Source organism: Onychomys torridus, chromosome 18, assembly GCF_903995425.1.
Source record: "Onychomys torridus chromosome 18, mOncTor1.1, whole genome shotgun sequence".
Taxonomy (NCBI): domain Eukaryota; kingdom Metazoa; phylum Chordata; class Mammalia; order Rodentia; family Cricetidae; genus Onychomys; species Onychomys torridus.
Window position 1 is genome coordinate 25,667,835 of NC_050460.1, and position 144,179 is coordinate 25,812,013.

At 40.0% G+C, this 144,179-nt stretch overlaps 1 protein-coding gene and 2 pseudogenes across 12 annotated transcripts; 1 reads left to right on the plus strand and 2 right to left on the minus strand.

Moving 5' to 3' along the window:
- Positions 1–7,630: 7,630 nt before the first annotated feature.
- On the minus strand, positions 7,631–81,874 carry Phf3 (PHD finger protein 3). 12 transcript variants are annotated; one of them, XM_036167511.1, is made up of 16 exons: positions 81,546–81,874; positions 69,809–70,077; positions 48,759–48,920; positions 42,552–44,277; positions 36,728–37,037; positions 33,946–34,129; positions 27,276–27,420; positions 27,040–27,196; positions 24,000–24,116; positions 20,732–20,863; positions 19,911–20,046; positions 18,479–18,674; positions 17,394–17,541; positions 14,995–15,084; positions 11,455–11,650; positions 7,631–11,250 (listed from the first exon to the last, which is right to left on the minus strand). In XM_036167511.1, the coding sequence occupies exons 2-16, from the start codon at positions 70,050–70,052 to the stop codon at positions 9,146–9,148; spliced, it is 6,048 nt and encodes a 2,015-aa protein (XP_036023404.1). In that variant the 5' UTR covers positions 70,053–70,077; positions 81,546–81,874; the 3' UTR covers positions 7,631–9,145. The 12 variants fall into 12 exon arrangements, with proteins under 12 accessions (XP_036023404.1, XP_036023405.1, XP_036023406.1 ...); XM_036167512.1 differs by lacking the exon at positions 81,546–81,874 and adding an exon at positions 80,965–81,056; XM_036167513.1 differs by having other exon boundaries at positions 8,430–11,250; positions 69,809–69,985.
- Positions 81,875–98,824: 16,950 nt separating this feature from the next.
- On the minus strand, positions 98,825–101,800 carry LOC118569371 (annotated as a pseudogene).
- Positions 101,801–103,726: 1,926 nt separating this feature from the next.
- On the plus strand, positions 103,727–106,214 carry LOC118569372 (annotated as a pseudogene).
- The last annotated feature ends 37,965 nt before the right edge of the window (positions 106,215–144,179 follow it).

The following is a 144,179-nucleotide window of genomic DNA, read 5'->3' on the forward strand; positions in this document are numbered from 1 at the left end:
TGGATGGGTATTGGAATTTTCCCAGGGGCCTGCCCTGAGAAGATCCCTCCCAGAGTCCTGGGGAAGATGCTATGGGCAGCGTGTGTGTGTGTGGGGGGTGTGTGTCTGAGGGGAAAGAATCTATGTACACCATGCTGTCTGTCCATTTTATTTCTCTAAGACAAACTTCTATCTACACAGCTTCAGTTCTGTTCTGACACTCAGCTCCTCTCTGTCCTTTTTCCCTGTCCTCTCATAGCCCTAACTGAATTCTTATGCTTACAATCTCATCTTCATCTTCAGTTTCCTGTCCATGCTCATTTCTTCTTCTTCTTCTTTTTCTTCTTCTTCTTCTTCTTCTTCTTCTTCTTCTTCTTCTTCTTCTCCTTCTCCTCCTCCTCCTCCTCCTCCTCCTCCTCCTTCTCCTTCTTATTCTTTTTTTTTTTTTAACTCTCCTGACCTGACCCAATCTTTACTCTCTACAAAAGCTCTGCCTTGTTCCTTCCTCTCTGGCTATGTGACTGCTCTGACCAGGAATCCTACCCCAACCTTCACTACACCTGGTTATGCAAAAAAACCTTTTGTCATGAGTCAATAGTTCTGGAATGCTACTAGTCCTGAAGGAAAAGGATGGTCTGAGCTTCATTTGCTATGAATCTACATTCTGCCTGTCTCCTAGGCTCTGTAGGGGTGTTACCTAGTCCAGATCAGCAGTAGGTCTGAGAAGCTTATACTGTTTGCTGTATGGTCTAGGAGTATGAGCACACAATAAATTAATATCAGCAGGAAACAGCTGATATATTAAAAGCTGAATAACAGCAAATATTCCCTGATATTTGACTTCCCTCTAGAAGGATTCCTTGACCCTTCAAAATATAGCTTTATCATATATATCTGAATCTCTATTTTATATACTTGCTGCCCGTAGCAGATAGGCAAAGATCAAAATGACAAAAACTACTTTCTAGTATCTGGTCTTTATATTGAGCCCTTGAAGATAGTGTAGTAGAAAACAAATATACATATGGGCTATTTAACAAAGCTGCACTCTGTGTAACAAATGGCATCATATTGAAATAACAGAAAATCAAACTTATAGCCATGTTCTAGACAGCACTTTTATTCCAAGGACACTGACTCACACAAAATGTGTGCTGCTCTAAACTGTGATGGTATTTGTTATTTTGGTATCTTTGAGCATGGTAAAGAGGTATACACTGCTACAAAAGGGGTTTTTGTTTAAGGTGCCTGGGGACAATGGAGAAGAATAGAGGCTTTCCAAAAAGGACAGCAGATGTCCTTTACCTAGAGATACAATTGGGTGTCAGACATCTGCCATGGGTGCTGGAAATTGAACTCCAGTTCCGTGACAGGCCCCCAGCCCCCTCTGGACCTTAATATGACTGACTCTATGAAGAAAGTACCATTCAGGCCATAAAATTCAGCACACATTCACTTGCCAAAAGTAAAACAAGGACCTAAACCATCCAAGTTTATAGTTCTGGGAAGTCTCTAAATGTACTAATCTTGTTTTTTTGTTGTTTGTTTTTTGATTCTGTAGTTCTGCTTCTGGCTGTTATTGTTAACTGTTATTGTCAACCCAGAATATGCTTAAAAACTAAACCCTGTCTCGAAAAACCAAACAACAAACCAAAAAAAAAACAAATCTCACCCTGAGAAAGGCTAAGGACTACACTGGAATTCAAAACATCCAGTGTAGTCGCTGTCCAGTTAAGAAAGACTTTCTATTGGTTTAAACCCATGCCCAAGCAGTCTTCTCTGGTTGATACCAGAGAACCCACAACAGCTCTCTACAACAGCTCTCTACCACCTTTTTTTGAGCTTATAATTATTACATTTCTTCCTTTATTTTCCTTCTTCCAAACCTTCCCAAATACCCCTTCCAGCTCGCCTTCAAATCCATGCCTTATCTTTCACTAATTGTTATTACATGAATATATGTATATGTATAATATATATGTATATGTATATATGTATATATGTATATCCCTAAATATAACCTGTCGTCTGTATTAATAACACTTTTATGCACGCTAGCAAGGCTGAGCATTTGCCACTAGCCAATTAGCGTCTCTTCCCTGGAGACCACCTCTCTCACCTGCAGCTTTCCTCAGTTGCCTACAGTTCCCATGCAGGGTTGGAACCTCTGGGTTTTTCTTTGTCCACGTGGGCATGTCCCTTGCTCAGTTTATGTTGGGCAGTCACATTGGTGAGACCTTATGTGTGTGGCTTCTGACATTACTAGAAGAAAAAATTGCACAGCAAGCTCCCTGATCCTCTGGCTCTTACAATCTTATGTCCTCTTCTGCAATGTTCCCTGAGCCTATGTGTGGGAGTGTTTTGTAGGTAGCTCCATTGAGCCTCTCTCCAGCCCTCAAGATATTAAGAGAGATTTTGTTGGCAAAATTAAAGATGCACTTCTTCAGGATCCAAAAAAGATTGGGTTAAATAATCAGAAGGACATGACATTTATAATGGAGATGAACAAGATTAGGCATGGAAGTTAACTTTGCAGATTATGGATAAATGTTGTTACTTTGAAAATCTGGTTAGAATATTAATTGGGGAATTAGATGTTTCCTATCACCTAGAGTAGTCAAAGTGATGCATATATATAACATATATGTATTTTATACAAACAGATATATTACATACCTGTAAATTGCAGCTAAAGATGAGGCTTTAGTTGTCTTTCTTACATTTGATTTCTAAATATATTTTTTAGAAATATTTCTAATATTCTTTTTTTGAGACAGAGTCTCTCTACATAGCCTTGGCTGTCCTGGAACTCACTATGTATACCAGGCTGGTTTCAAACTCACAAATCTGTCTGCCTGTTGGGATTAAAGATGTGTGGCACCACACACAGCTAAATATGTTGCCTCAGGTATTAAGTTCCTTAAGTATTTATTCATTTGAGAAACTCAAGAATAAAATTCAGGTAATAAATTAATGATGTATATTAGAAAAACGAAAAAGCAAGAATTTCTAAGCAATTATACAATGAAATGGACCTATATTATACTGCTTAATTCACAAATGTGAATATTTTCATAACTGTAATGCGGCAAAACTTGAAGGCAACACAAAAAATATTACATAACTAAAACGAGGAAAATTGAGGGAGACTGAGCTAAGAGATAGATCTTTGTCTTTCATGGTAAGATAGCAGATATTGTCAGTATTTGGCAACTTTAAAAAATGGTCTGCGCATGAAGATAAATGCACAAGAAATACCTAAAGGACTGAGTAGCCCTTAATGGTTCAGAGGACAGCTGCTATTTACAAACCTTCCAGAAGACCTGACTTTAAAAACCACGCACCAACAGAACCGATCAGAATTAATGTTAAGCTTTACTTATATTTATTTTCAAGTCTAAAATCTCAAAATCAGACATAGGACAGACTCTGAATAATGCCTCGGAAGAGTACGTTTAGTTGTGTTTTGTTCCTGGGGATTCAACCACATGCTGGGCAAGCCTCAGCTGACTGTGCTTTTCAAAACACCTTTCTATTGAGTGTTGAGTTCATCTCTTTCCCTCCCTTTCCCCATTGTGTATGTGTGTGTGTGTGTGTGTGTGTGTGTGTGTGTGTGTGTGTAGGGGTGGGGTGCTCATACAGGTCAGAGGACAACTGAATGCCATTGTCAACCTGTCACTGACCTGGAGCACTGATGGGTAAAATAGGTCATGGTCAGAAGCAGCTTGTGAAGTTTAAAATAGAGTCTGTAATTGTCAACCAAGCAAATGAAGAACAAATGACACAGAAAGGAAAAGTGAACACATGCTAAGTCTAGACTCCAGCCTGTGCAAACCAGCCAGGTAAAGGGACAGCATTTTACTCAAGAGTCTGGGAAATTTTACCATTGCTCTATTTGGTTTTCTTCCTTTGGGTCTTGGTATTTTAATTACTACAGTCCGAACAGGACATTTTAGACTGTGTTGAAAGTCTACACTTGTTTGGTCAGTGTACAGAACTTGAGATACTGAGATACAGATAGATGTTGTAAAAGTTTTTCAGGAATTAGAGTTGGCTCAGTAGTGGAGCATACCAGGCCCTGTGTCCAAGCACAGCAAGGGGTGAGAGTAGACATATAGTTTTTGACAGCTGATACCCAAACCTAAACACATTTTCTGAAGTCAATAAATCTGCTCTGCGGAAGCTTTATAAGGTTCAAGAAAACTTCCATACTCGAATGCATGTTCTTCCCCAGTTCAGCAAGCTTTCTTTGAAAACTTCCCAAGGATTCACTGAATCTTTTCAGGGGATCAAGAATCCTCCCCTTCCCTAAAGACTCTGTGTTAAAACAGATTCCCCCATCCTGCGTTTTCTTTTGAGACAAGATCTCATTATGTAGACTTGAGTTGGCATGGGATTCACTATATAGACCAGGCTAACCTCAAGCTAAAAGAAACCCTACCTTTGCCCACCAAGTCCTGGAGTTATAGGTATGGACCACCATATCTAGCTCTAGATGTATTTCACACAGTGTCACTTTACATTTGCAAAAATATAAAATGTGGGAGATTAAGAAAACAAGATGGTAAGACCTCATATTGAAGACACCACTCCCTTTAGATGCAGAACAGAGAAACCAACTTCAACTGTCCAGGGACTTTCTCCCTGCTGGCTAGCTTATATAGTGCTAGATGCAAGCTGCTAGGCTAAGAAAGATGCCAATGGTTGAGTCCACAATGGAATTTGCATGGTACCATAGAACCTCCTAGCAAGATATGTGCACTGGCTCAGCAAAGGCATAGTGGTTATGAGGATATTGTTCTAATTAGATATAAAGCTTACTCCAAAGGAGAGAATTCATGCCTCGTACTGTAAACCTAGTCAAAAGCCAAGAAAGCCTGCTGGCCCTAGGAAGGAACCTTATGTTTTATTAAACAGCCATACTGTCAAACTGCCTTCGCAATGTTTATACTCATGGGCTTGTGTTGCCAAGGCTAGAGGAACATTGCAGAAAAGGGGGTGGGAGGAAAGATCTGGCCAATGGGGAGAAGTGGGAAATACTGAATTCAGGGCATGACATAACTGATGTATTTATCTATGCACAGCAACTGTGATTACTTGCACAAAATCAAACCAATCAAAATTGCAGCATAGATGGCCCCACCATTGGCAGAGAAGCTACTAGTAATTGATGGCTGATGATCTAGGGAGTCACTCTGCTTTGAGGACATAGATGCTGGAGGCACTAGGGGGGGATTTGGGAGGAAGGTGGTGGTGGTGGATGGATATAAAATATATTGTATGAAAAATATTTTTACAAAATCAATGACATTCTTATTAAAATTAGTGTGGAAGCTACTTTTCATTTCATTTTTAAATGAGAGATGAGTCTCATATACCACAGCTGGCCTACAACTCACCATATCTCCACTCCAAACTGCTAAGATTACAAGGGTGCAACTCCTCGTCTGGTTTATATAGTACCGGGGAATTAAACTCCAGGTTTGCACATATTAGGATTAAAAAAAAAAAAAAAAAAAAGCAACCAACCGAGCTACATCCTCACACAAATGCTGCATTAACAAATAAATGGACTACCACTAAAACAATTACTAAAGTGCAGTTTACCCACCATCCCCACAATTCCCCAGAGTTTTCTGGATTGCAAGCAGCAGAAAATATTGGATAGGATTTAGATTGTGGAGATAAACAGATAGAAAATAAAGGATAGCCTTCAAGAGGGCCTGGAACCTATCCCAGTGAGCCCTGTCTCTGCCCCAGGGTATTTATAGAGACACCAAGGGGTGGAGCAAAAGACCTCCTCCCCCAGCACAGCCAAGTGCAGACCATCTCACACACCTGCACTCAGACCTATGCAGACCTGCTAGGTAAAGCCACGAGGAATCTAAAAACAGGCTCCCACACTAGTGCTAGAGATATAGCTCAGTGTAACCCTGAGTCCTTCCCTAGCATGGACAAGGCCCTAGGTTCAATCCACAGCAATGCAAAAAGAAAAAAGTGAAGTTTTTCACTAAGCTTTGGTGATCTCAACAAGCTCTCCACAGCTGCAGTCTCACATTCAAATATCACTGCCTCCCACCATGTGGCAAGCTCTGCCAGCTTGGGAACTTCCAATAACTCAGTAATAAATTCCAAGTGTCATGCAAATGTCTGCAGAGCAGGTACATTACAAACATCGAAAAATTTAATGCCTGGAGATGGCCTAGTAAATGGCTTGGTAACTTTCACTTTAAAACTGTACACTTCATGTAACCGTGAACATTTCTGCTTTTGCTACCATGTGATGTTAAACAGGTCCTATGTGAATATGCTTTGAAAGCAAGAAACAAAAATAACTTACAAAAACTCAACATCTTCATTTTCTTCTATTTTGTATTTACAATGACCTTACCTTATTCTGTATTTCCAGGCTAACAATTCAACAACTACAATTTGTAAGCCCAGCTAGAATGGTTCCCTAACCTCAAAGATATCTTCATCTTAGTCCTTACAAAACCCGTAAATGTCAGATTAAATAGCAGAGAAATGAGGTCATAGATGGCACCCATTCAGCTTTCAGATAGGAAGGCTATCTTGGATTATTTGGGTGGGCAAAATGAAATCACACACACACACACACACAGAGAGAGAGAGAGAGAGAGAGAGAGAGAGAGAGAGAGAGAGAGAGAGAGAGAGAGAGAGAGAGAGAGACCTTTAAGTGTAAGGGCACCAGAAGAGAAGGTCTGGGCCTCTCTTCTCTGCCTTTAAATATGGGGAAGTAACTACGAGCTGGGGAGGCAGGTGGCTCTTGAAGCTAGAAAAGGTAAGGAAGCAGATACTCTAGTGTAATGGCTACTCTCAGTTAACTTGACTACATCTGGCTAGATATACTTGTGAGGGATAGTTTCTTAACTTGAAGTAAAAAGACCCACTTTTATTCCAGGTGTTTTGGGGTGGGAAGAAGAAATCTTCAACCTTTGCCAAACTCTGCTGGCAGCCTTTTTATAGTGCCCTTTGCTTGCTTGCTCTTACTATGAAGTCCATCCCTTCACTAGCCATCAGAGCCTACTTCTCTGGCAATTCTAACATCTACTAAAGACCAACTGACTTATCTAGTCTTGTGGACTGAACTACTGGATTCTTGACCTTTCCATTGGTAAATAGCCATTGTTGGGACTAGATGGATCACAGCCTATAAGCTATTCTAATAAAATATATATTCTTTAAGTTCCTTTCCTCTAGAGAACCCTAATAAATCTAGACTCCTCCAAAGGGGCAGAGTTGTGGCTGCCTCCCTCTTAGACGTGTATCCCTTTCACAGCAGGAACAACGGAGCACTGGAGAGTTCGTCTGTATGGACAGATGTGCGGGTACCGTTGTCTTCCTATCCCTATTTGAGTTAGGTTGCTGAAAGGGGGTTCAGGAATGCAATGGAACAAATAGAAAGGCTATAAATGCTTTTGATTCCCTCTCAGTCTCAATTTTCATAGCACAACTACTGAACACATGTGACAGTGGAGGAAAGCTTAACTCACATACATTAGTAAAAGAAGACTTCCTGACACATGTGGAGTTAATGATCCATTTCTTCACAATCATGGAAACAATAATTAGCCTCAGGACTAAGATCTTGTCTTTTCCCTAGCAAGTTAACTTCCAAAATAAAAGTAGACCAAAGTTAAAAAATATTTTATTTAAATGAAAACCCTTCATTTTAGAACTTTCATGATGATGATAAACTTCAGAGGCAAAGATGAAAGAAGTATATTGTAATCCTTGCAATTCAGACAAAATGTTTGACTGCTATTTTCTCTAGTGAGAATAGCAAGGCTAATTCCGTTTCAAAAACCTGGTAACTCCCCTTTATGAACAATTTTCTTAATTTTTGTGGAGTTACTGGCATTCTTCTTCACAGATACAAGTAGGTAAGAACACTGATCGCTCTTGATTGGGTCTCAAGTGTGAACATCATCTGGCAGCTACCATAGCTTTATGTTTTAAACATCAGCACATGATGTATTTCAGGGTGTAGGTAAGTTTAGATCTGAAAGAGCAACAGTCTTGGGTATTTTCTATTTCAAGTCAAACTGGCATATTAAGTTTTACAGTTGCCCTACAAACAAATCATTTTACCAAAAAAAAAAAAAAAAAAAAAAAATTCAAAATACATTTCACTTAAAAGTTCTGCAGTTTTACAATGATTACTGAGTCCGTATAACAAAGTTTGATCATATATAAGTGTTCAGAGTCATAACAGCAACTAAGCAGGTAACTGCAAAGCTCCCTGCTGGCAGTTCTAAATACTAGCCTCTTTTGAAGTGGTACATCTAGGATTGAAAAACAGCCATTCCTCTTAGGTAATGTCTGACATTATGTCTACATATCCTTGCTGAGGAAAAGAATAATGTCTCAAGGAAAAGAAGATTTGAAGAACCTCTTTTACTACTGAATTTCAAATCACACACACAAAGTAGGTGAGAAATTCTTTTATCATATTTAGAATCAAAATATCCCTTAAAATATTTACATTTTACAGTAAAAAGGATAGCAAAACACAAGATCATGTACAAGCTTAAGTATTCAAGTTTCTGAAGAGCCAGAAAGGAAAGGAATATGGCCTACCACAAACTGCAGTACATGGTAAGAAATGCCTTCAATAAGTACAGATTAGAGCAATAAATGGACTCCTTGGGCTTCCGATTCACGGTCAAAAGCTGCCCAGCTAGATGATTAGTATGGTCTGATTAGGAAGTCGCCTGGCTTTTGTTGCTCCTCTACATTTTTTTTTTAAAACAGTGCAATTGAAAACAATGTACAGAGCACAGATTACTTTCAAATTAGTCATTATATAAAGGACATTCACTAGAGGCAGTAAATATATTCCATAGTTAACCATATTTGCCAATTAAGGAATAAAACTAAAATTTCTAAGCCTTTATTGCATTAATAAAACAATCTTTGAATATACAGCATTGTAAAACTTTTAAAAATAGTAAATTCCTGTAAGTAGGACAGTGGTGTGAAGGATGGTGGGCACTGGTGCAGACAGAGCACTCTGCTCTGACAGTTTACTGCTCTGCAAACCACCAACAGTGGAGATTTAAAGATGGCAGTCCTACCAGGCAATCTTATAAAGATACACAACATGGAACAGTTTTGAATGTGACGTTGAAGCAGCCTGCAAACTTCACCTTTTGCTTTTTGCTCTGTCAGTGTGGTCCCTGTCTTTGTGGTACCTCTCTCTGTCCTTCTCCCCTTCTCTGTGTTTGTTCTTCTCTCGTTCCTTCTCCTTTTCCTGGTCCGGTCTCTTGTCTGCATTCTTACTCTCTCTGCCTGCTTTCCCATCTGTTGCTCGATCACTATGGGATGCCCGTGCCCTCTCCTTATCTTTGTGTCCTTCCTCTTTGCTTTTCCTATCTCGGTCTTTTTCTTGGCTTCTGTCTCTGTGTCTGTGCCTCTCAGATTCCTGCTCCCACTCTTTGTCATGACGCTCTCTTTTCAAGTGGTGGGAATCACTGTAAAACCTCTGACGGTCCCCTTTACCCCTATTAAACGGCCTGTCCAGTTGGTGTTGGTCTTGCCTACCCCAAGGGTCACTATGGCGCCTTTCTGGTCTCCGAATGTCTTTGACCTGATAAAAATTTTGTGGGCCCATATACCTTGATGCTTGTGAAAGGGGCCCCATCATTCGCTGTGGTTGGCCTGGGAGATGAACGGGTGGCCAAGGAACCATGGGATTTTGAGGAAAGCCAAAGCCTGGAGGGGGAAGTAACGGAGGTGGCAAATGTGGTGGAAATCCAAACCCACTTTGGGGAGGGAAGTTTGGAGGGCCTGGAAACGGGAATCCAGGAGGGCTAGACTTGAGATGCTGCAGACTGGGCTGCTGTGGCCTCATAGGTGAAAAGTTTGCACTTGCCCTGGGGCTGGTACTCCTAGAAGTAAAGTTGATGCTTTTAGAAGGAAATTCTGATTGGCATGTACTTCCAGCTTCAAATTGAGATGGTCCTGTAGTCGATCCTCTTCTAAATGGGTGGACGGTTTCAATATTTTGTGTTAAAATATCCTCCTGTAAAGGATTGGCTTGCTCTGCCTGTGAAGAATTGAAGTTTTCTACTGAGGATGAGTTTTGTACAGCCTCAGAATCATCATCCTGCTCTCCACATGAGTTCTTCTCTACAGAAGACAGCTTTCCCTCTCCACTGACGGGCTCTGCTAAGAGATCCTGGTTGTGTGGTGGACCAGGCAGAGCATGCTTGTCTCCATTCCGGCAGCTCTCCATATCTTTGCTTTCTGAGGTTGCCTGCTGATTTCGTCCTGCTGCTTGCCTAGGATCCCTTTTCAGATTGATAAACTGTGGGGACCTTGTGTTAGCAGCAAGATTTTCACTGCAACTCACATTGCCATCTATGTTTCCCTTTCCTGTACTAGGCCTGCATGGAGAATTACTTGAAGTCCGATTATCTTGCAAATTACTCTCTTGATCTTGGAGCAGCTGTCTTTTTAATGTTCTCTCTTTGTTTTCCACAGTTTCCTCTTGTTTTGATGGAATTGATAAGTTTGTTAAGAATGCTTCTGTAGAAACATCTGGTGGTTTCCCTCTCAGACTAAGACTCACCAAAGGCCCTGGAGAATTGGAAGAAGATCCCACCGAAGAAGATCCCACCAACGAAGATTCTTCTACTCCTGAATTTTTACCTGTAGATTCTGAAATATTATCTACTTTAATCTCCTTGGCTTCACCTTCAGGTACCTCCACTTTATCTATTTTCTCTACTTTCGGGTTGGTTTGATCACTTATAAAAGGAATTTCTTTAAGGGTGCTTTGTTCTACAGCTGGCTGAGCCTGCTCATACACTTGACCAGTAGTGCCCAAAAGGCTCTGGAGGATATCATCCACAGGAAGAGGCTTATTGGCTAATTCCAGAGTAGAAGGTTGATTTTCCCAGCCTATGAGGACCCCAGGAAGGAACCTTAAGGGTTTTGGTGGCTCCTGCTTACTGATTTCCATCAAAGGTTCAGCTGTTGCTGGCAGGTCTTCCTGAAGAGGCTGCGGGGCCTTGTTTCTCTGCTTGTGTAACACAGTTGTAAAGGAGTTGAAGAAGTCATTCTCTTCCTCGGCAGTCTCCTCTGTGGAGGACTCCATTTTACCTTTTTTGTCAGGTGGCAAGGCTGCCGGGGCAGTCTCAGGAGTCTCAGCAGTGTGACTAGGGCCTGCGTTAGCACTATGCTGCCGCTTCAGCTTCTGACGGATGATTAGGCCCAACAACAGATTAGGTCTGTGCAGCTCAAGTCCTGGAGAAAATAAACAAACATCAACAGTCATTTTCAATTCTTTCATAAAAGGGAACATTTTACAAGCAGTTCATTCCAAGGTATTGAATGGTGGCTAGCCAGCCCTGTCTGTATTCTAAGACAAAAAGCAGCCATTCTTTTTACTCTGGACTGACCCTTCCCACTTTATTTCAATCTTATTCCATTACCAAAACTTATACCTACCAGGTCCATCAAAAGGCACAAGAGGGTGTGGAATTTTATCTGCAGTACCCAAAGGAATAAGGTACATATCTTTAACCTGCTTCATGTTGTTAGCAGCTACGCCATAACGCTTTCTGCTACTGAAGTATGCAAACAGCAAAGTATAAGAAATTTGATCTTCCTCAGTGACTGGTGTGAAGCGAACCACACAGATTTCCTATTCAAGAGAGTAACAAACAATTGCTTAGAATAGTAACCTAAAATGTGGCTTAATTTTAAATACAGCTTATTAATTAGTACTAATCTAGTTTTGAGTTTTATGATGGCTGTCAAGTAGCAGTCCCCAACTTAAATAGAAACTAGAATACTAAAAGAATACTTCTAAGAAAATACAGTTCCTGGTTCATTGAGGATTCTGTACTACTTGAAGGCTTTCCATAACAAATTGAAACCTCCCAGGCATATACCTACACACCTGTACTCCCAGCCACTTGGGAGACTGAGAGGCAGAAGGATCCTAAGTTTAATGCCTGCCTAGGCTACATACTGAGTTCAAAGTGAGTCTGGGCAGGTTAGGAGATGCTGTCTTGTGATAAAACTGGTCTGTGGAAATAGCTCATCTGCAGAACATTTGCTAGTATGGGTAAGGTAGGGACACAGGGGAAGAAAAGAGAAGGAAAGGCCCAAGGCATTTGGATACTGTGAAGCTGTTCAAGGCTACACAAATTATCAGTGGCAAAGACAATGTTGAAATCCAAGTCTTTTTGTATCTGCACAATTCCTCCAGAGAGCAGCCTGTGTTCTGGGCACACTAAGTAATAGTGCCCCATACTACTATCCAACCATGTCATAGATAAAGGCCCCACATTGTGGGGGATGCATCCCAAGATCCCAATAGATGCCTGAAATCACAGATAGCACTGAACATTATATATATATATATATATATATATATATATGAATATCATTCCCTATAAGTACCTATGATACCAATAATAAAGTTAGTAAATAAAGACACAGAAAGGCATTAACAGTAATGGAAAATACAATGTACTAAAATTGCTAGTATCCCTAATTTTATGTTTTGAGGCTATTAAATAAAATAAAGATTATCTGATGATGGAGATGGCTAGCATGTGGGTAGCACATAGTCTGAAAGCTAGACTGACTGGACATGGTGACTCACATCCTTGATGGACAGAGCAGCATGGAAAAAATTCTTTCATCATACACCTTAGAACTAAAACCTCAGAGAGTGGAAATAAATGATAAGCGAGGACTTACATACATAAAAACACACAAGTCTTATAATCCAGCCTACAGAGCTTGGACACAGGAATGAAGAAGACCTGGTTTTGACAAGACTCCAAAAACACATACAGTGTATGTGTTGATCCTGTTTTTAAGGTGATTGGCTAACTCAATCATTTTGTTGTCCATCTCTAGAGTTCTTGGCTTTATTTTAAATAAAAAGATATTCATAATTTTGTATTTCTTTAGTAATGGAGGTTTCTTCCTAAAGGTTTTCAGTCAAAATGGCAAAGGCCTCTTCACTACAAAGTCTAACACAACACAAGAACAAGACATATTAGTGAGCTCAGCTATGGCTCTGCCTCCTAGAAATTATATACAGGTTTTTACATCTCTGATATGAAGATTCAATATAAATGCTCTCAACTCTGAAACTTGGTGGGCCAACATTTAGACAATTCCACACCTGCCTACATGTGATAAGATGTAATCACAAAACATGGTTACTAAAAATCTAGCATGAAATTAACTTCAGTCTATGTTTATAAGGTTTATGTAACCCATAAATACACTTCACATTTATACTTAAATCTCCATTCCCAAGGTATCATCTTATGTATATACTAACATTCCAAAATTCAGGAAAGTTCAAACTCTGAAACATTTCTGGTCATAAGAATTTTGGATAAGGGATATCCAAAATGTCTTAGTAACATCACATTACATACAAGTTAACTATTCTTTTTTTTTGGGGGGGGGGCACGGTGGGAGTGCACGCCTTTTTTTTTTTTTTATGTGGAGCTGAGGATCCAACCCAGGGCCTAGCAAGAGCTCTACCACTGAGCTAAATCCCCAACCCCAAGTTAACTATTTTTATGTTTAAATCAGTTCAATATGAAGGCATGCTATAAAGTACTGGGCAATAATATATATACATACATATATGTATGTATGCACACACACACATATACTTCATATATATATATATATATATATATATATATATATATATATATGGAAGTGAGAGCAAACAATGTAATAACTGTTTTGTTTTATTTTGCTATGTAGACCAGGCTGGCCTCAAAAGATCTCTCTGTCTCTACCTCCCAAGCTTTGTAACCTTTTAATTGCCTCAAAGTACTGTAACATTATTATTAATTTAACTTAAAAACCTATATTGGAAAGAGAGAGATCCTTCAGGGTTTAAGACTTTCCATTTTGGGACACTCCAAAGAAAAACAAGAAACTTCTACAAAGAAATTATTTAAATTATTCCTGTGCAGTACCATTCTTTATGAGTTTAAGAAACTAAAGAGAACTATTACCATGATAGAGGCTGATTATCTGCCAGTTTACAGTCTCCTCTTCCTATCACTAACAAATCTTAATTTTTGGCTGGCACATGGCCAGTAGAGATCACATTTACCAGTTTCCTTTGCAGTTACATATCACTGTTTGACTATGTTCTTGCCCATTAAATTAAAGAAAATTAAGTGATGATTGTAATTTCTGGAGTTTGCCTTTAAAAATAACTTGACAAACAGTCCCCACTTATCCCCATCAGTTGCTGATAAATGAGTTTTAAACATTTTTGCCTCATGAAGGCGAGCACTCTTGGAAACAATAAAGTGACAGAAGTAGCCTGGTTCCCAAATGATCCTCCCAGACCAGAGCCCCAAGCCTCACAGCATCCTAACTGGCAAAGGAGGACAAGCTTCTGCAGTATCTGAACCACTGGACTCAGAGTGCAGGGTAAATCTCAACATTGACTCTAAGACCTTTTCTTCCATGGTGCTGACAGGGCTAGAAGGACATACACCAGCTGGCAGAGAATAAAGGGAATGTTACACCTCTCTGAGCAAACGGCTGGACTTCAGCTTCTGTGCTCCCATGTGCAGTCTATGGGTCAATCAAAGTGTCATTTCTAATTAGATGCTCCATATTGCTCTAAAAAAGTCTCTAGCTGGGACTGGGCTCTAATCAGGCTTGGTAACTGGCCAAGCACCAAAAGTCCACACCTCTATCTCTCTAGTGCTGAGATTATAAATGTGTGTGCATATCCACACCCTAGATTATTATGTGTGCTGGGAATCAAACACAGGTCCTCACACTTGCATAGTACTCACTTTATCAACTGAGCTGTCCATCACCTCCCAGGCTCTTTACCTCTATTTTGTAAGGTAGATTATATACATTTCAAACTTTTATTAGCTCCCTTCCCTCAAGAAACACTAGATCCTTGTATAAGACTCTAAGCAGTTTGATTCTGTAAACATTTCACATATTGGTATTGTTAAAAAGTTTACACACCTTGGTTCCTGATGCTTTTATTTTTTCCACGTAATCCCAAACTGTCTGTGGTGATATCCTGCCACCTACTTGAATGCTATCTGGTAGATCCTATGGTTAAAAAAAAAGAAAAAAGAAAAAAAGAAAATCAACAAATATAGAATATCTTCATTACACTATCCATGATTCATACATATTTAGCTTTGAGAATAATTTGAATGATAACACAAACAAGTAAATAGGGCTAAGAGCATAGTGGTAGGACCTGTGCTTAGCATGTATGTGTCTCAAGTTCAATCAGTCTCCATCAGAACACACAAAGAATAAACAATTGCAACAGAAAATGAAACACAGCAGAGAGACAGCAACTGAGCTTATCTCAAATGCCAACTTCAAATAAATAATACTGAAAATGTAGTTTACTAAAGAGGGTAATGTTAGGCCAGGAGGTGGTGACACATGCTTTTAATCCCAGTACTTGGGAGGCAGAGGCAGGCAGATCTCTATGAGTTCAAGGCCAGCTTGGACTACAGAGTAAGTTCCAGGACAGCCAAGGCTGTTACACAGAGAAACCATGTCTTGGAAAAAAATAAAAAATAAAAAAAATAAATAAATAAAAACAGAAAGTGTTAGATACAAACATAAATACAGTCGACACTAGGAAAAATATCTGAGGTCATGCCAGGTCAGAATAGACAAGCACAGGAAAAAGAAGCAGCAGCCAACATAGCCCAAAGCAATTCAGGAAGAGCAGCACACTCCAGGACAGTCAGAGACAGGTTCTCTGCTCTTCAGTGGTTGTCAGGGATAGTGGGCAAGGGGGTTCTTTTGTTTTGTTTTATTTTTCAAAACAAAGTCATACTATGTAGCTCTGGCTGTCCTGGAACTCACTGTGTAGACCAGACTGGCCCCGAACTCATAGAGATCCTTTTGCCTCAGTCTCTTAAGTGCTGGGACTAAGTGCATACGCTACTATGCCTGGTGCTTTTTTTAAACTTTTTTTTTTTTTTTGAGGTATTCTTAATTATTAACAGCTGAAGTTCAGATATTAGGCAATTTAATTACAAAGTATATTTTTGCAAAGAGAAAATTATATACATATATATAATTAATAATAAGACATTTTTTCAGCATATTCCTTTCTTCTCTGAAGATCAAGGAAAATCATAAAAGTAGAATTAAGTTTAAGTTTATTTAACTCCTTAGTTGCTTTCAATATTTTGAGATTTTTAGCTCTAATAAAACTAAGTAACTAAAAAGCAGAGATGAAGTTCAGGAAAGTAATAACACAGAAACTGTGGCACTGAGAAAAATAGCTTTATTCAAAGTCCAGGACCTAATTATCCATGTAAAATAATTACCTTCAAAATGATCTAAAGAAAAACTAAAAATCCAAGAATTGTTTTTCAAAAGACCATCACTGACTCATTAATTTTTCTCTAACAAAATTCACATTCATAAAAATTAGCCAAGTAAATTCTGTAACAATAGCATTGTGTAGTAACTAAAAACAATGGCAATGTAAAGAACCATAGCTAGGTGGCAGAAAGCTTGCCATGCACACAGCACCCTGGGATGGGCACCTAGGGCAACAGGAGGAGAAAAAAGGGTGAGATACTCAGTACAATTTCAGCCTAATCACAAGAAAGCTCACCTTGACATTACAGAGAATGGTCATGACTTAGGCTTGTGAAAATCTGAAATGAATTCTTTAAATAACTTTTGGCTTTATGATCATTAGACTAAAAATAAATGAAAAAGCTAATCCAACAAACGAACAAAAATAATGTATGTAATACATGTACACTGGTTTTGTCTCCTTTGATGTAGTTGTTTAAATGTCATACTTGACCACTAATTACAGTATTATTCTACTACTGTTTATTTTCTACTAGTTAACATTTTCCTCCTTTGGATATACAATCTACCACAGGAACAACTGCAGTGATTGATCAGTGGTCTCCTGAGACTGCCAATTAGATGTAAGCTTTACTTCCCAGTCTAAACAGTGACAGAGATAGTACTATCGTCCTAAAACATAAACAATTCCATTTCTTTAACAATTAAGACACCTTTTTGATAGGCTAACTCTGCCATAGACATGGCAGTCTTTTACATGAATCTCTACTTAAAAACAAACTTGGATAATCATGGAAACACTGGTTTTTATTCTCGGTCTCAGTGAAGTATGTTTTAGAAAAAGTAAGGTATCTAAGTTTAAAACTTTCAAGAGTATAGTTTTCTACTAGTCTGCAAATTCATTTGTGAATTAATAATTTCATTAATTGAACTGTATTAATTATTAACCATTAATAAATGGTTTAGGACTTTTAAAATTATTATTAACTGTATGTCTCTCTGCCTACTACTTTGAGAAACACATGAACCCAAGCAAGGAAAGGCAGAAAAGTTCACAGTACCTCTGTTAAGTACTCAGGGGATCCAGATACAGGGTAGGCTTTGGTAACAAACTTTGCCACCGACGGCATATTGATAAAACCTTTCCAGATGAAGTTCAATCGAGCCAGGAAGGTAGACTCAACTTCAACAGTTCCAGGCATCTCTGGACTAAAAAAAGATACTAAAGTTAACAAGGCAAGCCAGATGGCTCAGTGGGTAAAGGAACTTGCCACCAATCCTGAAGGCCTGGGTTCAATCCCTGGAACCCATATAAAGGTAGAAACTGAAAATCAACAAAACCAAGTTGTTCTCTAACCTCTACCTCAGTGTTAGAGAGCGCGCACGCACACGCGCGCACACACACACACACACACACACACACACACACACAAATAAATGTAGTAAAATATCTGCAAATCAGTCAATTTTCTACATAGTCATTCAAAGTATTTTATGTCAAGAAGACTATCAATAAAAGTAAGTATAAATAAATAAAAAATAAAAGCTACCAATCAATAAAAAGTTTACATTTTCAATTTATATATTTATAATTACAACCACACAGTCATAATTTACAAAATCATTTTTCTGGGCTGGCTTTGATCCAAAGACATGCAAGCAAGGGCTATACCTCTACTTTGTGGGATCAGCATATTTAACTCATTTGTTTCCGGTGTGGTTATAAAGATTTTCTTGTTCTTATTCTATGTGTATGGGATTTTGCCTGTATGTTTGTCGGTGTATCATATGCATGTCCATGGAGGATGGAGGAGGGTGTTAGATCCTTTGGAACTGTAAGTAGAGATGGTTACAAGCTGACCTGTGGAAGGTAGTCCTCTGGAAAAGTAGCCAATGCTCTTAAATGCTCAGCCATCTCCCCAGCCCATAATTAGAATCTGAAAGTTGTTACTTCATTTCTCAAATCTCTTAACTCTAAAATCCATTCAAAATAAAGAACCTTTCAGAGTCCTGTTCACTTATCTCAACTGGCCTGGAGTATATAGTTTACTTTCTCAAAAGTCCCTAGTGTGTCACTTATCTGTGTGTGCACACTCATAAGTACAAGTAAGCAATGGTTACAGAATTATGACTGGGAGAAAGCTACCGTGGCGTAGGAGAAAACGTTGATTTGGGAGATTCTTGTTTCTCTTCCTCAAAGAATTCAGAAGCCAGAATATTTGTAGTTGAAGACAAAGCATCTGCCAAACTTTCTGCTTCGTTGTCTGAATGTTTACGAGCTCCTCCAACAACAACTTTCACATTTTTGGGAGAAAGATCATCTACAGGTGGTGCCATTCGACCTGAAGCCATAAGACACCAAAATAAACTTGTTACCTGCAATTTTAAAATCTGCATTCATTTTTACTTTCTAAAGTGATTTTGTTTCTCTGGTTCAATTACTAATAAAGTGATTTTGTTTCTCTGGTTCAATTACTAAGTAAAACATTTCCTGGGGTAGTATCTACCTATAATGTTTTCTCACAGCAAGCTGTTACACAAATTCTAAGAACCAATAAGGAATTGTTCCACAAAGAACAATTCCATCTTCCACAGGCCTAAACTAACAGAAATGCAATTTCCAATACACTCTAGGGTTCTCTACCTGTACTAACTTAACACCCCCTTGGACCATTTTGTAATTATTACCAATATTTAAATAGAAAACATCACAAGAAAATGAGGAAATGAAGGTGTTTGTCCTCACTTATTAATGTGAAAAAAAACCAGCAAAAGAATGTTAACTAGCCAGGCAGTGGTGGCGCACGCCTTTAATCCTAGCACTCAGGAGGCAGAGGCAGGCGGGTCTCTGTGAGTTCAAGGCCAGCCTGGTCTACCATGTGAGTTCCAGGAAAGGTGCAAAGCTACACAGAGAAACCCGGTCTCAAAAAAAAAAAAAAAAAAGAAAAAGAAAAAAGAATGTTAACTAGCCAAGCATGGTGGCATACACCTTTAATCCCAGCATTGGGGAGATAAAGGCAGCTGGATCTGAGTTTGAGGCCAACCTGGTTTACAAAGCAAGTTCCAGGACAGCCAGGGAAACACTGTCTCAAACCCACAACTGTAATAAAGTAAATCTGATTCTCTGATGAAATTCTATGTAAAATACCGAGAGTTCAAACCAGTAAAACAAATCTGTATCCTACCTGTTCCTAACAGTAAACGCATAGTGCAATGTTAAGTTACTAAACAAGAACAACACTGTAAAGTATAGAAAATGACGCTAACTTGGGCCTATAGCATCCAAAAGGAGAAACAAACAAACAAAAAACCTCAGACATTCTGAAAATAGGCAAGTCAAGTAGTCTTTAACAAATGTTACCTGTATGCTACTGTTAAATGTATATTCCTGTGCACATGGAAAAGCATGGCTGTGCCTGCTTTGACGTTTGTAAAAAGGATCTAATTTCATAAAACAGGAGCAGGTAGATGCTGCACCATACAAACTAGGAAAACAAAACCTACCCAAATTACAAAACAAGTACAGAAATACTCCTTAAACAATGAGCATTAACATTAGCGTGAGCAAAACTCCAAACCTATGCATATCTTGCAGTTCAGATCAAAAAGATGCTGTCTGTGTTGACCAGTGGTATCTTTAGATGTGGAGTCAACTTCTTCTTTTTGTTTTTCAGTTCCTTCTGGCTTCTCCAATGACTTATTGGCTGAAGGTTCCTAATGTAAGTGAGAATAAAAAAAACTTTTAGCCAATGAAATCTGGCATCAATTTTAAAAATCAACTTGTTATTTTATAAACATATTTTCCAAAGCAAAGCCATTATGTTCATAATTTTTTACTTTCTTTAAGAAAAAAATAACAGCCAGGCATGGTGACACATGCCTTTAATGCAGGCCAGCCTGGTCTACAGAGTGAGTTCTGGGACAGCCAAGATTATTACACAGAGAAACCCTATCTTAATAAATAAACAAACAAATAAATAATAGATAGGTAAATAAATAAGTAAAAATAACAATTAACATTTATTATTTAGAGCAAAAACTCAAAACAACTAATCAGAGCTTTTAATGAGTCTTCAAATTATTGTTTTTACTGGTATTTGAAAACAAGGAAACTTAAAATAGACCGCCTCCACCTTGATCTACTTATTTCTCATTTTTCTATTATACAAGAGAAAACAAATCTTAAGAAAAGTTGCAATAATACAAGTTTTTAAATGGAGCCTATAATGCAGATAATTTTCTGCACACTGAGAAAAATAAGCTCATAACCATCATTCCAGTAGAAAACAGGCTACTTTAAGATATGATTTAAACATAATGTTCTGCTTTAAAAACAGGAGGAAAGCTTTTCTCCATCTCCATGTTGTAAGCTGCAAAACAGGACATATCTGGTCTTCACCTGTATTTCCATGGCCGCTTCTTGTTCTTTCATTGGGGCATCGCTCTCGATCTCTATCTCACCTTTGTGAGTTATTTTCGTGATTGGTCGTCTTTCCACTTCTCTTTGCTCTTTCTCAATCATCTCTATGGTCTAAATCATACATAATTAACTTACAGCTTGTGTGTCATACAAAATACAAATAAACTCTACTAAATCTTGACAAGTGTTAAGAATTCAACTCTATGCCTCAGCCAGGAGAGGCTCACATTAACATTCTGCAAGGAGGCAACTGAAAGGCAATGTTCTGAGTAGGGAAACACAGTATTTACACTTGAAATCTGCTTGCAAACCTGTAAGTGCCAAAAGGAAGCAAGAACTAACTTAACTCATCTTCCTCATTTGACGTTCTAGTATTTTCCTCCAATACCAGCTTATTCAATGACAAAAACAAAAAAACTGGTAGCCCCCTAGTACTATCTCCTGGCCTGCTTAGTAAAACTAGTACTTAACAGCTATCATAAAGAACTCAGCAACAACATATGAAAGTTAGCAAGTGTAACAGGAGCACAAGATAGTGGGGGTGGGGGTGTCAAATAGAGCAAGGAGGAGGAATGACTGTAAAGTGCTGGGGATGCTGTGAATGTGTTGCTCTGATTGATTGATAAATAAAGTGCTGATTTGCCAGTAGCCAGGCAGAAAGTATAGACGGGACAAGCAGAGAAGACAACTCTGGGAAAAGGAAGATTGAGTAAGGAGATGCTGCCAGCCGCTGTGATGAGAAGCAACATGTAAGATACTGGAAAGCCACAAGCCATGTGGCAAAGTATAAATTTATAGAAATGGTTTAATTTAAGATATAAGAACTAGATAGCAAGAAGCATCAGCCATTAGGCCAAAGAGTTTAAATAATATAAGAGTGTGTGTGTGTTTGAGTCTGAACGGCTGCTGGTCCAGGCAGGACTGGAGATCGCTCCAGCTAGAGTAAGGTCTGTCCATTCATCCCTTGGTTGTTAGTGTAAAATATACACTAAAAAGTCACATAGGACCAGTGAGATTGCTCAACAGGTAAAGGCTCTTACCATATAGACCTGCAAACCTGACTTTGATCCCTAGAATGCATGGAAAGGCAGGTGGAGTGATCGTTCACAGACTTGTCTCTGACATTCACAAATAAAGGAGCCACCACTCCCCATTATCACAGCACAGTAACAGCAAATAAACTAACTTTTTAAAGTCAAGGAGGGCCGGGCGGTGGTGGAGCACATCTTTAGTCCCAGCTCTTGGAAGGCAGATGCAGGCAGATCTCTGTGAGTTTAAGGCCAGCCTGGTCTACATAGTGAGTTCCAGGACAGGCACCAAAACTACACAGAGAAATCCTGTCTTTTTTTTTTTTTTTTTTTTGAGCTGAGGATCAAACCCCGGGCCTTGCGCTTGCTAGGCAAGTGCTCTACCACTGAGCTAAATCCGCAGCCCAAGAAGTCCTGTCTTGAAAAACCAAAAAAAAAAAAAAAAAAAAAAAAAAGACACGACACATTACACATTACATGAAGGCCTCTTGACCTTGAGACCACCACTGACACGGGGGGGGGGGGGGTGTTTAATACCTACAATAGAAGTGAGCATCATTGGCAAAAGAATCAGGTAAATGAGGCAGGGTAACACAAACCACATATAATCATTAGTTCTTAAAATAATTGGGTTTTATGGCTAAGTCATATATTCCCTCAATCTTGCTAGGCTTGGTGGTGCAGGTGGCCATGCCTAGCACTCAGGGAGTGCTGGGGGAAGAGACTACAAGTTCAAGGCCAGTCTGGGCTATACAGTGAGATCTTTCCGCAAAAAGAAAAGAAGAGAACTTTTTAGTTAACCTTTGAAGACTGACTTTAAAGACACTGCAAGTTTAAATCACAACTGAAAACTCTTGGCAGCTGTGATTTTGAGAAATTTTCACTTCAAAATGAGGTATGGTACTCATATTACAACACTCCAGTTCAGTCTGTGACAGTAGCACATAAACATAACAACATCTCTATGTATATTTACACATGGCTATTCAACTTATATCTTCCCAATAATAAATTAGTTCTAAAAATTCTTGACTTTCTTCAGAAATTTTGCCCATGAAACTTGATAGTAAAAGATTTTAAACTTGGCCGGGCGTTGGTGGCGCACGCCTTTAATCCCAGCACTCAGGAGGCAGAGCCAGGCAGATCTCTGTGAGTTCGAGGCCAGCCAGGTCTACCAAGCGAGTTCCAGGAAAGGCGCAAAGCTACATAGAGAAACCCTGTCTCGAAAAACAAAAACAAAAAACAATTTAAAAAAAAAAAAAAATTTTAAACTTGTACCAAGTTTTAGAATTAAACCATCTGATTCTTTAAAATTTTAATGTTCATAATACATTTGAACTGGTTACAGAGAGCATAGGTTGGTTAACACTTATTTTCCAACTGTTCTAATTTGCAAGTAATAAAACAAAGTAGTTCTATAATCTGGTGACCAGCAAAAATGAAAAAAAAAAAAAAAAAAAAAAAACACAAATAAAAACCCTGCAGAGAGATGAGGAGAAACAACAGAGATGTAAGAATTTAAGAAACAGGCTGGAGAGGATCAGTGGTTAAGATCACTTGCTCTTGCAGAAGACCTGCATTCAGTTCCCAGAACCTACATGGAGGCTCACAACTGTTTGTAACTCCAGTTTCTGGGACCCAAAGCTGTGCTGGCTAGTTTTATGTCAACCTGACACAAGCTACAGTCAGTCATCTGAGAGTAGGGAACTCCAACTGAGAAAACGCTTCCACTAGATCAGGCTGTAAGCAGACAAGCCTGAAGGGCATTTATTTTTTCACTAGGGATCAATGGGAGAGGGCCCACCCTATTGTAGGGACACAATGTGGGGACACCCCTGGCCTGACAGTCCTGGGTTCAATAAGACAGTAGGCTGAGAAAGCCAAAAGGAACAAGCCAGTAAGCGGCATCCTCCATGGCCTCTGCATCAGCTCCTGCCTCCAGGTTCCCGCTCAGTTTGAGCTCCTGCCTAGGCTTCTCTCAGTGGACCCTGACTCGGGATATGTAAGCCAGACAAACCTTTTCCTCTCCAAGCGCTTTGGTTCTGGTGTTTCATCACTGCAAGAGAAACCCTAAGACAGATGCCCTCCCTCTAGAGACAGTGCATGAATGTGAAACACTTGCATACAGGCAAAACATGCATACATAAAATAAAAATAACTGAATCTTAAAACAAAGACTTTGATAGCCAAGCCAAACATGGAGTTATGGATGTCCTTACATGTCTGTTTTCCCTTCGTCTCCACGCAGCTAACTCTTTAGAGGCTAGTTCTTCAGGACTCATTCTTATAAGGTGATCAGGGGTTACTTCTCCTTTTAGGACTTTTTTAAATAATATCTACAAGATTTTAAAATGAAAAGAAAAAGAGACACAAACATTTAGAAACAAAAGAAAGTGGTCATATGTGAACTTCTAATAATAAATAAACTTTGAAGCATCTTTTAAGCCTGATTTATAAACACTCATAATTTATATATAACTTAGCACATGCAGGCTAACAGCTTTGTGTCCTGGAAGAGTAAAACACTTCCTATGTAAAATACAACTGATGCCAATATGGCGGCCACATCTGTAATCCCAGCACTCAGAAAAGTGAAGCAGTAGAGTGGAATGTTCAAGGACAGCCCCAGCTACAGAATGCAGTACATTCTGTTAGGCTTCTGCTCCACCCCACCCCACCACCAAAAAAGAAAAGAAAATCCACATAAAAATCAACATGAAAAAGCAAGTGCAATGAAACCATCATACACCTGTCCAAAAATGATATTAAGTCTATCCCAGGACAAATTATAATAACCACTCCACTGTATATAGTAAGGCACTGAAAAAACAGCTTTTATCAATGTAATAACTTCTATGTTTTTAAGATTTCTACATTTGAATCCTGGCAGGCCTGAGTGGAAACCATAGCAAAGAACTAATTACAAAGAAAAATAATCTTCATTTGATTATTGAGAAAGTTTCTAGATTATATATTTCAAAAAGTTCTTGGTCCATGATGGACTGTACAATGTAAACTTTTCTTCAATAGGTGTTAATACCTTGAAAGTACTTCAACCAAATACAGTTTGTCCATAAGCATTAGGAAGATTGGTCCCAGGAACTCACCCAAATACCAAATCCTCAGATGTTTAAACTGCCAATAAAAATGATGTACTATTTGCATATAACCTATATACATGAATCCATACATAGCTCTGTGTGACATGACACTTCATTCTACAAGAGCCTAACCAAACAATGATATACAGCTAAGATTTTATTGCTTAGTGACAGTGAAGATAGCTTGGCTGCCTTGGTCTATGTCACCTAATGATTACTTTTTTTATACCGTAACAGCATTGTTAAGTGTCACACCACCATAGTGACACTACCTCTATATTTACTTATAATATATAATACAATGTTAAGAGGTGTGTACACAGCTGTTACACATACTACATTGATGGAAACTAGAAAAATAAGCCTGTACATGTTCAGTACACATGTAATTTTTTTCCCAGTAGTTTTGAGATGCTGTTGGTGGAAAAACAGATGCAGAAATGCAGGAGTACTTAGGGATGACTATGTTGCAGCAAATATTACTATGTGAACTAATATCACCAATGTGAAAGCTTCTATATAAAGAGATTTAATTTAAATCTATAAGATAGAGTCATCTTTAGTCAAAAATTTTCAATGGATCTAAGTAAATTTAACACACAAAAATAATCTTATTTAATCTGGAACTTTGAAAGTGTTCATTACCTAATTTTTGCTTAGTGTGAACAGCATAGAACTGTCTGGGTATAAACACACACAAACACATACATATACTTACATGCATACATACAAAACAAACACACACACAGCTTTAAGATTTTTGCGAAGTCTCAAACAAGAAATTACAGATAATTAAGAGATCAATAATGTTTACTCCACATTTAAAACATATTCTTTTATTTTAAGTTCTATTTAATTTCTTGGAGAAAGGGCAAAGTCTCACTATGTTCAAGCTCTCTGGGAACTCACAGCCTAAGTGAACTTTCTGCCTCAGATTCCCTAGGTAGCTGTGATGTCAAGCATATGCCACCATGCATGGATTTTTGTTTTAGTTTAGAACTATATGTGACTTAGGTTTTTAGTGGACACAGTTCTACTTACAGATTTAGATTAAAATGATGCTTAGGCTTAACAGATTTTAAAGAACACTGAAGAATGAATTTTTTTTCAACTGGGTTATACAAGAGAGTAAAGGGAAGAAATACACATAAATCCAGACATGTGGTTCAACAGACTCACAATACTACTCACTAATGTATAGGATTCATAAAGTAGCAAAAGACCTTACTAAAATGTTATGTTCTGGGGCTGCATACCCAGCTCAGCTGGCAAAGTGCTTACCCACCATGAGTGCAGCTCTGGGTTTGAGCCCCATAAACATGTTAAAGTGAGCAATGCGGCTCAAGCCTATGACCCTAGCACTCAAGAGTTAGAAACAGAAGGAACAGAAGTTTAAAGTCATCCCCAGCTACATCTAAGTTCAAGACCCTGTTCCCCTTCTCTGACAGTGAAAACTGACATGTTCTTAGTGTGGTAGTTTGGATCAAAAATGTAGGATTCTCAGCTCCTTCTCTAGCACCATGTCTGCCTGCACGCTACCATGTCCCTCCATGATGATAATGGACTGCACCTCTAAACTATAAGTAGCCCAATTAAATGTTTCTTTTGTAAGAGCCACCATGGTCATGGTGTCACTAAGACAGTGAGGAAAGGACGTCAGTTGTAGAGAACACACTTCATGACATGGGATCAAATTCAATCCCTAGCACGACAAGCAAATAGACCAAACAACAAAGAATATCGTATGAGCTGCCCAGGGGTGCTCAACATTTTCACAATGTGACTCGATATTATCTACAAGTGATCACACCAACAGCTATTCGGGGATGCACTCAGGCTATGGACCTCTTGCGGGACATATTTGAGATAGTCTCAGTAAAATGAAGAGCTATTTTATTACAATCTTGGATTCCTATTCAGGAAAGTGGCAAGAATAAACATTTATAAGACTGGTGAGACGGTTCTGTGGGTGAAGGTGCTCACTACCAAGCTTGATGACCTAAGTTCAATTCTGACTCTCACTGTAGAGAGAACTGACTCCTGAAAGTTGTCCTTTGATAAAAGAGCCAAAGTATACACATGCCCACCGACACACATGCACACACTTACAAAATTAAATAAAATTTAAGAAAATTCAGAGACAAAACAAGTTACTTACATTGTTTTTAGGATCTTTTAGATTGAACATCAAGCTTCTATATTTATTTTTATACTTGGAATCCGTGTCTCGAAAAAAAGAGAAAAGTTCTTTTTCAATTTTTGTGGCAACCTTTGCTGCCTTTTCCTCTGGAACCTTCAAATTTGAGTCTATAAGTCTTAAAATTAAAACAATTCAATTATTTTCAAATATATGGAATAAATGCCATTCAACCTTTTGTGATAACAACATGTTACCTTCTCATAAGAATGTCTTTAAGGGAATGCCGGACGCTCTGTCTGATTTGATCTGCAGAAGGTTTGGAAGCAGCAGCAGGAGGGTGCACATGAGGTCCTCCTTTTTCAACTTTTTTCTTTTTCATCTCTTGCTTCTCATGAGTACCTAATTTTAAAAAGTATCTAAACTCATTAAACTGTTTTAAAAGACACTTTTTAAAATAATACATGATTTAAGTTTAAATCAAGGCAGACTAAGTCACTATTTAGAAATAACATCAGAGCCCAGTCCATTATTCCAATGTCCTGGTAGGAAAATGCCAATTAGAAGTCCAGTGATCAAGAGCAGTGCTAAAGCCATAAACTGCACACTCGCGCTCTTTGCCCATTTCAGTAAGGGCTTCAGAGACAGTTACTCTTCCTATACTATTGTACTGTCTGTCTTTCTTTGTTTTTGGTTTTTCGAGACAGGGTTTCTCTGTGTAGTTTTGATGCTTGTCCTGGATCTTGCTCTACAGACCAGGCTGGCCTCGAACTCACAGAGATCCACCTGCCTCTGCCTCCCGAGTGCTGGGATTAAAGGCGTGCGCCACCACCCCCGACTATCATACTTTTAAGAAGCTACTTAGGAAATCTGACTCAAATTTACAAAGGAAACAAATAATGTGATGACTTTATTAATGAGTAACAAAACTGACTGAGCTTTTTGCCTTGTGTTTGACATTAGGTGAAATACTAATGTACTACACTGGTTTTTCTTTCTTCCATTACCAATTCTTATACATTTTCAAAATCTCAATGTCAAACAATCTACTACTTTGACAAACAGCTCATTTATTCTTCTTAGATCAATAATTCTTTTCGTTTCTGTTTGTTGGTACTCAAAAAATTATTCCAGGTGGCTCTTCCAGGATCATAGTCCAGTTCCCAGCACCCATGTCAGGCTACTCACAGTTACCTCTAACTCTGGCCTCCAGAGGCACCTGCACTTACATGTACATACCCACACACTGACATGCACACACACACAGCATTAGAAAGAATAAAAGTAAATCTTTAAGAATGAATTTGACAGGGTTAGGGGGATGAGAACATGGGGTTGGGGGTGGTACGGAGGGGGAGAGTAAGGAAAGAAAATTTTGATGAGGGGGGTGCAATTTGGGGTTAGGGAGAAACCTGGTGCCAGGGAATTTCCCAGGAATCCACAAGAATGACCCCCAGCAAAGACTCCTAGGAATAGTGGAGAGGGTGCCTGAACTTTCCATCTCCTGAAATCACATTGGTAACTATCCTAATTGTCATCAGAGAGCCTTCATTGAGTAACTGACGGAAACAGATGCAGAGATCCAGAGCCAAGACCTGGGCTGAGCTCCAGGAGTCCCGCTGAAAAGGGAGGAGGGATTGCAAACCAGGGAGTCAAGGTCATGACACAGGAAATCACAGAGACAGCTGTCCTGAGCTGGGTGGAGTTCATGGACTCAGGACCAACGGCTAGGGAGCCTGCATGGAACCAATCTATGGGGGTGACAGTTGTGTAGCTTGGTCTGTTTGCGGGGCTCCTAGCAATAGGATCAGGACCTGTCCCTGGCACTTGAGCTGGCTTTTGGGAACCTATTCCCCATGCTGGGTTGCCCTGCTCAGTCTTGATGCAGGGGGAAGAGCTTGGTCCTGCCTCAACTTGATGTGCTGTGCTTTGCTGACCCCCATGGGAGGGTCTTTCTGAATGGAGATGGAAGAGGAATAGATTGGGGGTGGCTGTAAGGGTGTAGAGAAGAGGTGGGGGGAGGGAACGGGAGGGAAAACTGCGATCAGGATGTAAAATAAAATATTTAATTATTTAAAAAAGAGTGAATTCGATATATTAAAAACTGTACTTACTAATGGAGTATATTGTTATGATACAGATAAACACCATGCAATGCATACATCACCTTAAATTTATCCCATCATTTATCACTTCTATAAATGAACACATTTAAACTCCTAAATTTTTGAAGCATACATTATTACCATCTACAACCCCCTTGCTATGTAATAGTATACCAGAATCTCTTGCTTCTAACTTAGCCCATTTTATAAAATTTCCCTATCCCGCTCTCTCCAACCTCTGCCGCTCTCTCCAACCTCTGGTAACCACCAGCTGATATAACTGCCCTCTATTCTCAGCTTCTATGAAATCAGCATTTCAGACTTCACATATAATAGAGCAGACTCGCCACACGCCTTTACTCCCAGCACTCAGGAGGCAGGCGGATCTCTGTGAGTTCCAGGCCAGCCTGGGCTCCACAGGAAAAACACAGTCTGTAAAGCGGGAGAAAGAAAAGAAAGGGTGGACTGTATGTGTGCACCATGCAGCAGCTGGCAGACACTCTGGTGGTGTCATTTGTCCTCCGTCCTTCCCAGAGCAGCCACTCCTAAAGAGATAAACTGATATCCCACCGTGGTTGATTTGCACTTCCTAAACAACTAATGGTATGTTTCACATGTCTACTATTCTAAAATCAGTAACTCCATCATATTTACTATCTTCATAACCACATTGCCAATAAAAATCGAATTAGACAGTACACCACTATTGCTCCTAGTATACTTAGCACTTACTTTCTCTGTCAGACAATGCCCTAATCCAATAATTCTACCTTCCCAGGAACTCTGATATCCCATCAGAGACATCTCACACTTTCCCTTCTCTTAACAAAACACTCCCTTATCTTCCAGTTTGACTTATTTCACATTTTATTGAGAAAACAGAATCTCAGCTAATACCTTTTTCTATCACAAAGTCACCCCTTCTTAGTTTTTTTCTCTTACTGTACCCAACATTCTCCTTTTTGTTCCCCCAGAGCTGAGAACCGAACCCAGGGCCTTGCGCTTGCTAGGCAAGCACTCTACCACTGAGCTAGATCCCCTCTACTACTGATTGAACATCCCTAATAAGTTTTTTTTTTTTTAAACATGATACTGAAAAAAAGCTTCAAATAAGAGACATTTAAACAGAAAAGCGGGAGCTCAAATTATCTCTCTTGCAGGAGATATGATGTCATATATACGAAAAGAAATATTCCATAAAATAACACAAACAACAAAAAACCAACCCTCTTAGGAGTGATTAAATTCAGCAAAACTGCAGAATATAAAACCAACATGCCAAACTCAGTAATTTTTAAATATATATATATATATATATATATATATATATATATATATATATAATGAAATTCCTGAGAAACTAGGAAATTGGCTTCATTACTAATAGCCGCAATAAAATAAAATACTTAGGAATAAATTTATCTAAGTTCAAATTTTAAAACCATGATATAAAAGAAATTAAAATACAGAGAAAGTTATCCCTTTATTATGAACTAAAAATACCATTAAAATGTTCATTCTGTCCAAAGCAATATATGGTCAATATAATTCCTATCAAAATATCACCACAAAAATAGGAAAGACACTTCTAAAATTTGTAGTGAATGACAAAAGACCTTACACAGGCTCAGCAATCCTGAGCTAAAAAGCTGAAATCATTACAATACTGACTAGCCTAAACACCATGCTACTGGCATTTAAAAAGAAAACACACAGAGTAATAGAAAAAAAACAGACTATAGAATAAATCAACAATTTATAAACAACTGATTTTCAACAAGGCATCAAGAACTTACATCAGAAAACAAAAACAAACCATATCTCAGGTAAAATTCCTTAACCCTACCACCGCCCCTCCCTACTACTACATTCCTGCTCTCTGGATCAGCAGATGCCCTACAAGAGCTACCTGTCATGAATCCTTCCAGTTCCTCCATCATATTCTGCCATTAGCTACTACAGTTGTTTCTACCTGACTGTTCTCTGAAAGTATTCTTGTCAAGGTCATCAGTGACCTGCTTGGCTAAGTTTATCACTTCCCTTCAAGTGCCACAGCACCATAGTACACTTCTCCCCATCTCATAGGCCTCACCTCTCAAGCTACCCTCGCTGGACCCTTTCCTATTCCCAGGCTGTTAGGAAAAAAAAAAAAAGCTGGTATTTTAAGGACTCTGCTTCTGCCTTGCTGTGGACTATCCCTTTACACTGTGTGACTCTATGTCGCTATGATTGGTTTGATAAGCAAACTGACTGGCCATCAGATGAACAGAAGGATGTTAGGCAGGAGAGCCAGACTAGGGAATGCTTAGAGGAAGCAGGGCAGAGTCTGAGTCGCCAGGCAGAGGCAGAGGCAGAGGGAGCAGATGAATATGCCATGGTAATAGTTACCGCCATGTGGCAGAGCATAAATAAGGAATATGGGTTAACTTAAAAAGTAAGGGCTAGTTAGTAATAAGCTTGAGCTACTGGTTGAGCATTTATAATTAATATAAGCCTCTGTTTCAGAGTGACTCCAGGACATGAAAACTCCGCCAACAAATGGCACCCAAACATTCAGCAAAAATTTCCACATAAAACCTGAGAAAGTTTTTGAAAAGGTTCTAAATTGCACAGAAACAAATGCAGCTTCTTAGTCTCTGTCTTATGCCAGCTGCAGTGCAGACATGTGTCTCCCCATTGCTGCCTGTGAGATGCAGCCGGCAGCTGGCAGCCAACCACCAATGCAGGCTCCTGCAGTCTCTCACACAGGTGGTGGCACAGAGAGGACCCTCCCAGCTGCTGCCTGCCAGCTTCAGCTGCCAGCACAAGCTCATGCAGACAGAAAAGGATTACAGATATGCAGTAAAGACAGATTCAGACAGAAAAAAAAAAAACAAAAAACTCTAAATGGGTTACAGTGTGTTTAAAAGAGTAAAAAGACTTGGGAGAAAGAAGAGAAAGAATATATACAATCTTAGACTTTTAAAAAAATAGCTTTAAAATAATACGGTTTTTTAAAAGGGAGTAAATACACACACACACACACACACACACACACACACACACACACACACACACCCCACATAAAGATGGAAAATACAGCTGGGAGGTAGTGGCACATGCCTTTAATCCCAGCACTTGGGAGCCAGAGGCAGGCAGATTTCTATGAATTCAAGGCCAGCTTGGTCTACAGAGCAAGATCCAGGACAAGCTCCAAAACTACACAGAGAAACTCGGTTTGGGGGTTTGGGGGTTTGGGGGTGGAAAATTCAGAGTCTGGATATTATATGTTATTGTGTTGTCTTTGTATTTTTTGACTGCTAAGGAAGGAGCAATGGCTGCTAAGAGACATGGATTAAAATGCAAGATTAAACCAACCTCTATATATTTTTAAAATATCTTAACTTCAAAATTTAAGTCAAAAGGTATGTTGCTTTGGGGGAGAGGTTTTGCCTTTATTTTCACAGGAAATGGGAACCTGTGAATTCATTCCAGATTAATGAAAATCAGGTTTGATGGAGAAGACCCCCTGAAAATCATGAATATAAACACAAAGAAATAAATCTAAAAGAACTACATGACACATGATGTACATTTTACCTGCTTAAAACAACAAAAAATCATCTTTGGCTGACTTAAGTACAATGCACAGTCTATACTTGTATTAATGCAGATATGTATGTAATAAGCCAAAGCTATTGGCCGAGCATTTATAATTAATATTAGCTTCGGTATTTATCTGAGAACAGCTGCGGGACAGGAAAACTCCACATACACTGCTGTCCACTGCAGAATTCTCTATAGCTTTGATTTTAAATAACAGCTATGGACTGTTGAGTTGCAAAGTCACACAACAGCCCCAAAGTCATCAGCTCCATATTCATCAGCCAAAGATTTACTCAAATATTTCTACATGGATGTCTAATAAAATTTCAAATTTCTAATGACGAAAGCCATCTTTTTTTCTAGGAGGGGGGCGGGTTTCAAGACAGGGTTTCTCTGTGTAGCTTTGCGTCTTTCCTGGAACTCGCTTTGGAGATCCACCTGCCTCTGCCTCCTGAGTGCCGGGATTACAGGTGTGCGCCACCACTGCCCGGGAAAAGCCATAAAATATTCCTTCTCAAGTCTTTTCTCCAATTATCCCTACTTCCTTCTTCTGCCTGTAACAAATCCATTGTCAAGTTCTGCACCACTATAAAAGCGATCTCAATTTGAACAACTTCACTAGGTCCACTGTACCTATGTGACACGTTACTCATTACTTTTACAGGACACTACTGTGCACTCCTAATGAGTGCACTCTTTTCTTCCTACTAGCCTACCATCCAAAACTACCAAGTTTATCTATTACCCCCTTGCATAAAATCCAAAGGATTCACTTACATTCAGAATAAACTACATCATTTTCCATAATTTTCTTGAACCTGCTCTTCTATACTAGTCTATTCCTCACCCTTCATAACTGCTCCTGACCTCATCTCTCCTTCAGTGTTTTGTATTCTCCAAATTCCACAAGTTCTGCATCAGTCTCTCCCTCTCCCCAACCGTGACTCTACACCTCATTTTCACACTTTTTCTTAAAGCCTGATATCATTTCCTTACTTGTTAGTTTACTGTCTGTCTTCTTCCACAAATACTTAAGTGCCAAGAAGACAGGGTTAAGGTCTACCTTCACTAACTAGCTTCACCAGTATCCCATAAATTTAAAACAATGTTTTTCTTTTCAAATATAGTCAATAATTTAACTGTCATTTAAATGTTCATTTTTTTTTAAATTTCCAAGATACACTGACCTGTGAAATAAACTAAATATATAGTACATAATTCTTAGTAGTCTCACTACCTGATTTTGATGCTTTTTCTGCTGTGCAAGTAATAGTTGTAGATTCTTTGTGTATTTTTTCACTTTTTTCTTCTGATGATCTCCGAGGTAAAACTGGTTGTCCCAACTTCCGAAGAGGTGCTAGCTGCCATTTTTTAATTTCATTGTCTCTACTGTCAGATGAAGTTTTTCCCTCACCAGACTCCTAGAAAACAGAATTTATTTCATTAAAATGAAAACTACTGCCGGGCAGTGGTGGCGCACGCCTTTAATCCCAGCACTTGGGAGGCAGAGCCAGGAGGATCTCTGTGAGTTCGAGGCCAGCCTGGGCTACCAAGTGAGTTCCAGGAAAGGCACAAAGCTACACAGGGAAACCCTGTCTCGAAAAAACCAAAAACAAACAAACAAACAAAAAAACTACTATATAAGATAAACTTCAATAATATGTAAGTGAAACAAATTAACTCTAATTAACAGTGCAAACTGTTGAGATGAAACAATTTTCAGTCATCATTTAAACTATTTTAAGATATACAAAAATATATTATGATTATTAAAAGACAGGATTCATCCTTTCATTCAAAATCTATTTGTTAAGCACCTACTCTGCACAGAACACATAATGTCCCATGAAGGAAGAAAACAGGACAGAGATCAGTGGTAAGGTCCTAGTTGGCTAACAATGAAGAAGGCAGGTGCTGCGGAGCACTGAGCCTCTCTGCCTTCGTCAGTGCTCCTAAAGAACAAGTTAGTCATACCAACTTCGGCCCAGGATCAGTTAAAAGTCCGCACTACATCAAGAGGCCATTCATTTTAACTCCCTGCATGTACCATCAATGTACTTGTTACTTGGTTCCTAATTGAAACCTACAAAGAATTCCTAGTGAAAGGCGATTTCTCAGACAAGAGAAATTAATCACATTACACAAATCTTGAAAAATGGAGAATAACTATATACAGATAGACAAAATATCAAATGTAGAAACATGATATTTAATGGAGGAATCCTCTAATTTTTCACTTTTTTTTAAAGTTTTCTAACTACATGTAACAGTGAGAGTAGAAATGTGGTGGTGTTTTTGTTTTTTTAAGACTTATTTTTGTTTTCTTTGTATGAGTGCTTTCCATGTATGTAAGTGTACCACCTGAAGAGGGTGTCAGATCCTCCAGCTCTGGAATTAGACACTGTGAGCCACCATGTGGACCCCCGGAATTACCCCTGGCTCCTCTGAAGAGTTAGCTGGAGCTCTTAGCTGTGGAGCCCCTCTACAGCCCACGTTTTACTACCACAGGTCTGGTGATGCTCCTAGTACACAACAGAATACAATGACTACTTCAACATAGAAATCGGTGATAGGAAGTCGTCATATGTGAAAAGCAGACATTGTAAATTACCACCAGACTGACCAAAAGATTCAAGAGTTCACCATCAGCCAGGCATGGTGGAACATGTACCAGTACTTGGGAGCAGAGGCAGGCAGATCTGTGAGTTTGAGGCCAGCCTGGTTTATATAGCAAGTTCCAAGAAAGCCACGACTACATTAAAGCCCCTGTCTCAAAAACTTAAAAATAAAACAAAAAGGGAAAAAAGAAGAATTCACCATCAAAAAGAAAACCAAGCAATGACAGGCTGGATGCTGCATGCATCTAGAAACTCAGACCAACTTCTAGGATTTCGAAAAACATCAACAATGTTAACATTTTATAATGTCTTTTCAGGTAAGAAAGAGACAACTCAGCCACATGACAATATAGTAAGAAAATTTCCAAAAAGACAAGAACTGTACATAAAATTTAACAACCAACAGTATGTTCTCTGAAAACGTCTGCATGTCCTAACTGTTGGTTGTTAAATTTACTGATTCCTAACAGAGCTGTGCTCCCTCACCACCCTTCTACACAAAGGCTACAGCTTCTCCCTTACAATGTGGATTACTAACAGATCGAATGGCTGGACCAAAAGCTTCCAGTGTTTCTTTCAGCTTCTAAAATCAGTGTTTTCAGTGTCTTTTGAATGACATATTTGCTTATTCTTATACACTTATTGCCACTACGTTTTTTCCTCTCCAAGATTCTACTACAAATCAAGAATGAGAAAAATCATCAAAGAAAATCATCAGAAAGTACAATGCATCCTTCCTATTTTTCTTCTTTCAAAGATAAAATATTTTAAAATTTGTTTAGAAAATACTTTTAGAAGGTGGTTTAAAATGTCACATCAGGGAAAATGAACTTTTAGAAGTCTACAGTTCAACAGTAGAAGTGAGAGGAGTGACTTCCAAGCAAATGAGATCAAAAGTTACATTTTTTTAAATTCTTTTTTTTTTTTTAAGATTTATTTATTTATTATGTACACTGAAGAGGGTTCCAGATCTCATTACAGATGGTTGTGGGCCACCATGTGGGTGCTGGGAATTGAACTCGGGACTTCTGGAAGAACAGTCAATGCTCTTACCCTCTGAGCCATCTCTCCAGCCCCTTTTTAATTCTTAAAGAAAATAATACAAAATGGTTCACCTAAAGAATTAGTAGATGTTTGTACTTAGGTCACATAGACACATGAGCACTGTAAAACAAAAAAAACAAAAAAAAATCCAATATAAAACTACAGCTTAAAGAGCACAAAAAAAGCTGTTTATGCCAGAGTCCCTACTTTTCAGCAAAATTGCTCCCAAAACTTAAATTCAACTCATTCTTATGAGGAAATAAGAGCATACTTTGTAACAAACCTGAAGAGAAACTTTTGAATCACATTTAGGTCCATGTAAAGCATTTGAAATAATGTACTTTTTAGAAAGCTTACCCGTTTCAAAATTTTGACCTTGTGCTTTACAGTATCATCCACTGATTTGTTTTTATCATTGGCTACCATGTGCTTCGATGACCCAAGTTTTTCACACTCCATTGTTTTCTCTTCACTGTGGGCTTCAACTGTAGTTTGGTCTTCTAAAATATCTGCATCTAAAATGTCAGTCTTTTTATCTTCTTCAGCACAACATCTTACACAAACATATTCTTTGTCTTCCTCTCCCATTTGTTGTGCTTGGGAAAGACTTAACCCAACACAGTCACCATGAAACCAGTCATCACAGCGCCCACAGCCAACCATAAACCTGGAGGAGGGGAGGGAAAAAGTGATTTCTTTAAAAACAGTATTCTCAAGTGAAAACAATATTTAATGCTCAGATACTTTTCATATTTCCCATTTGTGCAACAGTTCACATGGAGCAAGTTCCCAAGGAATATTCCATGCACATGAAACCTTTAAATCACGAGATTCTCCTCTCTAGTTGTAGAACTGATAGAAGACACTAGGGGATGACAGGAATGAGGCTACAAGGTGGTTTCAGATGAAAACTGGTCTCCCATAGTACAAAAATACAATAAAGCAAAGTACAAAACATTAACAGTGAGAAGGGTAATGTGTGAGATCTTATCCACAATCCATCCTAGAGCTGAGATCACATAGAAAACTGGGGATGTGACTTTAAAAAATGCTTAGAAGTGGGGGAAAAAAAAAGAAGCAAAGTCTCTTTCACACTCTTACTAACCAATATGTAACCTGAATTGTTCTTCATTCTGGTTCAAGGTGTCATATTGATTCAGCTGAAGAATGTGCTTACTTTTGGGTATGGGCTTTCTTAGTTAATGCCTATGTGTTTCGGGTTATCAACTTATTTCTCCAAAAAACAATGCTCTATCATAACATGAATGCATTCACATTTAGGTTTTATTTCTAATATTCTGTTGAAGTTTTTCCTTTATTGCATTCTACCTAAGAAATCACCTCGTGAATCCGTAGTCAAGTCCAGTGCGAACTTTCGATTAAAAAAAAAAAAAAAAAAAGCTGTCGTTCAACTAAAAGATACTTACAACTACTTAGAAATAAAGTAGCAAATAAGGCATGATCATATGATCAGCAATACTGTCAGCTCACTTGGATATTCAGATTTCATCCCCCTTTCCCTTTCAGTCTGGCAACTGATGGCATTTGAAAGGCGTAGGGATAGCCTTTTATCATGCAAGCACTTTTCAGCACCAGTGTTAATCATGGCACCACCAGACATGTCCTACTCCTTTTAAACTGTGTGGTCTAACAGATGGAATGTTGACAACCATTAATTAGCCTACGTGGCATGGCTCAACTCTAAATACATCTGAGTTCATAGTGTTTTAAAGTGTGCCACATTCATCATTCTCTACAGTAGCTCTTTATTCTCATTGTCCTGTTGCATTTCTGTCTGCTCAACTACGGCTGCCATTGCCAAGTCTTAAGGACATGAACACAAATGGTCATTTCTCCTCAGTGGTATATCTGATCCAGTGTTGCCAGTGTCCAGCTTCCCATGATATTCTTGGTTTGAAAAATAAGGATAAGTAGTTTTCATTCACAAGTGGAGAGATCACTTAAAACAATGTAACACTTGTTTATAAGAAAAGTTTCTGTTTGAGATTTTTGATGGTTTTGTGATGTTTCAAATGACAGAGCTGTTCCACAGGATAGGGATATTAGAAATATTAGAATATTAGAAAACATGAATTCTTTCATGTTCAATACCGTAATGTTCTTTCCTTGCTTCGTACAAGTACACACAATGCTATTTTCTGAAACCAACTGTCTAGTATGAACAGCTTTGAGATTCTGAAGGAAAACAACTGGTCACTTCTCTTCCACAACCACAGCTGCATTGACTTCAAGTCTGTAATGCTTCTTCCATCTTCAATGTCAGATTACATAACACTTTAAAGTGTTTTCAACCTTCCATTTGAGGTAACCAGACCACCTCATTGATCGATGACCATAAAATTTATCAAATTATTTCATCATATCTGATTTCAAATGCCTACACTCAAATGCTGACATACTCTGAAAAACAAATCTCTTGTCATCTAAAGATGTCACCTTAGGTTTGGTTTTAAAACAATGTATTTAGATAAAAACTTTCTACAAAACAAAAAATAGTAAAACAAACAAATAAAAAAAAAACCCTCCTCAGTATCTGGGGTGGGGGAAATCTACTTTAATATAGTCAATTACTCATAACTGTTAACACCAATTTCTCAAGTCAAACCTTCTACGTACCATGAACTTAAAAAAAAAATTCTGAAAAGACAGGACACAGAAACAGGGAATGGGAGAGAGGAAGCAAAGGGAAGGAAAGAGAGACAGACAGAGAGAAGGAAAGAGGGTAGAGATGAACAGACGAAGGACCGATGAGTCTGGCTATCATACTGCTTTAAAGACCCAAGAATAGCCGGGCAGCATGGCACACGCCTTTAATCCCAGCACTTGAGAGACAGAGGCAGACGGGTCTCTGTGAGTTTGAGGCCAGCCTGGTTTACAGAGTGAGATCCAGGACAGCCAGGGCTATACAGAGAAACCCTGTCTCTAAATCCAAACAACACAAAAGGACCAGGAGGGCACAGTGGGACAACCAAATAGCCTCCATTTCCCACCCTGTCCTTCAACCTCTGATTCACGGGAAGTATTAAAGTCTCTGCGTAAAAATAAATAAATGCTGTGTAGAGCTTCTGAATTAGTTAACTCAAGCATATCAGTATGAATTAGTTATGTGAAAAAATGCAGCTATAGTCTTGTCTTTTCTCACTATGTTCACAAACTTACAATAAAAACAAAAAGTCTACTGAAAAAGAATAGAAAGCAACTTGTATTTCTAATCTTAATTCTTTTTGGTATGAGTCAGAAAAAATTCTTAGAAAACTTCAGTTGTTGAAGTAAACTATAGAGTTAATTCTAAGAACACTTGCACAGTCACAAAAAAAAAAAAAAAAAAAAAGAGGGCGGGGTCCACAAATTAACACCAAAGGTATTACAAGTTCTGTTACACACGAGCTCACTCTTCTAAATTTAAGATTTTATTTCACATAATCATTTAATCTTCATAGTTAACCTAGTCTGTGAAGAAAAATCTATAAAACTTACAATGAGAAAACCAGAACTACTTATTCTAAAGAATTATGTCCTCAGAATTAAATGTTCTTTTCTGAATATAACACTATGAATTAATGCTGCTACAGAGACTTTTTGTTTCTTGGTTTCGAAATTTTGTCCAATCTAGAATTAGGGTCAAGAAAATGCACTACAAATTGAAGATACAAACATCTTCCTAACAAAGGAATAAAGAGAAACCCAAGATAGATAATATGAAGAGACTAAGTAAATTTCCATTCAAAATGCCTGCTGGCGAAAAGGTCACATTTATGTAAAAATAAATAAAGGTCTCATTTAAAAAATATATTGAATAATTATGATACATGTCTGCATCAGGAAAATAAATTTTAAAAAATACACTATATTAAAAGACTTACTGTCTCTAGGAAAAAAAAGAACTTTAATGGTTGGGGATTTAGCTCAGTGGTAGAGCGCTTGCCTAGCAAGCACAAGGCCCTGGGTTGGATCCTCAGCTCAAAAAAAGAAAAAAAAAAAGAACTTTAACATGTTATGCCAAAGTGTAATACAAACCATAATGTCCAATTGGATATATATACAAAAATATGTATGTCCAGCTGCAATTTGCTTAAGATACTGATGAACTCTACTGTCACAAGTGCTATAAACAGAGCTTACGATGTGACTAACATATAAAATCAGACAATCTCTACATATTTTTCTCATAAATCTGTACTTGTACATGTACATTAAAAGCAGAAAATTACAGATTGTGTGAAAAGCATGCTTTAGATAGTCAATGAATGCAAGGACAATGTTAGCAATATAGCAGTGAGTTAATAATATATAAGGAAAAAAACCCAACGAATTACTTAGGCTTCTTTATTCACAGACTGAAAAGAAAAATTACTGGAGGTGTCGGAAAAGCTAATTTAGAAACTAATTGTTTCCAATGTACATCAAGATCAATTCCACAAGGTCAACACTCCAGTCCCCACAGCTAATATTCTAAGCTGTATTCCAGACTGAAGCAGAAAAAGTCCGCATTTTATATAGCAGGCTCAAAAAGTATGCTAAAAAACAGTATTAAGCAGGATATGAAATCTCCACTTTACAAAAATAAAGTGAAGTGGCAGTCACCACTGAAGAGCTTGGGTAAACTCCTTAAGACTAGGACATTAGAACAAAATTTATCTATTAAAAAGCTAATTTTAACATACTAAACCTGAGTTCTGAGTCCTATGCCAAAGGTGTTGCTAAGGTTCCTAATCCATGATTCTTAAACACATCGGTACCATGAATTTTTGAAAGATACTAAGAGACAAAGGACTGGCTTTTATTTTTTATTTTTCCAAGACAGAGTTTCTCTGTGCGACAGTCTTGGCTGTCTTGGAACTCACTTTGTAGATCAGGCTGGCCTGGAACTCACTGAGAGCTGCATGCCTCTGCCTCCCAAGTGCTGGGATTAAAGGTGTATGACACCACCACCCAGCAGGGCTGGCTTTTATGAAATTTAGTCCTGGGGTCTCTGAGATATGAAATGTAAGCTTCTTTTAGAACATGTGAATATATCATGAATGTAAAAGTCATTAAAAGTATGTAACTGGCCAGGCGGTGGAGGTGCACACCTTTAATCCCAGCACTCGGGAGGCAGAGGCAGGTGGATCTCTGTGAGTTGGAGGCCAGCCAAACTCCAAAGCGAGTTCCAGGAAAGGTGCAAAGCTACACTGAGAAACCATGTCTCGAAAACAAACAAACAAAAGTATGTAACTGTGATAAAGGTAGCATTATATTCAAACATTACAAAATTTAAAAACAGGAACATACTTTTTTATAAAGTGATTCCTCACATTAAAATAGGATATAAACAGTTCAGTCCTATAAAAGCTGAGGCAAGAGGACCATCCCAAGGTCAAGGACAGCACAGGTTACATACAGAGCTTCAAAACAGGCTCTGCTACAGTCTCTGTCTCAAAACAAACAAATTGGCATAAAACTTAGTTTAACAACCCCAAAACCTCCCCCTTACTCTCCCATTTAAAATGATGTCTACAACACCATTTACTGACTGCCTCTCTCTAAATTTAGTTCCTTTTCTATGTAATCTAAGGTAACTGCCATTTAACTTGTCCAAGTTTTCTTTTCTTTCTAATATATAATCATTGACAAAAGTTCCAACAGCAACATGAATACCTGATCAGCACCATCTGCTATTTACTTCCAAGATCAAATCTGTTGGTTTTGAAATTGCAGTGGTTGGGTTTAAAGTGCATCATTAAAAAAAAAAAAGCCTCAAAAGAAAAAGAGCAATTCCATTACGACCTTCACATTTATTACTAGTTCTTCTGCAGTCAAATAAAGTGACATATAATCTCCAGTCCTGAGGCAGCATGACAATTCTGATTAGCATAAGAGTTTGGGTTTTTATCAGATGCAATGACTACATTAAATCATAATTGATTACAGTAACAAAACATGTCCATGCATATCAGCTATTGGTTACACTAATCTTTTTAAAAACATCCTAGGATGATCTAGTTGTAAATTCAGTAGCTCCAGGTTTCTATCATTTATCCAGGATGGGTATGGGGCTTTTGGAAGTCCTGTATATAAAAGAATTTCTTTTCATATTAGAATGTTCTCACATTGATCTCAATCCTTATCCTACAAGTTTATCAATGTACACACCCATCTACACATACACACGCACACACACCTGTTGCCATGTGGTTTTTTACAAAACCCACATTGCTTGCTGGGAGTCCACATATATTTGCTTTCAATTGTGGAGGTCTGGTCTGACCCTTCTCTTTTTACAGTGGCTATGTTGTCTGGAATGAACAAAGGAGGCTCATCCAGAGAAAAACTTCTGCTGCTTCTCCTTTGGCGAGGCTGTAGGTTTTTCTCAGGTCTTTTTAGTTTCAGTTTCTCTTCCTCCTTCACATGCTCACTGCCTGAATGTTCATGTTCATCCTTGACATGGCCAGTGACCTTCACTGCTGGTGCCTGTGGCTGAGGCTTATGGCTCTGTTTCTGGCTGGAATGGATTAAGTGTCCAGTTTGTGCAGGATGATGCTGCTCCTTAGAGCAGCCAGAGTGACCATGAAGCTTATCACTAAGAGAATGAGTTACAGGTTTGGAAGTGTGAATTACATTTTGATCTTGTGAGGTTTTTTTCAATACAGAATGAGCTTGGCTTTTCACAGATTTAACCCCAGAATTACAACTCTGATTCTTCAAATCCTTATCAAGCTGGCCTCTTCTCACTTTGACTGGCCTCTGAAAACCATGCTGGGGAGCTGGCTCATCAGCATTTCGCTTCACACTCTTGACATTAGATTTAGTTCTGCTAGGAACTGTGTCATGCTTCACTGAAACAGTTTTTCTTGGAGTCTCTGTGGTCATGCTTTGTTTAGAATGAGTTATGGATTTTATGTGTTTAGATTTTATATTTTTGGTCTCTAAACCACTTCTATCATCCTGAAGATCTGCTGTTTCATGAGGATCCATTTTACTACTTTGAGTAGTATTCAGCTGCTTTGGATTTTGCTCAGGAGCATCACAAATAGTATTTTCAGAAGTACTAGTTTCTGGTTCAAAAGCACAAGTATCAACCTCCTCCAAATTTGATTTCTTTAACTCTGTGCTCTGTAAGGGAACATCGTTAGACTCCATGTCCTCACAATATCCCGATGTTTCTATTTGATTTCTTTGAAGAGAGTTCTCAGCTTTATCTACAGTACCTATGGTACTCTTCAATTCCAAATTACATTCAGGCGCTTCATTTTTTTCTGTCTTATTTTTCTCTGGACAGGCAGAGTCCCTGGACACATCAGAAGACTCAGGCCCCTCGGTCATCTGGCCACCTTCACAGGGGAACATTAGCTCCCCTGACTCTCGTTCACGTTCTCCCACTGCACTCCTTTCTTCAACAGTGTCTTCCACTGCACCCGAAACAAGACCGTCCTGTTCATCTTCCTTATCTGAAAACTTAAACAATGGGCTACTATCAGTTTTAGCTTTACATTCCATCAGCGCTTCAGTGTTCTCTTCTTCCATACTAACACAAGTTTCTGAAAGAAGTGAACAGTTTAACTCAGGAGATGGCACATTCATTTCACCCTGGTTATTACATGCATGTTTGGGATCTAATTCAGCTTCCTCCTTCATTTCAACACAAGATGACAATGAAGCGTCAACAGAAGATGCTGAGACTTCTGGTACCACATCGACTGGTTCAGCATGCCGGTTACTCCTTCTACTCTCCTTAGGGTAGTCGGATTTCAGTGACGTATATATTTCTTCTTTACTCTGACATCTTTCTGATGGTTTCACCCCTATTTTAGGGGTAGATACAGTCTTCCCAGATGGCTTTTTTGTGCTTAGTGGTGCTGCATTTGAACGCTTGGCAATAGTGCTTTGTCGCAAACTTCTTACTTGTTCTATCATAGAGGAAAAAAATAAAATAAAAATAAAATAAAAACTTAGCTATTTGCTATGTGCTTTTTATTTTAGTAGAGTTTAGAATATATCACTTCCTTACTCTAAACTATGAAACTTACCTGATCATATCAGTAAAAATTTACTACAGCTACTCATGATGATCACCTATACATTAATATGTATATATATATATATAATTGAATATTAATTTACAATCATTACAGTCTCTTGAATACTGGCAGAAGGGATAGAAATGTAAATTTCAGGCTCATCTCATCTATAAGAAATGTTTTCAATAAATATCTTTTCTATGCAAAAATAAAAGATGGAAATCAAAGTAAGCAAAATGAGCATCCATTACCACTAATAACTGCCTTAAAAAAAGATTGTCATACATTCCTAAACACCAAATATATCTAATTATATAAAACCAAGTTAAGTCCACTTGGCATTGTAAGTTCAAATGCCAATGAAGTCTTAAATGCAAATGAAAACCATGGTTTTCTAACACGGTTTCTAAACATTCCCAAACAATATCTGTTGTTTCAAGATATAACCTCTATAGACCTCCAATCTTCATTTTAACATATTTTCCTTTTACATTGAAGTTATTTTTTTTTTTAAGTGAGACAGGTCTCATGTAGTATAGGCTGGCCTCAAACTCAAGTTGATCCTCCTGCCTCCACTTTTCCATGCTGAGATTTGTAGGCTGTTAGCACAAGCAGAACTCACGTTTGGTTCTAGTACAGGCTAGGTAGGTAAGCACTCTAAAACAATGGAGCTACATACATCTCTTGTCTCTATACTATTCTTACGGAAAAAAATCAAAGCTTCCACCAAGAGTACCACATACTGACTGCCAAATGAACCAGTAACTTAAGCTGAGAAAATGTGCAAGGAAAAAAAAAAGTAACTCCTTTTAACAGTGCTCATAATGGAGTCTACAAATGGGGCCTTTTTCCTCTTTTCCCTGAGCCTAATAAATCTAGAGAAAGGAAAAACACATAGTAAAAAGAACTGAAATTAAACTTTGAAGATTCACTAAACAGAAAAGCAATTCATAAATTAAAATTCAAAATACATGTATGATGCTATATCTATCTTGTTCCTCTAACTCAACTTCACATGAACACATCATTACCCACTCTATATAAAATCCTACAATGCTACTGCTTTGAATCTTTCCCCGACTTGTCACTTATCATCAGAGGATGAAATTATTAAAAAATGTCCTTCTTACATCTGAAACAACCCCAGGTGATACTTCAGGTCCTGGTATAATGTAATAGCACCCTCACTCTTCAATGTCCCATTGGAAAATAAACCAGAGTTATCCCAGTCTTTGGAGACCTTTCTATTCCCCCAGCCTCCCAATCTCTATACATTTGGGACACACTCCACAGCTTTAAAAAAATTACGAGCTTTGGAGATGGCTCAGTCACTAAAGTGCTTGTTATGCATGCACAAGGATCTGAGTTTAGATTTCCCACACCCATACAAAAGATGGGATTGGAAGCATGCACCTGTAATCCCAGTGCTGGAGGGAGGACAGAGTACTGAAACAGGATCCCTACAAGTTACTGAGCAGCCAACCTACTTCAATCAAGGAGCTCCAGGTTCTTTCTGTGAGAGATACTGTGAGAGAAGATGATGGAGAAAGACAATTGACATTGACCTCTGGCCTTCATACTCACACACCTGGTATACTCATGCACACATATCCACAAATGTGCACATATAGCACAGAAAGACAAAATCAATAATAAAACATTAGCTAATGCATTATGAGCTATTTATCATATGCTCAGTTATTTTTAAAACAACTCCTGAAGTCTTATTTCTTCTGTATCTAGTTGATGTTTAAGCTCTACATCTGTGAAATGAAACCACTGAAAAACTTTTAGCTTTGAAGTGGTTGCTAAAAAAGAGTGGCAGTCGGAAGGGATTCTGATGAAATTATTTTCTAATCGTAAATTATCTATGAAGCAACGGAAAAAGCTAGTTTTGCTTCCCTAAATATAAACTGCTTTTTTTGCCTTTCTGTAGCCCAAAAACTTATTTTCTACATTAAGTCAAGCACACATGTCAAGTAACTGATTTTAAAAAACTGATTATATATTTTAATACAACTTTTGTTTCCTTAGATATAATAAAGGATCTTTTTGGAAAGATATGAATCCACAGAAAGTAAAGAAGAAGAGAGGAAACAATGACAAATTTTGTAAATCAAACAAGGGACAATTGTGAAGCAGTCTCCTTAACCTGGGCTCATAGGAACTCAGAGACTGAACCAACAACTGGGAAGCCAGCATCGAACTGCCCTAGGCCCTCTACATCTATGTGACAGTTGCACAGCTTAGTCGTCTTTTTTTTTTTTTTTTTGGTTTTTCAAGACAGGGTTTCCTCTGGGTAGCTTTGCACCTTTCCTAGAACTGGCTTTGGAGACCAGCTGGCCTTGAACTCACAGAGATCCGCCTGCCTCCTGAGTGCAGGGATTAAAGGCGTGCGCCACCACCGCCCGGCCGCAGCTTGGTCTTCTTATGGAACTCCTAACTCCTAACAATGGGAGCATGGGCTGTTCCTAATGCTTTGGCTGGCTTTTGGGAACCTATTCCTCACACTGAAATCAGTTCCTATGGTAATTAATCCTTGCTAAAGTATATTTTTCCCCAACCATGTCCATGCAAGCAATCTTAATTAAATGCTGTGGACACACCAATAGAGACATTAAATAGAGAAAGCCTAGACAAGAAGTATTTGCAGTAGGAGTAGAAGGAATTAAAATAATAATAATAATAATAGTAATAATAATAATAGGGGAGATATGACTAATGTATATTATGTTACATGCATTTATGAAATTGTGAAAAATATTTTTAAGTATACATATATTGTTTAAAAAAAAATTTCCCTCCCAGAGTTAAAGACAGTCAAACTCCCCCAACACAAGGCCTGAAAAGCCCTCTTTTGAGTTGTTAGTCAGGGTTGTCAAGGAGATCCCCAAAATATTACAGCCTATTGCTACTACCTTAGGTTACTACCAAAAGTAGAAGGTAAGTCACTACTGCTGAAGGTAACATGCACTTCAGACACAGGGCCCAGAGGCCCCTGAGCAGGAATGGACCTGAAAGCCTCCTCCCTGAGGACCAGCTTTCATGATACCAAAAGGTGCCCTGCAAGCTTCCAAAAGAAGGATGATGCAACCAACAGTCCTACCCGGTTATAACAGCTATGATCCACACCAACCACCAACAGTCCTACCCGGTTATAACAGCTATGATCCACATCAACCACCAACAGTCCTACCCAGTTATAACAGCTATGATCCACATCAACCACCAACACAGCACAATAATCCTAACGATGCAGTACTGGCACATGCAACTTGACAATAACAAACAAACAGCTCTCTAATTGGACTTAACACCCAGTTAACAAAAGGGTAACTATGCCTGGTACTAAAAACCTAGCCAACTACCCAGGGCGAGTGAAGTCATGGATCTTGCAGTAGAATCTACAACCACCACTTTACTAAAACCAGCATCATCCCTAACTACATTCTAAGTATGTGTCCTTATATCACAGGTAAGTGTGGCACTCACCCCTCAAACTCCTTTGTAACAGATGAAGACCACTACAGAACAACACAACCAATCAAAATGCTATTGTGGAGCCCAGTCCCAATGGATACACCTACAAAAGAACTGCAGCACTGAAGGTTCAGGAATCACTGCAGAGAGGGGGAGGAAAGACTGTAAGAGCCAAAGAATCTATCTGGGAGTTTGTTCTAAGATTGCAATTCTAGTAGTATCAGAAGCTACACCCATAAAAATCTCATGAACATGACTGCCTAAAAATGAGCTGAACAAGGACAGCAACAGTAGACATGCTAATATGGACAGAGAGAGGGAAGCCCAGGAGGCCTCAACCCTACACACAGAACGAGACAACTGAGGATGAGAGAAATAGTCTTCCCTAGGAAGAGCTCACCAATTGGTTATCCACTACCAAATGGTCAGCCCTGAAAACACACACAATATTATACAGACTGAGCACGCTGTCAATTAATGAAAAAGATGCCATAAATTTGAAAGAGATCAAGGAGGGATATATGGGAGAGTTTGGACAGAGGAATGGAAAGAGAGAAATGATGTAATTTTATTATTACAATCTCAAAAAAAACCCCAATAATTAAAAAATGCTTACATCACAAAATACATTTTAAAAAAACAACTTTTCAAGCCAGACATGACTAGAATACTCCTGTAATCTTAGTACTTGGAAATGGAGTTCAAAGCTAGCCTTAGGTTCACAGGGTGTCTGAAATCAGCCTGGGCTGTAAGAGACCATACTGATCAGCTGGATGATAGGTAGATAGGTGAGGAGATGGATAAACAGATAATATGCATAGAATGTGAACAACCTAACATCCATGTTTTATGCATCTGATTTTCTAGCTTAACCTCTTGGGAAGGATTACCTTGTGCCATTAAACGAGGTGATTTTCTTGGTGATCTCACTGAATTGTCTTCTACTCTGTCCCTCAAATTCCTGTTTGGTAAAATCAATTCTTCTTCATCAATGGTATCATTACCACTTTCTTTAACAACTCCTTCATCCATAATATCGTCAAGACCAACAACTAGAAAGAAACAAAAACAAAAATTATTTTAAAAAATATTGGGTGTATTATAAATTTAAAAGGGAAAAAAAATCAAAATGTTTTAATGTGATACTGCATAGTCATAAAAATCTGTCTATTGATAATCTATGTGATCCTGTTATTAGTAAGCACCCACATCAATTCCATGACAAATGTCTACCCTGTGAAGCTATTACTCAGAGAGAATTAGCAATGACCTTTTCTGATTTGATCTCAACTACTGCTCTACTATTATCTGCTTCCCCTTGAAACTGTCATAGGCAACTACACCTGGAATACTCAGTTATCTCAATTCTACTGAGGCAGTATAAAAGTGTTCTGTCTTGAGACATTATGCTGCATAAGTGGGGATGATATAGGTCAGTTATAGATGGTAAAATAAATAAGGAAGACCAGACAGAAAAAGAAAATCAAAGTTGTATTTCTTCCCCCAATGGTGAGGAAAGCAGTGGGTTTAAACAATTAAATTACTTTCCCCTTACCAGTAAGACAAAGCCACTGAACTCAAGAAGGATGGAAAAGGTCTGGGGGACACTGAAGAAAACAGTTAACAGTATTCATATTGTTACTACATTTATTTCTATAGAGAACAAATGTCACCTTAATAAGTCAATGTGTATAAATAATCTTAAAAGCACACTTCTGAAATCTTGTACAAAGAATGTTACTATTTTCATTAGATGGCTTGGATGCGAATCTCTGGCAGAACACGCACATGAAATGTGATTAGGGCATTGAACCTGTCTACTACTTTCCTCTATCTCTGAAAGGAGAGTAACAGTACCTGTCCTACCTACCTCACAGGCTTGTTGTGAGGATCAAGTGGGATGATGTATGAAAACTCACTCTGTAAACTTTAGAGTACTATACAAATGTTAGTTAGTCTCTTCATCCTAGGGGTTAGAAGGAACCTCAAGAAGTTATCTAGTCCCCATCTTTGTATCCAAGTAGAAGAACTTCAGTTAAAAGAGCTCAACAAGATAGTGGTCTATCCTAAAATTTAAAGAGAACAAAATTCTTAATAAATATACTTTCAAATAACACAATCTTTTTGAAGAGCAATTCAGCAATGAATAGATTCACAAAACTGCTCAAACAACCCTTCCCCCAAAACCATTAAAAAAAAAAAAAAAAAAAAACCCACACAGAGGAAAAGAATGAATTGAGAAGAAAATGTTGGCCAGAAAACATTCTAATCTTTGTTCAAGAAGTCATATAAACGAAATGCATATCCATGTACATTTAGACAGGGAAAAAAGACTGACAGGATACAGATGAAAATATAACATTAACAGTAATATTAATTCTTCTCTATAAAAGGTAAGGATTTACCTTTCATCTATTTTCCAAGTATCTTAATACAAAGCATGCACTACTTTCAAAGAGTTCACAGTCTTAACCACTATGCTATAAACTATATAATATACTTCAGGAAAACTAATCAGGACTCTCTTAAGATAGAATTTGGATAGAGAGAGGTGGGAAGTCCAGTGAGGCTATTCTATCATGACCAAATATTTATGTTACTGCACATTGTCAAAAAAGAAAAAAAGTTTACACTAAGTACTTTAAAAAGTAAATTAATACTACTTTTTCTCAATTCTATATAAAAGCACTTTAATTATCTATATATGCATTGGGAAGATGCATAAAAGCACAGACTGTAACACAGACTATAAACACCAATTACCTCTAACAGTTAAGGTGGCTAAGGAAAAGATGTTAATCTAGCATCTTAATCTTTCCTATACTTTGTCAGCAAATGTCAACAATAAGCACATGCCTTAGATTGTTATTAGGAAAAAAGTTGGGTGGAGGGGACGACAATCTAGAAGAGTAAAACTGTCCAAGAGCAAAGGCTAACTAAACTGGATTGGGAAGATTTAGTAACTCAAATGCACAGGCTAATTAATGAGTCTTGCATACTGTGAGTGTGTGTACAATCCTGTAGCACAAAAGTATGCAAGTCAGAAGACAACTTGCGGAAGTCCATTTTCTCTGTACACCAGATAAGTCCCTGGGACTGTAAACTGAGGTCTCTAGGCTTGGCAGCAAGAACCTTTATTTGCCATAGCTCACTGGCCTTAATCTGCAGTTTTCTGAGACAGGTTGCTTAGAATCTTTGTGAGAAGCCACTAATGGTACTTTCCATGCTACACCTGTCTACTAACCTACCTATTATACTAATATAAATGTTTTTACTTGACTCAGCAAGTCTTTGAGTTAAAGTTAAATGTAATGATGAAACTGAAAGGGGATACAAAGAGAAGTACATTTAGCAGCATTACTTTTATCCTTATTTATATTTAGGAACATAGTACCTAAAAATCAAATTCACTCCAAAGAAGTTAATTTAATGTATGTGATGTACAACTTGATAAAGCCAAACTGGTAAGTCCATACATATCTCACAGAGAGAGACTCCTGTCTCAAAAGAAAGATTAATGGCTCCTGAAGAATAACACTAAGGCTGACCTCTGGCTTCCAAAGGCATACACCACCCCTCATACACATAAACAAACATACTTGAGAGCTGAATCATAAAAGTTTTTAATTTTATTTAATTAGAAAATCAAGTGACATACCACAAGGTGAGTATAAACAGAAGAACTGTTTAAAATGTGAACTCTGTGACACTCCAATATTTAGAAGTCAGTAAATGAAGCATAAAAAGAAACAGACAAACAAGCTGGAAAAATAAAGAGATCTGAGTGAGACATATGAACCAGACAAGTGAAAAAATATTTCAAAAAAGCAGAAAGAGATCAATTAAGTTAAATGTCTTGACAGGTGAAAGAAAAGATAAACAGCCTTGATCTGGTGTCTTAATAGCTGCTGGTTCGACCTTAGGAGTGGTAATAGTGAGGTAGACTTAAAGGAGAAATATTTTGGTAGCAGGACAGAAAAGTGAAATATAGATGGTGAAAAATAAATATAACACAGTGTGTGTTGACAATGAAATTCCACAGTAAAGGCCCGGACAAAAAAGAATGCACTTTCACACTTCAATTCTTCCAAGTACAGAAAGGAAAAAGAAAAGACAGGTATATTCTGCAAACCACACACCTATGGAAAACAGACATAGAAATCTAACTTTAAAACACCATCCTATAACAAATTTCATGAAATGAGTAACACTATTCTATAGCAAATTTTATGCAATGAATATCTAAATATGGGACATCACAAGAAAGGCTAAACACAATGCACCGAAGGGTGTTTTTTAACCAACTATGCAACATTATGAAACTAAGGAACATACAAAAATACACACTGAAAAATTTCATTTCAATTTGTACTCTTCCTCATGCTTCTAGAAACATGCAGGCAAGAGACACATGTATTCACAGGTCATTTCTAAAATGCCTAATGATGAAATAAACACTCTTGAGTGGTAAGCTTTTGGGAGAGGAATACAGGTAATACTTAATGGCTATTTCATTTTATTTCTATTCTATTATTCAGGTTTTTCTTTTCTGCTAAGATAGATCCTGGAGATCAATGTCCTAATTCATTTGAACAGCCTGACTGTTACACTCATATAAGTGAAAAGCTGTAAATGATTATAAAAATGTTAAGAACTCTAGGCTTGACTAAAATTACTGATTTACAGCAAATTACTTGAACAAAAAAGCTGACCAATCACCTCTTTTCATATGCTTTTGTTACAATGTACTTTACTTGCCCAAGATCTTCAAAAAGCTGGCCATTACATGTCTCCCCCAATATAGCTACTATTTGTTGTTTCTTGGGAGGGGAGGGGTTGTTTTTTTGCTTGTTTGTTTTTGTTTTTTGTTTTTTGGGTTTTTTTTGAGACAGGGTTTCTCTGTGTAGCTTTGTGCTATTCCTGAAACTCGCTTTGGAGACCAGGCTAGCCTCGAACTCACAGAGGTCCGCCTGCCTCTGCCTCCTGAGTGCTGGGATGTTTCTTGGTTTTGTATGTATGCTTTGTACAGTTATGTGCACCTATGTGCAGAGGCCAGGGGAAAAGGTCAGCAGTTTTATCTTTCTTGTGCCTTTTCTACCTAGGAGACAGTGTCTCTCACTGAAGCTGGAGATAGCCAAAACAACCAGTTCAACTAGAACAGCAGGCTGCAAACCCTAGGGATCCTCTTGTCTGTCTTCCCAGAACTGGGATTACTGGATTACACCACTGCACCCCACTTTTTAAAAAGTTTTATTGATTGAGTGATTGATTGGGGGGGATGCTGCGGAGGGGAGGATATGTACATTGCCTGGCCCATGTATGGAGATCTTTAGACAATTTATAAAAAGGCTATTGGGGTCCAGCCCGAATAGCCTTCTCTAAGTCCACAGGAGAATGAATCTACAACCAGCTGGAGAGCTAATCTTAGGAATAGTAAAGAATCTATGTACACCATGCTCTTTCAGTCCCTCACTTTATTGTTCTAAGTTTATTCTAAATCTACAGCTTCTTTTCAGCTCTCTCCTACATTTTATGACTCAAGGAGGGGTGGCATGTAAAAGCCTCAGTGAACTCTTAAAGGGAATAGGTTAAATGAGAAGGAGTGTGACCTTGAATCAATTAAAATCTAAAAAGGGAAAAAAGGAGAATCTGTGTATAATACTGCATTCTTAAGCGTGGTTAGATAATGAGATGATTAGTAAACCAAGGTGAAAGGAAAAGGAGTTAGGAATTTGTTAGTGTGAGGTTAGCTTGGGGCAGCACTTTCCTCTCTGCACACTTGTTCTCTATCTATCAAAACACTGTGAATCAAACAAACTAGACATGTTTTCAATCTATGTCTTTAGGTATCTGAGAATGTCTCAAATGAGATACTTTTGCCTGGACACCAAATACCCCAAATGTATAGGGGAAGTTGTACCCAATAATGATCAATAACACTGTTAGAAGTTCTTGAGAAAAGAATCAGATGGGAAGGCTACAAGAGCACACAGAAATTCACTGCAGGCAACAGCTAATCCGTTCAAAAACCAGTATCATCGAAATTCCTTGAGTTTTGGCTCTAATGGGTCAGCTTTGTCAGTGCCAGCTGAGTTCCTGCTTCACATTTCTGTGGCTCATAGCAAATTTGCAATAAGCTGTTCTCTCTTGCTAACAATGTGGGTTCCAGGGATCAAACTCAAGCAGTCAACATTGGTACCAAGCATCTTTATCCACTGAGCCACCTCACCAGCCCAAACCTGGCTTTTTGTGTAAATTCTGGGTAACAGGCTGTTCAAATGAATTAGGACATTGATCTCCACAGGATCTATCTTAGCAGAAAAGAAAAACCTGAATAATAGAATAGAAATAAAACGAAATAGCCCTTAAGTATTCCCTGTATTCCTCTCCCAAAAGCTACCACTCAAGAGTGTTTATTTCATCATTAGGCATTTTAGAAATGACCTGTGAATACATGTGTCTCTTGCCTGCATGTTTCTAGAAGCATGGGGAAGAGTATAAATTGAAATGAAAAATTCCAGTGTGTATTTTTGTATGTTCCTTAGTTTCATAATGTTGCATAGTAGGTTTAAAAACTCAGCCCTCTTGTTGAAACATAAATTATTTTTATTCATTGAGTGTCTCATTTCAATGAGTCAGTTCTCAGACTCTGTTCTGTAATTGCTGTAGCTTGGATCATAGATGGTTCCCTACAGTCCATGTGTCAGGCTTGGTCTCCAGGAAGCCTCTAATGGGAGGCAGTAGAAACTTGAAGAAGTGGAGCCTGGTGGAAGGTCTTCAGGTAATTGTTGAAAAGTGTTTGGGGATGAAGGCCCCTTCCTCACCCTACTCCTTCCCAGCCACTCACTCTAACCAAGATATGCTGCTTCTCCAGATCTGAAAGTAAAGGGGTCACCTGACTGTGGCCTGAAACTGACAAAACTGTTAACCAAAGCTTCTCTATGTCATTTGGTTACCTAAGATACTTGCCATAGTGATGAAAAGTAGACTGTAACATAAACAAAAGAAAACAAAGACAATCAAGAAAGGCTTCAACCTCTTAAAGAAATGTATTCTTCCCTTAGGAAGTAAAGGATGAGCACTGAACACCACCCCAGGAAGGAATTTGGTGGTTGTATACACACAGCTAAATAAAATACAAAATTCATAAGGGTAAAAATGTGTGCTTACGCCTTCTGATATAGTATCAATGTAAACAGATGCAGAAGGATGCACTGTTCAATCTTAAGGACTAATGGGCACAAAACATCACAGATACCAATTAACTACCTCAAGAACTTAGAAGAACCTTCATGTAGTCAATTCAACTTAATCAATACAAATAAAACACCTCTACTAAATTACAGAAGTGTTGAGTAGTCCTTCACAGAGTTAAGATGCTAAAAGTTTAGAAACACATATTAGAAGGCACAGACACATGAGGAAAAAAAAGACATAAAGCTGCTCTCAAAAAACAAAAAACAAAAACCACACGATTACTTTTTTTTTTTTTTTTTTTAGCTGAGGATCGAACCCTGGGCCTTGTGCTTGCCAGGCAAGTGCTCTACCACTGAGCTAAATCCCCAACCCTGATTACTATTTTTTAAAAATGGATGTCTAGAAACTAAATCTACTTTAAAACTACAATTGAAAAGACTAAAGACAGGAGCCTTGACAGAAAACAAATCCAAGTCTGCATTAAAGTTGGAGCATGTGGGAAACATTCGAAAGTGGAAAACATGAAAATCCTGATAACTGCAATAAATATACTGATAAATATGCATGGTCATGGGCCATAGCTTCATGAAGAACAGGTAAGTTATTCAATGTATTTAGTTGTGAAGCAACTATACATACACATCTTGTACCATCCATTCCATAGGTTTAGAAGTCAGTACTTCCTGGTAACTTTAGTGCTTTCTCTGACTTTTTATGTGTACCACAATAATAATCCTATCCAGTTCATTTCAGTAGAGATACTCAATTCTATAGTTTTTAAATGCATATAACTTACTTTTATTCCACATAATTCTGTTAATCTCTGTTTCCTGGCCTCTCAGCTAGATAAATGGATGGAATATAAAAGATGCTTGAGGTTCTAAACTATTAAAAAAAATGAAAAATGTATCATTCAAGAACTATTCTCTTCCTCAAGTATATTTTTCTCAAGCCCAACTGAGGGACCAGAAGCCTTACTTACTAAAACAGTAGTTGACAATATCATTAATAAGACTGATGCAAAGGCACTGAGGATATAGCTTGGTGGTAGAACACCTGCTTCACATGTATAAGGTTTTATCCCCAGTACCATTACCATGTGGGGGGAGGAGGGATGTTTTTTCTAAAACAACAGTTAAAAGCAAAATTTTCAACATACTGCTTCATAAATGAAGAGCTATTTATTATAACATAAGTATTTAACTCCCAGTTTTATTTATATGAAATAATTATTTTCTAAAAGCATTTCCTTATCAAAGCCAATGAACACTATTTATTCACTAATGCAGGTCACCTGTCACCACTGTGCATCAAATCTGTTTTATTGATTGGTCTAATGCTAAAAAATATTTTTGAACAAGGTACAATTTAATTTTCAAGCTAACCTCTTTTTATGTAATTAACATTATTTTGGGGACATTGCATAACAAGAAATCTTTCATACTAAAATTGACAGTAACCATACCTGAAACAGAGAAAAAAAAATGGCTGCAGCCTAAGTGAACACAAAAATCCTCAGATTTTAAAATCATCAGAAAGTCAAAAGACACTTTAGAAGTACTGCCTGTACAACAGTAACACACATACAACTAGACATTCATCTAAAAACAGTATTAGGCATATATCTTACTGACTACTTGTGAGATCATTTGTATATAAAAGAGAAAAGGAACTTGAACATCAAAACCAAGTATAGTGATGTAGGCCTATAAAAACAAGCACTGGAAGAGCAAAGGATCATGTAACCCACAGATCCACAGACTCCTTGTGACTACTTCACCAACACAAAGAACCCTGAAGCTGCTGACTGAACGCTAGCCTTGCCCCTTTCAGCAGTCTTGCTCACAGGAATTGTCTATTACCTTGCAGGTGATGGGACAAATTTAATTTCACTAAAGAATGCCAGCAAATAAACATGAATTAAAATAACTAGAAAATAACCAATGGTTACAATTGATGCCAACAAGCATTGCCAATGGATACATGAAATTCACTAAAGGAAAACCTGATGAGAAACTAAGCATTTCAGGTTGGCAAAGTTATGGTTCTCTGATGGCATGTGATCTTAAGTCCTAAGAGATTTATCTCTTACTACCTTAACCTGGGAATCAAACTCAACATAAGGAGTTCACATGCAACCATAATAACATTATGACATTATACAGTATTAACTGCAAAGCTTCACCTATGAAGAATTCTTGTAAATATGTTTAACCTTAACTCTAATCATGCTTTTAATCCACACTTCCAATGTGGAGGAAGTAAAGGAACAGATGAACAAGCCAGGTGACCTTATCAACAATTTAAAAACACCTATAATTTAGCTCATTCTTGGAATAAGCAGTCTTACTATTTCTTCAAAAGGTGTCAATTTGAAGGCTAGCTATGAATGTAGTAGCTCAGATGACAGAGTTCTTGCCTCGCATGCACAAAGCTCTAGATTTGATTACCAGCAACACTTAAATGGAGCATGGCATATAGAACAAGCCTGTGATCCTAGGATTTGGAAGGTGGAGGATTATCAGAAGTTCAAGGCCATCCTCAACTACAAAGGGAGCTAAAGGCCAGCCTAGGCTTGCCTCAAAAACAGGGGGGAAAAAGTTATCAATGGGAAAGAGTAACATCAGAAGCATTATACCTACATCCTGATTAAAAAAAAAAAAAGATGAAAAAACTTGGGGACAAATAGTACATTTGAATCTGGATAGGTAACTAGATAATATTTATAAACATCTAGGTGTAGGTGTGCTTAAGCCCTTTCTGTGGAGATAGCTCATGGCTGGAATTGGTAAACTAACAAATCTCTTACATGAGTAAAGCAAGTAGAACCAAATAGTAACAAAGCTGAATCCCAGTGGAAGGCACATGTGTTTGTGTGTACACACTGTATTATCATTATCACTACTGTGAAAATTCCAAAATACAAAATTAAATTTATAATGAAAAAACTTATTTTTTTAAAAAACTAAAAGGTATCTTTACCCAGATATCTAAATGGGATATACTTGATTTCCAGTCCATTTTATTCTAAAACACATTTAAAATGTCTTTTTAAAGATATCCAAGTAGGTATATTTTAAAAGTTGAATAGCTAAACAAACAAACAAACAAAAAAACTAAACTAACTATCATGAGGCCAGATTTGGTGATATATGCCTGTAATCCTAGCATTTCCACTGCAAGATGGGAAGATGAGTGACAAGCATCAGCTAACAGCTCACGTGCCAGCTAGCTTAGACTCTGGAAGCAGGTTCCCAAGTTGTTCTCTGACCTTTACAGGTATACTCTGGCACAGATGTGTCTACACTCACATACTCAGTAACTTTAATTAAAATTTTAAAAAGACACAAGAACAACAAAAACTTAACATGGGGAAGGGATAATGCTCCCATGCAGAATGAGGTGGAAGCATGTACCTTCACCAAGAGTTCCTCATTTTGTAAGGTGTACAAATCAACATGTTGGGGTGTGTTTAATCTCAGCACTTGGACGGCTGAGGGAGGAAGATTGCCATGCTTTTGAGGCCATTCTGGTCGACAGAGTAGGAGAGGTCCTGTCTCATAAGGGAAGGGAGCATGTCATGCAGGCAGAGTAAAGGGCTCAGTAAGGTAAAGTGCTTCCTCCAAGCCTGATCACCAGAGTTCAATCCCTGAAACACTCATGATGCAAGAAAAGAAGCAACTCCTAAACGTTTTTTCTCCAGCCTCTACATGCACAGTATGCATGCATGCGAGACACACACATACATACACATATGTGCGGGTGCACGTGTGTGTGTGTGTGTGTGTGTGTGTGTGTGTGTGTGTGTAAATAAACTTAAAATCAATGTCAATCAAGTATTTTGCAAAATTTACGGGGTTAATATATGAAGTCAGTATATTAAAATCATACTCTAAATAATATGTCATTTTTAATAGAATGTATTTTATTTATAATTCTGTGTATGCACTATATGTCTGTATAGGGAGCTTCAGATCCCCTGGAGCTGAATTTACAGGCAGTTACAAGCGGCCTGACATGAGTGCTGGAACTCAACTCAGGTCCTTTATGAGCAAGTGCTCTTAACTGCTGAGCTAACTCTCTACTCCGCTATACAGCAGCTTTAAAAAGTATACACAAGAAGCTGTTTTTGTTCCCCAGAAAGTATCTGCAAGTAGATAATCAATGACCTAGAACAAAACTTGTATTAACTTACCTAAAATGTAAAACAATATTAACTTTACCAATATTCAATCAAACTAACACTAGTCTCAGCCATAACATATCCTGATGAGAGACTCTAAGAATCAGAACTTCCTGGGCTGGAGAGATGGCTCAGAGGTTAAGAGCACTGACTGCTCTTCCAGAGGTCCTGAGTTCAATTCCCAGCAACCACATGGTGGCTCACAACCATCTGTAATGAGATCTGGCGCCCTCTTCTGTATACATAATACATAAATAAATTTTAAAAAAAAATCAGAACTTCCTAAAAGAGAGATTGATACCTAAAAATATGTTTGCCTTCAGTCTTCTACATTACAGTGTTATTAATACGAAGTTCTCTATAGTTGAAAACCTTAAACCAGCAGAGTCCTTGCAGCAACAGAATGAAGTGACGATAAAGATATACCACATCAAGTTTCTGTATTAATTCACAGCAAGGGCTTTAAAAGTTACTACATTTAAAGATGAGTTAAACATTTTGCTTTACAAAGCAAGCTAAGTGTTTTACAAATAAGACAAGTATTACAAATATAATAGCCTCTTCTATTATGAAAAGGTCTAAGCAGTAAGTCATATTAAAAAATGAATACCCTTAGTCTGTCTCTTCCATACAGATGACATTTTAATAATATATAGCAAACAGTATTACAGTGAATGCCTATACTCCCAACAACCTGAGAGGCAGAAGCAGAAGAATCAGGAAGCCATCCTAGGCTACATGAAACCCTGACTCAAAAAAAAAAAAAAAAAAAAAACAATGAAGTGGGATTAAAGAGGTGGCTCAGCTAAGAGAACTGGCTGCACCACCAGTGCCCCTGGGTTTGGTTCCCAGCACCACATGGTAGCTCACACCAAGGGAACAGCACCCTCCTCGGTCTCTGGGGGCACAGTGTGCCTACATTCAGCAAAAGCACCCATCCACATAAAATTAAAAAAAAAAAAAAAACCCAAAGTGGAGAGTAACCAAGGAAGAAACTTCATGCACATGGTCTCTCTTCCTCCAAACACACACACACACACACACACACACACACACACACACACACACACACCACACACCACACACCACACACTGACCTCCCACACTGACACATCCACAAAGAATGAAGCCTCAAATAAGCAAACAATGATGTTGACACCCACCTTCAGGGTTTAACACTACAATAATTCACTTTCTCCTTAAATCATAACAAATGATGATGGATACTTATGATCCATCAAGGAAGTGAAAATTAGAACCAGCATAGAAAATCTTAGACAAGTGAAGCCGGGTTAGCTCAGAAAATAAGCCACGTATCCCAAACACTTTGGGTGACATACAAGTGTGAAGAGGCATCAATCAGTACATACCTGAATGACAGGTATGCTTGAAATTAGTAGTGCCTGCCCAGGATAGCTCAGCGAATCTTTCAGAGCTGGGTACATGTCACTCATAGAGACTGCATTAGCCCCCTTACTACAGATGTGAGTACTAGCTAGGCTGTGACCCACAACATCTCCAGTGTCAAATGTAGTTGTTTTCACTCTCAGGTGAACCTAGCCCTATCTAAAACTGTAATCAAATATTCCGAGTCCACATAAGCCCGTTAGTCGGAACCTAGGAAAGAGCAAAGGCTGGACAAAAGGGTTTCTGGAGTCAGCAGGAAGGCATCAAGAACAAAGACAATGAGGCAAGACAAGGCGCTGAAACAAGACTCTCCCTCCAGGCTGCTGGAGCTGCCAGGCCCCACATCACTCTATCTTTAGTCAGAACTCTTCTGCTCAGAACCCTTTAGATGTAACACTTAGAAATTTGTATTACTCATTCTCGTTCTTGACAGGAAAAGTTCATTATGGAGTTACTTAGACCAAGATAAATACAAGTTCAGAAACGCATCTCATGAATCCCTCATATGAAAAAGCAAACAAGGGCAGAGAACTGGCTCAGCAGATGAAAGCACTTAAGCCGCACCCCTGAAACCAGAGTTCAACTCCTGGAACCCACGACAAGACTGAAAGAGAGAACTGACACTACAGTCTTTTTTTTTTTGAGACAGGGTTTCCCTGTGTAGCTTTGGAGCCTGTCCTGGAACTCACTTGGTAGCCCAGGCTGGCCTCGAACTCACAGAGATCCGCCTGGCTCTGCCTCCTGAATGCTGGGATTAAAGGTGTGCGCCACCACCGCCCGGCTTACAATATTCTTCAACACGACCATGCACCTTGGACACCTCTCTCTCTCTCTCTCCCTCTCTCCCTCTCTCCTCTCTCTCTCTCTCCCTCTCTCCCTCTCTCCCTCTCTCCCTCTCTCTCTCTCTCTCTCTCTCTCTCTCTCTCTCTCTCTCTCACACACACACACACACACACACACTCTCATACCCACTGTTGGAGCCCATCTGGGTTTCCTGGTGGCTTTATCCAGCAGGTCTACATAAAGAGGGCAGCTGGACCACGGGCCTTGGTGCAGGTGTTCGGAAGGATCTACACTTGGCTGGATTGAGCAAGGGGGAGGTCTTTGCTCCTCCCCTTGGCATGGTGATAAAAAGCCCTTTGGAATAAAGTTCAGGGCTGGTGGGTTGAGACCCAGACCCTCCCGAGGCTGTCCTGTGTTTCTGTCTTTCCTCTCATCGTCTAGGTCTCTCTAGCTAATAGTCCTCACTTCTCCCTACTCAAGAGTACCCTGGGTCGTAAAAGTGGCGGCTGGGCCACCACAACCCACAATGATAAAAACCAAACTAAGAAAGAAAATCATAGACTGCTCACTGCTCTACCTAAGAATGCCACATACATGAACACAGGCTCCAGATTCTTTTACTGTTCTTCCTGGGGAGTAGTTTTATTTGGAAGATGTAGGTGTTTTGTGTGTGTGTGGTTTTTGGTTTTTGTTTTACTATGAAGGCCAGGGTGGCCTCTAACTTGCAGCAGTCCTCCTACTTCAGCCACCAGAGTGCTAAGATAGCAAGCACCAAGTTCAGTGCCCATAAAACATTTTATCTTTATTACAGTTATTTATCTTGTGTGTGGGGTGCAAGTAAAGGTCAAAGGACAACTTGTGGGAGTCTGTTTTCTCCTACCACATACATTCATCCATGGACTGAACTCACTCAGGTCATTAGGCTTGACCAGTGAGCTTTCACTAACCCCCATAAATGTTATAATTTCCACATGAAAGTGTATAAATATAAAATTATATAAAATTACCAAACAATTGAGTTAGAACATTCTCTCAAAGTAGTATAAGCAAATATGATAAACTTACTTAAAATCTAAGTTGAGAGTACAGAGCATAAAAATAAAATTTGGGGAGTTAGAGAACTAGTTCGGGGTTAGATCAGCACCGCTCTCCCAGAGGCCCACGTTCAAACCCTAGTACATCAGGTGCCTCACGACTACTCGTAACTCAAGCACCAAGAGGATCTAACAGCTATGACTTCTGCAGGCAGCTGTACCAACATGCAGATGCAGATGCAGATACACACACACACACACACACACACACACACACACACACACACACAGTGTCACTCACTCACGAAAAGTAGCAGAAAAAAGAAATAATGAGACCAAAGCCAGGTGCTGTGGTGCACACTTGAGACCTAGTATCTAGAAGGCAGATGCAGGAAGGCTGTGGGAGCAGTAAGTATTTTTCTTATTAAAAGAGTAAGACTATCAAAATACAATCATTTTACATAAAACAATTTCAGAATATGTTAATATTGACTCCTCTACACTAGTATTAGCTGCTGTCCATTCAACGCAAGGGAGTACTTTTTGCATTTTATTACTGGAGTTGGCACCTAACACAGTACAACCACACCAGGAAAACATTTCATCTTATCTCAAGAGTAGTAACAGGAAATTGGCTTTAACAGGAAAAGAGGGCCTACATCAATTATCACTCAACAATCTCATCATTTTAGATATCCTCAGACTTAAACAAATGTCTATATAAATGACTTCATGGCAATTTTCCTCTTCTAAGCACACATTTAATAACTATCACAATGCACTTACAGCAAAGATTAAAATTCTGCATCAAAACATAGTACTTCAGAACTAGCAGAAGGTAATATTTGAGAGGAATGGGCAGCAAAGCACAGCACTCACACCAGAAACCTCAGCTGACAAATCTATGGACAGAAGCTCTAGTTTAGTGTCGGAAATCATTCTCCCTGGGGCACCAGGTTTTGCTCCTTTACAGTGAAGGTTTTTATGCTTTGGTTAAAATCTGCAGCAGGGCCAGATGCAGCATACCTACAGCACACCTGCTCACTGTCTGGCCTCTTGGTCCTAAACCCTGTCCTTTCCTCTGGTTTATTTTTTCCAAGTCAAGATTACTAAGTGCCGACTTCTCTACTGCATATATGAATAACATACATAAAATAACCCTGTTTTCATAGAAGCAAATTTTTTCATTTAATTTTTGTTGTCTTTATTAACTATTTGAAGTAGTCATGGAATGTATTATATATGGGATTAAACACAGAAATGTTACAAAGTGTAACGGGGCTAGGATTTTACTCCACTTGCAAACAAACCAACCAGATCCTCCCTGATTCATGGTTGCTGACCAAATACACAAAACTACCAGGACAAAAAAAGTCTCCTTTGTAGCACAGTAAACATCAAGGATCAGTCAGTGCCTCTGACCTCTTCCAGTTTCACAGGAGTGACACACAAGTATGCCTATCTAAATGTCTGCATGCTCAGTGAACTACAGCAAGAAACTGGAATGATATATTACATGAAGAGTATTTACTGCGGGGTTGAGGATTTAGCTCAGTGGTAGAGCACTTGCCTAGCAAGCGCAAGGCCCTGGGTTCGGTCCTCAGCTCCGGAAAGAGAAAAAAAAAAAAAGAGTATTTACTGCTTTTGTAGTGAACACTGAAAATCTTTGGGATAAAAGATGGGATAACGTACTTTCATTTCATCATTCAAGGTAGTTTGCTGAAATCACAATCCTGAGAAATAATCCAAGAATTCTCGGCATCGTAACACAGCTCAGGAACATTTAAGGCCATTGCTACACTATCTCTTCCAACAAATGGATGCTAAATACATAACTAGCCTTATGAAATATACTCAGACAATTCATCAAAAACTGTTATTTCTATATTAAATGCAAAGCTCCATGACAAAACAAAATTTGCCTCAGTTATTTTGTTTTATTCACCTTTGTATATTTGTAGCCTGGTACATGGCTAGCACAAAACACACATTTGGTAATGAATACAGCTCAAAATACTTCATTTTAAACAAAAATGCTGTCCTTAGGAGGCTGAGGCAGGACTGTGACAGTTGCAGGGACAGCCTGGACCACACAGTGAAGACAAGGCTATGCAAACTCTACACTTCAAAATACACAGTAAAAAGATGTAAAACCACACACACACACACACACACACACACACACACACACACACACGGCAAAAGTGAGAGTTTTTTCCTCCTTATAGCTAACTGAATTCTACCCTGAAATAATAGGTTTGCCTGATGCAAAGTGTTAAGGCAGCTCGTGGTGTACTTCCATCCACTGGTACTTATCCACTGCACATATTTAAGAGCATCGATTTGCACAATCAACCGAATCACTAGCCAACTGTTTTATGTCTCTCCTCTCCCCGCCTCCCTTTCTGAACCCCTCAGTCTTTTTAATAATTATGAGCCATTACAGAGCCTAATAAATCTCCCCTAAACCTTAAAAACAAATCTAGCCTCTTTTCTTCTAAAAACAAATTTTAACACTTCATCCTCACTGAAAATAAAACTAAATGAACTTTGAGAAAAAGCTTTAGAGTCCTGAATCCAAGAACATGCAACTACATAAGCAGCAGAAAACTTAAGACACTATTCCAACCTTAGTACTGTGGCATTTTTATTAATGAACTTGGGAAATTAACCATCTAGAAACCTGTTGGTAACTGCTGTGGTCTGCAGAAATGCCCCCCTAGAGGCTCAAGTATTTAAACCCTTGGTCAGCAGTTGGCAGCAATGTTTGGGCCTGGGAGATTACAGAACTTTTAAGACTGCAGCCTTGCTGGAGAAAGTACATCACTCGGACGAGTTATGAGGGTTTAAAGTCTCAGCCCTGCTTCCTGTTCTCCTTCTCTGCTTCCTATGTAGACTTATGATAAGCCACTTTCCTACACTGGCCCTCAACTGCCCGCTATGCCTTTCATACCATCACAGACACTCTGAAACCAAAATAAATCAATCTTTCCTTCCTTAAATTGATCTTGGTCCTGGTACTTTGCCACAGCAACTATGTGTACAGCTCTGAAGATGAAATAAGACCAGTTAATCACCTCTACACAGTATCTGGCACATTAACCTGCAAGCATTAGCCATGTATCAAGTTCCTCCATAGACACCCGCTGTGCAGAGAACTAGGACTTGCTCCATCAGCTGCCTCTGCCTGCAGCCCCCTTTGAAAACGCTGCCCCACGTCTGAGACTGAAGTGACTCTCCTGACAACAGATACAAAGCAGTAATTCCAGAGGAAGCTACCATGTTTGCCAAGTTCGGTGCCTTGATGGTTAATTTTATGTCTAGAATATGATACCTAGATATTCAGATAAACAGTACTGAGTGTTGGCATTTTTTTTTTAAAGAGAAGATTAACATTTAAACTTTGAGTAAAACAGGTTTCCCCTCAACTTCATCATATAGCAAGGACTATCTATACCCAAGCACTAACTTATAAGGAAATAAAAAGCCTTTTCCTAACCCGAAATCAAGTGGAGGAAACAGGACAGGTAGTACTTACTAGTAAATACTTCTCAATCTGCTATATAGTGTTTCCCCTAATAACTGCAGAGTATCTGGCTAACAATCAATTATTCCACAGTAAAACAGCACTAAATTTCCTACTTAACCATCAAAAGATCAACAACAAAATAACCCAACTTTTGGGAAATGTTCACAATACTACTGGAAAGGAAAAGTAAATGCAGAGAAAAACTGCTTTGTCCCCATGCCATTGTAAAATAGTACACACAAAATGCATTAAGAGTTCTTAACAACTTCCACAACTAAATTTTCAGACAAAGAAAATATGGCAGTGTATGTTAAAAAAGCAAAACTCTAAAACAAATTTCTAAAGAAGTAAAACAAAAACGATGTAAAAACAAACAAAAATGATGCTGAATAAATACAAAGAGAGAATATGGTCATATGGAATAAAGTGAATAAACTTGTCAGCACAAGTCAGTCTTTAAGGGGATGCATTTGATTATCATGTGTACAAGTACTGAATTACCACACCAACCCGTGAATATGCGTAATTATGTTAATTGTGAAAAGAAACTGCCTAGAGTGGTACTGGAGTGCACTACTGCCGAGGCCCTAACAGTTGTCACTGTGACTAGCACGCTGCTCAGAAGGAAGCAGCACAAGCAAAGGTTTGGAGGAGACAGCGTCTGACTCTGTTTCCCTAACTGGACTGGAGCTCACTATCTAGCCCAAGCTAGCTTGGAACTCTTAGCAATCCTTCTGCCTCACCCCCCTCTCAAGCATTCAGATTACAGGCATGAAGTTTCTAAAGACCACAAAAATATAATACGATGGGCTAGAGAGAAGGTTCAGAGGTTAAGAACACTGGCTGTTCTTCCAGAGGTCCTGAGTTCAATTCCCAGCACCCACATGATGGCTCACAACCATCTGTAATGAGATCTGGCGCCCTCTTCTGCCCTGCAGGCACACATGCAAACAGAACGCTGTATACGTAATAAATAAATTAAAAATATATATATAATACAAACCACCCAACTGTGTCACCAATAAAAGAAATCTGTAAATAGCTACAGAAATAACCTGGTTCTGCAGAACAGAGAAAAGACTTACTCCATCTGCTAAGTTTACAGAACTATTTAAAAAAAGAAAGAAAGAAAGAAAGAAAGAAAGAGAGAGAGAGAGAGAGAGAGAAAGAAAAGGAAGAAAGGAAGGAAGGAAGAGAGAAAGAAAAATCCAAAGTTATAAAATAACCACATTATACAGCCTTCACTGTCCTGAGAAATACAGACAAGGACATTTCTCTGTTTAACTCCATTCAAAACCATCAGTAGAAACCTATGGAGCCAGGTACAAAAATCTGGATAGAAACTACATCACGCTTATAACAAAAAACCCAAAGTAATTTACAAATAGCTGAAAAAGTTACTCTCCACAAAGTATTTTCATTAAGTTACAGTAAGATTTCTTTGAAACTCTCTTAAATCAAGTATTATTCCAAAATAAAAATTAAAAAATGTTTTTCCATGTTGCAGTCATTAGAAAAACAAGTGAGTCTTTTTACTATCTCAAAAGACAAAAAGAACAGTGAATCACATCCACTAACTGACTGGCAAATAATGAAGTTTAAACAATCCTAAACAGGAGCTTTAATGGTACTGTCAGCATCCCTCACACATTCTCTTGCACGTCTTAAAAGAGTATGTACCATACAAATATGGATACAAAAACATCATGACTAAAGACCTAAGATAATTACAGCTAACAAACTAATGAGAACATTTCTACTCAAAACAAAATCATTACAAACATTAATAAATAATCCTCAAAAATAAAATATCTCAATAGAGGAATTTTAAGTATTTAACTAGAAATGTTCACCAAAAGTGAAGCCATTTTACATCAGTAAAAAACTTTTGCATCAACAGAAATTATCTTTTAAAAAGTTTTTTAAAATGTCAGTAGAAATATTAGAATTACCAATGAGCCAGAATTTTGTAAGTAAAAAATGTCAAGCAAGATGCTAACCATGCTGATTCCAGACCCTTAAAAATATTATCAGTAATGACTGTAATTCCAACAAGTGCACAGGTATGAAATGTTTTTCCTTAATGTGGACTAAACCAGCCAATAGTGTGAGGACAAGCAAAGCTACCAAAGCATTTAACAACAGCTATGTAAAATTATCCAGTCACAGGCACCAAGGGGAAGAAAAAAGAAAGAACAAAAAAACAAAGAACTCACACAACACAGAGAACAAGTGTAAAGTTTTGAAACATTTAGTAATATGAGCAACAGCGTGACCTGTGTGATAAAACAACACAATATGAGTCATCATTTCAGAGGTACACCAGTAACAGCAACTCAAGACACTTGGGTAGTAAGGGGTGTCTGCAGTCAGTCCTAGTAGTGATCAGTGCTGACATCTTCGGGCAGCGTGATCTGAGTCAACAGCAATCCAGACACTCCAAACCTTCAGTTACTATATAAAGTTAAAATATTGGACACAAATATTAAAAATAAATATACCGAAAACAGTATTTCAGGAGCAGTCTAAAGTCACTAACAAACAAACCAGAATCACATAAACCTGTGAATTATTCTGAGGGACAGTCAGGTGTTTCCCGGCCTTTTTTCCTTCCTTGACTTTGAGACAGGGTCTTGATATGTAGCCTAGGCTGGCCATGAACTTAAAATCCTCCTCCTTTAGCCTCCCTTGTGCTGGGATTAAAGGCATGCACCATTATACCCAATTCCAAAGACACTTCTCATTAAGAATACTATAGCCTGACAGAACGTTACTCCCCTTACCCTTTCAGCTACCTCAACTATGAATACTGGAGCAGTGCTTTCCAACAGCTCAAGGCACAGGAGTAATTTCAAGTGTCCAAGTAGTCACTTGTTTATAAACAGCAGGCTAGGCTTACACCTGACTAGTGGCAGATTATTTGTCTGGCATGTGCAAGGCCCTGAGTTCAATCTCAGCAAATAAATAAGTATCAGCAGAAGAAGTAAGTCAGGCATGGAAATCCTCTACTTCGACAAAAGGATTTCATGAGCTGAGGAGGTGGAAGCCAGCCTGAGGCAACACTTGAGACCCAGACTCATAAAATTAATTCTGTAAAGAGGAAAATTTTTCATAATTTATTTAACCAAGTAACTTCAAAATACTGCTTTAACACATAATCAAGAAGTTATGAAATAATTTGCAGTCTTCCTTCATATCAAATATCCAAAATTTAATGTGCATTTTACAGCATATCTCAACTAGAACTAAGTTAGTTTGGGGTAATAATTCTGTATGGCTAGTGGTTACTGTACAGGACAGCACAGACCTAGAGTTCTTTGTCTAGTTTTGAAACAGACATATAATATATCTGTAATTCCAGCCAAGAAAACCATGAAAACTGAAGACATACATCAATTCAGCTTCTGTTCTTGACTCTAGCAGGCGGGCCAAGGGTGGCAGTGTCCCATTTGCCAGGCAACCTCTATTTCTAGCATGAGTCCCAATTTTCACATGTTATTGAAATAAATTATTAACAGCAACCCCTTTAATCCTCACAAACATCCCATCTGATGTGACAAGTTACATGGTCATTCTACCTAGAGCCATAACATCCTTGAAAATAACTCTATATGTTTCTAGGAAGAAAACTTAGTTGAAATTCTCTATCTAATTCTGATGCCTGGAAAAGAGACTCTAAATTTAAAAGAACGAACCCTAAATTCACTACACTCATTTTTAAAAAAGAAAAGGAAAAAAGATGCTGCTGAAAGTCTTTATTTTAAATTGCAGACTTAAAAAAAAAAAAAAAAAAAAAGTAAGAATTACCTGTTGAACAAGGCATCTGGAAATTGGGATCATTGCTATCCAAAACAGGCAAACAGAACTGGTTACTTGCAGATCCTAGCATAGGATCCTTATCGCTGAGCATGTTCTTCAGCGAGTCCTCTAAGACAGTTTGACTTGTACTAAAATCCTCACAGACTTCATTCTCCAGGTTGGATCCTAGAAATAGGGCATCATCTAAGTGTTCAGTAGGAATTAAATGATTAAATGTATCAACTATATCCATGAAGACTTCTGTGTGTCTTTCAACCCTATAGAAAGACAAAAAAAATACCATAAGAAATAAAGCTATCAATTGAAAATCACCTAATACCAAATTATTTTAATAGTTTTGAATCTAAGAACACACTTCTGAATTTTTTTTTTAAAAAACCTTCACTGTTTTTGAGAATATACATTTGGAAATGTGGTACAAATATTTACTGAATGATCTTTCTTTATCATGCATGTAGAATATTATTTTACCAGAAATCTTACTAAATGTTTACTCAATTCATTATTTTAGAAAAATAATTATATAGCCCATTAATTGGACATATCTGAAAGAATTACATGGTTTAAACCACAAAGCTGTATGTTTTTAACCATAACATTTTCATAAAGAATCAAACAATGCTTTTACAGTAAGTCCACATAAAAGAACTAAAATTCAATTATTTAAATTATGGTCCCATAACTACAAGAAACCACGAATAGCCTTGTTTTATTTACAAAGCATTTAAATTATTCACATATAACAGAGAAAGACAAGGTTTTCTCCCCCCACACCTCCCCCATGGAATCAAGCAACTATCAACTAAACCCAACAAATCACAAGTTTACACATGCACACAAAGCTGTGCACACATACACATATTCTCCTAGGGTCTTCTTTTAGGAGAAAACAAGATAAATAATAAGAAAACAATCACATCACATATTCAGATTTATTTTAGTGAGTTATGTGTGGTTTACACAGATGTTGAATTAGTCTACCTGAACTGCACCTACACACTAGCATTAAACAAAAGGTATCTGAAGTTCTCAATATTTATCAAAAACTGAATTATTTTTATGAATGGTTTTAGATAAAAGTGAAGCAGTTAAGAAACTGCACTGATCACCTAGATTATCTTGTGCTTGGTATTTTCAAAATTTTACAGAACTCCAAATCTACCAAAACTTTCTTATCCTGGCTAAGCTTTTCCCCCCTAAAAAGGAGAGGGAAAGCTGTATGTGATGTTCTGCGCCCATAATCCCAGAATTTAGGAGGATCAGGAACTTGAGGCCAGCCTGGGCCACATGCTAAGATACTATCTAAAAAAAGAGGGAAGCAGTGTGGCATTCCCATATATAGACAGCTACTGGATATAAATTATATGAGGTAATTTGGTGAGCATTTTATCCGAATATGTATGACTTAATCTCTGATGATAAAAAGGATTGGATAATATGCTTGTTTTACAAGGAAAATGCATTCAATAATTTAAAGGTCTTCCTCAAAGTCATCCAGCTCCATAGTCCAAGTCTAATACCTATTCGCCCTTTAACACTGAGTTTAAAGGCTCGAAAGACTTGAAGGCTACTGAAAAACAATCTCCCAGCAAGTTAGTGATTGCCTGGGGCTAAAGAGAAATAAGAATGACTCTGAAGAATAAATGGAAACTTTAGGGAATGGGGGAATGTCCTGAATCTTAATTATTTTAATAGTTTCAGAAATAGCCATCGTGCCGGGCAGTGGTGGCACACACCTTTGATCCCAGCACTAGGAATGCAGAGGCAGAAGGATCTCTGTGACTTTGAGGCCAGCCTGGTCTACAAAGTGAGTTCCAGGACAGCCAGGGATATTACACAGAGAAATCCTGTCTGGAATTAAAAAAAGAAAAGAAAAGAAAAGAAAAGAAGAGAAGAGAAGAGAAGAGAAGAGAAGAGAAGAGAAGAGAAGAAAGAAAGAAAGAAAGAAAGAAAGAAAGAAAGAAAAGAAAAAAGAAATATCCCACTACTCTTCAAATGAAAGGTCATGAGTTCAAGGCCAGTCTTCGATTACTTAAAGAGGAGCTTGAAGCCAGCCTGGGTCAATAAGACCCTGTCTCAGCATATATTCCTCCACCAAAAATGAGGAAGGAAGGAAGGAAGGAAGGAAGGAAGGAAGGAAGGAAGGAAGGAAGGAAGGAAGGAAAGAAGGAGAAAGAGAGAGAGAGAGAGAGAGAAAGAAAGAAAGAAAGAAAGAAAGAAAAAAAGAAAGAAAGAAAAAAAGAAAGAAAAAAAGAAAGGCAAGAAAGCAGTTAAGCATATTGAACTCTTTAAAATAGGTAAACTTTCCAATGTGACTCTTTAATCCACACTGTATGACTAATCCTTTCGCTGGATTTAGAAAGCTAGCTTATCAAGGAAAAGATTCTATGATCAAAAATTGAGAGAGTGGGTATAATAAGGTTACATATCTTTAACAGTATTTTCTGTTATAGTGATCAAATGTTTACTATGCAGCTACCACTGCATGAGACACCTCAGCAGGTCAGTAAGAATGAAAATCTTTAAGACAGAAAAGAAAAAGATCCCCATATTTAGGGGTCCAAAAAAGACAATTTCCATAGGACGTATCATAATACTAGTACTCCGGGGATATTTTAAGGGAAATTGATATAAATTAATGAGGCTGCTTTTTTTAAGGTGGGTCCTATTAGATATGTACACAATTCAATAAAGAAAAAATACCACAAATAGTGTACTGCCATCCAACATTCAAGCTATGTGGAAAATAACATTTATCACAAGCATAAAGAAATATAAGAGCCGGGCGGTGTTGGCGCACACCTTTAATCCCAGCGCTTGGGAGGCAGAGGCAGGCGGATCTCTGTGAGTTCAAGGCCAGCCTGGTCTACAGAGTGAGATCCAGGACAAGCACCAAAACTACACAGAGAAACCCTGTCTGGGGGGGGGGGGGGAGGGGGAGGGGGAGGGAGAGGGAGGGAGAGGAAAGAAAGAAAGAAAGAAAGAAAGAAAGAAAGAAAGAAAGAAAAAAGAAATATAAGAAACTAGTTTCTAAGATAGTAAGTACTTAGTATCAAAACTAACTCATGCTAGGGTGGAAGAGATGGCTCCTGGCTAGAAGTATGTGCTGCTCCTACAGGAGAAGAAAATGTGGTTTCCAGCACCCAGGTCTTGCAAGCTGCAAGAAGATGGGGTCTCCATGAGTAGTCAAAGACTGACAAAATGTAAAATGCACCTTAAAAAAATAATCCATGCTAAATAGTAAGTAAGTGTTAGACAATTACAGAAATACTAACTTAAGACACATTATCTACATTCAATGTGGACTGACAGCATAACAGAAAACATACATCACTGGCAAAACTTGTAAAATCTCAATAAAGTATGGACTTGAGTTAACAGTTTTCTGTCTGCTCTGATAGAGGCACTATCATTACATCACAAGTCAGTAATAAGGGGAAATGAATTGAAGACATAGGGTATGTAGGAACTCTTTCCCTGCTTTACAGCTTTCCTATAAACCTAAAATATTCCAAAATAAGGCAGTTTCAAAAAGAAAGAACATTGGGGTACCAAGTAGTGTAAAAGACCTAAAGACAAGCAGGTATAATTAAAAAGATATTTCCAGTCTCTTTGTTAACTATATAGCTGCTTGATATAAAAAAATTTCTCTTTTTTTTTTAAAGATTTATTTATTATGTACACAAGAGGGCACCAGATCTCATTACAGATTGTTGTGAGCCACCATGTGGGTGCTGGGAATTGAACTCAGGACCTCTGGAAGAGCAGTTGGTGTTCTTAACCCCTGAGCCATCTCTCTAGCCCCAAATTTCTGTCTCTTACACTAAAGTTTTACTTATGTACTTCCTTACATTTGGTATTCTAAGCAAAACACACTACTGTCTATTTACAGTGGCTCATGGAATTCATACAATTAAATCATCAATAATTTGAGGTTATACATGTTAAAATCTGAAATTTTTTTTCTGGGATCACAATCACACCTAATATTTACAAACAGTAAAATACACATAGTTGTCACAGAATTGGATAATCTTAATTCAAACAATTCATTCATTCATTCATTCACAGATTTATTAAACATCTACTACAAAAAGAAACTAAATATGGTCTCACACTTAAGAAATTCACAATCCAAGACAGATTACAGACATACAAATACAATAAAATATAAATATCAACACACTATCAATATTTGAGGGCTGCTAATAGGGTCAGAAATGAAAACTCAGGAGGTAAGTAGATATGTGACCTGAATCCTAAAGGTTCAGAGGGTAGATAGACCAAGAGAAGGAAAACAGTGCTAATTAAACAGTAAGTAGTGTTCTGTTTACTGAACCATTTAAAGACTCAGAACATAATTAAAAATATAAATATTAAAGTTGTAAGTAATATTTAATCTTATATTAAATTTAATGTTGTAAGTAAAATTAAATATCCAAGTATATTTCCAATTTTAAAATACTTAACTTTGAGAATTAAACTGTAGTTAAATTTAGATTATAGTAAATAAAACCAAAATATGTTATTCTGTTTCAAGTATAAACAGAAGGGGGGACAAAGTGCCACAAAAATTACTTTTAAAAACTGACTTGTAGCCGGGCAGTGATGGCGCACGCCTTTGATCCCAGCACTTGGGAGGCAGAGGCTGGCAGATCTCTGTGAGTTCGAGGCCAGCCTGGTCTATAAAGCCAGTTCCAGGACAGTCTCCAAAGCTACAGAGAAACCCTGTCTCATAAAGACTGACTTGTATGATTAGATTTTAAATGTCTCACTTGTAACTGGGCCTGGTGGCACAGGACTATAATCCTGCTTACTCTGGCAGGCAGGCACAAGATAATTATTACACATTCAAAGCCTGCCTGGGCCACAGAGTATGTTTGTGTTTAAGGCCAACCAAGGCAACTCAGTGAGACTTGGTCACCAAAAAGATATAGGTCAATGGGAGAGCTCTATCTCAATTCCACATACTTTAAAAAAGTCTCAAACAAAAATCTCTAAAGCAAACCTACATGAAATATATTTTATCAAATATCACTTTTCTAAAAACCTAAATAAATAAATTGCTACCAGTATCAAAGTTAAGTCTACAGAGTGAGATCCAGGTCAGGCACCAAAACTACATGGAGAAACCCTGTCTCAAAAAAAAAAGAGACCAAGAGCTGGGTGTGGGTACAGGCTTATAATTCGAGCACAAGGGAGGAAGGGGCGAATACAGAGCACAAAGCTAGTTTTGGCTAAATAGCAAGCTTAAAGACAGCTTGGGACCCCCAGTAATTAAAGGGGGGAAAGGCTGAAAAGACTGGGAGATTATATAACGAGCTTTAGCTGTCTCATATAGTGTACACATGTGCATGCACACATACAGTGGGTGACATGAAGAAACAAAAAATTTCCAAGATGTCTAAATGAGAAAGGCCCCCACTGGCTCCAATGCTTGAACACGTGGTCCTCAGTGAACTGTTAGGGCAAGACGACCGGGTGTGGCCCTGTTCAAAGAGCTTAAGGTTTCAGAAGCTCCTACCATTCCCAGTTTCCTACCCCTCTCCCTCTCTGCCCCTCCTTCCTGCCTCCTGCTTTTGAATCAAGATGTCAGCTGTTCCTGGCGCCACGCCTTTTTCCTTCCATCATGGACTCATAAAGCCAATCAAATGCTTTCTTGTAGAAGTGGCCTTGGTCAGGCGTTTTGTCACAGCAACAGAGCAGTAACTAACACAAGATAATCCTAAAACCTATGAAATTTTAAACAGGTTCATAGTGATTGGGTGGGAGCATTTATGTATGCTAGTGAAGGTCTCACTGCTAGGATAACACGGTAGTGAAAACCTAAAGAGAAATAGTCTTCATCTATGTCTAAGAGAAATCCAGGGAAAGACCTAGAAGAAAAGCAAAGCCCTAGAAAGGGACCATTCTTGATGTCTTCCAGCCCTGACATAACAGTTTAAATTTTAAACTATCTAAACTTGAGTTAAACTTTAAATCAAGCAGTTTGATCAGGCATATTTAGCAAAAACAAATTCCTAACAGGCAGCTGTAGCAGCAAAAAGTACTACTGCTATTAGCAGTAAACCAACAACTTAATGTCCACCTGCAAAGAAATCACACCACTCCCACCCCCCATGATCAGATAAAGTCTCCTGTAGCCCACCCTGACCTCATTTAATCACCCTGCTTTTGCCTCCCAATACTGGGGGTTCCAGGTGTGGATCATCAGAACCAAATGATTCTTAATTGGAGGCAGTTATACCCATCCAATGAACATTTGGCTATGCTTAGCAAGATGCCTTCACTGTCTTGACAGTTGGAAAGGGTACACCATCTATTAAATACATTATAATGCATTCAAAACAAGCCCATATGGGGGGGGGGGGGCAATGATATGGGCCAAGAAATGCTCCTCTATAGATATTCACTTAACAAAACAACTCTATTATAATCCCAATTTTTAAAAATTGATTACCAAAAATCAAACTGCTTGTTAGAGTAAGCAGTGAAGCAAAAAGCTGAACCCAGAAAAATAGCTCACTCAAGATTCAATACACTTACCACTACACTATATTGTTTTTATAAAATTAAATTCATTGAATATTTACTAATCAGGATGCTGTAGTAAGTAGCTCATTGATATTATGTCATTTAATTATCACAATTATACTTTTAGGCAGGTACAACTGTTATCAACAATTTATAAGAAAGGTGCTACAACTTACAAGTTACATCTCTGGTTCAGCAAATCAAGTACAATACTTAAACTCACTTATATGACTTCAAGGTCCTTTATTAAAGACTGGTATAAAAACACAATAGATAAGGGCTAGAGAGAAAAGTTCAGTGGTTAAGAGCATGGCTGCTTTTCCAGAGGACCCAGGTTCAATTCCCAGCACCCACATTCTTGCTTAAAACTGTAACTCAAGTCCCAGGGTCATGTGAGGCCCTTTTCTGGTCTCTGTGCAAACCAGGCACACATGTGCACAGACATACATATAGACAAAACACCATACAAGTTTAAATTATTTTTAAAATTTTAAAAACTATAGATGAACCCTAAGTTATCTTTCTAGGACAGTCAAGGAAAATGATGAAACACAAGTACAATCCCACAAGTAACTGTCCACACACATTCTGTTCTAGTTCCATGAGTTAGAATCTACCAGCAAAACCTCATAAAGGAAAACAGGGGTCATGAAGTTTTTGTGAATTTATCCAGTAAAAGGCACCCTGCCTACAATGACACCAATGACTCAAGCAGATTTATGGACTTAGAAAAAGAACTAACAGGTAGAAGCTGAACCTGCAAATGCAGAATTGGACTAGTCAAAGGTAGTCAAAGGAAAAACTTCATCTCAAAACCTAGTCATTTCGTATTCTAAACAGCATTAAACAGCAGTAGAATTTTGAATTAACCACTGAAGTGTCACCATAGCATAGGTACCAAGAGTCAAACAACATACTCTTAGCACTTACTGAATATCAGGCATTGTAAAGTAGGTACAATTATTATCTCTTCTACAAATGAGCAAATTAAAACTCAATAGTTATTTAGTTGTCCAAAGGTCACATAACCCAATATCCTCAAATCACAATACAGGCAGTAAGATTTCTGAGCCAGCACTTTTAAATTTTATTTTATACACTCTATTTACAAACACATTTTGTTTGTTTGTTTGTTTTGTTTTGTTTTTCGAGACAGGGTTTCTCTGTGTAGTTTTGCGCCTTTCCTGGAACTCGATTTGTAGACCAGGCTGGCCTCAAACTCACAGAGATCCACCTGGCTCTGCCTCCCGAGTGCTGGGATTAAAGGCACACCACCACCGCCGCCCAGCCAAACACATTATTTTTATAATTTTAATTCATAATAATAAAATCTGTAAAAATGCTGAATTAGTATCTCACTTTTCTTTCCAAATAAAGCAGAGAATATGTACTTAGTCACATTACACAGATACAAATAAAATAGCTATCCTCAATGTATCTGAACATGTTATCTGGAGGAAAAGTAAACTCACCAGCTAAAAACTTTGCAGTGTAGTTCACACCCTACTGTTTTGTTTCACGTGTTCACCTCATACAAACTGTCAATTACAGTATTAGGCTTAGCCTTTCTGAATCATCTACCATGCCATTCAAAGATTATACCAACAGATTAAAACTTCTGGGTAATATTCAAGTCTCTACTACTTTCTTAGAGCCCTTCCTTCACTGTGTCAAAAAATTTAATTCCTGAGCCAGATGTGGAGGTACCCATCTTTAATCCCAATTCAGGAAGAGCTCTCTCTGTGAGTTCAGGGCCAATCACACTTCAGGTCAGCCACAGCTAAATAATGAGACCCTGCTTCAAACAGCAATTATTTCTGACAAAGAACTGTCTGAAATTAAACACATAAAGAATGACACTTAGCAATTCACACAATGCTTTCCTAACACTTGAATTCCCTTCTAAATTTTAATGCACTGATTTCCTATCTAATGTCTTTAAATTTTGTTTTTCAGTCAAAACTCCATTCCCTCAGAGCACTTGGGTTTCAGATACTTTTAATCAAATAAATGCCTGGTATCTCCTATGTAATCAAACAGCAACAATTAAACAGTATTTTTCTTTCCTGCTTTCAAGATTGTAAATTGTTAATAGTTTAAACGTCGTTTTTGGAGTTTTAAAAAATAAGACATCTTACATTTCTATAAAGGTAGCTCCGATTTCTCAGGGGATATGCTCAGGCACATGCACAGGGCAGAGTATTAAGCTCAAGATATTTTGTTCCAATTTAAAAAAAAAAAAAAAAAAAAGCTAGCAGCCATTTGTCAACAAAAAATTCCTGAAATGCAGGTGAATAAACATATTTAGCACTCAACGAAATTTCAACCTCTTGAAACTGAAGTAATCATGTACATTAGAAGAGAAAAAGGACAGCCTAGGAAAAAACTGAAATACAAAAAGTACTTTAAGGGAAATAATAGATTTTAATCTGGATTTTCTTAAAAAAAAAAAAAATGTGCAAAATGCTCCGGGTGGTGGTAGTGCATGCCTTTAATCCCAGCACTCCGGAGGCAGAGGCCAGCCTGGTCTACAGAGTGAGTTCCAGGACAGGCTCCAAAGCTACACAGAGAAACCCTGTCAGAAAGAAAAAAAGAAAGAAAAGTGTGCCCAATGGTGGTGGTGCACGCCTTTAATCCCAGAGGCAGGCGGATCTCTGTGAGTTCCAGGCCAGCCTAACCTATACAGTGAGTTCCAGGACAGGCATGGCTTATGGGTGAAACCCTGTCTAAGGAAAAAAAAAAAGCACAAAAATAAACAATGAATACATATTACTGAATAAATATTACCTTGCCAAGGAATCAAGTTATTACCTATTTTGACACCTGAGACATAAAAACTGTAAGCCTAATTTTCATACAGCAGTTTTTCTGTATGCCCCACACTAAATAAATACCTCTACTCTTTTTCTAGTTTCTATCTTGGGCCACATTTGCTGCTTTCCTCAGCCATATGCAGCCTGTGTGGACACATCTGCCAGAGTGTGAGTTGTTATTTTCCTGCCTGAAAACATGGCCTTCTGCTTCTCGATTCCTTTCCTTTTACATTTATTTATTTGCAAGTTCACTTTCACCCAGGGACTGAGGGAGCTGCTTCCTTGGGGACCATAAACAATCACAGCAGAGCTCTCCAAAGTAGTGCTTTGCAACTTTTTGACACAACATCCAATGTGCATGTCTGAGTGCTGAGTGTCTGTGTATACGCTTATGTGTATGTATAGTTCTCCAAAATCTCAAATTCTTAAAGTAATTTTATAGCAAACCATTACTTGCTGCCTTCCAACTTTTACCAATAATATATAGCTCAAAGGCTATCAAACTTGTTTTAGGTGATTCCAAAACAGGCTATGTTAAATTTTAATAATGAGGCTTTAAATGATTAAGTTGCAATTTCTCTATCCTAAAATTACTAACTTGGTCTAACCTAGTTCTCACCTATGCTTATAGACCATTTTTCTCTTAGAATACATGAGAATATCCAGCATTGTGTACAAGAAGCTTATACATATATAAATTTGGTGCAGCGGATAAACTCACTGTTCTTCCGCTAGGATGCAAGAGCACTGTAACAAATTACACCACTCATGCTCTTCAAGAAACACCCATAACGTGTAATAGGGACAGGAGAAAACTTCAATCCCACCACTGAGTCATTTATCATCTTGACACATCACTAGTACAACGATAAACTAAGGCTTAACATTTCCAGTCTTAACTCTTTTCAAATAGTCCATTTCACCTGTGCAACAAGTCTTTCTGCTGCTTACGAATTATCTGAATGTGTGACTGCATCAGAGCTAAGAGGACTTCTCGACGTCCTGTTTACATTACTCCTCTCATTGGAAAATAGAGTATTCATTTTAAAATAAGTGATAATGGTAATGATGATGAAGGGAAGAATCAATGTGAACATAAATGACCGGCAAAGAGAACAGTGGGAAAGAAAAAAAAAATAGATCTAAGAATAGCAAATGCTAAGGAGTACTGATTTTTCTCTCAACATCATCTGTGCTCTGGAATAGCGCTATAGACGAAAAACATAAAGATGCTGCACCGGAACACTTGTCTCTTTTCATCTGTCCTTTCCTATAATACACACCATCCACATTTTCAAAACACTTCATTCAAAATTTTTTAAAAAGGTAGGAACTGAGATGTAGGTCTGCACACTGGAAACACGGGACCAAGTTTGAACCCAAATACTAAACACAGCAATAATTTGCTGTGATCAATTTAAAATTTTAGTGTAAAATAAGGAGGCAAAATTCATAAAGTGGGTAAAGTCTTAATCGATCCTTTTTTAAAAGATCTGTTCGAAGAGTAAAGATAACATCAGGTAGACATTAAAACATTGTTGCTACTTTCCCCGAACCACAATCACGCTCTACTAATGACTACTGACTAGCAATAATAAACACGCATTCAAATTGTAACGACTAAGAAATGGCATTTAGCTACCCAAAGAGAAGGAGAAGGGGCATCCGAGGGAAATGGGCCATCTAGGGAAAACAGCCTCGGGCTGGAGGAGTCCTACAACACTTTCTCCTTTCCCTGGGTCCCCTACCCCCCGCCCCGTGTCAGATGGTCGGTTCTTCAGCACCATTAACACGTACTTATCGACTAGTGGTTCATTAAATTACAAGTCCTGTCGGCAGGCAGGACTCTGGGCTTCCCATTTCAAACTAGGCAATAGGCGTCCGCTGTCTGGATGCCCAGCACAAAAGCGCGCGTTCCCCCCCGAAGGTCTGCAGCGCCAGAACTCTCCCCGAGGCGGGGGGCAGGGACCGGGCTCGGGCGCGGGTCGGCCTCGGTGCGGCCCGGCCTGCAGCCCGGCTCCGCGAGCCGGCGGCGTCCGCAGCGCCAGGCCCAGGGCCTTCGAACCCGGCCTGGCCCCGCGACGCCTGCCCGCGCGGCGGCGGCCGAGACCGGGCACGCTGGCCGGCGAGAGCCGAGGCTCGGCGGTCGCGCAGAGGCCGCACCGCCACCGCTGCTCCGGGGCCCCGCGGGCCAAACGGTGGGGCAGGCCGGGGCGGGGCGGGGCCAGCCGGGGAGGCCCCGGAGGCCGAACGGCCCGGGAGGAGCGGGCAGGCGGCCGCCGCGCGAGGGAGAGGGGACGCGGGCCGCCCGCGTGGGGGAGTGTGGGGGAGGAGAAGGAGGCCACCGAGTGCCCGTCGCGGCCGGCGCCGCCACTCACCCGCTCCGCAGACGAGCGCTGCCACCGGCAGCCAGAGGAAGATGGAGGCCGCGGGGCCGCGGAGGAGGGGGCCGCGGAGGGGGTGCGCGCAGGGCGTCGGCGTTGCTGCCTGGGCTCGGGGCTCCGGAGCCCGCGCCGCCGCGGTGACGACACTACGGCAGGCCTGCGCGCCGCCCTCCCGGTCCGAGCTGCAGTCGCTGCCTCCCTGAACCCTGGGGTCGCTCGCCTCGTGGAGCCTGTGCGGCGCCGCGAGAGCCCGCAGCCATCGGCGTGCGGCGGCGGCGGCGGCGGCGGCGGCGGCGCGGGAGCACGGAGCGGGGCCGCGTCACGTGACGCTACTGTTTACCGTTCCGGGGGCCGGGGCTGCGTGCGCCGCGCCGCGCCTGCGCGCTACGGGCTGCGCGCAGCCGCCGGCAAGGCTGGACCAGGCGGGCCTCTGCGGCGGCGGTGGTGATGGTGGTGGGAGCGAACGCTGGTTGCCTACCAGGATAAGCAGGAAACCAGCTCTGTAAATGCGGAGCTGACCCTTTTCCCCGCCTACTGCTTACCTCCTGGGTGTGACTTGAAAATGGAACCATTAGGCCTGGCTATTCCGAATGGTGCTGACACACACACACACACACACACACACACACACACTCTGCGGGTGGATGAGCTAGGACCATCTCAGAACTCGATTTGCACCATTCAAGAAACACACACACACACACACACACACACACACACACACACACACACACACACACACTCTGCGGGTGGATGAGCTAGGACCATCTCAGAACTCGATTTGCACCATTCAAGAAACAGTCCTGGGAGCTAAGGCGTGGTTTGTCACAGTGCTGGAGGCCGGGGCAGTCGGGTTTTCATGAGCCCTAGGCCAGCGTGGTCTACTAGAGCGAGTTCCAGGCCAGCCTGTGAGACATGTTGTCTCTGAAAAAGAAACAGTCCTGTTCCTGGATACCAAATATATATATTCTTGGTAAGCAGTTTTCAAAATATGATCCACAGCCCTTGGACGCCACATTCCATTGCTACCTTTCAGAGAGACCTCATTCCTCTGACAATAGCATGTGTCTAAGTTTCTTGTCACCTTACAAAGAACTCGTTAAATACACTTAAAATTTTTCAGTCTTCATTCTCTTATTGCAGAATCTATCATAACATTTGTGACATGCAATGGAACTTACCGTTATTTTTTATTTTTATTTTTTCTTATGTTTCCTTTCCAGACTATCAATAGATACAACTATAAAGTAAGACCCCTGGAGTCCCTCGATTTTTAATAGCGTGTAGAAGTCCAAAGAGCAAACACTGAGACTCTACAATAGTTTGTAACCCATCCCAGCTTTTAGTTAAGTACTATGGTCTAACTGTTGCCTGTCAGTCACTGTTATCAAAATGAGCCCCTTAACCGCGATTGTGTTTTCAGTCTGCAGAGACAATTACAGAGTTGTCCGGACCTGCTGAGCACCTTACCATAAGGTCTGCACGCTTCCTTTTAAAGCCTTTGTTAAGTTAAACCTCACACCAAGCACACTCCGGTCAGCCAGAGGTAGAACAAGCCACAGGCATGTGGTGACCTGCTCTTTGCTTTCTCTGTCTTCTGGTAACTTCACCGCTAAAAACAAACACTTCTGCAAAGGAGGCTGGGGTTGTCCGGATTCGAGTGGAGTTGTAGGATTCCATCCCCCTGCTGTAATGCATCAATCCCTCAAGTCTTTGTTTCACAGTCTGAAAAAAGAAAGGAAGGGAGAGAGGGAACAAACTTTCACTTGAATTGTTTGGGAAGGAATTGCAAAAACTAAATACTATCCTAACTCTTCTTGACCTCAGTGTAAAACAGAGGAAGGGAGAATATTAAGAGTTGAGGAAAACATCTTTTCAGAGAAATCTTAGTGAATTTAGGACAAAACACAAAATGAAGATAAAAATATGCGTCATAGCACTGTCACATCCACCCAACAAAGATTTCTGATCCAAGAAGAGTCAGCAACCTTGCCATCAAGCATGGCACTTTGAGCCTGTTATTTCAATCAAGCATCCAAATCCATTTTTGTCCACTCCTGGGCTTTTCTTGTTGATTCTAAAGGTAAACAAGAGTATTTGTCTTTTATCCAAGACACGGGTTAGAGAGAGAGAGAGAGAGAGAGAGAGAGAGAGAGAGAGAGAGAAAGAGAGAAAGAAAGAAAGAAAGAAAGAAAAAAAGAAAGAAAGAAAAGAGAAGAAAAAGAGAGAGAGCCCTGGGAATAGTTATAACTGCCAACAGGTCATTTTTAAGTAAAATGTTTAAACACTTATGGGAAAAATCAGATAATACTGGTAGCATTAAAAGTCCAAATTAACTTGGGGAAATTGAATTTAGTAGAAGAGCAACCAAAAACTAATAGTGTGTATTTATATTTGACTGAAATTATGGGGGGGGGGGGGGGGGGGGGGGAATGACACAGTTTGGATCTTGCAAAAATGTGGACCCTGGAAAACCAAAGTCCACCTAAAATAAAGCCATGGGGGACAGTATTAAATGCAAATATCAAAATCAGTTTTGATTGCCAAATTGAGCAGCCTTCTGGGGCTCATCTACTACCTCTTGAACAACTAAGCTGCAGGCAGGGGACTGGGCTTGCCAAGCCTTAGGCAAATGAAGGTTATGTTTGTGTGAAACACCATTGTTGCCATAGATAGAACAAGCTCCTGCAAGTCCCTGTTGGCTGTCCTGTTTGGTATCCTGTCCTGAATCCTGGAGATATCTAAGGCCTCTGGGGGCCAGAGTCTTGCATCACAGTGGTAGATGTGACCCTTGCTGCTCCTCCTGCAACTAAAGTTCTCATTCTATGGTTTCCTCCTATTGCTAACCTCCCTCTAAGGCACACTTAAGACAGAGAGCTCATGGTGCACAAGGGAGGCCAGGCAAGGCTGGGGACGGAAGACACTGGTGTCAACTTTCCAGTATCTTGGTGCCATAATACAGAAATATCAGGTCCCAAATGCTCGGTTGTCTCTGTTGGCATCTTGCCACTTGGACACTCTCTCTGGGTCAGCAGCTGGCACTTTCCAAGGTCTACCTGTACCCAGGGGTATCCATCATTCAGGATTATTCAAAAAGTCAGATTGGAGAAGGTTCAGGCTTCATTCCCTCATATGCATAATTCCAGCTCCAGGTGTCCAATACCCTCTTCTGGTTTTATGGGTACCTGTACTCATGCACACACATCTACACACAGATGCACACACATATAAATAAAAATAAAAATTTTAAAACAATTAAGTTTAATATGAAAAGTATCTTCACTGAAACACTGGTCTCTACAGTGTCAGATCAGTCAAGTGGTAAAAATGGGAAAATTTTGAGTTGCCCATTATGAACAGATAATTTGGCATTTGGGGCTGGCAACAGATGGCTCAGCATGAAAGGCACCAAGCCTGACCACCAGAGTTCAGTCCCTGTTGTAATGCAAATCTTTTTTTTTTGGTTTTGGTTTTGGTTTTGGGTTTTTTTTTTTTTTTTTTTTTGGTTTTTCGAGACAGGGTTTCTCTGTGTAGCTTTGTGACTTTCCTGGATCTCACTTTGGAGATCAGGCTGGCCTTGAACTCACAGAGATCCACCTGCCTCCCGAGTGCTGGGATTAAAGGTGTGTGCCACCCCTGCCTGACCTCTATGTCTAATTTAGTTGCTACCTCTGTCCTCTGATCCCCAGATAAGCTTTATTGGGGTATACAATATATCACCACACTTTGGGGTCCACATAGTAGAACATAGTTTTCAACCTGTGTGTCACAACCCCTTAGGCAAACTTCTATCTCTGAAAATACTAAATTATGATTTACAACACTAGCAAAATTACAGTTATGAAATAAGAACAAAATTATTTTATGGTTGAGGGTCACCACACCATGAGGAACTGTATCAAAGGGTTGCAGCATTAGGAAGGTTGAGACCCGCTGTAGTAAAAGAGAACCAGCTCCTGCAGGTTGACCCCAGACCTCCACACATAAGCCATGGATTACATGCCTCCCTCTTCCTGCAAAACAAATAAATGTAATAAATTATTTTTAAAAAAATGACATTTATGTAGTGGAATTTTCCCTCGAAACTGTGTTTTAGATATACAGTGTCCTGTTGGTTTAGAAAAGGTTGAAGTATTTTTTATGTTTCACCATAGGATGAAGACTGAGCCAAAATATCCAGAACTCTTTTTAGTGTGGCTGCCATTGAACATGTAAGCCTAGCCCAGAACACTGTAGCCCTTTCTGCCATCCACACATTCACTCTTCCCCTGAACACGGCGGCAAGCCGTGTGAGCCTTTCAGCATAATTAATGGGTAAAGTGCCCTCCCCATTAAGAATGAATAATTGCTATCACATACTAGGGGTCAGGAAAGGGTAGCTAGGAAGGCTAGATCAAATAATAAAATAAACTTCCATTTACCCGAGGCCTTCCTTTGTAGGCCATCGGAACCTTTTAAAATCTACAATCATGAGGCCATCTCCTCTGCATGAGTTTCCTTAACTACCCACAGCGTTTTTCATTGGCTCGTTTGTTTATCCATTACATACACCAGGACTGAGCACTACTCCTGCCCTGAAGGAACTCAGAAGAGCGGGAAAGATGAGCAGTCAACAATTACATGCAGCACGGTGCGACATTAGCAGGCGCAGAAGGCAAAAGCTCATGTTTTCTGGAACATTCCCAGGGTCTGATGGTGAGGCTGCCCTCAACCATGAAAAAGTATCGGAAAAGTTGGTGTATTTCAGAAACTGTGAACGATTTGCTATCTAAATTGGACATATTGTCACTGTGTTAGCAGGGGGCTCGAGAGGAACAGAACTAATAGAAATGAAAGTTGGAAAAAAATATGTTTGGGGGTTTATTAGAATGGCTTACAGGCTGTGGTCCAGCTCACCCAGCAATAGCTGTAACCAAATAAAAGTCCTAGAATCCTATGGTTGTTCAGTCCACCAGGCTGTATGTCTCAGCTGCTCTTCAGTATCTGCTGGGATCCCTGAAGAAGCAAGTTCTAATTCCAGGGAAGGTGTGGACTGGCTGGAAAGAGTGAGGGCAAGCAGGCAAAGAGCAAGTGCTCCCCCTTCTTCCTCGTGCTTGGCACAGGCTTCCACTGGAAGGTTTGGCCAGATTTTAGGCGGATATTCCCACCTCAAAAGAGCCAGATTTAGGGTGGATCTTCTCACTTTAGATAATTCAATCAAAAACTCCTCACAGGTGGAAAGAACAACTCGGGTTTCAGTCAATTCCAGATGTAGTCAAGTTGACAACCAAGAATAGCTACTGAAAGGCATGAAGAGCCCAGGAATATAAAATCGGTAAGCCTGCGCATTCTAGGGAGAAGCTCACAGCCAGCCACTACCATGGACTAAGGTTAACCTTTAACCATTGCTTGCTTCTCCGTGACTCCCTGCCTCTATTTCTTGAACTTTTAACTGCTGCCTCTACATGACCTCCTGCCTTGCCTTGTCTTGTATTCTTCCCAGCTATGGGGAGAGCAGCTGTGTCAAGATAGCTAAAGGCTTTTGCAAATATCTTAAACTACCACCCTGTAAGCAAAAATTGTAAATCTTAAGTGTAACCTGACTCTAAGCCCAACCTCAACTTGTAAGAAAGCTCTTTGACCCATACCTGATGCTTAGTTTTCACTCTTAAAAAAAAAGAGGCTGGAAACCTACCCCCGTTGTCACATCATCAGAAGCCAAACTCTGACTGTGACCCCAGCTAGCTGGAAGCTTCTTTTTGCCCAGTGGTGTCTCCTGGTTTGCTTCTGGTTCATAGACTTCGGTGGTCTGTTGCTCATGATTTGCGCGTCCCCAGGACCCAACAGGTATTTTTGAATCCTTGGTAGTGGTTTTTCCCCTGTGTTTCAAAGAATAGAAGCTGAACAGTGTAGATGTTGGCTTAACGTAATTTTGTCCTAACGATTTGGTAGGCAGAAGCCTAGATTTATGTTCGCTGAAAGAGTTCATTAAACATGCATGCAACACACTTGCGCTATTGGTACCCAGAAGGCTGAGAATGGTATAGAAAAGGAGGTGTACTGGCTGGCTTTGTGTGTCAACTTGACACAAGCTAGAATCATCATCGAGGAAATGCCTCCATAAGATCCAGCTGTAAGGCATTTTCTCATTTAGTGATCTATGAGGGAGGGACCAGCCATGGTGGGTGGTATCTTCCCTGGGCTGTTAGTCCTGAGTTCTATAAGACAGTGGGCTGAACAAATCATGGGAAGCAAGCCAGTAAGGAGCTCCCCTCCATGGCCTCTGCATCAGCCCCTGTCTCTGGGATCCTACCCTGTTTGAGTTCCTGTCCTGACTTCCTTCAGTGATGAACAGCAATGCTGAAGTGTAAGCCTAATAAACCCTTTCCTCCCCAACTTGCTTTTTGGTCATGGTGTTTCATCGCAGCAATAGAAACCCTAAGACAGGAAGGATGCCATTTCCGGTTTCTACAGTAGAACATAGACAGTGGTAGCAGCTACCAGATCTCAGGAAATGTGGCATTTTGTTGGCACCTGTCTTGGGGTTTCTATTGCTTTGATATAACACCATAGCCAAAAGCAACTTGGAGAGGAAAGGATCGATTCAGCTTACAACTCTCAGATCACAATCCACAGCTGAAGGAAGCCAGGGCAGGAACTCGGAGCATGAACCTGAAGTCAGGAACTGAAGTAGAGGTCATAGAGGGGTGCTACTTATTGGCTTCCTCACTCATGGCTTCCTCAGCCTGGTTGCTTGTAGCACCCAAGACCAACAGCCTGGGAACAATACCACCACAATAGACTGAACCCTCCTACATCAATCACTAATTAGAAAATGTACTACAGACTTGACTACCAGCCAATATTACAAGGATATTTTCTCAAATGATAGCCCCTCTTCCCAAATGACTCTAGCTTATCATTGACATCAAACAAGCCTACAATTTTAAGAGTTGACAGTTTGGGTAGCTCTAAGAGACATGATAATTCAGTCCGGCCATCACCACAGTCCTCTTCCTACCTACCTACCTACCTACCTACCTACCTACCTACCTACCTATACACACACACATACACACACACACACAGAGGGAGAGAGAGAGAGAGAGAGAGAGAGAGAGAGAGAGAGAGAGAGAGATTGATTTACTAATTGTTGAACATATTACTAAAGGAAAGTTGGAACAGAATAACACAAGCAGACTTTGAGTTCATGAGAAAGAGTAATCTTCCAATTAAAGGACACATGGAAACAACTTGAATAATGATACTCCTTATGTGACCTTTGCAGCCTCCCCCCCTTTACCAGAAAGGTGTCAGAAGGAATGTTTGGCTTTAAAATGGTAGCACTGACCTGAGTCATATGTTAAGACACTTTGGGGCATGCCATCTCCAGCTGGGGTAGGTAGAGATGGGTACCCTTACATTATAATGAAATAAGCAAAATATATATAAATAGATTGAACAAATTACAGGCTGCTTAATGGTAAAGTTAATATCCAGCAAAACTAAAGTCAAACAAAATGTTACTGATAATAGAATAAATTTCTAGGTGTGGTAGTTTGAATATAATTGGCCCCATAATCCCATAGAGAGTGGCACGATTAGGCGATGTGGCTTTGCTGGAGTGGGTATGGCCTTGTTGGAGGAAGTGTGTTACTGTGGGGGCAGGCTGTGAGGTTTCCTATGCTCAGGATATCATCCAGTGTCTCAATTGACTTCCTGTTGCCTGCAAGATGTAGGACTCTCAGCAACTTCTCCAGTATCATGTCTGCCCGCAGACCACTATGCTCCCTGCCATGATGATAATGGACTGAACCTCTGAAACTGTAAATAAGCCACCTCAATTAAATGTTTTCATTTATAAGAGATGCTATGATAATGGTGTCTCTTTATAGCAATAGGAAACTCTAAGAAGATACTAGGGCATAATAATTAAGTTGAAACTTCCAGCAAAATTTATTATTATGAATTTATTAAAACTATCAAGAGTCCATCACTTTTGGCTAAGAGCAAGTGTAAAAGTATTAGGAGTCCAAATTTAACAGTTAAATGAACAAAAAAAAGGTGTTCAATGGTAGTACTAAGTTTTGTGTAGCTGCTCAAGAAGGCATTATTAAACATTTTCAATACTCTCTAGGGTGTTATACTCTTTGTTATAAATATACAGTCAGGCAAGCTCAGTGTGTGGAAACTTCTAAAATTCAGATGGCCTAGTTTTTTTTCAGCAAATCAATAAATTTTTTAAAAAAGAAATATTACCAGGTGGTGGTGGCATACTCCTTTAGTCCCAGCTCTTGGGAGGCAGAGGCAGGTGGATCTGTATGAGTTTGAGGCCAGCCTGGTGTACATGAGCAAGTTCCAGGACAGCCACAGCAGTTACACAGAGAAATCCTGTCTCCAGAAATTAAAAAAGAAAAGAAATATTATTGATAAAAGGAGGCTTTAAACACTCATGATTTGGGTTGTCATACACCTACAGTCTCAGCACTTTGGAGGTGGATGCAGGAGGCTAGCCTGGGCTATTTGAGACCCTGTTTCAAACCAATCAACCACAAAAACAAACAGAAGAACAAACTACTGTTGAAGGGAGAGTAAATTTCTGTTGTTTGTTTTCTGAGACAGGGTTTCTCTGTGCAGCTTTGAGCCTTTCCTGGATCTTGCTCTGTAGTCCAGGCCTGCCTCTGCCTCTTGAGTGCTGGGATAAAGGCATGTGCCACCACCGCCCGGTGAGAATAAATTTTACTTTACAACTTAACCCAGAATGAAGCCAGTAATGGTGACTCACACCTGTAATTCCAGCCTATGGGAGGCTGAAGCAGAGGGATTGCTACAAACACAAGGCCATCCTAGCTATACAGTAAGGCCATGTCTCAAAAAATATATATATAAAAGTACATGAAACAAATATGTATCAATATTCACTGGATTTTGATTTGAACAAACAATTTAGAAAACCAATAATTGACCAACTTGATAACTGAAACACAAAGATATTTTAAGACAATCACTTCCAAGAACAGAGCCTGGCTCTGAAATATATTTTATAGTTTTTGTTAGTGTGGTATTGAATGTTTTTTTAATCTAATGTAGGGGCTAGAGAAATGGCTTAGTAGTTAAGAGCACTTTCTGCTCTTGCAGAGGACCCAGGTTGTGTTCCTAGCACCCACATAGTGGCTCAAACCCATCTATAACTCCAGTTTCAAGATATCCGAGACCCTCTTCTCACCTCCATAGGCACCAGGCATACACATGTTGCATATATATATATGCAGGGGTCTTAGGATTTTATTGCTGTGAAGAGACACCATGACCACAGCAACTGGTTTTTTTGTTTTGTTTTTTGAGACAGGGTTTCTCTGTGTAGCTTCGCACCTTTCCTGTAACTCACTTGGTAGCCCCGGCTACTCACAGAGATCCGCCTGGCTCTGCCTCCCGAGTGCTGGGATTAAAGGTGTGTGCCACCACCACCGCCCGGCTGCAAGGCAACTTTTATAAAAGAAAACATTTCATTTCAGCTAGCTTACTGTTTCAGAGATTTAGTCCACTGTCATCAAAGCAGGAAGAATAGCAACACGCAGGCAGACATGGTGCTGAAGAAGGAGCTGAGAATTCTGTATTTGGATCCACAGGCAGCAGGAAGAGAGGAAACCACTGTGCCTGGCTTGGGCCTTTGGAACTCCAAAGCCCACCTTCAGTGACACACTTCCTCCAACAAAGCCACATGTACTCCAATAAGACCACACCTCCTAATGCCACTCTCTAAGCATTCAAATCTGAATCTATGGGGCCATTCTTATTCAAATCACCACACAGGAAGAACAGTAATACACATGAAATAAAAATCTAAAGGTATTTTGCAATCTAATTTAGACATACATATAGAAATGCATACGGATGAAACTATATGAGATCTGGAAACTCTCATCCCATCCCTCTGTGTGTGTGTGTGTGTGGAGAGAGAGAGAGAGAGAGAGAGAGAGAGAGAGAGAGAGAGAGAGAGAGATGTTTGTATGAGCATAGATGGGAGGTTATCTCCTGGAGCTTAGACACCCTTTCAGTGTCTATAGGACTGAAGAAGTGTGGTGATACATTGTGTTCCCCAATAAACTTACCTGAGGATCAGAGGCATAGAAATCAGGCAGTGGTGGCACACACCTTTAATCCTATCACTTGGGAGGTAGAGATCTGTCTGGATCTCTGTGAGTTCAAGGCCACACTGGGCTACATGAGATTGATCTAGTATAGGAGAGAAACAGAGGCAGGCAGTGGTGGCACATACCTTTAATCCCAGCACGTGAGATCTCATGCCTTTGCTTGGAAAGCACACATGCCTTTAATCTCAGGAAGTAATATGGCAGGGCAGAGAAAGTTATATAAGGCATGAGGAAACAGGAACTCACTCTCTTTAGGCTAAGGATTTCGTAGAGGTAAGAACTAGTGGCTGGCTGTTCTGCTTCTCTGATCTTTCATCTTTCACCCTGATATCTGGCTCTGTTTTTTGTTTTTTTGTTTTTTTGTTTTTTTTTTACTTAAAAGACCATCTAAGATTCGAACAACAAAGAAGGTCACCACTGCCACCACCAGCAGCCCTACCCCCACCCTACCCCTTCACAGTGTTTCAGTTACTTTTCCTGTTGCTGTAATAAAAATACTCCGATGAGCTCAGATCAAGGGATGAAGGGGTTATTCCATCTCATAGTTCCAGGGTGTAGTCCATTACAGCAAGGAAGTCAAGATGGCAGGGGCTTGGAGCAGCCATCTTGGATGGAGCTGCTGGTCACATGGCATGCACAAATGGAAAGCAGAGAATGGTAGATACACAGTGCTCTCTCTTTCTCCAATTATGTAGTCTAGGTTTCCTGCTCAGGAAATGGTCCCACCAGAAGCTGAGATGGGTCTTCCCTCATCAATTAATTTAAGATAATCTCTCACAGGTATGTCCAGAGGCCCATCTCCTGGCCGGTTCTAGATTATGTCAAGTAGACAGTTAGCACTGGCCATTGCATTCAGCAATCATTAACTGCAAACAGTCCTCCAAGTTCTCCGTCTGATGTAAGAAGTCAGTTGTCTGCATTTTCCTAGGGATAATGTCACAAAACAATTGTCAAACTTGAGGAGAAAGTCATGGGGACTAAATTTATAGCCAGCTGGCCAGAAGCTCAGGTGACAGCCTGGGCCTTGTGATTGGGGCCTAGAGTGGGGTAGTCTCATGGAACTGAGCTTTTCATTTGGGGAATTCAACTCTATTCTGGGTAGGTAGTGTCAGAGTTGAGTTGTAGGGCATCCAGTTGGTGTCTACTGGAGAGATGGTTAGTATGGGAGAGATGGTTAGTGTGTGAAGAAAATCCTATGTCATAGTTTTCCATGTTCTGTCAGGTACATGAGAATTTCTTTTTAATGTGTTTTTTTTTTCATATCTCTTACATTATGTTTTTGTTAGGGAAGTCCTAGAAGAATAATATAGTTGGAATATAGTAAAAGTTGAGAGTCTGTCAGGTCTTTATTAGCTATCATATTCCAAGCACCAAGGGACTATTACCTCTCCTGTTAGACTCTCCAGATTAAAAGGCTGCTATATCCTTATACCTAGCACTATACCAGCCATTGCTTTTTTTGTTTGTTTGTTTTTTGTTTTTTGTTTTTTTTGATACAGGGTATCTCTGTGTAGCCTTTCCTGAAACTCACTTGGTAGCCCAGGCTGGCCTCGAACTCACAGAGATCCGCCTGGCTCTGCCTCCCGAGTGCTGGGATTAAAGGCGTGCGCCACCACCACCCAGCACCATTGCTTTTCATACTCTCCTGTTTCCTGAAGACATGTTCAGTCTTGTCCTTTTTATTTTAAATGTCAGTCTAGTGTTTTTAAACCTGCATTTGGCAATTCACTATCGAAAGTCTCCAAGAGTCTGCTTTTTGCTCATGGAAACTAATTTGTGGGAGTAACTGACATCTGTTTACTAGCCATTGTGTTTTAAAATGAAATGCTTTGAAGAAAGAGCAGCTCCTCAATTTATGATGGAATTCTGTCTCCCCGTAAAAAAAAAAAAAAAAAAAAAAAAAAAAAAAAAAAAAAAAAAAAACTACCATATTTGAAAGCATGACGAGTCAAAATGTATGTAACTTATCAAATACTGGTAATAGTTTGGCTATAAAATTACTCTCCAAACACAAGGACTTCTTTTTTTTCTTTTTTGAATTGAAGGAAGGTTTGGTTTCCAGCTAGTGGGTTCAACCATTAAGAGTTGATTGTACCATGAGGACTTCAACATCATCACTAGGTGAATGCATCTGAGGTTGAAAGAACTAGACCATTAGGAATGTAGTGGTGGGAGCTATGTACTGTCTGGGGCCTTTCTTTGGTTGTCTCTGTTTCCTTATTGCTCTAAGGTGAGTATGTTCCACCACATCCCTCCTCTATGATCTTCTGCCTCACAATAGGCCCAGAAACACTGGAGCCAGCCAACTGTGGCCTGTGATCCCTAAAGCAGTAAACCCTAATAAGCATTCCCTCCATTTATTTATTTATTTGAGATAGAGTTTCACTATACAGCCATAACTGGCCCTTAGTTTGTGATCCTCCTGGCTCAGCCTCCCCAGTAAGAGGATTATAATCATGCACCATCAGCATGGCCAGCACTTTTATCGCTTTAACTTTCTCTCTCACACATATTTATCACAGCAGGTGATATTGACTTCCACATAAATTATTTGGCTACCCAGCACACTGTGGAACATCTGTTGTTTACCCTCATGAGCTCATGGCTGGCTGCAGCTCGTGACACTGCCCAGCACCTTGAAAGAGTATCATAGGATGGATCATTAGCACAGGAAAAGATAAGAATTCAAAGTGATATTTCCTCTGAATATGTGTTACGTTAATATCACCATCAAACTGAAAATTTTTAAGTCATAGGCCATCTGTATATTCCTCCAGAAAGGATCCACATTGGTGTCTGAGGCTGTTAAAAGTCTTGGACCACAGAAAACCAAGTTCAAGTTTTAGGTTCTTCTGGATAGTCCAAGAGTCTACAGGGTTATAATTCTACACAGGTCATTCCATTTCCAAGTCATCTTCAGTTTATTGCAGGAAGTACTGACAACCCTTGTTTAAGATATGAGCTGATGTATCTCCTCTGTAGTTCATACATACATCAAAACCAGCAATATTCTTGACCAGTGGGAACATGTCATTAGCCAAAAGCAGTGCTCATATTAGATCACTTCTCTAGGCCCTTTTCATATAAGGGTGGTCGAGTAATTCCTTAACATTTTATCATCTAGTCTTTGCTCCCAAAAGTATGTAACAAGCCAAACTGGAAGAAAAGGGGAGACTGAGAGAATGATGAGAGCCTGAGGAGGAGGTACAGAAGGAGGAGGAGCTTGGCGACTGGCTGGCATTCTGCTCCATACAATTTTCCTCCAGTATAGATAGGTGTGGTGAGGGTCTGGGTCCCAAGGTCATGACGTCTTACATAGATGAAATAAGAAGAAAAAAAGTAGCTTTGCAATCTCTCCATTCTTAGAATGGAGGCTATTTCTAAAGAAATAGAAGAACTATTTCTAAAGACTTTCTAATGGGCCTAAGGTTTCTACTGCAACAATTACACCCAGAGCAAAGGCTTCTGTGGTTCTTCCAAATTGTCATCTTGCTCTTTGCCAGAAAAGCCTGCAGAAAGTTAGCCAGTCAAAGCTCCTTACTAATTTGTATGCACAGTACTGCTGGTTCTGGGATAGGGAAAGACTATTTGAAAAAAAATAACAAAGAGTGCCAACACCTACTCTATTTTTTTTATTGTTGTAAGTATAAATAGGTGCACACATAGACCAAAAATTTTGAAGAAAATTAATAATTTGATTGGAAAAGACCAAGATGAGCAAAACAAAAATAAGTGGAAATAAAGCCAATTTGAGAAATGGAAAAGAACCTGCAACAAGGATAAAATGATATTTTCTGAAGAGTTCAACACAATGTTCTATCTATAAAACTGTTAGATATTCTACTAGTAACTATGCAAAGTAAAGCATTGGAAATGCAACAGACACCTGAACACACACACACACACACACACACACACACACACACACACACACACAATGGTTAGAGAAAATCCACTAGCAGGTTCTGTAGTGGAGCCATTGGCAGGTTGCTCACACTCCAGGGGATGGCCCCACATCCATGGGCACACAGGCAGCACTAACTGGACTTGCATTATAAAAAAGAAAACAAAGATGAAGAAGAAGCATAAAGTTGGGGGCATCTGGGAAGAGTTAGAGGGAGGACTGAGTAATTGATACAATCTAAATACATCAGATTCATGCAAGAAATTACCAAAGGACAGGTTTAAATACTTCAAGGAGTCTGCTAGATCAAAGGAGGAAAGTATGAAAGGGAAGGTGGTATATAGACCGAGAAGGTGTGAGATAGAGAAGGAAAGCATGAATGGGAAGGTGGTATATAGACAGAGAAAGTGTATGGCAGAGAAGGAAAGCATGAATGGGGAAGGTAATATACAGAGGCTCAGTCTAGGGATTTCAGCCTTTGACAGGTAACATGAAATAGAGGAGAGATTATTAAGAATTCCTTAGGACATCAGAATAGATTTTTTTAAGTTTTTGAAAACTTTTTAAAGTATTGGCAAGAATCAAGTGGAGTATTTGATAAATAAAACAATATATTCCATACATACATCCCCACTGTATTTCAGTTTTCCAAGGCTAAATACAAAATTATAAATGCTGATCTGGCCATGGGGATGTACCACTGTAACCTCAGTATTTAAAAATCTGAAGCAGGAGGATCAAAATTCAACAACAACATGATAAAACCTTGTCAGAAAAGTCTGAAACAGTGGTTCTCAACCTGTGACTTGTGACAAAAACTCGTTCACAGGGGTCACCTAAGACCATTGGAAAACACAGATATTTACATTATGATTCCTAACAGTAGGACCATTACAGTTATGAAATAGAAATGGAATTATTTTATGGTTGGGGGTCAGCACAACATGAACAACTGTATTGAAGGGTTGCAGCATTAGGAAGGTTGAGAACCACTGATCTAAAGGCTTCCGAATAGAAAATCCACTTTCCGAGAAATGAGGGCGCATTCAACACCAGTTTTCCATGTAGCAATATTGGATATGAGACAATAATGAAAAAAGATCTATAATCATTTTTTGTTTTTTTTGTTTTTTTAAGATGGGCCTCCAGGTTGACCTAAATCTCATTATGAAGCTTACCCTGACTTACTTATTTATTTTTTATTCATTTAACATGCCAACCACAGATCCCCCCTATCATCCCTCCCCCAACTCCTCCCCGACCTTCCCCCCTCCACTGCTCATCCCTTCCTCCAACAGGGTAAGTTCTCCCATGGAGGGACAGCTAAGCCTGGTACATTCAGTTGAGGTGGGACCAAGTCCCTCCCTGCTTTATCAGGGGACTCACCCTGACTTTAAACCACAGCAATCCTACTGCATCATCCTCTCAAGTGCTGGGACCATAGAGATGAACCACCATGCTTGGACTTTATAAACTTTTTTTTTTTTTTTTGAGCTGAGGATGGAACCCAGGGCCTTGCACTTGCGAGGCAAGTGCTCTACCACTAAGCTAAATCCCCAACTCCAAGACTTTATATACTTTTAAGGGAAATAATTGTGAACTAAGTATTTTATGCCTGGTCAGGATATCAGACAGTTACAAGAATAAAGGAATATATGTTTTTAAGCATATAAAAATTTATCTTTCATGAGAACATTATTTAAATAGGTAGTTTGACAAAACATGGAATAAAACTGAAAATAATGAGTAAGAGTATGGAAACAATTAAACTAAGTCAGGGAAAAAAGTCAAAACCCAGTTTGTCTAGATGGAAGCAGGAAAACAGACTGTCTGGGGAAAGCATGGCAATGCACAGGCTGGATACTGTTCAGCATATCCTAAAAATCTGTGGTTCTTTTATCAGTAAAATAAAGAGACGTAGTCACAAATAGCTACAAGCAATAAAGATTTGTGAGAATGATGGATTAAATGTAAAGAAAACTAAACACAGAATGATTTTTAACAGTTGATTGAATGTTTAAAAAGAAGGCATTTTTACTTGATGTTTGGAATGTTGATCTTTGACTGGTATAAGGTTATAAAGTTGGGTTTATAACAAAGTGTGATCTGACTTCATTTACATACTAAACAATAGTTGTTAGCATTCAGACCCGCCCAGAATCCTGACAATGTCATCCTACTAAAAGTCTCCTTTAAGAAAAAGTCCCTTCCCCCCTCTCCCTCCCTCCCTCCTTCCCTCCCTTGCTTTCTCTCTCTTCCCTTCCCCCTTCCCCCTTTAATAATAAAACTTTGCACATGAGCGCTCTCAAATGGTGTGAGTGACTTTCCATCCTGCTCCTTAGTCCAACCCACCTCCGTGCCGTTTTTAAAATACAACAATAGTAGCATGTCATATTACACACTATTTGGTTATGAGCCTAGCCTTTAATGGCTGAGTTCTCTCTCCAGAGCCTTTCTTTTTTTTGGTAACAGCCAAAACTGATTTACTCAACGCCTCTTATGTTCCCAGCCCTTGCTGCAGCTTTCCTCAGTTTACCCATACAACATGCTGGGACACAAGCATTTTACATGTTTTAAGTGAGAAATGGAATAGTCAGAAATTAACTAAGCTGGGTATAGGGGCTCATGCCTGTAATCTCAATCATCAGGAGGCTAAGGCAGGAGAATTACCATTTGAGGTCAGCCTGGACTAGTGTGAGATGCTGTCCCAAAACAACAACAGAAAGAAAGAAATGATTTTCAGCTCCGAAAGAGAAAGAAATCACTCCCAGCCCCAGTAGGCACTAGCATTAGGGCCTGCCACGAGGCAAAAGCTGTCTGTAGTCTTGAAGTTGAAGGAGCAGAAACTCTGATGAGCAGAGGCTACACAATACAGTCACAAGACTGACGGCACAGTGGAGTGCCCAGGCACCTTCTGAAAGATGACGAGAAACCAGACCCAGAGATCTATCACTTCCAAGCCAACTAGTTTACTTGATACCTGAAGTGACCCACAATTCCCAGAATACACCAATGCCCTCACAATAAACTCCTCATTCTTGAGCCTGCCCAAGTTACTCCATGCTTTTTGTAGCTGAGAAGGCTCCATTAGAGCAGAGCTGAGCTGGAGGCTTTACCAGTGTTCTTGGTACAGAAGGAGTGTGGTACCAGGTCCCAGCTCAAAGCTTGGGTAGGTACAGTCTTCAGAGTTCTGAGTTTGGAGCCTGAGCCTTCCCCTTTTAACAGGTGTCCATTGGTTACCTGTGCTTGTAGAGACAGGGCTGAAGCTTCAGGCCTGAAAGTTGGGCTTTGGGTCCTACTCGAGGAGGCCCAGTGTTTTCAAAGTCAAGCAAGGAGAAATGGCTATTGGTCAGGTCCTTGTAGATGACCTGAAAGCCAAGTTTGGTCACAGCCCCCCAAAACGTCCGAATATCCTCAAAGTGGCTGCTGACTTCAGCTACTTTGAGCAGACTCCCCTGGCTTTAGCACTCCATTTGCTTCCTCACGGAAGTATAGTGATATTTTATTTGTATTGAAATGTGATTTTATTTGTATGTTAATAAAGTTGCCTTGAGGTCAGAGCAAGCCAGAGCAGAAGCTGAGCAGGAGTGGGGCACACCTTTAATCCCAGCACTTGGGAGGCAGAGCTAGGTAGATCTCTGTGTGTTCAAGGACACAGCCAGCATAGCAGACACACACCTTTAATCTCAACCATAGAAGACCTGGAGGTCTGTACAAATAGGCAGTGACGAGGAGGTCATGTGGCTGGGTTTACAACCAATGAGAAAACAGAACAGAAAGTCTATAAATAGACAGGACACACAGAAGTAGGTCTCTTGTGGAGAGTAAGGAAAGCAGAAGCAGTGAAAGGTAAGGTTTTCCGTTCTTGCTCTGACCTCGTGGTTTTTAACTCTGCAATTGGTTCTGTGTTTCTTATTTAACAAGACGGTTACATCTACAAGGAAGTCCCTGATATTAGTTCCCATTACTGAAAGGCCAAACACAGCCACAGCCACAGATTCATTCATCAGAGGCACTTGGGCCAGGTCACATACAGTGACCCTGGGGTCCAGAGAGGCCAAGTCAAAACAGTGCACAGGGTTCCGAACACTTGAAGCTAGGCGGCAATCTCCGCAGCCAAAGTCAGCTACCACCAAGGATGCAGGCTTCTGGTGAAGATCTTTGACAATCCGGTCCACTGGGTGCAGTGGCCACTTCTTCACTTGTTTCTGAAAGCCACGGTGATAGAGGAGAAAAGCCTCAGGGTCTTCCTGGAAGAGGCATTGGGCAGCACTGCTGGGCCCTGAGTACAACTGTCCATTAAGGTATCGAAATCGGGCTCCATCCGGCCATTGTGTCATGCGTGCTCATAGGGGGCCAGTTCTAGTCTGTTGACTGTCTGACTTTGGGGCCGGAGGCACCTCAGTCTCCTCTGTGGAGGCCTTGGGAGGAGCCTGGTCTGGTGTCTGAAGTGGCCGAAACTTCTTCTGCTGGTTCCGCTGCGGCTCAGGGTAGGTGAGGAGTTACAGGATGTGGACCCAGGGCCTGGCTTGGGTAGGTCAATTGTAGCAGTTCTTGTCCTTGAACTGTGAACGGTTTGATCAACACGGTCCAGGTGCTGGGTTGAGTGTGAATCAGAATATCTCTGGCATTTCCTCTTTCCTTTTTCTTCTCCAGCAGAGATCCCACCACGAATTTGTCTGCAGCATTTCCTTCTAATTCCTTGCTCTCAGAGTCCCTGATAGATGGCGACTGTTTTTGACATTTCCTTTTTCTTTTCTCCTCTGCTTCCTTCCAGGAATTGGCAAGTGAGGGCCTTTGGAGGTATTTGTTCTTCCTTCCTACCTCCTCCTCAGAATCACTGCCAGGTGTGCTGGGGGATTTCTGGGAAAGAGGTGCTGCTTCGAGGCCCCTTAATGTGGCCAAGCGATGGCGGCGATGGCGGCCCTTGACTGGTGGGGCAGTCACTGGCCGAGTCTGGGTTGTCGTGGGGCCGCTTGGACCCATTTGTGCTCCTGGAACAAGCTGCTGGAAGCAGGGTCGCCGGAGCCCACGCCGTGCCCACGTGCAGAGCCCATCAGGGAATGCCAGTGCTGGATCCGAGAGCCTTTTGTATAAAATTTCAAGAATCATTTACACAAAATGCCTAAATTTAATTTCCTTACACAATGGATTAAGTAATTTTAATGTAATGAATTCATTTAATTAAATTGTTTCTTTTTCATAAAATAGGAGGTGAAAGATTAGGAGGACAGGAGAAGGAAAATGCAAAGACAGTTTGGAGCATAGGAAGCCATTGTATGCTATCTAACCCAAAGGGATGATCAAGAATATGTTCATTTACAAATGTAGCCCCTGGAAGGAAAACAGCAACAGTGGTATTACATTCCACGTGCAATTCTGAACAGTTACATGTCTTAGTCTTCACCACAGTCCTTCAAAGTGCCAAGACTTTTTCCCTTTGAAAGGCGGAAAAATTAGGTCACAAAAAATTCACAGGCGGTGGTGGCACACGCCTTTAATCCCAGCATTTGGGAGGCAGAGGTAGGGGGATCTCTGTGAGTTCAAAGCCAGCCTGGTCTACAGAGCGAGTTCCAGGACAGGCTCTAAAGCTACACAGAGAAACCCTGTCTCTCGCTTGCCTAGCAAGTGCAAGGCCCTGGGTTTGATCCTCAGCTCCACATTAAAAAAATAAAAATAAAAAAAAAATTAAGTATTTTTGTCCGTTTCCATACCTAGGAATGGTGGCTGATGACTGGAAGTCAAACAGCTATTTGTTTAGAATATATGAGTATGAAACATAGAAAATATGAAAAAAAGTTTGGATTCGACATCAGTATATAGTATTTAATATCTCAAATTGTCAAATCTGTAAACTATGCGCTACTTAGACCTATACAGCCATTACAGTAGTAACTAGGAAAATGAGACACAGGAGGCAGGTGTGTTATATGGCTGAAGGTGGGGCCACATTCCGAGAAATGCCTCGTTAGGCAGTCCTAACTATACACATCGCAGTTACATCTGTGTATACACATCACAGATTCCTCTGTATTTGCTATGGGTCCTTATGGACTTTGGATAGTCTCATTTGCTTCAATGGAGTGAATCCCTAAACTGATGACATAACTGTATTTTTGTTCTTTATGATTGTAGCTAGGACTCAATGGGACATGCTTGACTGACAAGAAATAAGCAGCACTGTTGTTCTCACCTTGGTGGTTTTCAATCATCTTACTTTTTTTTCTAGGTGTTACCCCTCTTTATTTTCAACATAAGCAGTAGATTTTGCATGCTCAGGAGTCATGCCAAGAAAATACAAGAAAAAAAAAAAAGGCGAACAAAATATTTGAGGTTGTTTTTGAATAGCACAGCATATTGTTTCTAGTAAACATTTAAAACACTTATTTTATTTTATTTCTTTTCTTATTTTAAAAAACCATTGTCAACTGATATAAACCTCAGTTTAACACACTTTTAAAATATTTATTTTTATTTATGTGTATTTGTGTTCTCCTTGTGTGTGTGTCTGGATGTATACATACATACATACATACATACATACATACATACATACATACATACTCCCAAGAGGCCAGAAGGCATTTTATCCCCTGGAAGCAGAGCTACAGATGTTTGTGAGCTACATGTAGGTGCTGAAAATCAATCCTGGGTCCTCTAGAAGAGAAGCCAGGATTCTTAACATCTGAGCCATTTCTCCAGCCCCCATAATTTGATCTGAAGCCAGAAGCCCAGAGTAACTGTAAGACTGAGAAACAAACATCATTCTGGTAGTCAGTCACAACAAGTAATACTGCAAATGATATAACTCCAGATTCCTAGATCCCAGCTCAAAAACACAAACATGAACAACCATGACTTAATGCCTCCTCCAGGAACCAGCACACCTATTGTAACATTCCTCAGAAAAATAATTTATCTGAAGAACAAGACAAAGACTTCAAAATGACAATTATGAATATGTTCAAAGACTTTAAAGAGGATAAGAAGACCATAAAAACACGAACAGTTGAGTGAAATATTGAAAACAATTCAAGCTATGAAAATAGAATTTAACAAAGAAACAGAATTACCAAAGAAAGGCCAAACTAAAATAAAGCTCAGAATGAGAACCTCAGAAAGTCTAACAAGAAGCTCAGAGGAAAGCCTCATACAAAAAAATTGAATGATAAGGTCTTTAAGATAGAAGAAATGGATATCTCAGTCAAAGTAAATGTTAAATCTGAAACAAATGAACAAACCAAAAACTCTTGTATAAAACATCTGGAAATGGGCCGGGCAGTGGTGGCACACACCTGTAATCCCAGCACTCGGGAGACAGAGCCAGGTGGATCTCTGTGAGTTCAAGGCCAGCCTGGGCTACCAAGTAAGTTCCAGGAAAGGCACAAAGCTACACAGAGAAACCCTGTCTCAAAAAAAAAAAAACAAAAAACAAACAAACAAAACCAAAAAAAACCCCAAATATCTGGAAATGAAAGTGGGAAAAAAATCTAGAACACCATGGAAAGACAAACCTACAAATAAGAGGTATAGAGGAAGGAGAAGAAACTCAGGTCAATAGCACAGAAAATATTTTAAATAAAATCAAAGAAGAAAACTTCCCAAATCTAAAGAAAGACACCTATCAAGCCATAGAGAACATCAAATAGGCGGGACCAGAAGAGAAATTCCTGTGACATATAATAGTTAAAATATAATAATAATTAAAATACAAATACATATAATAACTAAAAATAAAGAACAAAGGAAGAATAGTAAAACCTGTCAGGGTTCTCTAGAGTAACAGAACTTATAGGATGAGAATTTATTGGAATGACTTACAGGCTGCAGTCCAGCTAAATCCAACAATGGCTGGCTGTGAACAAATTCCAAGAATCCAGTAGTTGCTCAGTCCACAAGACTGAATACCTTAGCTGGTCTTTGATATATGCTGGAATTCCAAAAAGTAGGCTCCAATGCCAGTGAAGCATGGATGTGTTAAGAAGGCAAAGGCAAGCAGGCAAAGAGCAAAGCTGCCTTCTTCTATGTCCTTATATAGGCTTCCAGCAGAAGGTATGGCCCAGATTAAAGGTGTCTTCCTATCTCAAGATCTGAATTAGAGGTGTATGTCTTCCTGAAGGGCTCTAGCAGGCCTGAGCATGGCAAACACAGGCCTGAGCATAGCAAACATGGCACTGGTGGGTTTTGCCTTTTCCTATTACCTCTGCCTTGCTAAACAGATTACATTCCTAAAGCCAGCCACCAAGGTCTAGTCCCTTATTTGGCTGGCCACTTTGTTAAGCCTGACTCATTCCAGAGACTGATCACCAAGGTCCAACTATCAAGACATCAAAGTCCAGCAATCAAAATTTATTATTTGACTAATCTAATTAAATTTCCAATCAGAAACATTTCCTAGCTCATTGTAACACAGACCTCCCTTTTTCCTTCTTGAAATTAACACTTACAAAGCTAGATTCAGCTACCTTGCCTCTCTGCTTTGCTAATAAAGGATCTCTTTGTGTTTGGTTTATGCTTGGAAATGGGTGTTTGGGTATGGTCTGTGCCTAATTAGGGTCCAGAGGAGAGCACCCCACAGTACGCCAGCCGGTCCCTTCACTTCCTGGCTCAAGATCTGAATTAAGGGCATATGTCTTCCCACCTTAAGATCTGGAACAAAAGTATGTGTCTTCCTACCTTAAATATCTAGACTAGAAGTGGATCCACCCATTTCAAGCCAAGCAACAAAATCTCTCACAGGTGTGTCCTTCAGTTCATTCCAGACATAGTCAAGTTGACAACCTATAATAGCCATCACAAAGGGAATAAGACCAAGTCACATCTAAAGGCAGACCCCCATTGAATAGCACCTGCCAGTGGAGACTTTGAAAGCCAGAAGTACCAGAACAGATGTTCTACAAGTTCTGAAAGGCCACAGATGCCATCCAAGACTACTGTATGCAGGAAAACTTTATATCACAATCAAAAGACAAAGAAAAAAATTATGAGAACAAATTTAAACAACTTCTATCCACAAATCCACTCTACAGAAGAAACTAGAAGGAAAACGTCTGTCTAAAAAGGTTAACTACACCCAAGGGGACAAAAGAAACAATCCCAGAATAGTTAACCCCAAAAGGTTCAAGCAACAACAAAATAACAGAAATTAACAAATGCTGTTCAATAATAATAGCTCTCAACAACTGAGTATAAACCAGAAGTCCGACCTTAGTTCTCTTTCCCATCTTGCAAGATAGCTGGTGAAAAGTAAGAAGCCTGACGCAAAAGAGAAGAAACCTGCAGCCAAGAAGGTTGGCAATGCTGCTGGTGGTGAGCCAAAAAGGTGACCCTGTGTGGTGATACTGTGTTCCCCAAAATATTGTGCACCCTAATAAACTTATCTGGGGTCAGAGAACAGAACAGCCGCTAGATAGACATAGAGGCCAGAAAATGGTGGCACTCATGCCTTTAATCCTATTACTTGGGAGGCAGAGATCCATCCGGATATCCGTCAGTTGAAAGTCATACTGTAAACAGCCAGGCATGGTGACTCACACCTTTAATTCCAGGAAGTGATGGCAGAAAGCAGAAAGGTATTAAAGGCGTGAGGCAAGGAACTAAAGCCTGGTTAAGCTTTTAGGCTTTTAGCAGCAGTTCAGCTGAGATCCATTCTGGTGAGGACTCAGAGGCTTCCAGTCTGAGGAAACAGGATCAGCTGAGGAACTGGCGAGATGAGGAAGCTGTGGCTCTTTCTGCTTCTCTGATCTTCCAGCATTCACCCCAATACCTTGCTCCAGGTTTGTTTTTATTAATAAGACCCTTTAAGATTCATGCTACAACCCTGAGGTTAAAAAGTCCAAGAAGGGGAAGCCTCATTGCAGCCGAAACCCTGTCCTGTCTAGAGGAATTGGCAGATATCCCAATCTGCTATGCATTCCATAAAGACTGTGTACAAAAGGAAACACTCAGCTGCAAAGTCCAAGTTTGAAAAGAATAATTAAGAAGGAGAAGGCCCTTGCTACTGTCACAACACAGTTTGTTGGAGGTGACAAGAATGGTGGTAACTGGATGGATGGTTAAGCGTCACGATATGCCTGGGTATTATCCTACCAATGACGCGCCCTGGAAGCTGCTGAGTCACCGCAAAAAAAGCCCCTTAGTCAGCATATGAGAAGGCTGCCTGCCAGCGTCACTCCTGGGACCATGCTGTTCATCCAAACGGGGGTGAGGGTGGGGTGGGGATGTAGGGGTAAGAGAGTGGTTTTCCTGAAACAGCTGTGCAGTGGTTTGCAACTTGTGACTGGACCTCTTGTTCTCGATGCAGTTCCTCTCTGCAGAACACACCAGAAGTTTGTTATTGCCATCTCTAAAAAAAAAAAAAAAAGGTTGATGTCAGCAAGGTTAAAACCCCCCAACACTTGACTGGTGCTTATTTCAAGAAGCAGCCGTGCGAGCCCAGAAACCAGGAGGGTGAGACCTTCCACATGGAGGAGAAATATGAGATTACAGAGCAGCACAAGGTGGAGCAGAAAACTGTGAACTTGGGAGATTTTACCAAAGATCAAAGCTGTTCCTCAGCCTAAGGGCTGCCTGTGATCTCAATTCTCTCTGACAAATGGGATGTATCCCCATCAACTGGTTTTCTAAATTGCTAACAACATAATTAAATAGCTTCATATGTTTAAAAAAATAGCTTTCAACATTAACAGTTTCAATCCCCCAATAAAAAGACACAGACTAACAAATTCAATTAGAAAGCAGAGCCTATCTTTCTGCTGCCTCCAGAAATATACCACCCAATCAAGGACAGATACCATGTTTGGGTAAAACAATGGAATAGGTACTTCAAGCAAATAGAACCAAGAAATACGCAGACACAATAGACTGCAGACAAAAACTAATCAGAAGAGATAGAAGAGTACACTTCATAGTCAGTAAAGGGGAAAAACTTGAGGTCATTACAAGTCTAAAATTCACATAGCAAATACAAAAGCAGGCAATTCCATAAAGGAAACACTGAAGCATCTAAAATTGTATTTATCTTTTACACGATGATGGTTGGTGACTTTGGCATTCCACTCTTGCCAGTAGACAGGTTGTCCAGATAGGAACTAAACTGGAAAACTCTGTAGCTAAATAACATCATAAATCAAATGGACCTAACAGACATCTACAAAAAATTCCATCCAAACCCTAAAGCATACTCTTTCTTCTTAGTAGCCAATGGAACTTTCTCCAAAATTTGCAATAATTTTTATTAAAACCAATTATTAAAAAAATATAGGAAACCTGAAATAAGATTCTGCATCCTACCTGACCACAATGGCTTAAAGTTGGACATCAGCAACAATAGACACAGTAGAAAGCACACAAATTCATGGAAACTAAACAACCCTTTACTGAATGAGAACTGAGTCAAGACAGAAATAAAAAAACTTTTAGAATTGAACTAACATGGAGACACAACACACTCAAATCTATGAAACACAATGAAGGCAGTTCAACCGAACAAAAACCTTACAAGACAGCTAAACCCGTCCTGAATAATAAAACAGCAGCTTGAGAGCCAGAGGTGCTACCAGCATAGATTTCAATTTTTCCTACAGAGATTGTCTCAGCCCCTGTTCTGTTGCTGTGAGGAGACACCGTAACCAAGGCAACTCCTATAAAAGAAAGCTTTTAACTGGGGGCTGGCTTACAGTTTTAAAGAGTTAGTCCATGATCATTATGGCAGGAAGAAGCTAGGCATGGCACTGGATCAGTAGCTGAGAGCGCTACATCTTGATGTACAGGCAGCAGGCAGAGAGAGCAGGAACAAGAGAGAGAGAGAGACAGACAGACAGACAGACAGACAGAGACAGAGAGACAGAGAGAGAACCCACTTCCAGTGATATGTCTCCTCCAAAAGGGGAACGCCTTTTAATCCTTCCCAAACAGTTCCACTAACAGGTGACTAAACATTCATATATATGAGTTTATGGGGGTCATTATCATTCAAACCACCACAACTGTAGCAATAAAACAGCATGGTATTGGCATAAACCCAGCCATATTGATCAATGGAATAGAGTTGACGATCCCATATAACTCCACACACCTGGCTTGCTTTCCTTTTTCTTTTTTTAAATAAGAAGTCAAAACACATGAACACAGAACTAAAAGAACAGGATATCAAGAAAACTAATAACCCAATTTAAAAATCAAGCATACAACTTAATAAAGAATTTTCAAGAAGTAAAACACAAATAGATGAGAAGCACTTAAAGAAATGTCCAACATCCTTAGCCACCAGGAAAACTCAAATGAACATTACTTACTCAAATTAGTATTTCTAAGATTAAGAAAATAAAATCACAACAGATGCTGGTGAGGATGTGGAGACAGGGGAACATTCATTCACCACTGATGGGAGTGTAAATGGTATAGCCATTAAGGAAATCAGTGTGGGGCTACTTTTAAAAGCTGAAAATAGACCTACCACAAGCTCCAGCTATACTACTCTGGGTTATATACCCAAAGGTCTCTACTTCTTCCTACATTGTACTCACTCATCTGTATTCAGTGCTGCTATATTTATAATAGCCAGAAATTGGAAATAGCCAAGATGTCCACTAACTGATGAATGGATAATGAAAATGTGTTGCCTTTACACAGTGGACTGTTACTCATCTGCTAAGAAAAGTTAAATTACAAAATTTGTAGGTAAATGTATGGAACTAGAATCATTCATCCTGACTGAGGTAACCCAGACACAGAAAGAAAAAATATGATACATTTGCTCTTATCTGTGCATATCAGCCCTTAAGCTTTAGAGAGGTATGCTTCATTCAGAATATTCACAGAGGTTAGGGAGTTAGTAAGGGACCAGGGAAGAGGAAGAGGGGCTCTTCCAATGAAGTGGAGATAGAATGTAGTTTTATAAATGGACAAAGCATAGACTAAAATAAGATTAACTGGAGAGGGGCATTGGAAGGTAGGGCAGAGGTGGGGATATGGAGAAGGATAACTAACACTAAAGGCCTTTCAAAAATGCATATCAAGACCTACTACTATCAAAACTTTGTAGTGGGTAGCCATCCCAGCCTTGGCCTGGAAGTTCCAACCCCCATTGAGGCTTCGGTAATGGTCACACCCACAAGGTGGGGCTGAGGGAGGAAGCAAAAGACCCAGGATTGAGGGGAGAGGCTACTCTTGGTTCCAGGACCCTGGATGCTGGAGGTAGACTGAGCAGAGTTCTCCAGAGAACACCGCCGGACTGCGCCATACCTTTCCCAGACCCTGCAACATATCCCTTCATTTGTAAGTTACCCCACAAAATAAACCTCCCTTTTAACTACGTGGAGTGGCCTTAATAAATTTCACCAATAAAGCTTCCTAAGTATACCTACATATAAAAGGAACTTAAATGGAATTATGGAGAATTCCAAATGATGGAGAAGAAAATTCCCCAGTTACACATCATATGCCACCAAATAAAACGCCCAGTACTGGAAATGGGTTACAAATTGTTGAGTTGTTCACCAGAGGCATCCCATGGACCAACCAAACATCACAGGCTATTGCCAAGACTATTGGTTACCCTCCACATCCTGATGGTAAGGTCCTATTATTGAAGGCACCACTAACTCGTGTCATCAAACGTGGAAAAATCAAGCACTTAGGACTAAAAGATTTACCCCTATTGACTAGTATTTATTGTGTTGGAAAGTACTATAAATGCTACCAGAGAAGAAAAGTAATTACCAATATCACAGAGTTGTAAACATTGCAAGCTAACAATAATGACCTATCTACAAGTCTGTGTAGTAGTGGCACAAGTGTTAATGGGAGTAACAAAACACTTTTTAAAAACTGAAGTTGAGACCCACTCCATTAGATAGAGCCCATATCTAACACTGTGGATAAGGCCAAGAACATGAGACTAGATAGGTCATAGGCCCAAGGGGGAAACTTACTAGTATTATTCTACTAAGTAAATGTAGCAATAAAACAATGACATATTGTTATATCCACAGATCAGGACATTGTTCATCCCCCATCAGAGATGCTTCTTCTTACAGATAATTAAAACACAGGCCCACAACTGAACATTGTGCAGAGAAGGAGAGTCTTTTGAGCACTTGACCCTACAAGTGCTATCTTTGTTACATACTTTCCCTCAAGGCTGGCTGGAGAAACTGCAGCACCTCAGAAGCTCAACATGGTTATTATTGTCCTAGTCAGTTAGGGTTTCTATTGCTGGGAAGAGACACCATGACCATGGCAATGCTTGTAAGGAAAACATTTAATTGGAGTAGCTTGCTTACAGTCCATTATCATCATGACAGGGAGCGTGGCATCGTGCAGGCAGACCTGGTGCTGGCTACTTCTTGATTAGAAGGAAACAGGAAATGGACTGTGACACTGAGGGAAGCTTAGGCAAATAAGAGCTCAAAGCCTGCCCCACAGTGACACACTTCCTTCAACAAGGCCACACCTCCCCAAAGTGCCACTCCTTATGAGCTTATGGGAAACAATTCAAACTATGATTATATAGAGTTGAACAGAAAGGTGGGATATTGCATATAGCTGAGTAAGGAGGTAGGGTTATTACATACAGATAAACAGGGAGCAGGATTCATATTGTACACCTTGATCAAAGAGGTTTCACAAGTCTTGGCAGGAGCAATCTCTGAAGGGCAGCAGTCTTCACATTATGAATATCCAGGGGAAGGAAACTCTAGTGGATATTTTCTGCACACATTGTCAACACCCACACTTGGATTAGAGGAGGGTTTTGTCATGCCTCTGAGCCTTGCCGTAAGTCAGGGAGGCTTTTCAATTCCCCCATGGTTCTGAGGACCTGGATTTCTTGACATGGCTAGCTAATGTGAACCACACACGTTCACCATTCACTCAGAACTTCATTCACTCAGGACTTCCTCCACTCCCAACCATAAATACTTTAAGCAAAGTGGCAGAATGCTAAGTTAACAGGTTAAAATTGGTAGCCTTCTTATATATCAAGGACAAACACACCAAGAAAGAGACTAGGGTAAAATATCTCACTCACAAAAACCTCAAAAAATACCTTGGAATAAACCAAACCAAGAAAGGAAAGATCTCTAATGTAGTGGATAGCCATCCCAGCATTGGCCTGGAAGTTCCAACCCCCATTGAGGCTTCAGTAATGATCACGCCCACAAGGTGGGGCTGAGGAGGGAGTGGAAGACTGAGGATCAAGAGGAGGTCGCTCGCTTGGTGCCGGGATGCTGGACGCTGGAGGTAGACCGAGCAGAGTTCTCCAGAGAACACCGCCGGACTACGCTATACCTTTACCAGACCCTGCAACCTACCCCTTCATTTGTAAGTTAGCCCACAAAATAAACTTCCCTTTTAACTACATGGAGTGGCCTTAATAATTTCACCAATACTCTAAAACGAAAACCTTACAATGCTGAATAAAGACATTGAAAAAGGCTCTAGAAGACAGGAAGACCTCACATGCTCATGAATTGGAAGAATCAATATTGTCAAAATGGCCATCCTACCAAAAGCCACCTACAGTCTCAATGCAATACCAATAAAAACCCCAGCACCATTCTTCACAGAAATAGAAGAAAATCTTGATTCATACAGAAGCACAAAACAAACAAAAAACTGTAGTTAGAGTTTTCCTGCCTGGCCCAGAGTCAGGACAAATCTCTCTCACCCGCCAGGCCCATAGACACTCAGACCCAACCAAGTAAACACACAGAAACTTATATTGCTTACAAACTGTATGGTGTGGCAGGCTTCTTGTTATCTACTTCTTCTATCTTAAATTAACCCTTTTTGTTAGTCTATACTTTGCCACATGGCTTGTGGCTTACCAGTGTCTTTACATGTTGCTTCTCATGGCAGCGGCTGGCAGTGTCTCTCCCCATCCTTCCACTTCCCAGAATTCTCTTCTCTCTTGTCCTGCCTATACTTTCTGCCTGGCCACTGGCCAATCAGAATTTTATTTTCACAGAGCAATATCCATAGCAAAAAACCCCAAATAATCAAAGTGACCTTTAGCAAAAAGAATTACACCAGATGCATTACCATACCTGATTTCAAGCTATACTAAAAAGCCATAGTAACAGACAGTATACAATGACACAAAAAGATATGTAGATTAATCAAATAGAAGACCAAGAGTCGAGTTGATACAACTGCAGCTATCTATTTTTTCTTTTAGGAAAACTACATAATTTTTTTATGTGGTTTTTTTTTTTTTTTTTTTTTTTTTTTTTTTGTGTGTGTGTGTGTGTGTGTGTGTGTGTGTGTGTGTGTGTGTGTAATGCCCACAGAAGCCAGAATAAGGTATGAGAGAGTCTCTGGAACTGGTTATAAGTTGTGAGATGCCCAAGACGAGTCTTGGGAACTGAACTCCATCCAGTCCACTGAAAGAGCAGGAAGTTCTCTTAACCATTGAGCCATCTCTCCAGCTCCCAGCCACCTGATTTTTGGCCAAGGTGCTCCATGGGTTATCTTTTATCAACTTGACAAAATCTAGAGTCCTCTGAGAAGAAGGTGCACCAATTGAGGAAAACCCTCCAATATACTGACCTTTGGACAAGTCTGTGAGGACATTTTCTTGATGAATGATTGATGTGGGAGGGCCCAGCCCACTGTGGGTGGGACTATTGTTGAGAAGGTGGTCTCTGGTTATATATATATGCAAGCTAAGTGAGCCACGAGGAGGCAGCATTGCTCCATGCCCTCTGCTTCAAGTTCCTGCCTTGACTTCCTACCCTGACTTTCCTTGATGATGGGCTGTGATTGTAAGCCAAATAAGCCCTTTCCTCCTTGTGTTGGTTTGAATGAGATGTCCCTCATATTCTCAGGTATTTTAATACTTGGTCCCACTTAGTGACGCTGTTTGGGTATATTTAAAAGGTGTGGTTTGGCTGGAAGAAGTATATCATTGAGGGTATGTAGCTAGAGTTTTTCTGGTCCTGCCTTGCCCATGGTCAGGACAAATCTCTCTCACTCACCAGTCCCACAGCTACTCAGACCCAACCAAGTAAACACACAGAGACTTATATTGCTTACAAACTGTATGGCCACAGCAGGCTTCTTGTTACCTAGTTCTTATATCTTAAATTAACCTGTATCTACTAGTCTATAAGTTACCACATGGCTTGTGACTTACACCAGTTGGTACCAGTAAGGTACCAATCTTACATCTCGCATTTCATAGCAGCGGCTGACAGTGTCTCTCTGCCTCAGCCTTCCACTTCCCAGCCTTCTCCTCTCTGTTTGTCCCGCCTATACTTCCTGCCTGGCTATTGGCCAATTAGTGTTTTATTTATTAACCAATCAGAGCAACACATTTAACATACAGAACATCCCACAACAAGGGTGGCCTTCAAGATTTTGAAAGCCATGCTCCATTTCCAATATGGTCTGTTTCTTGTTTGTAGTTTGAGACGTGAGCCCTCAAAGTTTAGTTTCCAGCCACGTCTATCTTCTGCTGTTATGTTGTCTCCATCATTATGTACCTTAACCCTCTGGAAACATTAAGTCCCGAATAAACCCTTCTTTATTTAAGTTGCCTTGGTCATGATGTTTTATCACAGCAATAGAAAAGTAGCGAATAGACTCCCAAGTTACTTTCAATCACAGCACCTATCAGAGCAATAGAAACTCAAGGCAAAATTTGCACTAGTGGGAACAGTACCCAACCATGTTCTTTTCAGGAGGATTGTGAAGTGTTAAGAACTTTAGGCTGGAAAAGCCATTGGATGCTCAGCTTAATGAGCTGCTCTTGTGGGAGCTTAAAGACAATTCTGAGAAGAGTGCACACAGTGAGACTTTGCTTGTGAAATTTCAGAGGGAAGTTTGAGAGTCTCTCAAATACTCTAGTAGGACTATTTGTATGATATACTGGAATTACAAATCTGTGGCTTCTGGTTAGCTGGGGCTGAAAAATCAGCTGAGATTCATAAGAGCTCAGCATCATTGAGATGAAATCTTCTGGGGAGTATTTTCATAAGGTCAGCACATAAAGTTGTGGACCAAGGTGGCCATTGCTGCATCTTAAGCTGGTAGCCAAATTTGGTGATACCTAAGAATGTTATATGTGGTATTGGTTTTAGAGGAAAGAAGAGATCATAAGAAGATACTGAGGCTTGGTACCATGTGTCAGGATTGTCATCCCTGAAGAGAGCCCAGAAGGAAAGGCCATTCATAAAAATGAAGGCTCAGTTGCAATGCAGATCACAGCATATTGGAGACACCAGGACTGAGGAATGACTACCAAGGACATCAGCAGGTATGAGAGAAGTTGGTCTCAGCCTATGATTCAAGCTGGGTGTACTGTGAATGGCAAAGCCAGAAAAATGGAGCTACCCAAGCCCTTTGGATCCCAGAAAATCATGAGGGAACCCCACATGTGGGATATTGAGCTACAGGTTTTGATTTACACTGATGAATACTGGCTTTGTTTTGATTTGATTATATCTGTACCTGGCTCTTCCCTCTTGGACTAAGAAGTATGTAACATATTTTATTTTACAGAAGGAGCCCATCATTGAGAGACTCTGGACTTTTAAAGAGACATGGATAGTTTAAAGAGACCGAAATTTTAAAGTGTTGGGGATAAACAATAAAGGAAAGGTTAATGCTTAAAAGTGAAGGATTTGTGTGTCAAGTTTTCAAGAGGGCAATTATGCTGTTTATGTTTGTTGTTGTTATTGACTTGACGCTAGGTAGCATCATCTGGTAAGTGTAAACCTTAATTGAGGAAATGTCTCCATCTAATTGATCTGTAAGCAACTTTGTGGGGGAAATTTCTTGATTAATGATTGAGGTGGAAGGACTCAGTCCACTGTTGGTAGTGCCACTCCTGAGCAGTTGGTCCTGGGTTGAACAAAAAAAACAAACAAACCAAGTGAGCCATGAGAGAAAAAGCTAATAGGCAACATTGCTCTGTGGTCTTTGATTAAGTTCCTGTCTCCAGGCTCTTGCCTTGAGTTTCTACCCTTAGTTCCTTTGATGATGGACTGTGACCTGGGAATTTTAAGATGAAATAAACTCTTCCTTCCCTCAAGTTGCTTTTGGTCAGTGTATTTTAACACAGCAACAAAGAAACAAACTAGGAATGATGTTGTACACACTGGAGAAAAGACAGCAAAATGGTGTTGGAAAAACTGGATGTCCAAGTGGATCAGAATCTCAATGTAATAACTGAAAGTCGGAAACTGCCAGATGAAAAGGTAGGGAGTACTTTGCAAGCTATAGTCATAGGTCATGACTTTCTAAATAGGTCTTCAGTTGCTCAAGAAATAAGGCCAACAATTGACAAATGGACCTCCCAAAATTAAAAAGCTGCACAGCAAAAGAAACTTAAACAAAGAGGCAGCCTACAGAATGGGAGAAAAAATGTCAGATATATATATATAACAGAAGGCTTGTTGTTGGTTGCTTTACCCTTTATTCTTTGAGAGGACTGCCACCCAGCTCCTGAATAAATCACACACAAAGGCTTATTATTTCTTATAAATGCCTGGCCTAAGTTTGGCTTGTTTCTAGCCATCTTTTCTTAAGTTATCCCATCTACTTTTTGCTTCTGGACTTCTTTCTTCTCTTACTTCTGTAATCTTACTTTCACTCTTACTCCATGACTGGCTGTGTGGCTGTGTGGCTGCATGGTTGACCCCTTCTTTTCTCACTTTGATCTCTCTTCTTCCCAGATTTCTCCTATTTATTCTCTTTGCCTGACAGCTCCAACTATCCTTCCTCCTGCCTCACTATTGGCTGTTCAGCTCTTTATTAGACCATCAGGTGTTTTAGACAGGCAAAGTAACACAGCTTCACAGAGTTAAACAAATGCAACATAAAAGAATGCCACACATCTTTGCAATATTAAACAAATGTTCCATAGTATAAACAAATGTAACATCTTAAAATAATATTCTACAACAAAGGCTAATATATCAGATACACAGAGTACCCCAAAATTAAACTTCAAGAAAATGAACAGAACAATGAAAAAAAAAATCAGGCTACACATTTATTAAATTACTTCAGGGTTACCTCTTCAAGAGAGAAATGTTACAGTAGCGTCGAAGGCTTATTTGGAGAAAGCTGTTACCTCTTATACAAAATAATAGACTCTGCCTCTGGGTGGAGGCATGCCATTGATTTCTGCCTATATGAATCAATCAATCCAATTAGGCAGATCTATCACTAGGATACAGGGACCACCCCTTCAGGAGGCAGATTCACCTAAAGCTATGCTAGAGAGATGGGAGGAGACATAATTAATTGTAATGTGATAGTGTTCTTTTCCTTTCTAGAAAATACAACCCTGATGAAGTTGCTACAGAGCTGACATGTGATTCTATTAGGTGTACCTGCCTTTCTAAGTCCTAATTAAGAAAAGTATGACTTTCCCCTTTTCTTCTCACCTGTTCATTTAAGGGCTGGTCAGAGCCCAAGTGTGTTCTTTATGTACTTTGGGGTTTTCCACTCTTTCTCTGAGGCCCTCCTCCCTGTTGTATGGCTGATTTCCATGCTGGCTTAACTCAGCTGACATGGCTTCTTCTCTTTTTCATCACCCCTATTGTCTAGGCAGTTGCCAAGGTTTACAGCTTGACTTCCTTAGGATTCTTCTTTTTGTTTGTTTGTTTGTTTTTGTTTTTCCTGAGACAGGATTTCTCTGTGTAGCTTTGCGCCTTTCCTGGAACTCACTCTGTAGACCAGGCTGGTCTTGAACTCACAGAGATCTGCCTGCCTTTGCCTCCCCAGTGCTGGGATTAAAGGCATGTGCCACCAATGCCCAGCCAGATTCTTCTTTTAAACTCGAACAAAACCATCCTTTAAAACTTAAAGAGAGGAAGCATGTATAGATCTGAACAGAGAGTTCTCGGAAGAAGAACTACAAATAGTTCATAAACATTTTTAAAAATGTTCAACATTGTTAAGCATCGTGGAAATGCAAATTAAGTCTACTTTGAGATTCTATCCCATCCCAGTCAGCAATGCTGTTATCAAGAGAATAGGGGATAAGGGTTGGGGATTTAGCTCAGTGGCCCTGGGTTCGATCCTCAGCTCTGGAGAAAAAAACAAAAAACAAAAACAAAACCAAACAAAAAATTAAAAAAAAAAAAAAAAGAAAAGAAAATAGAGGGTAAATGCTGGTGAGAATGTGGGGAGAGAGGAATTCATGTTCACTGCTGGTGAGAATGTGGGGAGAGAGGAATGCATGTTCACTGCTGGTGAGAATGTGGGGAGAGAGGAATTCATGTTCACTGCTGGTGGGAATGTGGAGAGAGGAATGCATGTTCACTGCTGGTGAGAAAGTAAATTGTTGCAGCCACTATGAAACCAGTGAAGATTCCTCAAAAATCTCAAATTAAAAATGACCATATGACCTGCTATACCACCCCAAACCATATACCCCAAGGATTCTATGTCATACTAAAGAAATAATTGCTCACCCATGGTCTTTATTGGCTTATTACAGTAGCTAAGAAATAGAATCAACCTTGATGTGCATGAACTGACTGGCAAATAACAAAAATGAGGTTCATATATACACAAACTCAGGTGCAGAGAAAAATGAAATTTGCAAGTAATGGATGGAACAGAAAAAATTATACTGAGTGAGGTAACCTGGGCCCAGAAAGAAATATGCCGAGTGTTCTCTCTCATATGTGCATCTTAGATTTGAAATTTTAGTCGTGTGTGTTTAACTTGGCGTAGTTGTAGAGGCCAGGAAGCTAAAAAGAGGCCATGGAGAAGAGCCTTAGAGGAGATGGATAGTAGAATGTAGGTAACATGCAAGTAGAGATGGGGATACAGAGGCTGGGAAGGTTTAAGTCAGGATGGGAGTGGGTCAAAGGGGATGTGTGGGGCGGGGATAGGGCTTGAACAAAATAAATAGTGCATGAGAAAAGCCATATGGAAACCTAATAGTTTGTAAACTAATTTAAAAAATTTTTTGGTTCCCTTTGCTCCCCTTTCTGGATAATGTCATTCCTAGAAAGCACAGAGTATTACAAAACAAGCCACAGAGCCAGACTTGGGAGACCACCGTATGAGTTGTCTGTATGGGAGGCCCCAGAGGTTTCCAGAATAATACAGGCTCTTCCTATTCCTCATTGTTGCACATCAGGACTAGATAAGACCCTTTTGCTGATGAAACTTCACAGTTTGGTGCCAAGATACTAAGAAGTCATGCTGGAAGCTGGGCGGTGGTGGCCCTCGTCTTTAATCCCAGTACTTGGGAGGCAGAGGCAGGCGGATCTCTGTGAGTTCAAGGCCAGCCTGGTCTACCAAGTGAGTTCCAGGAAAGATGCAAAGCTACAGAGAGAAACCCTCTCAAAAAACCAAAAAAAAAAAAAAAAAAAAGGTTGGGGATTTAGCTTAGTTTTAGCTTAGTGGTAGAGCACTTACCTATAGCAAGCACAAGGCCCTGGGTTCGGTCCTCAGTGGGGGGGGGGGGATCATTCTGGAATTGGGCTGGATGTGTCCTCCCTGGTTTTTGTAGTGTCAGAAGGCACTGCTGGGGAAAGCATCAGCAATAGTCTTATCAAACTCTGAACCCTGTGAACACAATTATAACCTGCCAAGCAAGATGTGCTCACTGCTGTAATACTGGAATGGTGATTATAGGGGTAACCAACCACATTCTGATTGGATTTTAGGCCCTCTCCACAGAAAGAACTTATACCTACTACAGTAACCCTTGTTAACCCCCATGGCTAGAGAGGTCTTAGGCACTAAAGAAGGCACCCACTACTGTAGATTTTTCCTGAATGGGCTGTTATTAGTTATTTTTCTGTTGCTGTGATAAACCGCCATCACCAAAAAGCAAAGGGAGAGAGAGTTTATTTTGGCTAATGGTTCTAGAAAGGTGAGTCTATCACAGTGGGAAAGCAGGGTATCAGGAAGCAGACATCACAGCAAGGACCAAGTGTAGTATTAATTTTTTTTAGCTAGTTCAGGCTTTATTCTGACATTTCATACACATATTATACTTTTCTCATACTTGCCTCCATTTTATATGTGATTAATCAAGTGTTTAACTGCCAGGTTTATCACAAATCGAACATGCAGCTTGCACTTAGCTTATAGTATAACAAGGAATATAAAGGTTATATGCAAATGTCTATAATATATGAGAAATATATGTGATTATCAAGTGTTTAACTGCCAGGTTTATCACAAACTGAGCATGCAGCTTGCACCTTGCTTATAGTATAACAGGGAATATAAAGGTTATAGGCAAATGTCTATAATATATGAGAAAAATTGTTCAGCAAAAATCGAGTGGTAAGAATTCAGTATAGTTACAAAGGAAAAGTTCTAGAGAAATTTAGTAATTGTGTTTTGTGCTCCACAACAGCTGGAATGCAGGCAAAGACATAGGCTCATCCCTGGAGTTGACCAGTGTAGGTCGAGAGATAAAGGAAACATTTGATGTTATTAATGAACTAACTAATCATATGTAAAAGTGACCTTTCTTCCGACTTTGGCTTCAGGGGACACTGAAGTTCACTGACAAGGAAAAGAAGAAAGGTAAAAGCATGGAACAGATGTAAGCAGCTGCAAACAAAAGGCCAGATCAGAGAACTCCAAATTCAGCTAACATCCAAGGAAACACAATACCAGATGCTCAGGTCCTTGGTTACCCTCCAGGTATGCCGCATTTCTTAATAACTTATCAGAAAAGACTAAAAGATGACATTGTCCATTCTGGTTAATCAGCTCCTTGATTTCAAGGAAGTTCAATTAGTATAGGAGAGACACAACACTGCATTTGTATAATTTGAAAATGATGGGCAGGCAAATGAGCTGCCAAAGATGCTTTGCAATGGTTTAAGATTACACTATCCTATGCCATGAGGATTACCTCTGCCAAAAAATAATAGTTGGAACAGCCAGTTTGAAAGGACTTGGTGTTATTCATGGTGTTTGTTTTGATGACACTTGGTCCAAGTCATTAAGATGGTTGAAAGTGAAGATGAAGTTTTGGGGAAAGAACACTTTTTCTTTAGTTTTGGTAAATTATGAAATATGAAGCCTGATTTTATACAATAAACTAATTTTTTTTTTGGCAGAGCTGAGGACCGAACCCAGGGCCTTGTGCTTGCTAGGCAAGTGCTCTACCACTGAGCTAAATCCCCAAACCCCACAATAAACTTTTATTTGTATTCTGTATACTAAAAATAGATAGGTAGATAGATAGATAAATAGATGGATAGATGGATAGATGGATAGATAGATAGATAGATAGATAGATAGATAGATAATAAAGTAACCATGTGGTTTAGGAAAGAGGCCTCATCTCTTCCCAACCTACAGTAGGGAAGCTACTAAAGCTCTGTTGAGCTTACCCCACCCCAAGCCACAGAAGTACAAGGACAACATGACAGAGTAAAACCAAAATACTCTAGCAAAAATAAACATGAGATTTCAAATTCAATGATAAAAGTCTGTCTATTTAACGATTTTGATCTTGGGATGAAGGTAGGTAGTGAGTTTTCCCTCCTTTTCACTATGGGTAGGTTTGAGAGGCTTTGCAGCCTATCACACACACACACACACACACACCCCCGCCCTTCATCTTCCTTTCCTTCTCTCTAGCCTGGGCCATTAGACTGATGGGAACCTAGGCCAGCAAACAAGTGAATGGACATGGGATGGAGAGGTGTTAATACTGACCACGACCTTGCCAGATCCAGAATTACCTAAGAGACAAACCTCAGGGCATGTCTGTGAGGGAGTCTCTGTGTTGGGTTAATTGAGATGGTCTTCTCAGTTGTAGGGGAATGAGGGCACAGTTCCACCTATACCAACAGCTGGGATGGGGTCAGAGTTCCACCTACCCCAACAGCTAGGATGGGGACATGGTTCTACCTACATCAACAGCTGGGATGGGGCACAGTTCTACCTACACCAACAGCTGGGATGGAGGCAGAGTTCCACACACCAACCTGAGAACTGTGGGGGCCCAGTGAAATGTATCCTGAGAACTTATGTGAGACCCAATGAGATGTGCAAGCCTGATGACCTGAATTCAATCTCTGGACCCCATTTAAATATGGAGATGATGCCACATGTCTGTAATTACTGTGCTTCTCCAGTGAGATGAGAAGCAGAGATGGGAGAATCACCTGGAAACCCATGGGCCAATGAACCTAGCAAATGTAGCATGGTGGACACAAAAAGAGAGGACCCCGTCTTTAAAATGGTTAGAAGGGAGGGATTGGAGAGAAGGCTCAGTGGTTAAGAGAATTAATTGTTCTCCCTCAGGATAAGGGTTCAGTTCCCAGCACCCACATGATGACTTTGAACCATTTTTAACTAGACTTCCAGGGGAATCTGATACTCCCTTATGGCCTCCACAGGCATTGCACACACATGATACACTTGCATACATGCAGGAAAAATACTCATACACATAAAGTAAAAATAATAAATTTTTAATATGGGAAAAGAGAAACCACTCCTGGAAAGTTCTCTGAACTCCACGTGTATACCACAGCACACATTGACCACACATTATGCACACTAATAATTGTTTATTTAGTTTTGAGCCAGAGTCTTACTAGATAGTTCTGGCTGTCCTGGAACTCACTATGTGGATCCGGCTAGCCTCAAATTCACAGGGATCCACTTGCCTCTACTTCCCGAGTGCTGGGATTAGTAGTTATGTCTGGCTAATAATAATGATTTCTTAAAGATTTATTTACTTATTATATATACAGAAGAGGGCACCAGATCTCATTACAGATGGTTGTGAGCCATCATGTGGTTGCTGGGAATTGAACTGAAGACCTCTGAAAGAGCAGTTGGTGCTCTTAACCTCTGAGCCATCTCTCCAGCCCATAATAATAATAATTTTAAGGAGTAGTTGAGTGAGGCTGAATACAAGAGTAATGGAATAATTTGGTGGAGGAAATCTCAAACATGATCTCTTTAAGGCTGTATAATGGGAACTGCTCATCTCTCTTACTGGGGTCTACAGTGAGAGGTAGCAACAATAGCGAAGCGAAAAGATATGAAAATGTGTTACATTTGGCTGGGAAAGGAGTGACTTTGAAGTTGCAAGGAGGCAGAGGAAACAGATGTTCCTGTGAGAGAGAAACATGTTGCTCTGCACTAGAGTAATAGGACAGATTCCCTGAGGCTAAGATGCCATCCATCAAAGGCTCCAACTAATGAAAATGCAAGTTCACTTAAAAGGAAAGAACCTAGGCTTTGCAATACAACAGTCTGTGAAGTGCTTGTCTCCCAAGCATGAGAACCCCAGATTAACCAGAACCCACTTTAAAAAGCCACATGTGGTAATGTGCACTTTTAATCCCAGAACTGGACCACAGAGGCAAGTGGATTACTAGGGCTCATGGTCAGCCAGTGTGGCCTACTTGGCAATTCTAGACTAGTTAGATAACCTATTTCAAATACACACACACACACACACACACACACACACACACACACACACACACAATACCAGAGGTTGAGCTCTGGCCTCCATATGCTCCACCCCCCCATACATATGAACACACCCATGCATACAGAGAAGAAAACGAAGGAAGAGGGAGAGACGAAGGAGAGCGAAGGAGAGTAGGGAGGGTGGGGAAAAAAATAAAGCAAAATGGAGAGTCCGAATGAAGAACGCCGCTGAAATGGGTCCCTGCTCAGAAAGCTTAACTTCGGGAAGTGTCTCCCCAGGGGCATCACACATAGGTGGATGCAGCCGTATTCAAAGGAGGCCGCGTCGTCCATGAGATACTCGTTTTAGATACATGAAATACCCAAGAGTGAGGGGGTGGTAGGAGCTTGCACCACGATTCTTAGATCGTCAAGCCAGGCAATATGCATCAGAGGTGAGAAATCTGGTCTTTTCTGTCATACACACAGTGTTTGTATGCCTGTTTTCCCTGATGTCCACTCATTCACTTTGTTAAAAAAAATACGTATGTTTTGCCTGAATTTAACCAAATTGCTAAAAGATCCACAGGTCTAAGATGCAAACTCATTGCCACAATATTTAGAATGTTGAAGTCTCCTCTCCCTGCATCCCTTCTTTGTTTTCCTTTCCCACCATTCCTCCGGTTAAACAATCAAGTACAGATTTGAAGGTTGGACCTCAGCCAAGGAGTGATAGCCAAGATCTCTTTGCCTCAGGGATGAAAGGCAGAGCCCAGAATGACCATGTTATCTTACTCTTCCGGTTGGTTTTTTTTTTGTTGTTGTTGTTGTTGTTGCTGTTTTTTGTTGTTGTTGTTTTTCCTGAGACAGGGTTTCTCTGTGTAGTTTTGGTGCCTGTTCTGGATCTCGCTCTATAGACCAGACTGGCCTTGAACTCCCAGAGATCCACCTGGCTGTGCCTTCGAGTGCTGGAATTGAAGGTGTGCGCCACCACCGCCTGGCCTTCAGGTTTTTGTAGCTATGTACCCTACTGTACAGAAGTGAAGTTTGCTCTGCTATGACACCTAAATTTGAGTTGCAGTGTATTGGTGTGTGACCTCAATCTCACTCTTAACACTTTGGTGGGGGAGCTCCAGGATTTTAGCCCACTTGAGGAAACCCCCAGACTCCCTTCCAGAGGAGACACGTCCTACAGCCTCTTTGTGGTGGCCTCTGGTGCTGAGTCTTTGGTGGCTCCCATGCTGGTGAGGACACCAGGGACCAAAGATCTCTGGGCAATGCAGTGAAGAGCCCACATAAGCACTTGGCGTGATCGGTTATCTCTGCACAGACCAACGTAAAAACACCAAGAAGTACCCCTTGGTAGTCAGGCCATCCAGGAAGATGAAGGAGAGCGCCAATGAGACACACTGTTGACATGAAGCAAATGTAAAGTCCTGATTTACAGCTTCGTACATACTTTGGTGACGTCATACAATGTTCCAGAAGTCTTTGGGCTCAAGTCTGGGGTTTTGACTGACTGTTGCTATGAAGCACCTACCACGGGATGGCAGTGCAAAAGGAAATTACTAGGTCAGAGACCACTGTAGAAGCAGGGTGAGGAGTGTGGTGCGCCTCGAAAGGACTATTGGCGTGTAACAAGCCCCCAAGGGAAAGGGGGCTGAACCTGGGATCGACTTGCAGAAGGCCAGGGTAGGAAATAATTGAGGCTAAAGGACCTGTAAGGAAAAGAAACCAAGACTAGCACGTCCCTGCCCTCCCCTTTCTTGGGCTTGTGCCTAGACACTGGGTAGAGTACACCTTTACCAAAAGTAAGAAAAAGAAATGGCAAGAATGCTGCTCTCTTTGAATGAGAGTCAATCCTAAAATCCTCAGTTATTTCAAGTATTTGAGCAGGCCCTCAAATGTGACCAAGGTGGAATGGTACCCAATATCTGAGTCAATGGACATTATGTTTTAAGTCATTATTAGCAGTTTACTGTAGTCCCAAGAAAAGGTATCCACTAGACTTAGTGAGTTAAGTGACCAACTATTACCAGGATGTACTTCAAGTGGCCAACTTTTGGCATTTCTGTATAGTCAACAGAACTAGAATATGGTAGAGAAGATCAGTTATAGAGACCGATTTATTGATTTATTTAGTGATTTACTTAAAGCACTGCTTATACTGCTTATTGACCAGCATGACTTCACTTTGCTACCTGGAATAAAAGAATGACCTGGAGAAATAGCTAAAGCACAATGGGTCATTGCTGTTAGCAACCTGACCACAGGCTGAAATAGGTCCTTTTCCAATTCGCATGGTCCTCTGACCCAAAAGCTGTGCATTGCATCATTGGCATGTATTGCATTATCGCCCTCTTAAACCAAGAGGCCTGGGGCAATGATTCCTGCCAGACCTTGTCAGCAGTGTTTCCTCCAGTTAAAGACTGGAAGCATCTGCCTCTGGGGTCATAAAGCCCCTTCTGCCTGCAGGTAACTTTACTCATGCCTCTCTGCATGGTACAGCAAGTGGTTCCAATGGGCAATGTAACTGGGGTCATAAAGGCCAGTTTCTCAAAGAGATGCTGTAAGAATGCCTTGGGGAGTCCCAAAAAAATTCAAAGCTCAAAAACAAACTGCCAGCAATTTCAAGTCAGCTTTGTTCTGGTGACTGATTGCTAACCAAATTGTCGATCAATTACATTTAGTACAACCAACAAAGATTTGTTAATCATACCCAAGATGCTGAACAATTGAACCCCACTAGCAAGATGATTTGGAAGAAAAAATATATATTAGATGTGATTTTGGCTGAAAAAGATAAGAGTCTATGTGATTCTGGGAGGACAATGTTGCCCTTCATCCTATATCAACACAGCTCCAGCTGGGACCATTACCAGGTCTCTCCAAGGTTTTAATGATTACTCTAATGACCTAATAGAAAATTCAGGAAGACACAGTCCTTTCACTAACTTAATGGAACGGTGGTTTGGTAAGTGGAAAGAATGATTACTTCTTCTCTAATATCTTCAATTACAATAAGTGTAGTTATGGCTCTAGGAGTCTGTTTTTTAATACCCTACATTAGAGGAATAATCCAGAGGCTTAAAGAAATAGCTACCTGGGCTGCGGATTTAGCTCAGTGGTATAGCGCTTGCCTAGCAAGCACAAGGCCCTGGGTTCGATCCTCAGTTAAAAAAAAAAAAAAAAAAGAAAGAAATAGCTACTATCAAACAACCTCCAACATATACCCATATGGCCTTTTTCTTTAAGACACTAGGAAAAGAGGCTAACACCCCTTAATGGATTTGAAGGAAAGGATGTGTAATAAAGTGGAGGAGTGGGGGAAACTTGGATAAACCTAGTCATCTCTGTCAAATGAATCTAACTTCTGTATGTCTGTTTTCATTCACACCTACTCAGTTCCTTTGTGTGTTCAGCCAAATTTAATCCAATCCTTAAAAGATCCATGTGTGTAAAATCCAAACTCAATCCCACAATTCCTGGAATGTGTGTTATAACCCTCTTCCTGTACTCTTTCTTCATTTTCCTTTTGTGCCAGTCCTCAAGATTGCACAGATTTTGAGACTAGACTGGGTCCAGAGCTGCCAAGTTCTCTCTTGCATTAGGGATAAAAAGTAGAGGCTACTGGGACCTTGTGCAATCACTCTCCAGCTCTTTGCAGCCATGGACCCTTCTGTATGGAAGTCAAGTTTGTCTTGCTGAGACCCCTAAATTTGAGTGGTAGCCTGTATGCTGTGGGATGTTCTGTATGTCAAATGTGTTGCTCTGATTGGTTAAAGTAAATAAAACACTGATTGGCCAGTGGCCAAGCAGGAAGTATAGGCAGGACAAGAGAGAAGAGAATTCTGGGAAGTGGAAGGCTGAGAGGACAGACACCGCCAGCTGCTGCCATGAGAAGCAACATGTAAAGACACTGGTAAGCCACAAGCCATGTGGCCAAGTATAGACTAACAGAAATGGGTTAATTTAAGATAGAAGAAGTAGATAACAAGAAGCTTGCCATGGCCATACAGTTTGTAAGCAATATAAGTTTCTGTGTGTTTACTTGGTTGGGGCTGAGCGTCTATGGGCCTGGTGGGTGAGAGAGATTTGTCCTGACTGTGGGCCAGGCAGGAAAACTCTAACTACACCCGTAGGTAGCTTTGTGACCCAGTTTGTGTCTCTAACAAAGGGTTGGAGTCCCTGCAATGAAGCCATTGTGTTTGTCAGGGATGCTAAGGCCTGAATCACAGGGGAGTCATCATGATATTGAAGATGCTAGAGCCACAGGCTGTCCACTGTGGACACCTGGGTGTAAGGATGAAACCAGGCCAAGAAAGAGGCTGCTGATGTTGCAGGCAGCATCACTTCAGGGGTATGGTTACCTGACCCGTTTGGAGCCCAGAAGAGTCCACCGTTAAGTTCCAAATGCTAGACAGCACAGAGCTGCAGGGTTTGCTGTTCGCATTGCTAGGTTTGGGTCCAAGCTATGCCTTTATCATTCCCTACTGGAATGGGAATGCTTATTCTCTGTTACTGTCTCTTGGATGTTTGCCATTTGTTTTTTATTCTATAGGCACTCACAGCTAAGGCATTGCCTTGAGTGTCAGGAGATACTTGGACTGTGAGTTCTTAAACAGTGTTGGAACTGTTAAAGACTATGGGGACTTTTGAAGTTTGGACTGAATACATTTTGCACAGTGAGATAGCCATGAGCTTATGGGGCTAAGAGATGGAAAGTGTGACTTAAAAGTGACATTGGGCTGTCAGATTGACAGGTGTTGACTTGTGATGGTTAACACTGATTGTCACTGTCAACTTGAAAGGATCTAGACTTACCCAGAAGACAAATCTCTGGGCATGTCTGTGAGGAGCTTTCTGGGTTGCATTAATTGAAGTGGGACCATCCACACTAAATATAAGAGGCATCGTTCCATAGGTTGGAGCTATAGAATGAACATAATGGGAAAAGTTAGGTGAGTGCTACCTTTCATCTCTCTCTGCTTCCCGACTGTGGACACAATGTGACCAGCTGCCTCACAACTCCTGCCGCCATGCCTTCCCAACCATGATGGACTGTGCCCTCAAACTGGAACCCAGAATAAGCCTTTCCTTCCTCCTAAACTGCCTCCAGTGTATTGACAGAAGTTTATTGACAGCCTAGGTGTGAGAGAGGGAGAAAGGATGGACACCAGGAGAAGGAAGCTTTTCGGCAGATCTGCTACAAATTCAGGTGAAGGGATTAAGCTCTCCCATTTTCACAACTGAATTTAGGTTCTAGTTCTCTGAGAAGGGCAAACAGGTGTCTTCCCATCAAAGGACCACTTATCTACCAGGCCCTGACATTCAGGGTGGAGGGAGAGAACAAACACAGAGGGTCTAAGTCAGCCTTAGAGTATCTAAAGGACAAACCCAGTAGCCCCCTTCTGAGTCACGTCCAAGCTTGTGTAGATATGTCCAAAAATGATAAGACTAAACCTCAGCCAATTAAAAATACACTAATGTAACCTCTTATGTTGACCCTGAAACTCCCCTTAGCTGTGCTTAAAAGGAACCTACACGTCCCTCTTGGGGTTGTCATGGCCATTTTGCACAGGTGAATGACCCCACATGCACGTGGTATAATAAACACTCTTTGTTCTTGAGTACTGTTTGAGTCTGAGGTCTTCCTTCAGTGTTTCCCCGGACCCAACGCAGGATGAGTGATTATAAAGAAGTATATCCTGCATCCTGATGTGTTGAGAGTCCCTGAACACTTTTCACTTTGTGAAAGAAGAGAAAGCAGAACAGAAATTGTTCAGGACATGTTAAGAAACTATATTGCCAAAAGGATTTATTTAGGTGAAGTTAGCCCTATGGTGCGGAAATTGGTTTTGGAAGAATTAAAAGAGGTTTGCATAGCGCGAGCCCAAACCTTCAGAGTTAAGATTAATTAGCTTTACAGAGTTGGAATTGATTAGTAGAGTAGCCTATTGATTTGGAGGTTAAACATAGCACGCAGTCAATTATTTGTTGTATTTGCTGCTCTAAATCACAGCTTGAACTGTTGAGGAGTGCTAAGAGTAATAAGGCAAACTCAATAGCTATGGATAGGTTTGCTTTTAGTTGTCAGTGCCAGCCATTGATCTGTTTAAACAACCCAGTCCTTTTCATTGTTGTTACTGTCTATTACAAATAGGAATCTGCATGTCTTAGCCGGTACTCAGATTGCACAGTTCTTAAAAATGAAATAAATGACATCAAATATTGGAGGTAAGCAGAGAAAAAAGAACTCTCATTCAATGTCAGTGGGATGGCAAACTGGGACAGCTACTATGGATATCAGTATGGAGAATTCTCAGAAGGCTGAAAAATAAACCTATCATATGGCACAGCTATAGTCACTCCCTGGCATTTACCCCAGGGACTCAGCATCCTACTTCACAGATACTTGCTCAGCCACATTCATTGCTGCTCTATCCACAATAGCTATGAAATGGAAACAACCTAAATGTCTTAAAGTTGATGCATTAATAATGAAAATGCGGTATAGATTAAACTCAGGAATATTGTATCACTGTAAAGAAAAATGAAATCACGAGCTTTGCAGGTACATTGGTGGAACAAGAAAAGGTCGAATTGAGTGTGGTAACCCAGACCCAGAAAGACAAATATTACATCTTCTCTCTCAACAGAGGCTCCTAGCTCCAAATCTTCAGATGTGAGGACATAGCCGGTAGTAACTACAGAAACCAGGAAAGAAAATGAGACCATTGCCAGCATAAGGCCCTGAGGAGTAATTGTAGTCAGACTTTCTTTGGACCATCAGCTACTGAATAATGACATGGAGACTTACTATTAATTATGAAAGCTTGACCTTAACTTAGGCCTGATCCCAACTAGCTTTTATAACTTAAGTTAACCAACTTATATTAATCTACATTCTTCCACATGGCATTACCTGTCCTCCATACTGTCTGTCCAACTTCTACCTCTCACTGGTGAATCCCTTGCCTCTCAGATTCTTCCCAGAGTTCCTATCTCTGCCCAAAAGTCCTGCCTAGCCCCTTCTGCCTAGCTATTGGCCCTTCAGCTCTTCATTAAACCAATCAGAAGTTGCTTCAGGCAGGTAAAGAAGGACAAAGACACATCTTCACACAATGTGATCAACTATTCTGCAACAAGTAATAATAGAAGGGGAATAGCAGGGTACAAGAGCTCTTACTAGGGAAATGGGAAAATGGGGGTGCTCCTTAGGGAGGAGGAGGGAGAGGGACAAATAACAATAAGGATGTCTGAAAGAGCCACAAGGAATCATACTATTAATTATTTACCTTAAAAACCTATAATACATGTAATTCTGTGTATAAATGCCCATATATAGTTTCAATAAGCTTTTTTAAAACTGGGCTTATCTGATGATGCTTCCTACAAGAGCCAAAGAACACACCCAACAGAAATCCCTATACCAGACAGGAGATGCCCTCTTTTGAGGTGTTGGCCAGGAGACTATCCAAGAAACTCCCCCAAAATGCAGCCTGTTGCTGTTGCTCTGGATTGCCTCTCAGAAGTGGAAGGTAAGTCCCTATTGCTGGGACACCATGTGGTCTTCTCCAAGGATGAGCACACCAATTAGTTGTCCAGTGCCAAAGAGCCCTAAAAACATACATACAAGAAGCATTATACCAGCTGAGAAGATTATATTTAGAGGCCATGCATTCAGAAGAGAATTTAGGAGGGAGTATGTGAGAGGGTTTGGAGGGAAGGAAGAGAAGGGAGAAATGTTACAATTATATTATACAAAAATAAAAACATCTAAGCCAGGCAGTGGTGGCTTACACCTATAATCCCAGCACTCGGGAGGCAGGGGCAGGTGGATCTCTGTGAGTTCGAGGCCAAGCTGGTCTACAGAGCTAGTTCAGGACAGGCTCCAAAGCTACAGAGAAACCTTGTCTTGAAAACAAAATAAAACAAAACAAAACAAAACAAAAACCAAAAAAAAAAAAAATTAGCTTAAATTGAATCCATTATCTTTCTTATATTATTTATCTGCACTTTAAAAAGCAAAAGAACAGATGTATTAACTATACCAATATTGTCTGCAGGCATAGCTCAATTATTGTTTAATTTCGTCACTAAACACTTGATAAGTTGAGCCAATATACTACATTTGAGAAATTTCCTCATATACTTTACTTCTCACAAAAGCCTCAAAGCCATTTTCAACCTACATTAGCTTTTCCTCTCACCTTGGAAGCAGGCAGGACATTAAGAGAGATGCTGAGCAAGTGCCTGAGCATCAGCATTCACTCTTGCTGGGTATGCAAAGAACGCAGTTTTAACTGTTTGTTGCCTGGGATATTCCTCGGGATTGATTGCAGTGAGCAAGTTTGAGGATTTCCCAAATTGGTGAGTTTAAGCTAGGGGCTGCCAGACCACATTTTCCTGTAATCTTTCAGTTGCTAGAGGACATCTCATCAGGAATAGGGTCTGCAAGTTTGTGACAGGCTCCCTGCATATTCTAGACTTCAGGAAAGAAATGCTAACTCCCACAGATTGGTTCAACTGCTTTCTGGATCTCTCTGTTCCCAGTAGCCAATCCTCAGAGTCGATTTTGGAATCCCTCCTGCCACAGAAAGAGGTCATCAGCCTGTCTGAGTCTACAAAGCAAACCCCTAGGTGTCAAGATTCAAGGCTAATGATAGGTACCAAGGAACATAGAAATCTAGGGCATCAGAGGGATAAGGCACATACCTGCCTCATCCAGTGAATAAGTCTAAGGTGTCTGTCATAGTTAGCTTCATTTCTCAGCCTGACACATCTATGGAGAGGGGCTCTTAATTGAGAAATTGCCTCCATCTGATTGGTCAATGGCCACATCTATGAGGCATTTTTTCCTTTCTCTCTCTCTCTCTCTCTCTCTCTCTCTCCTTTCTTTCTTTTTTTTTTTCTGGAGCTGAGGACCGAACCCAGGGCTTTGCACTTGCTAGGCAAGTGCTCTACCACTGAGCTAAATCCACAACCCCATTTTTTTTTTCCAAGACAGGGTTTCTCTGTGTAGCTTTGCACCTTTCCTGGAACTCACTTGGTAGACCAGGCTGGCCTTGAACTCACAGAGATCCACCTGCCTCTGCCTCCGAGTGCTGGAATTACAGGCATGCACCACCAATGCCCGGCTCTTTTCTTTCTCTCTTTCTTTCTTTCTTTCTTTCTTTCTTTCTTTCTTTCTTTCTTTCTTTCTTTCTCTCTTCTCTCTCTCTCTCTCTCTCTGTTTCTTTCTCTCTCTCTTTCTCTCTCTGTTTCTTTCTCTCTCTCTCTTTCTTTCTTTCAATCTCTATCTCTTTCTTTGAGATTACAATCTTACATTATTTCTTCCCCCTCCCTCCCTCTCTCCAAATCCTCCAATCTCCTTGCTCTCTTTCAATGTTATGGCTTCATTTTTCATTGTTATTTATTTATTTATTTTCATTGTTATTTATATGCATTCTTTCTTTCTTTCTTTCTTTCTTTACTTATTTATTTATTTATTTTTGAGGCAGGGTTTTTCTGTGTAGCTTTGGGGCCTGTCCTGGATCTCATTTTGTAGACCAGGCTGAACTCAGACTCACAAAGATTCGCCTGCCTCTGCCTCCTGAGTGCTGGGATCAAAGGCGTGTGCCACCACTGCCCAGCTGCATTCTTAAATATAACCTACTCAGTCTGTATAATGTTACATGTATGTATGTTTTCAGGACTGATCATTTGGTATTGAATAACCAATTGCTCTTCCCTGGGTATGACTGTGAGGCATTTTCTTTATTGCTAATGGATGTAGGAAGGCCTAGCCTACTATAAATGGGGTGGCCTGGGTTGTATAAGAAAAGCAGCTGGGGCTGGAGAGATGGCTCAGAGGTTAAGAGCACTGACTGCTCTTCCAGAGGTTCTCAGTTCAATTCCCAGCACCCACATAGTGGCTCACAACCATGTGTAATGAGATCTGGTGCCCTTTTCTGTAAACATAATACATAAATAAATCTTTAAAAAAAGAAAGAAAGAAAAAGAAAAGCAGCTAAACAAGCCAGAAATCAACATTCTTCTGTGGTCTGTGCTTCAGTCCCTGCCTCCAGGTACCTGCCTTAAGTTCATACCCTGACTCCCCTTAATAACGGATTGTACTTTGTAAAAAGAAGTCACCCCTTTTCCTCAAGTTGCTTTTGGTAATAATGTTTATCACAACAACAGAGAGCAAACAGGACAGTGCCTTTCCCCTACACCTCTCTATTCCTTTCTCATTTCCCCAGGGTGCAAGATGCTCCCCCTTTCCCCTTTCCAAAATGCCTTAAAGTGGGCCTCTGTTGTTTAGGTGCTCCAAAACGCCGTACCCCACTTTAGACCCCGCCACACTTTGTTCCTGAGTGCTCCGCATTCTTGCGCTCAGGCACCTAGCCACTACATCTCTTAATGCCTTCCTGCTCCAAAGGTAAGAAAGTAAATGTAGACTGCCAATGATGAGAAAGTCTTGTGAAAAATAAAGTAGACCTGGAAACTTCTCAAATTTAGTATGTCCCAAACTGTCAGTGTTTACTGATTTACTGACATGATTAAAGAATAATTGGGAAATAAGCCTGCAGATGATATAGGCATTAAATGAGTCTTGTGGCCTCAAGGAACAATCTCCATCTCAGTGTCCTACATCAGAGAAAGAGAGGCTTCACTTACCGTTTGTAATAAACGTGGCCGGTTTCCTGAGCACAGCTCCAAAGCAAGCTCTTCTTACATGTTGTCTGTTTGACCTTCATGCTTCTTACTGCACTGTAATGGGGTCTTTGACCATCATTCATGAAACAGTGCTGCACTAACTGGCTGCTTTGTAAGAAAGGTAAAATCAAGTCCCCAAACTGGGTTGTCAATAGCTAGCACAATCATTATAATCACTCTTCCTTGTTCATCACTCACTTGCTAAGGCCTCAAGGCACAGATGACACTGCGTTGACTCCTCAGTTTCAGTTGCACCTTAAGGAGGACAGGAAAACTAGAGTGATCTACTGAGCTCCTCTTTGTCGCAGGTCCTGGAAGAGACCATCATCATCATCTTACAGACAAGAAAACAAGTATCTCAGAGGCTAACACTCTACATGGCTTGCAACTGGTATAGCAAGACTCCAACCACAAGTCTTCCTGGCTCTATCCCATGCTTTTAGCATGTACAAATCATGTAACTAGAGTAAAAACATGGCCATTGAGACAACAACCAGCATGGCATGATAACCCCAAAGGTGCAGTAGTGGTACACACACCTTGACCATACAACAGCTCTCTAGTTGTACTTAAGACCCATTCAACGAGGGAAATTATGTCTGCTTCTAGAAACCTCACCAACTACCTAGGACTAGTAAAGTCGTGGATTTTTCAGTAGACCCTACAACCACCACTATATTAAAACCAGCATAATCCCCAACTAGACTCTAAATATGTATCCCTATATCCACAGATAAGTGTACTCCCCAGTCCCCAAGTAAACTTCTGTTTGTAACAGAGACCCCTACAGAACACCACAACCCATCAAAATGCAGTTTTGGAGTTGGGGAGCCTGGCCCCAGTGGATACATATACAAAAGACCTGCAGGACTTAAGGCTCAGGGAACATTATGGAAGAGGAGGCAGAAAAATTGTAGGAGGCAGAAGACCAGGGAGTTCGCTATAAGACTGTGTCTCCTAGGAATGTCGGAAGCTACCTCCATAAAGTCTCACCAACATGACTGCCCAAACATGAGCCGAACAGGGACAACAACAGACATGCCAAAGTGGATGGGGGAAGCCCATGGAGCTCAGCCCTACTTATTGAACTACAGGCAGCTAAGGGATATTGAGAGTGAGATAAATGGTCTTTCCCAGGGGACAGCAAACCAGTTAGTTATCCAATACCAAATGGTCAGCCCTGAAAATATACATACAAGTAACAATATCTAGGATGAGCAGGTGTTATATTTATAAATATATATGTGCATGTAACAATTAATGGGAAAATTGGCCATAAATTTGAAAGACAGCAAAGAGTATATAGGATGGTTTGGAGAGAAGAAAGAGAAGGGGGAAATGTTAGTTATTTGGAGGCACTCTTACCCTGCGAAGAAATGTCACAAAACACAACAGAATCCACTAACAAGAGTTTTATTAAGATAGGAAAGAGAGACAGATGTGAACAGGCCTGGGGAAACACACATGAATAAAGAGTGGAGCCGGAGAATATGGCGCCAGCTTATAAAGGCTGGGCTGCGCCTGTGCACACAGGCTCTTGTGGCTACTCCACAAATGCGTGTAGATCACACGGTTGTGCTGCGTGCTTTACGCAACCATGCAAAGCCATGGGGTTCTGGTCACACGAGACGTTTTGACCCAGAAATGGCTATTTTGACCTGGAAATGGCTAGGCAGAAGTGTCTAGGTCTGCTGGGCATGCCCAACTGTAGGGGCATGTTGTGAATTCATATCAGGAAATAATGTAATTACATTAAAATCTCAAAAGATTTTTTTTTCAAAAAAACTAGTGACCATATTCACATTAGCTTGGTAAATAATCTATCTGAGGTTTTGTTATTTGTAGATTTGCAATGTTCATTGGGGATATAACATCAAAAGTGTAAAGAATTAACGAAAATTTTTAAGAGAAGACTGGTCTTTATTAATTTTCCTCAAATAGAAACACCAAACACACCCAGATATAGTAATTTTGAAAGATGTCTTAGGTTACCATTGCTGTAATAAAATACTATGACCAAAAGCGTCTGGAGAAGGAGAGGGTTTATCTGGCTTACATATCCGTATTTGATAGTTGATCACTGAGGATGTCAGAACAGGAATTCAAGGCAGGAGAGGCAGGAACCTGGAGGCAGGAACTGAAGCAGAAGCTGTGGATGAATGCTTCTTACTGGCTTGCTTTCTAATACAACCCAGAACTACCTGCGCATGAGTGGCATCAACCACAATGAACTCAGCTCCCCTCATCAGTCAGTAACCAAGAAAATGCCTCGCAGGCTTGCCTACAAGCTGATAGAGGTTTTTTCTTCTTTTCCTAAATATGTCTAGGTTTGTTTCAAGTTGACAAAAACCAACCAGAACAGAGGACCTGAGGAGATTTAGTATATGTGCATTTAACTGACAACTGTTTGGGCTGCAGAGATGGCTCAGTGGTTAAGAATGTGTTCTGTTCTTGCAGAGGACCTGAGTCTGATTTCCAGAACTCATGTCAGATGGCTCACAACTGCTTGGGATTGTCCTGGCTTGCACCAGCAGCTGCCAATCATAGTCACATATAAATACATATAATTTAAAAAATACTTTTAAATGCTGAATTAAATATAAAAATGTTGGCCGGGTGGTGGTGGCACACTCCTGTAATCCCAGCACTCGGGAGGCAGAGGCAGGTGGATCTCTGTGAGTTTGAGGCCAACCTGGTCTACAAAGCAAGTTCCAGGACAGGCTGCAAAGCCACAGAGAAACCCTGTCTCGGAAAAAAACAAAAACAAACAAACAAATAAAACAAATAACAAAAAAAATATGAAAATGTTGGTATTTTATCTCAGAAAACAAGAACATAGCTTAATATCCTGCCTTTGTTCATCCAGCTCACAGATTACAAAACATGAATATCAGAAATTAAATGTGTTATCCTGAACATTTTCTGGAGGTGACCCTTCAGGCCTATGGTTACCATTCAGTAGAAACATGCATCTGTCCCTTGATTGTGACACCTTAATGACCTCTCTCATTAGAAGCTGAATTTTTGCAGGATTAGACTCTGGCTTGTTTCTCTAACAGTTTTGTTTTGTATCAGGTAAGATTTTGTTTTCTGTCTTTTAATTTTTCACTCCATGTCTGCCTTCTCCCTTTCTGAGAGAATTAATAAAATGTTCTTCACATTCCAAGAAATATAATGGGAAGAACCCTTCATTAAATGCAGGCCTTCATTTTGTGATTCATTATACCACTGCCTTCATCCACTTCTGCCAACTGCATTTTATGAAAGACGAAATATTTATAAGTTAATGTAGGATGACTAATAAATATTACAAACAACATAGAAGCCAATAAGAGATGCAATTCTCTTATTTAATTCTTCTTAAATTTATCAGTCTAGAATTTCATGACAGCATAGAATAAATTGAGCAATTTAAGCAAATAATGAATTACAAAGTGATAAGATAAAGCATATTCTAAGATAAAGTCATTTTATGCTTCATATACTTTGGATAGATAATGTTTGGGAGTTCAAAATAAATTAACATTCTTGGCTTTGGATATTCATATATGAAAATATAGTGTACTAGAGGCTGGAAACTTCTTAACATTCACAAAAAGTGTTATGTCAGCAAATTTATGTTTAATCGATGATTTTGTTTTGAAAGTGCTTTGCTTTATCCTCTATTAAAAACATATTACAGTGGATGTCTGTGGCCTGTGTCAGGGGGCCACAGGAAACATGAATGATGAAATCAGAGGGCCAGGCTGAGCTGGCCCTGCCCTTTATGGCCCTGGGAAAGCTGGCCCTGCCTTGCTCAACACTGCAGCAAGAGACCTGGCCCTGATCTCATGGGAGAGCTGGCCCCTGCACTTGGGAGAGATCCCCCCACCACCACCATGGGTGAGGGAGAACTGACCCTGATGGCGTGAGTATAGGGGCATTGACTCTGCCCCCTCACCTGAGGAGGGTGGCTTCAGTGTCCTGTTTTGACCAGTTTAGCTACCACCCTGAGCCAGGCCTCCTTGGGTTGGTCCATCCTGACATCTACCTCATCTAGGACCTGCTAGAGCTCGTGAAGGGACTGGTTCTGTGGAACAATACCCATGGGATCTCCATGATTCAGGACTGCCACAGGAGATCCCAGAGGAGTTTTGGTGAGGATCCAGTGATGATGGTGTACCAGAAACCAGAGGCCTTGAACCAGGCCAGTGACTCTTTGCAATGAACATTTGCTAGTTAAACTGATTGAACAAAGGGTGCACGGTGTGGCACACCGCTCCCAATGCCACCAGGATGAATGTTGGAGAGGCAGGAAAGGAGAATCAAAGAGGTTTTTGTGTTGTTGTTGTTGTTGTTGTTGTTGTTGTTTGTTTGCTCACTTTTTTTGTTTTTATTTCATTTTTTAAAATTTTCTTTTGGGGGGAGGGGTGCCACAGGGGTGAGGGGAGAATATGGAGCTACTGGGAGGTGAGTGGAATTAGGGTGTATGATGTGAAATTCCCAAAGAATCAATAAAGAAATTATGTTGGGGTTGGAGATTTAGCTCAGTGGTAGAGTGTTTGCCTAGCAAGCATAAGACCCTGGGTTCGATCCTCAGCTCCCCCCAAAAAAAAATTATGTTAAAAAAAATGCTACAGGTGTGATAGCCCACGCCTTTAATCCCAGCATTTAGACAGCCAGGATTACACAAGGAAACTCAAAACAACAAACAAACAAACAAACAAAAAACCAAAACCAAAACCTATGCAACAATGACTGGAATGTGCTTGTCTAATTTAATCCCAGAACTGAAGCAAGAAAAATTGTTCTATTGTAAAATTCTATGATTTCCAGCCAATGATCCTTCTCGCTGTATACACAGCTACTAGATTTATTTTGTATCAGATCCAGTTGCTAGCATATACACAGTTATTAGGATTTTTATTCTTTTTGTTTTGAGACAGTCTCATACAGCTCAGGATAGTCTCAAAGTTTTTATGTAGCCAAGGATGACCTAAATACCAATCCTCCTGCCTGTGACTCTTATGTGTCAGGATTATATTCCTGAGCCATCAGGCCTGCCTCTCAGTATTAGCTATGTTTCTGTTGCTGTGATAAGAAAAGTATAACCAAAGGAAACTTAAAGAAATACAGAATTTACTTTTGCTAATGATTTAAGATGGATGAGTCCATCGAAGTGGGGAGACATAGCACCAGGCAGGCATGGTGGCATGTGGCAGTCAGAGAAATGATTTGATGCACCTTACTTATCCAGAACAGTTTAAACTTTGAGTCCAACCCTGAGCAGTTTATTGTAAGCATATTTTTAAGCACAGTACAATTTGGAAAAGAAGTTTCCTGGTGTGACACAATCCTCTGTGCACCAGGAGGCATAATGACATAGAAACTCAACTCAAAGTCCATATCTCTTCTTCCAAGAAGATGGGTTCTAGAGATAGGCTACATGTATTATCTTAAGAGCCTAGGGGAGGATCTGGTATTGTCTTGGTCATACAGATAGTGTAGAGGTCATTTGAGATATTAGCCACCTCCGGTCCTGGTTGTGGAAGCTTGGGGGAAGTGCCTAGCTATACATGTAACACAAAGGTCACCTAGACTATTAGCCACCTCTCGTCCTGCTTATGGCAGCTTGATTTGGTATGGCCCTACACAGAGCACAAACCAGAAGGTTATCAATCACCTCTATTCGCAGCCTTCTGGGTGAAAAAACAAGTTCTACGTCTTTCTGCTTGAAAAGACAGTCCTGCCTGTTTAACATTCCTGGTTTCCTTAGTGCTTATCTGTGAGGGCAAGGACCTTTGTGTTCCCAACAGTGGCAGGAACAGGAAATTGAGAAATCACATCTTCAGCCACAAATGTGAAGCAGAGACAGCAAACTAGGAGAAGGGCAAGGTTATGAACTCTCAAAACCTGCCCCCAGTGACACATTTCCTCCATCGCCATCTCTCTACATAGTGCCGCCAACTAGAGACCAAGTGTGCATATAGCCAACCCTATGGGTGACATTTCTCCTTTAAATGACCATACTCTCACTTCAAGTTTTTTTGACACAACAGCAAACAGACCACAGTCTTTTTACTACCAAGATCGTACATACCAAATAAATAAACATTTCAAATGTTTGCTATTTCTTGCCATCACTGATAGGAAATCACAACATGTCCACACGGTTGGGCTTTCCCGGCGGACTGCCTAATTATTTCCGGTTCAAAATAGCCATTTCCAGGTCAGAACATCTCACATGACTAGGACTCCATGGCTTTACATGGTTGCGTAAAACGCGCGCGGCTATGTAATCTGCGCACATGCGTGGAGTAGCCACATGTGGTCCTGTACGCATGCGCGGCTCACTCTTTAAAAAGCCGGCGCCGTTTTGCACAGGTCTCTCTTCTCTTCTCTCCTCTCTCCTCTTCTCCTCTCTCTCCTTTCCTCACTCACCTGTGTGCTTCACACAGGCCTGTCACATCTGTCCTCTATCCTGTATTAATAAACAGCTCTTCTGTGGATTTGTCATGTTCGGGATATGTTCCTCGCGGGGTAAGAGCGCCAAAATAAATAACTAACAATCACATTAACCAACACAAACAGAAACTCAGCAAAGGGAGAGATATTTAGGGCCTTAACACATAACTTTTAGAATATCACTTTTCTGATATTCCTTGTAAAAGGCTGAAATATCATTTCTAATATATATTACATATGTACAATTATATGGTTATACACATATATTTGACTACACATAAAAAGCCAACTGCTTTAATTATAGCAACACTAACAAACCCAAACATACTAAGTAGAGAATTCTTCACATCTCCAAAGACAGAGCTTTTTCTGAAATGTTTCAGGTTTGAAGACCAAGAAGGACAATGAGATTATTCTTTTGAATAAGAGATTTAGTAAGTTAATTCTTTCTTTTTTTTTTTCTTACAGTGCTGGGGATTGAAACCAGGGCTTCACACCTGCTAGTACTTTCACTTAATTGAGCTGTGTCCCCAGCCATGCAGTATTTATTAGAAGTTACTAACGAGATGAACAGACAAACAACAGCACGGCAGGGACTTTGAGAAATGTTCAGGCCATGTGGCCAAATGGGGGTCCCCTTTTATAGGTTTCAGAGGGATGAGGGAGGTTCCATGTCCACTGATTGATGAATAGTTCCCAATAAGCCTTGTAATCAGGCTGTCACTGATTGCCAGGTGGCAGAGGAAGGGGCATGGTCTTGCATTTTGTTTGAACTGGATTCTAATATTTTTGTTTGTTTGTTTTTGAGACAGGGTTTTTTTTTTCTGTGTAGTTTTGGAGCCTTTCCTGGAACTCACTCTGTAGCCCAAGCTGGCCTCTAACTTGCAGAGATCCACTTGCCTTTGCCTCCCGAGTGCTGGGATTAAAGGTGTGTGCCACCACTGCCTGGTGGATTCTGATATTTTTAAGGCCTTAATCTGAGGGCACAGGAGGACAGTGATGGCAGTCCCTTGATGCAGCTGATCCTGCAGCCAAGGGTGCTCAGTTCTTCCTGTTGTGCTATCAGAGTCAAACTCTGTCCAACATGAGCAGTTCAAGACCCACTGAGAAGGTTGAGTGAAAAGGATCTTACATCAAAGTCCCTACTGTGTTTTATGCTCTGCTCTCTTCCAAAGCCTCTACAGTAGCAATTTCTAAAGTTAGGAAGTTGGTTGATACTCTGAAATATTGATAGAAACTGATATCGGGCTCACATATATTTCAGGATACATGCCTCAGTTAGGCAATGAGTGAAAAATGATACGTTTGAGGCAGTGAACTAAAGATCCCTTTCAAGACTAGCACTCACAAAGAAAACACATCTAGCCAGTTCCAGAAAACACAACCTTCGGGATTTTAGAGTATCTCATAGGGAGATTTCCTGTAGTTCTGGGTGATTTCTTGACAAAAATTGCCAAATGGATTTAACACACACTTATGTTGTCTACAGTGTAAGAGGCTGTGACTGTCACTACAAGTAAATATGAGTAAAACAAACATGCCTCTTTCAGGAAATACCTGTTTCCCACTGATTTCCAGAATACCCAGGCTCATTGGTAGAGTACATGCCTACTGTCCAGAAAGCACTGGGTTCAATCCAGCATAGAACAATTAATCCAGTAACTACTGAAAGGAAACATTAACGATTGTAGTATAAGGCAGAAGAGGCCTCTGATGGAATCTTCTCAAGCTAAAATTTAAATTCTAAAAGCTTCATTTAGTCTGTTGACATATGTGATTTAAGTCAAAAATTAAATTTCTTCTTGGATACGGTTAGAATGGAAACTACTGTTCTCTGATTATTGAGTAGTTGTTATATAGTATAACACTCAAAGGTATGAAATCCATGAAGAAACAAGAGAGGGTTCATGAGAACCAGGAATCTTTCAGCAGACATTGTTAACTCCTGGTATTGAGCCATACTTTGCCTGACCCAGAAGTCACTGTCATTGGCAGAAGTTCTTTGTATGGTGATATTTTATTTGTGCTATATTATCTTCAAGCCCTGGGACAATAAAGTGTTCAGGACACAGCAAGACCTGAATTATAGACACTGTGAAAAGTCCCTTGGAACTGGCCTCATCGAGGGACTTGGAGCTGAAGAGATGACTCAGGAGTGAGGAGTACGTACTACTCTTGCAGAAGATGCACTCAGTTCTGATGCCCACATCAGGAGGCTCATAACTGCTTATAATCCTAGTTCCAGAGGATCCATTGTCATCTGGCCTCTATTGGGCACCTTCATGCATTTGATATACACAAACCCATACACGCACATAAATACACATAAATAGAAATTGTAAGTAAATCTTCAAAAAAAAAAAAAAATCCAAGGACTCTGGAAGGTAGAGCCGTTGTTAGTCTAGGCAATCCTGTTGGTGTTGGTGGCACTATTTAGGTGTTAGGAATGGTCCGGTTAGGGGAGTAGGACAGTGGCACAAGATAGCTTTAGCATCTGGGAATTGTGGCCAAGCATGTGACTTTCTCAAGAGTGGCATAATTCTGCTGCTAGGACAGGTGCATTTTTCTTAGTAGGAAATCAGGCAATCAGTCTAGGATATGAATTGCTAGTGGTGATTGGTCTATTCTACTGGAACTCACTGTCCCACCAGAACTGAACCTTGGCCAGTGGCTGTGTAGGGCAAAACCAAGGAAGACATCTTTGATTTAGAAGCTAGGAAAAATCCAGGAAGCTAAACATGTAGTCAAGGTCAGGCCTTGCTTTTTCATAGCACAATAGCTGTAATTGTTTGGAGCTCTATCTCCCCTACTAAACGATTAATTATTTGAGAGCAGAAAACATATGTCTCTGTATTCACAGTACCTAGGTGATGTCTTGTATTAGTATGGTGTTTTGCTGTAATTGATGAACCACTATCAAATTATTATTATGAATCAAAGCCTGTAGTTTCACTTTTTTGTTTTGCATAGTTTATGGGTACTGACAAACACATAACTTCAAGTTTTAATTATATGTCATGATAAAAAATACCCTAGAATGGATAGAAAGTTTTTTAAACCAATTCGAAGATCTCAGCATAGAGATGATGATCCTTCCAAAATTATTTATGATTTTATCATACTTCCTGTTATATTCCCAAAAATGTTTTCATGGAACTTGGTATATTCATTCAATATTCAAATAGATAGAGACAAAAAGAGTCAGGACAATTTTAAAGAAGAGATAAGATTATCCCTGTCAAATATCAACTTTATAATAAGTGTATTTTGATTAAATGCATGTTTTTGTTACATTAGATAGTAATCAAATAAACCATTGAAAGAAAGTGAGTTTAGGGGTTGGAGAGATGACTGTTCAGTGACTAGGAGTACTTTCTGCTCCTTCAGTGGACCCAAGTTCAGTTCCCTACATCCGTGTCGGGTGGCTCATAACTGTAACTCCAGCTCCAGGGGATCTGATACCTCTTTTAGCCTCCAAAAATACATGCATACATGTGTTAGACACTAACAAAGACATACATGCATGCATATAATTATATAAACTACTTTTAGAATAAAGTTTATCCAGGTGCCCTGGGACATCTTGGGGAACTGAAATGGACATTCACTTGAACTCAAGAGATTGAGACCTGTATGGGCAATACACATAGTAGGACTCAAGCTTCTAGAAGGCAGGGGAGCTCTCTGTCTAAAAGACAAGCAAAGCTGAAGCCAGGTATGGTAGCATATGCCTGCATGCCAATAATCTCAGCACTAAAGAGTTCATGGTAACCCTTAGCTATCTATAAATTTTGAGGCCAGCCTAGGCAACCTAAGACCCTATTCTAATAAGGAAACAAACAAACACAAAAGCAAAAACATCAACTTTCAAAGCAGTGAAAGGTAGGATTTAGAAACAGATTCATATATATATATATATGGATTTCAATTTGTGACATAGGTATTTAAATAAGTGAGAAATAAATGGTTATTTTGTTGTGCAGGTTCATTTTTTTTAAACTTGACATATACTAGATTCATCTGAAAAGAAGAGACCTCAACTGAGACAATACTTCCATCAGATTGTCCTGTCGGCAGGTCTGTGGGGGAATTTTCTTAATTTATTATTGACATTGGAGGGCCATGCCCACTGTGGGTGGTGCCACCCCTGAACTGGTTGTCCTATAACAAAACAAGCTGAATAAACCTTGAAGAACAAGCCAATAAGCAGTACTTCTTCATCAGATTGGCTTCTGCTTCAGTTCCTACCTCCAGTTTCCTGCCTTCAGTTCCTGCCCTGACTTCCTTCCATAGTAGACTTCAATCTGTAAGATGAAATAAATACTTCACTCCCTGAGTTCCTTTTGATTAGGAAACTTCATGAGCCGGTCCTCCACTGTCTGCATTACTCTCAACATTACCATCTTCCAGGATAAAATGTTTACATGTTTCTAGTCCAAACTTGTAAAAATCCTTCACAGTCCTCCCCCAAAACATGCTTCACAGCAACCTCACACACCCCAGTTAACAACTTCTAAAATCTTTCACTGTCCTTCCCAAAACATGCTTCGCAGCAACATCACACACTCCAGGTACCAGCTTCTTTCTGCGTAGTTAGTTTTTTGTTACTGTGATAAAATGTGACTTATGGTTCCAGAAGGACGGATGTCCACAATGGCGGCAAAGGCAAAGTGGCAGAAGCAGGAAGCGGAGGGATGACATCTCAACCACACAGAGGAAGCAGAGTGAACTGGAAGTGGGCAGAGACTGTAAACCCAAAGCCTGCCCCCAGGAATGTACTTTCTTCAGCAATTCTCCACATTCTGAAAGTTCCATAACTCTCCCAAACATCACTACCCACCCAAGGGTGCAAATGCATGAGTATAGTAGGAATCTTAACAGGAGTCTTACTAATAAGATCAAACCTGAGGCCAGTTATTGGTGTGAACGCTGGAAGATCAGAGAAGCAGAACAAGCCACAGCTTCCTCACCTTGCCAGTTCCTCAGCTGGTCTTGTTTCCTCAGACTGGAAGCCTCTGAGTCCTCATCCAGAATGGCTCTCAGCTGAACTGTGCTGCTCCAAAGCCTAAAAGC

What these genes read in the sequence shown, in the direction of transcription:
- Phf3 (XM_036167511.1), bottom strand. Translation starts at nt 70,052, where the DNA reads ATGGATATAGTTGATACATTTAATCATTTAATTCCTACTGAACACTTA. An exon ending in TAAAAGATCCTAAAAACAAT is followed by an intron (nt 24,117 to 27,039) that starts GTAAGTAACTTG and finishes AAAATCTTGTAG; the next exon opens with ATATTATTTAAAAAAGTCCT. An exon ending in CCCCTGAGTACTTAACAGAG is followed by an intron (nt 15,085 to 17,393) that starts GTACTGTGAACT and finishes TTTTAACCATAG; the next exon opens with GATCTACCAGATAGCATTCA.